The following is a 144,179-nucleotide window of genomic DNA, read 5'->3' on the forward strand; positions in this document are numbered from 1 at the left end:
ACTTTGCGCCAAGGTCAATCATACTTTGCGCCAAGGTCAATCATTAAGGCTTTTCAATTTCGCATGCAGAATGATACCCATGGGCCGAGTTTTCTGTCGGAAACTCGAGAGAGCTACAGTGGGAGTGCGTAAAGCTCATAATTGTATAGTGAGTTTTGGTTGGGCCACACTTGGACAGCCGACAGCTGCAGTTGTTCACTGATGCAGTGAGGTCCACTAGTTTTGCGGCGTAACTTGGGGGTTCTTGGCCGCCTCCCCTTTGCTTCCTTCTTGGGTCGCGGGGGGAGGGGGTGACCAGGAACCTCCTGTTGGAGCTTTTCCCCATTGTTGTCGCTCTGGAATTGTGGAGTGCTTGGCTAAAGGATTAGCATGTCATTTTTATGGTGCAACAACTTTGGTGTGGTGCACGCCATTAATCATCAGAGGTCTACTTCATTGCCGGTTGTACGCCTCCTGGCACAGCTCGTGTTGCACTGCTTGGAATTTAATATATTTTTTGTAGCGCGTCACGTTCCGGGGGTGGAAAATGCCATTGCAGATATGCTGTCTCGCTTTCAGTGGAAAAGATTCAGAGAATTGGCGCCTTTGATTGGCGATGTTCGCCCCGCTTACTGTTGGCAGGTTATATGTTCAGAATGGAGGGGTTAGCTCAACAGTCGTTAGCTCCCAGGACCTTACAGTCTTCGTGGAGTCATTTCTGTCACGAAAATGTGCCAGAGGTAAGCATATTTAGCAAATATTTCTGTTCTTGCTGGGGGCTATATACTCCTGGTAAGTCCAGGGCTGTAGTATCGCGCGGAATTGCTGGTGTCTCGTTTTTCTTGCGCTTGCACAGATATCAGGATTTTACTAAGTATTTCTTAGTTCGTAGAGCAGTAAAGGGCTGGGCTCGCTTGGCTCCGGTACCTGACGATCGTCGTCGGTCTGTTACAATTTGTTGCTCGGCCAGTTCGTGAATGTTTTGTCTTCAGTGTGTGCCTCTCCATAGGAGAGTGCGTTGTTCCGGCTCGCTTTTGCGATGGCCTTTCACAGGGCTTTTTGCTTAGGCGAACTGGTTGCAGCATCCCGTAATGCTCTGTCTACATTGCTATTATCCCACGTTGTCATTTCCCGATTGGTGTTATGCAAGATTCGCATTCGAAAAACGATCAATTGGGTCGGGGTTGCTAGCATCTTATCCTGATGTGCGTATTTGCCTTGTTGCTTTGGCCAGGGAATATGCGATACTCCGACCCAACGGATCAGGCGCGTGGTTGAGGCATTGCGATAGTTCGCCGTTGATGATGTATCAATTTTGTGCTATACTCCGTAAATGTGTCCAGTCTCTCGGTTTGCCACCTGGCATGTACGGTTCTCATTCCTTCTGGATTGGAGCCGCTACCACCGCAGCTAATGCTGGCTGCTCTATACCGATGATTAAGCACTAGGGCGTTGGAAATCTGATGCATATAAGCGGTATGCGCGCGTGTAAATGCTACATTGGGTATTACTTAAATTATGTAGTTATTTTAATTGGCTATCTTATTTTGTACATTTAACTTGGGAGCTTACAGATGCTCGCCACCGTTCTCAGTGGGGGCCCTGAGGGATTTTGCCCTGAACCACGGAAACTGATTGGCTATTGTTATCCGGACAGGTTTTTTCAGGTTTTTACCTCAGCCCAAGTTAGCCCCCACCCCTCTCCTATTTCTTCATTTCTATGCTCCCTGTTATAGGTAGTGGTTGGTTAACATTGTCTCTTATTTTACTTTCAGGAGACAAATTGGATATTTACCCCATATGGGTAGTGGGTCATTCCTATGTGCATTGGGCGGCTCAATCGTCTTTTGCTCATGACCCTCAGCTGTTTGCAGGCATTCACCATATTTGTTGGCTGGGGAGGAGGGTCATGGTGTGTGGCTACTTATTAGATTGTTTGTCGCAAGCGGCAATGCGCTGCGGGCCCCAGGGGGTTTTAGTTTTGCACCTAGGGGGAATGATATTGGGTCCAGATCGTTGCTGGAATTGTGGCACGAGTTGGTGAAGGACATTGAGACGATTGGCAGCTGGTGGCCGTGGTGCACAGTGGTATGGTCAGACATCATTCCTCGTCTTTTCTGGCGTGGGTCTCTCCCTGGTGTAGTCATGGATAAGGCGAGGCGTAGGGTGAATGCATTTGTGTCTAAACATGTTTTGGCAGGAGGGGGCTGTGTAATGAGGCATCCTTTGATCAAGTTTAAGGATTCTCACCTATTTCGCCCAGATGGTGTTCATCTTATGGAGGAGGGGGTGTGCCTGCTTTTAGAGAGCATTTTTAAGGTTTTAGACAGTCTAATTTAGAGCTGGTGGTGGGCCCGTCTTTTGGGAGGTGGCGTCAGGTCTGGCGGGAAAGAACGGCAGGACAATGGGCATTTTGTGGCAACTAATTATGGGTGCAATCTTCCTCAATACACTGCTTATTTTACCCTACTGGGGTAAGCTGCACTGGCTTACTGGCCGGGCCTCTTTTGGCGTGTATTGGTGGAAGATTTGGAGACCCTAGTTTACTTGCTTAAAGGGCAGTTGGCCCTGCAAGTATGGTGGAGATAGTGGATTTATTTTAGTCGATCTGGCCATTGATCTGCTGCCGTATCTTTCTTACTGCCACCAGCAGTAGTTAAGATTTTTCTCTAGCATTTTTACAAATAAAGGCTAATCTAATTTTTAAATTGCAATAAAGTTGTCTGTGTCATTAATTTAGATAAGTTATTATTAATAAAGTATCATAAGAGGTTTACATTGGGTTTGTGTCAGGTCAGGCATATGCTGATAGGGCATTTATATCGCATGTACACACACACACTAGCCTATGCACTGAATGATATATATATATATTAGGGGTGAGCGGGTTCGGATTTCTGAAATCCGAACCCCCCCGAGCCCCCCCGATCCGAGTCCGATCCGAGTCAGGCTCGACTTTTCCCGCCTGACTCGGATCTGACATCGAGGCAAAACGTCATCATCCCGCCTTCCGAGTCTCGCGGGTTTTGGATCCTATATAAGGTACCCGCGTCGGCGGCATTTTCTCACTCGGCTGTGGACAGTGAAGAGGGAGGGTGGGAGTTAGTGCTGTGTAGTGTAGTGTAGTGTAGTGCTGCTGTTGTCCACTACTTCAAAGTCCATAGGGGCTGGCTGTGTTGTGCTGTGCTGCTGTTGTTAATAGGGGCTGTGTCCACTACTTCAAAGTCCATAGGGGCTGGCTGGACTGTGTTGTGCAGTCAGTTCCAAAGTCCTGTGCAGTGTCCCAGTCCTAAAGGGGTGCTGTAGTGTTGTCCAGGGGGTGCTCTGTCCATCAGGGGTGCTCCCCCCAAGTGCTAAAAAAATAATATATTTTCTGTGTTTGTGAATTGTGTGCGCAGTAGCCGCACGTGCATCAACAAAGTAGTGCCAAGCGTGCGCCTGTGTCATAAGTAAAGGGCCGGCTGGCTTGACCGTTAAGGGTGCTGTAACCCCCGAAAGTACACTCCAGTCCAAACCAAAAAAAAAATTATTTTCTGTGTTTGTGAATTGTGTGCGCAGTAGCCGCACGTGCATCAACAAAGTAGTGCCAAGCGTGCGCCTGTGTCATAAGTAAAGGGCCGGCTGGCTTGACCGTTAAGGGTGCTGTAACCCCCGAAAGTACACTCCAGTCCAAACCTAAAAAAAAATTATTTTCTGTGTTTGTGAATTGTGTGCGCAGTAGCCGCACGTGCATCAACAAAGTAGTGCCAAGCGTGCGCCTGTGTCATAAGTAAAGGGCCGGCTGGCTTGACCGTTAAAGGGTGCTGTAACCCCCGAAAGTACACTCCAGTCCAAACCAAAAAAAAATTATTTTCTGTGTTTGTGAATTGTGTGCGCAGTAGCCGCACGTGCATCAACAAAGTAGTGCCAAGCGTGCGCCTGTGTCATAAGTAAAGGGCCGGCTGGCTTGACCGTTAAGGGTGCTGTAACCCCCGAAAGTACACTCCAGTCCAAACCTAAAAAAAAATTATTTTCTGTGTTTGTGAATTGTGTGCGCAGTAGCCGCACGTGCATCAACAAAGTAGTGCCAAGAGTGCCCCTGTGTCATAAGTAAAGGGCCGGCTGGCTTGACCGTTAAAGGGTGCTGTAACCCCCGAAAGTACACTCCAGTCCAAACCAAAAAAAAATTATTTTCTGTGTTTGTGAATTGTGTGCGCAGTAGCCGCACGTGCATCAACAAAGTAGTGCCAAGCGTGCGCCTGTGTCATAAGTAAAGGGCCGGCTGGCTTGACCGTTAAAGGGTGCTGTAACCCCTGAAAGTACACTCCAGTCCAAACCAAAAAAAAATTATTTTCTGTGTTTGTGAATTGTGTGCGCAGTAGCCGCACGTGCATCAACAAAGTAGTGTCAAGCGTTCGCCTGTGTCATAAGTAAAGGGCCGGCTGGCTTGACCGTTAAGGGTGCTGTAACCCCCGAAAGTACACTCCAGTCCAAACCAAAAAAAAAATTATTTTCTGTGTTTGTGAATTGTGTGCGCAGTAGCCGCACGTGCATCAACAAAGTAGTGCCAAGCGTGCGCCTGTGTCATAAGTAAAGGGCCGGCTGGCTTGACCGTTAAGGGTGCTGTAACCCCCGAAAGTACACTCCAGTCCAAACCAAAAAAAAAATTATTTTCTGTGTTTGTGAATTGTGTGCGCAGTAGCCGCACGTGCATCAACAAAGTAGTGCCAAGCGTGCGCCTGTGTCATAAGTAAAGGGCCGGCTGGCTTGACCGTTAAGGGTGCTGTAACCCCCGAAAGTACACTCCAGTCCAAACCTAAAAAAAAATTATTTTCTGTGTTTGTGAATTGTGTGCGCAGTAGCCGCACGTGCATCAACAAAGTAGTGCCAAGCGTGCGCTTGTGTCATAAGTAAAGGGCCGGCTGGCTTGACCGTTAAAGGGTGCTGTAACCCCCGAAAGTACACTCCAGTCCAAACCAAAAAAAAATTATTTTCTGTGGTTGTGAATTGTGTGCGCAGTAGCCGCACGTGCATCAACAAAGTAGTGCCAAGCGTGCGCCTGTGTCATAAGTAAAGGGCCGGCTGGCTTGACCGTTAAGGGTGCTGTAACCCCCGAAAGTACACTCCAGTCCAAACCTAAAAAAAAATTATTTTCTGTGTTTGTGAATTGTGTGCGCAGTAGCCGCACGTGCATCAACAAAGTAGTGCCAAGAGTGCCCCTGTGTCATAAGTAAAGGGCCGGCTGGCTTGACCGTTAAAGGGTGCTGTAACCCCCGAAAGTACACTCCAGTCCAAACCCAAAAAAAATTATTTTCTGTGTTTGTGAATTGTGTGCGCAGTAGCCGCACGTGCATCAACAAAGTAGTGCCAAGCGTGCGCCTGTGTCATAAGTAAAGGGCCGGCTGGCTTGACCGTTAAAGGGTGCTGTAACCCCTGAAAGTACACTCCAGTCCAAACCAAAAAAAAATTATTTTCTGTGTTTGTGAATTGTGTGCGCAGTAGCCGCACGTGCATCAACAAAGTAGTGCCAAGCGTGCGCCTGTGTCATAAGTAAAGGGCCGGCTGGCTTGACCGTTAAGGGTGCTGTAACTCCCGAAAGTACACTCCAGTCCAAACCAAAAAAAAAATTATTTTCTGTGTTTGTGAATTGTGTGCGCAGTAGCCGCACGTGCATCAACAAAGTAGTGCCAAGCGTGCGCCTGTGTCATAAGTAAAGGGCCGGCTGGCTTGACCGTTAAGGGTGCTGTAACCCCCGAAAGTACACTCCAGTCCAAACCAAAAAAAAAATTATTTTCTGTGTTTGTGAATTGTGTGCGCAGTAGCCGCACGTGCATCAACAAAGTAGTGCCAAGCGTGCGCCTGTGTCATAAGTAAAGGGCCGGCTGGCTTGACCGTTAAGGGTGCTGTAACCCCCGAAAGTACACTCCAGTCCAAACCTAAAAATAAATTATTTTCTGTGTTTGTGAATTGTGTGCGCAGTAGCCGCACGTGCATCAACAAAGTAGTGCCAAGCGTGCGCCTGTGTCATAAGTAAAGGGCCGGCTGGCTTGACCGTTAAAGGGTGCTGTAACCCCCGAAAGTACACTCCAGTCCAAACCAAAAAAAAATTATTTTCTGTGTTTGTGAATTGTGTGCGCAGTAGCCGCACGTGCATCAACAAAGTAGTGCCAAGCGTGCGCCTGTGTCATAAGTAAAGGGCCGGCTGGCTTGACCGTTAAAGGGTGCTGTAACCCCCAAAGTACACTCCAGTCCAAACCAAAAAAAAATTATTTTCTGTGATTGTGAATTGTGTGCGCAGTAGCCGCACGTGCATCAACAAAGTAGTGCCAAGAGTGCGCCTGTGTCATAAGTAAAGGGCCGGCTGGCTTGACCATTAAAGGGTGCTGTAACCCACAAAGTACACTCCAGTCCGAACCAAAAAAAAATTTATTTTCTGTGTTTAGCCGCACGTATATATCAAATCGATATAACATAAATGGAGGACCAAACTTTCTCCGATAAAAATAAAATAGAGAAAGATCAAGAACCACTTCCTCCTAGTGCTGAAGCTGCTGCCACTAGTCATGACATAGACGATAACATGCCATCAACGTCGTCTGCCAAGGCCGATGCCCAATGTCATAGTAGAGGGCACATACAATCCCAAATGGCAAAGTTCAGGAAAATGACCTTGAAAAAGACATTTAAATCAGCTGAAGAGAAACGTAAACTTGCCAATATGCCATTTACGACACGGAGTGGCAAGGAACGGCTAAGGTCGATCCCTAGTATGTTCATGACTAGTGGTTCAGCTTCACATGACGATGGAAGCACTCCTCCCACTAAAAAAATCAAAAGAGTTAAGCTGGCAAAAGCACAGCGAAGAACTGTGCTTTCTAAGAAGATATCACAAATCCCCAAAGAGAGTCCAAGTGTGGTGGTGGTTGCGATGCCTGACCTTCCCAGCACTGGACGGGAAGAGGTGGCTCTTTCCACCATTTGCACGCCCCCTGCAAGTGCTGAAAGGAGCACCCACAGTCCACTTGCTGATATGCAAATTGAAGATGTCACTGTTGAAGTACAACAGGATGAGGATACTGGTGTAGCTGGCGCTGAGGAGGAAGTTGGCGAGGAGGATTCTGATGGTGATGTGGTTTGTTTAAATCAGGCTCCGGGGGAGACAGTTGTTGTCCGTGGGATGAAAAAGCCCATCACGGTCATGCCTGGGCAGAAGACCAAACATTCCACCTCTTTGGTCTGGCAATATTTCTATCCAAATCCGGACAACAACTGTCTTGCCATATGTACCATATGTAAAGGTGAAATAAGTAGGGGTAGGGACGTCAACCACCTAGGAACATCCTCCCTTATACGGCACCTGCAGCGCGTTCATAAAAAGTTACTGTCAAGTTCAGAAACTTTGGCTCAGACCGTAAGCAGTCCAGGGACACCTAAATCCCGTTGTCCTGTTGTATCCAAGCGCCTGCAAACCACACCGTCAACTCCCTCCTCGTCAATTTCCTCCTTAGTCAGGATCGGAAGTAGTCCTGCAGGCCATATCACTGGCATGACTGACTCTCCTATCCGGGATTCCTCCGGAGGATCCTGCATTGCTACGCCTACTGCTGCCGCTGCTGCTGTTGCTGCTGCTGCTGGGAGTCGTTCATCATCCCAGAGAGGAAGTAGGAACACCACTACTTTTACTAAACAATTGACCCTCCAACAGTCCTTAGCGAGGAGGATGAAGTACGACAGCAGTCATCCTGAAGCAAAATGTATAACTGAGGCCTTGACTGCTATGTTGGTGTTAGACGTGCGTCCGGTATCCGCCATTAGTGCAGTGGGATTTAGACAATTGATGGAGGTAGTGTGTCCCCGGTTCCAAATCCCGTCTAGATTCCACTTCACTAGGCAGGCGATACCGAGACTGTACAGAAACGTCAGAAAAAGTGTCCTCAGTGTCCTGAAAAATGCCGTTGTACACAATGTCCACTTAACCACGGACATGTGGACAAGTGGAACAGGGCAGACTAAGGACTATATGACTGTGACAGCCCACTGGGTAGATGTATCACCTTACGCAGCAACAGCAGCAGCGTCACCAGTAGCAGCATCTCAGAAACGCCAGCTCGTTACAAGGCAGGCTACGCTGTGTATCACCGGTTTCAGTAAGAGGCACACCGCCGACAACCTCTTAGAGAAACTGAGGGAAATCATCGCCCAGTGGCTTACCCCACTTAGACTCTCCTGGGGATTTGTGATATCTGACAACGCCACCAATATTGTGCGGGCATTACATCTGGGCAAATTCCAGCACGTCCCATGTTTTGCTCACACAATAAACTTGGTGGTGCAGAATTTTCTGAAAAGCGACAGGGGCGTGCAGGAGACGCTTTGGGTGGCCCGAAAAATTTCTGGCCACTTTCGCCATTCAGCGACTGCGTGCCGAAGACTGGAGCGCCAGCAAACACTCTTGAACCTGCCCCGCCATCACCTGAAGCAAGAGGTTGTGACGCGGTGGAACTCAACCCTCTATATGCTTCAGAGGATGGAGGAGCAGCAAAAGGCCATACAAGCCTATACATCCACCTATGACATAGGCAAAGGAGGGGGTATGCACCTGACTCAAGCGCAGTGGAGAATGATTTCCGTGTTGTGCAAGGTTCTTCAGCCCTTCGAACTTGCCACACGTGAAGTCAGTTCAGACACTGCCAGCTTGAGTCAGGTCATTCCCCTCATCAGGCTTTTGCAGAAGCAGCTGGAGAAAGTGAAGGAGGAGCTAAGACGGAGCGATTCCGCTCGGCATGTGGGACTTGTGGATGAAGCCCTTCATTCGCTTTGCCAGGATTCCAGGGTGGTCAATCTGTTGAAATCAGACCACTACATTTTGGCCACCGTGCTCGATCCTAGGTTTAAAGCCTATGTGGTGTCTCTCTTTCCGGCCGACACAAGCCTGCAGAGGTGCAAAGACCTGCTGGTGAACACACTGTCAGCTGAAGCGGAACGTGACACGTCAACGGCTCCTTCTTCATTTTCTCCCGCAACTGGGGCTGCCAGGAAAAAACTTAGGTATCCTAAGCAACCCGCTGGCGGTGATGCAGGGCAGGCAGGACCAAGTTTGGACATCTGGTCCGGACTGAAGGACCTGGCAACAATTTCTGACATGTCTACTGTCACTGCATATGATACTGTCACCATTGACAGAATGGTGGAGGATTACATCGGTGACAGCATCCAAGTAGGCATGTCAGACAGTCCATACCTGTACTGGCAGGAAAAAGAGGCAATTTGGAGGCCCCTGTACAAACTGGCTCTATTTTACCTGAGTTGCCCCCCCTCCAGTGTGTACTCCGAAAGAGTGTTTAGTGCAGCCGGGAACCTTGTCAGCGAAAGGCGTAGGAGGTTGCTTCCACAGAATGTGGAGAAGATGATGTTCATCAAAATGAATTATCAGCTCTTCCAGGGAGACCAGCCTCCAGAAGGTACAGAGGGACCTGTGGTGGTGGATTCAAGTGGGGACGAGTTAATACTTTGTGAGGATGAGGATGTACACACTGAAGAGGGTGAGGAATCGGTGGATGAGGAGGATGAGGATGACATCTTGCCTCCGTAGAGCCAGTTTGTGCAGGGACACATTAATTGCCAGCTTGTTTTGTGGGGGCCCAAACGAACCAATCATTTCAGCCACAGTTGTGTGGCAGACCCTGGCGCTGAAATTATTGATTTGTTAAAGTGTGCATGTCCTGTTTATACAACATAAGGGTGGGTGGGAGGGCCCAAGGACAATTCCATCTTGCACCTCTTTTTTTCTTTGCATTATGTACAGTTTGGGGCCTAGTTTTTCTAACTGCCATCCTGCCTGCCACTGCAGTGTCACTCCTAGATGGGTCACGTGTTTGTGCCGCCCACTCGTGTCGCTTAGCATAGTCATCCAGCTACCTCGGTGCAACCTTTTGGACATAAAAACACTATTGTGAGGTGTGAGGTGTTCAGAATAGACTGGAAATGAGTGGAAATTAAGGTTATTGAGGTTAATAATAGCATAGGAGCAGAAAAACCTACAAATTCTGTGATTTTAGCTGTTTTTATGCTTTTTTTCAAAAAAATACAGATCCAAAACACAAAACCCAGAACCCAAAACACGGAAGGGTGGTTTTGGCAAAACCAATCCAGATCCAAAACACGAAGAAAGATCCAGATCCAAAACCAAAACACAAAACACGAAAAGTGGCCGATGCACACCCCTAATATATATATCATCATCTGTACGTATTATATATGGGTCTATTCGCTAAGCCTTGGAGAGAGATAAAATGGAGAAAGAGAGGTCCCAGCCAATCATCTCCTGTCATTTTTCAAACACAGCTTGTAAAGTGACAGTGAGGTGCTGATTGGCTGGGACTAATCTCTCTCCATTTTATCTCTCTCTAAGGCCCGTATTCAATTTGAGGTGAAAACGTCATTCTCGCCTGTTTCAATTATCGCCGTATTCAATTTCAAAGACTTTTCGCCGGTGCGAAAAGTCTTTGTAAAAAAACAGGGATATGTTTTCTCCACAGAATAGGTGGTGAAAAAAAAAAATGCAGAATTGGGGTTTAGGGGTGCAGGCTTTAAAAAAATAGCCTGCACTCCTGGGAATGTCTCCTAAAAGTAATGTGTGTCAAAAAAAGTAAAAAAAAAAATCGGGACACCCCAAAAAGTTTAATTTTGGGGGTGTAAAAAAAAAAAAGGGGGACAAACTTCTAAAGTAGCGTAATTGATTCCAGAGGAGTTCCCAAGTATGCGGCAGGTGTTTTCTTCATTGCGGGTGGTAACGGCAGGTGCATTTTTGAAGAATTTGTAAAAATCACTTTAAGGACTTTAAAATATGCTTGCACCCATTTTCATGTACCCCAAAATTGATGGGCATAGTTATTTTTGGCAAAAAAATAAGTTAAGTGCTATTCTTCACCACCTTCTTCAAAGCCGCATTTATGCACCTGCCGCGGCTATTTAAAAACCTGACTTCCCTTCAGCAGGCAAATTGGGGGTACCCATAGTGATCCCCGATGTCTGGACATCTTTAGGGGGGCGCAAGGATGATTTTCCGAAAATTTACAGGACTTTTCACATGTTCCAGTTTCGCCGGGTCCCATTTTCGTGTCCTTAGAAATTGAATACGGGGATAAGCGGGGATGCGCGTGGTACTATTTCGCCTGCAAAACAAGCGAAGGAGGATGTGGCCGGAGGCCGGCCCCTCGTGTATAATGGCAGACATGGCACTAAAGGGGTTAACCCCCGTGCTGCGGCACCATTTTTAAAAGGACAAAAGGCGCCAGGCGTCCATTGTAAATGTGTACTCTGCGCTAGGCGTCAAGTGTTTAAAAAATAAAAACTTATTTAAAATGTACAGCACTGAGCCAGGACAGCAGGTTCTAGGCTACAGTGCTGCAGGGTGCAAAGCCTGATGCTGTGCACAGGCATGAAATGTGAATGTATTTAAAATGTATGTTTTGTAAAGAAAATGCACTTATTGAATATGCCTGTACAGATCTGCCCAGCTATTTTGTTGCTCATGGCGTGGCGTGAGTTGCGCCATGGACTTGTGGCGTGGCATGCAGGCCTCTGAGTCGCGCCATGGACTTGTGGAATACCGTGGTATTCTTCAACGAAGGATATGCTACGGCATGTAATTCAGTGCTTAACCTCTGGGTGGCGAGTGCTCCACTTTTGTAATTGCATGTAATACAGTGCTTAACCGCTGGGTTATTTGTACTGAATGCCTTGTACTGAATGCCATACTGTTAAACTTACAGTAAATTGGATGGATATCACATTCACAGCATTTGCATGTACGCACAACCCATACTGTATTTTTAATGTCACATAATATAGTACTGTACCGTACAGTGAGATCTTATAACAGGATGCAAATCACTGCACATACTGTATTGTACATACGGTACGGTGCAGCAACTGATTAGTAGAGAAGTTGCCCGAGTTGTCACGGTATAACCGATACTGTAGATTAATGAGATGCACGCACAGCTTTCACTGAGATGGGATGAATTACAGTATGACAATTTTTTTTTTTTTAATTAAAAACAGCAGCGGGAGGAGTGCACAAGGATGAGGCCGCTCTGTGCGGTTCACTGTAGCTGTCGTGTGGGCTAGTGGTTAGGTGATCACTTTGGTATAATTATGGTCCCAGGTTCGATCCCTGGAAAAGAATATACCGTACCGTATATTTTTTTTTATTGTCACTGTCTGCTCTGGACACTATAGTGAAACTACTTTAGTAGTCTTGTACTGTATGTGTTGTTGTTTAAAAGGCTGCTTAAAAGTAAGACATTACAAACTGATTGTGTGTTTAAATAGTGCAAAACTTTCGTCAATGTCTGCGCTGTGGTGGCTGTCTGCTTCGAGGGGTTGCAATGGGATTTCATGCGCATGCCCAGTGGAGGGTTTACAATGGGATCTGTAGTGCCAAGAGAGGGCTCTGTATCACAAACTGTGCGCCCAAAACGCAAAAATGCGACAACGTAGATGCGGTCTCAGCCTTACGCACTATGGCTACGTCCCTTGGACTGTGTCTGAGAGTGGTTTCCGACTGTGAGAGAGCGCTCTGTGTTCAAAGCTGACTGTGCGTTTGAAGCGCAAAATAGCGTTGCATCGCAAACTTATGACATTGGTGATGCTGCTCCGACCATGCACACTAAGTACGGTAGTAGTGGGATCTGTATGAGAGAGAGCTCTCTGTATTACACGTTTGGCGCTATGGTGGCTGTCAGCCATCTGCGATGGATTAGAAATGGAGGGGGGTACAATGGGATCTGTGGCGCCAAGCCATACGCCATGCAGCGCTATGCCATCACTGAGCATGCGCAGTTGGCTGTATTACTGCAGTCGGTACAGTACTGTATGTTGTTGAATTTCCATCTCTGGCGGGCGCATGCCCAGTAGGAGGGTTGCGATGGGATTTCTGGCGCATGCCCAGTGGGGCCGAGAGTCGTACACAGTGCGCATCAGGTCCCTTCCCCCAAAGCAAGCAAGAGCCTCACCTTACCATAATAAAGGAAGCTTTGTTAATCCATTTACTGTAAGCAGTCAGCTCTGCCCTAGTGTCCTGAAAAATGCTACGAATTGTGACCATTGCTAAGGACACCATCCCCCGTCTGCTAGGACAACTAGTGTGCCACAGAATAGTGATTTCATAACTGCAGAAACTGCTAGTGAATCTACTGTCTAGAATGAGAGACAGGGCTGACGGTGCTGTGTATAGCATTACACCACAAACTTGTGACAATGTAGTGATAGTGATTTCATGACTTTAGAAACTTTTCAATCCCGTGATGCCCACACTACTTTGCCACTACGGTTATGACTACATTACAGTGCACCACAGACGCCTGCCGTAACGAGTGAATTAGTGTCGACGTGCGTGGTGCGATGTATGACGTGCGTCACTGGCTAGTCAAAATGGCTTCTATGAGGGCAAGACGCTACTCGTCCGGCGAGCTCTTTGTGTTGGTTAAGTGGCGGGACCAAGCGTTCGCCACTAACCAAGACAAAGAGCTCGCCTACAGAGCCGCGAGCACCGAAATATATTGCCTATATGGCGTTCGGCGCAGAGTTCGCTCACTGCAGCGCAGGTGGAGTGACCTGCTTCGGAGGGACAGGCCTCGCCTAGAGCAAATTCGGAGGTGAATAATTCGAAGTAAGTACAGCATTGCTGTATAATCACATGAATTACAGTATACTGTACAATAATGAATGCAGTACAATGCACGACTCTGACATACTCTACATTACTATACACTGCACTGTAGGGTGTTGAATACTACAGTATCTGACGATGACTGACAGTTGTTACCACATACTGACGTGACTGGCAGACATTTGATTGACAGGCTGATTAAATCTACAGTACTGTACATGGACTAAAGGGTTACACACTATTGGTCGACATGGCTTGTTTGATTAATAAACCTACAGTAACAAAAGGCAAGTTGATTGATCCACCATTCTAATGTCTGTCAACCAAATCTATGTTAACCTACAGTACTGTACACACTATTTTTCTGTGCTGGGCCAGCCCCCTTTAAGTCTGACATTATTACTGTACGTCATGGACAGATTCAGGGGTCTCCAATCAGCTCCCAACTGTCATCTCACAGGCTGTGTTTGAAAAATGAAATTTGGGAGCTGATTGGCTGGTATCTTATCACTTCTCACTCTGTGCCCCATTTACAAACGAAGGGAAATACCAGGGGGAATTTTCGTTTGGTATCACTGTGATACAAACGAAAATTCCACTGGTACTGTATTTATTAATACCGTACTTACCCCTCCGGCGAGGTCTCGCAAAGTCCTCAGAGGGGTCCTCCGCTGGGTTGGGGCTCCAGTGTCATGCGCATGTGCCATCTTGTACAGCTCGTGGGGTGGCGACAGTGCCACCCACATAGCCTATGTGTGACGTTGCACCACTTGGTCATACAGTACTTTACTGGACTGTATATTTTTTTATATACAGTACAGTACAGTACCATACTGTTTTATGTTGGGCCCAATGCCAGCTTCACAGACTACAGTAGTTTTTGTACTACAGTATACTGTATTGGTTTGTATTTTAATCAATAGCTAATTCCCTAAGGCCATCTACAGTACTGTACCGTAATCCCTCTCCAATTTGGAATAGAGGTCTGAACTCTTGTTTTCAAATTCTCCTTAATGACGACATGTATTTTTCCCCACAGGGCGAGAAGCCCCCTCTGCCCCGGCAGCGCCACCACCGCCGCCACCACCACCACCTCCACCACCACCACCACCGGCAGCAGCCGGGCCCAGTGGGCTGAATTTTCGGAGTAAGTACAGTACACACTACTCTACACTGGCCCTCATTCAGAGCCGTACGCTCTGAGCAGAGCGCACGCTCTGAATGAGGGCCGGGCTCCATTTTCATGGAGCGTCCTCCTGGACGCTCGTATAGCTGTGGGTCACCACCCACAGGCTATACGAGCGTGCTTTGTGATGGCCGCGATGGTCGAGACCATCGCGACCATCGAAATTGCGAGCCGGAGCCTGCGGTTGAGGTTTTCAACCGCAAGCTCCGGAGTGATTTTGGCTCTATCAGAGCCAAAATCACTCCCACTGACATCACTAGTGATGTCAGTGGGCCGGCTTCTGACGGGAGGCGTTCCCGTGGGAACGCCCCCGTCAGGGAGGAACGCCCCCGGCACGCCCACCAAAGGGGGCGTGCTGTCAATCAACATTGACAGCACGCCCCCTTTGATCGGACACAACGAGCGAAGGACTTTCCTTCGCTCGTCGCGTCTGGCGCATGCGCACGACGGAGCTCCCACCGTCGTGCGCATGCTCAGTGCATAACATCGACCCACTTGCGAGCGGACAGCCGCTCGCGAGTGGGTCTGAATCAGGCCCACTGTTCTCTTTCTCTTTCTCTCTCTCTCTCTCTCTCTCTCTCTCTCTCTCTCTCTCATTTGTGTGTTTGTTTTTGGTGTTATGGAGACTCTGGTCAAAATTTGTACAGTTTATTTGTTTAAAAATGGTTTTGAGGGAAACTGACAGTACAGTGTTCTTTTTCCACAGTCCTACCTCCAAGACCACCAGCACCACCACCTTCTGCAGCCTCCTCAAATGACAGTGGTAATGATTACAACAGTTACAGTATGGACACAATAGTGTCATGCTACTGCCTTTTTGATTTTTTGTATAATATTTTTTTTCTTATACTGTACACACAGACAGACTCGTCATTGATGAGGATGCTGCAGGAAGCCCCCTGCCCTGTAAGTACAGTACACCACATTGTTTTCTACAGCACTGTATATCTCTCCTTTTCTTCCCTTGTCAGTCTCTCTCTACCTACGGTATCTCTTTCTCTCTCTCTCTTTATCCCTCTCTCTCTTTCTCAGTGTCTCTCTTTTCTGTACTAGTGTAATAGTAACATTATTTTTTTTCAACAGTATCAGCAACGGAAGCCTACATTCCCGGGCCCAGTGGCCTCATCTGGCCGCGTAAGTACACTACACCACATTTTTTTCTCAGTATTGTATCTCTGTTTTTCTCTCTCTCTCTTTCACTCTTTCTCTCTCTCCCTATTTCTTTCTCTTTATCTTTCTCTCTCTTTAATTTTCCTCTCTCTCTCTCTTTTTCGCTCTCTTTCCTTGTTTTTCTCTTTCTTTTTCTCTCTCTCTCTTTCTCTCCCTGTCTCTCTCTGTTTCTCTCTCTCTCTCTTAAATATCTCCAACGCCTTCTCCTTACACAATAATTGTTTCTGTCCTTGTGTATTTTAGTTGAAGACATTGAAGTGCCTCAGCCCTCCCCAGGGCAAGAGGAGGACCCAGACTCCCCTCCCCAGCCAAGTAAGTACTGTATACAGTTTTATACTGTAGGACATTTTGTATTAATACTGTAATACCATGTAAGTACAGTACTGTATCTCTCTGCTTTATTTCCCTAGTCTCTCTCTCTTTCTCTCTCCCTCTCTCTCTGTCTTTCTTTCTCTCTCTCCCTCTATCTTTCTCTCCCTCCCTCTTTCTCTCTCTCTTTTTTTCTCTCTCTCTCTCTTTCTCTCTCTTTACATGTTTTTTTCCCACAGTTACAGAGACCGTACCCCCAGCCGGCCCCAGCGAGAGTCTGCGTAAGTACTGTACTGTACACTACAGTACATTGTTCTCTCTCTCTCTCTTTTTCTCTCTCTCGCTTTTTATTTCTCTGTCTCTTGCTCTCTCTTTCTCTCTCCCTCTTTCTTTATCTCCTTCCCTCTCCCCCCTCTCTCTCTCTTTCTCTCTCCCTCTGTCTTTCTCTCTCGCCCACTCCCCCTCTCTCTCTCTCCCTCTTTCTTTCTCTCCTTCACTCTCCCCCTCTCTCTCTCTCTTTATCTCTGTCTTTCTTTCTCTTTTTCTCTCTCTCTTTTTCTTTCTCTGTCTCTTTCTCTCTTTTTTTCTCTCTCTTTTTCTCTCTCTCCCATTCTTTCTCTTTCTCTCTTTCTCTATCCCTCTCTGCCCCTCTATCTTTCTCTCTCTCTCTCCCTCTCCTTTGTTTCTCTCTCTCTCTCTCTTTCTCTCTCTCTGTCTCTCCCTTTCTCTCTTTCTTTATCCCTCTCTCCCCCTCTATCTTTCTCTTTCTCTCTCTCCCTCTCCTTTGTTTCTCTCTCTCTCTCTTTCTCTTTTTTTCTCTCTTTCTCTCCCCCTCTCTTTTTTTTCTCTCCTTCCCTCTCTTTCTTTCTCTCCCTCCCTCTCCCTCTCCCTCTGTCTCTCCCTCCCTTTCTCTCTTTTTTTTCTCTGTTGTGTGTTTTCATTAATTTTTTGACTTGTCAACATTTGTTTTTCTTTGACACACAGATGACTGCTTTATTGTGGAGGCAGGCAGCAGCCCTACCCCAATCTGTAAGTACAGTAGTGTACTGTACATTACATTGTTCTACCACTGTATACTTTCTGTCTCTCTCTCTCTCCTTGCATCTCCAACCTCTTCTCAATACACGCTAATTCTTTCTCTCCTTGTGTTTTTCTTATTTTCCAGTACTGTACAGTATGTTTCGGTGACCTGTCTTTAGGTGCATACACACTAGACGATTTGGATGAACGCTAACAATATTGTTCAATGATACAGTACAGTACATTATACAGTGTTAAATGAAATATATTGCTGGCGATGGCGCTCACCGCTGCTAAAGTATTAAATAAATTATTGAACCAGAGTGCAGCTGCCAAACAAAGGGGTAGTGCAGTATCTCCAATAAACAATATAAAACAGATTGGCTGTGCAGTCTAGTCAATTAATAAAAACATTTAATAACATATCTCAAAAATATCAACAAACATAATACATGTTCAATAAATCATGTTCAGCAGTCTAACGCAGCAGCATCGGCTGTCCTGCTGCACAATAATAAAATAAAATCTGAAAAGCAAAAAACACACAAGAAAAATATATTAGGGATGATGATAAAAGGTGTTCAAATTAGCTACGATGCTAAATAGTGTTAGTCCTGGAACAGTATCACTGGTGTTCTCTTGTGGAAGACAAAGTATATAAATGATGGATATTCAATGATGTCTTCTTGAATAGGTGCCGTGATAATTTGAAATAGGATGTCACTGATACGTGACTGTAAATAGAGCAATGTAAATAAATCTCATTGAGGGGCTACAAGAAGGTGACTGGAATAGATATCTCACCTTTCTTCAATTTGTAGGCACTATATTGTACACAACAGCAGCTGGAGTATATAAAAGACTAAAGGATAGGTTCCTCGAACATCGGAGGAACATCCTGCGGAGATCAACAGACCACTCTCTATCTAGACACTGTATAGAAAGCCATTTAGGCAATCCTAAATGCATTAAAATTCTGGGTATTGAAACTATCAAACCCACTATCAGGGGGGGAGATAGGTATACCAGACTTTGTCTGCGAGAGACATATTGGATACATCTACTAAGTACTCTGCAACCTGATGGTTTGAATGAGATTACTGATACTGATTTTGACATATAGGCTTTTTAGCACTAGAGTTCCCTCAGGCTTTTAGGTACCAATATATTGATTCTGATACAGTACAGTTCTAGCTTATCCTTACGCTGAATTTTATCTGACATTTAGGGGTATCATCTGTATGTTGTAATTGCATTTTTGAATATATATATATATATATAATCCTTTAGATTATAAGGAAATATGAGGTTGAATTTGATATTGTATATCTATATTGCTGTATCTATCTCCTCTTTGGGAGGATTTCATGATGCAAATTATTATTTGGTTCCAGTTTATGTGGAGTTTGTTCTCTTAAATTTGTGTTCATTATTTTTTGCTGAAGTATAGTATATTAGCACAAGCAATACTCATATTTTGGTATTGGTCAAAATATTACAAAATTATACAATTATATATAGTTCTTTTTATATTCAGGATGTGAGAAAGCATTAACATTAGATTCCTTTAGTGTGTTAATAATACCAATTTTATAATCTTTGTTGATATGCAATTAGTATATAAATATTGCATTTGTGTGAGGTAATTTTCTACCTGTATAGATATTATATGAAATTACACAAACTTAAACTTGTTCTTGTGGGTGAATGGCATCATTTATATACTTTGTCTAGAGAACACCAGTGATACTGTTCTAGGACTAACACTATTTAGCATCGTAGCTAATTTGAACACCTTTTATCATCATCCCTAATATATTTTTCTTGTGTGTTTTTTGCTTTTCATATTTTATTTTATTATTGTGCAGCAGGACAGCCGATGCTGCTGCGTTAGACTGCTGACCATGATTTATTGAACATGTATTATGTTTGTTGATATTTTTGAGATATGTTATTAAATGTTTTTATTAATTGACTAGACTGCGCAGCCAATCTGTTTTACATTATACAGTGTTGTTCATATCATCTAGTGTGTACTGTATGCAGTAAATCACCAAGGATGCGTGTGTGACATTTTTCCATATTGTTTTCATGCAAAATTACAATTTTTTTTACCCACAGTGCAAGGCACAGAAGGGCACCAGCCTCCCAGGGACGACTGGAAAAGGAGGCAATCCATTTTGTGTAAGTACTGTACCGTCCACTACTGTACATTGTCTTCTACTGTATCGCACTCCTTTTTTTTACGTTCACAGTGTCTCTCTCTCCCTCCCGTACTACAAAGACCCATCTCACTTGCTCCTGTGCTCGCGTGCGCACTGCCGGACAATCGACCTGGCTGCGCGCGGATCTGAATCAGGCCCTACTGTAATTCTTTCTCTACTGTACTTGTATAACAGGAACATTCTGTTTTTTTCCCACCACAGTTCTGCAACAAGGAAAGCCTCGGCGCCAGTCCCCCACTGACCCAAATTTGGGTTTTTACCCGCGTAAGTACTGTACCTTACACTACTACAGTATACAGTACTATAAATTGTCTTCTACTGTATCACTCTCGTTTTTTGTGTGTTTGTATTGTTGTTATGTACAGTATGAAGGTGTTATTTTTTCTACCGTATAATCGTTTTTTCTTAAACACACAGTAAAAAAATTCTAACAGGAGCAGCCGGAGCCACAGCTCCCTGGCCTCTGTATGCGTAAGTAGAGTACTGTATCTTTTTCTGTCTCTCTCCCTCTCTCTGTCTTTCTCTCTCCCTCTTCCCCTCCCTTCCTCCCTCCCCCCTCCCTTTCCCTCTCTTTTTCCCTGTCTCTTTCTCTCTCCCTCTCTGTCTCTCCCTCCCTCTCTCTTTTTCTCTCTCTCTCTTTTTCTCTCTGTCTTTCTCTCTCCATCTCCCCCCCTCCCTCTTTCTTTTTCTCCCTCTGTCTGTGTTTGTTTTTGTTGTTATGGTGGCTCTGTCCAAGATTTATGGTGTGTACACACTGGGCGATAAAGTGGACGACTCAGGGAGCATATCGTGTAGTGTGTACGCACCATTACACAGTTTATTTGTTTCCAAATGGTTTTGATGGAAACTGTTCTTTGTCCACAGTCCTACCACCACCAACACCAGCACCGGCGGCAACCCCACCAGCACCCACTGGCGTCTCCCCGGCGGCAACCCCACCAGCACCCACTGGCGTCTCCGAGCCGCGTAAGTAAAGTACACAACATTGTTTTCTACAGCACTGTATCGCTCTCCTTTTTTACCCTTGTCAGTCTCTCTCTCTCTCTCTCCCTCTCCCCCCTCCCTCTGTCTGTGTTTGTTTTTGTTGTTATGGAGGATCTGTTCAAGATTTATGGTGCGTACACACAGGGCGATAAAGTGGATGACTCAGGGAGCATATCGTGTAGTGTGTACGCACCATTACACAGTTTATTTGTTTCCAAATGGTTTTGATGGAAACTGTTCTTTGTCTACAGTCCTACCACCACCAACACCAGCACCGGCGGCAACCCCATCAGCACCCACTGGCGTCTCCCCGGCGGCAACCCCACCACCACCCACTGACATCTCCGAGCCGTGTAAGTAAAGTACACCACATTGTTTTCAACAGCACTGTATCGCTCTCCTTTTTTACCCTTGTCAGTCTCTCTCTCTCTCTCTCTCCCTCTCCCCCCCTCCCTCTGTCTGTGTTTGTTTTTGTTGTTATGGAGGCTCTGTTCAAGATTTATGGTGTGTACACACTGGGCGATAAAGTGGATGACTCAGGGAGCATATCGTGTAGTGTGTACGCACCATTACACAGTTTATTTGTTTCCAAATGGTTTTGATGGAAACTGTTCTTTGTCCACAGTCCTACCACCACCAACACCAGCATCGGCGGCAACCCCACCAGCACCCACTGGCGTCTCCCCGGCGGCAACCCCACCAGCACCCACTGGCGTCTCCGAGCCGCGTAAGTAAAGTACACCACATTGTTTTCTACAGCACTGTATCGCTCTCCTTTTTTACCCTTGTCAGTCTCTCTCTCTCTCCCTCTCCCCCCCTCCCTCTGTCTTTGTTTGTTTTTGTTGTTATGGAGGCTCTGTTCAAGATTTATGGTGCGTACACACTGGGCGATAAAGTGGACGACTCAGGGAGCATATCGTGTAGTGTGTACGCACCATTACACAGTTTATTTGTTTCCAAATGGTTTTGATGGAAACTGTTCTTTGTCCACAGTCCTACCACCACCAACACCACCAACGACGGCACCACCACTTTCCTCATTCAGAGCGCGGCTTGCCGCCCTGAGTAAGTACCGTGCACTACTATACTGTATATTGTGCTCTCCTTTTTACAGTGCCTCTCTCTTCTTCCTGTACTCCAAAGACCCATCATCAACCTCTTCTCCTTACACACTCATTGTTTCTGTACTTGTGTAACAGGAATATTTATTTTTTTTCCCCACAGTGCGGGAACGTGGAAGGCCACAGCCCCCCACCGGTCAGTTGCCTGAACATGGGCCGAGCAGGCCTCACAGGCCGTGTAAGTACTGTACCCTACACAACTGTACAGTACATTGGCTTCTTCTGTACTGTCTCTCTCTCCTTTTTTTGTTTTCACAGCGTCTTTCTCTCTCTTCTGTACTACAAAGACGCATCTCCAACCTCTTCTTCTTACAGACTTTGTGTTTTTTTTTTTTTTTTTTTATAAAAGACATCACTCTAAAGGTGCCCATCCACTTAAAGATACCGGTATGACAACCACTGCATGATTACGACATTGTAATCGTGCAGTCATTTGTCAGTACAGTATGTGATGAGCCTACTCTGAACAAGCAGTTGTTCAGTGCAGGGTCATCAATCATTTGCAAACATGCTTTGCAGATACTGTACAGTAATAATCATTAAATTGTGGGAGGTTACTGTACTGTATCTACACCGCACCTAAAGTATCCCTCTGTCTGCCAGCCTGAAGCTTCAGTCAGTATAATGACCTTTGGTGTAGCAATGTTTACACTGTACAGTACTTTTTCTGCATTGTACCTTACTGTAGCCATTGTATTGTTCTGTTTGTTTATGTACTGTACAGTACTTTGTTAGGAGCTACAGTAGCCAAACCATGTACAGTAGCACCATAGCATATAAAGGTAAATACAGCTCTGTTAATGTGAATATATTTTTTTCCAATACAGTCTTCAATCAGGAACCCCCAGGGAGGCAGGGACCCCTAGGGAGGCAGGGACCACGCCTGACTCGAGGTACAGTACAGTATTTACGGTAGTGTCAAGATTGTACAATATTGTATATTAGTGTTGTAATACTGTACCCTTTTTTTTGTCTCCACAGAACAAATTATGTTTTTTTTAGGACTATATCGGCAGATGGCCAACCACCTAGTGGATCTTTTTTTAAATTTTTTGTTAACCTTATTTTTATTTATTTTTGATTTTTATTAAAATTTGTTTTATTCAGTACAACGTTTTCTGTCTTTACTTGTTTCTGTGGATAAAGTCTAGGATACTGTATTTACATTTATTGATACTGTAGCAACTAACAGGTAAGAAAATACTGTATAGTAAGTCACCCATTCAGTACTTTTATTAATTGCACAGCACTCTTAAGGGGTGATTTAATAAAGCTTGGAGAGAGATAAAATTGGAGAAACTGTAAATACAGTAGCACCAACCAATTAGCTACTACAGTAACACATTTTTCATGTACAGTGACAGTTACAGTAGGATCTGATTGGTTGGTGCTATTTATCTACAATTTTATCTCTGTCTAAGCTTTAACTAAATAAATACACGACAACAGTAAACTTTTTTTAGCCAATCATGTGTTTTTGCTCCAATGGGTGAAAAAGTGCCAACCAATGTGCTCCCAACTGTCATCTCACAGGCTGTGTTTGAAAAATGACAGTTGGGAGCTGATTGACTGACACCTTATCACTTTTTTTTTATCACTTTTCACTCTGTCTCCTAACACTGCTTAGTACAGTAAATAGACCCCTTGGAGTGAAAAGACGAGACCGGCTAAAAAAAGTAAATGGACCACCCCAAAATTGAAAACGTCCCTCAGTGTATACACGTGATTGGCTAAAAAAAGTTTCGCAGATTACGTCATTTCACCAGCCGTAAAATTATCGCTGTATTCAATTTGAAAGCTTTTACGCCTACCGTAGGCGGGAAGTCAATGCAATGTACAGTAAGACAGTATGTGAAAAAGTTTCGCCTACTGTATGAATAGCAGGCGGAAAAAATTGGTGAATTGGGGTGCAATGTTGCGGGAAGCCTTCAACGTGCAGCCTTAAGACAGTCCCCTAAAGGTACTGTAAACTGCGTAACTTTTGCAAAAAAAAAGTCAGAACACACTAAAAATTCACTTTCATTTTGGGGGCGGAAGAAAAAAAAATTGGGGGTAAAAAGTGAAACTTGTAGGGGTAAATTTACTAAGATGGGAGTTCTATTCAAGAAGTTACTATATTGTATGTTGCCCATAGCAACCAAACAGATTCTACTTCTCATTTATCTACAGTAGCACCTTCTAGAAGATACAGTAATACTTCTTAATAGCACTCCCATCTTAGTACATTTACCCCCTAATATATAAAATGTACTGAGTTTAGTAAGGGTTGGATAACAATACTGAACAAAAGTAGTGAAGACTTAAAATAAAAAAAAATAAAAAAAAGCGCTACATGGGTATACCGTAGATCTGGGCATGCGCCTGAGATACGATGACGTACAGTATTGTAGGAAACACTCAAGCCAGGTGCAAACTTGGTATTGCAGGCGGCTGTAGTGTAATGGTAAATAATCAAACCAATACATTACGCTGCCTGTACAACCCTTTTGCGGGTTCGAAACTTGAAAGGTTACACTTTTTATTTTTTATTATTATTACACAGTCAAGGTTACACTTTTTTGTCATAAAGTACTGTGGCATAGAAATACCAGAATTTCTGGATAATGTATTAGTGAAGATTTAAAACAAAATAAAATCACCGTATACAGTATATACTTTAAAGGTCTCGAACCAGCGGGACAAGAAAATGGTAGATGCAGTAGGGCTAGGCATTAGCCCCCTAGACTACTGCATCTACTGTACTGTAGTTCCTAGAGTCAGGGAATCACTACAATGTCTACCGTATTGTACTTACAACTACAGTTGTAAGTACCGTATAATACAGACAAGTGGGCATGTGCAGTACGATATATATTGATTTTTGTAAGGGTTGGATAACAAGACTGAACTACAGTACTATAGTGAACATTAAAAAAATAAATTAAATTATCAAGGTCTCGAACATAAGGAGAGAAGTGTAAGCAAGACGGATCACCTAAGCCCTTGCTCACAAGTCTCTCCTAGTCCTCTACAGTACTTTATGTGACATCTACAGTACCATACGATGAAGTACTCAGGCGTCTGTAGCGTAGAGGTAAGAAATCGAACTTCTACATGGCAGACGTCTGTACAACCCGGGTTCGAAACCTGGAAGCTTAAACTTTTTTTTCATTATTATTAGACAGTCAAGGTTACACTTTTTATTTTTAATATTATTATTACACAGTATTACACAATATTAATAATAATATTAACACACTTTCACTGTGTGTGAATCATGACCCGCTACTGTACAGTATGATCTTCCATACTGTACGCCATACATAGCCATAACGCTACAAGGGTATGGCTATGGCGCAGCACCACTGGCAATGCATTGCAACCCCGCCACTGGGCACGCGCCAGAGATCCTATTTGTACCGTAACCCATCAGAACTGGCTATAAGTTACCACAACGCAAACTGTGCTGACATTGAGGCAATTTTGCGGTTTAACGCGGAGTCAGTTTGTACTATAGGGACCCCTCTCTTATACAGAGTCAACTATCAGTTACTAAACATATTAAATTACTAAAGTTTCCAAGTCTAGGACAGCATTGTCATTGACGCAAGTTTGCGCTCTGCATCACAGTCAGTATGTAATAAGCAGCCTTCCCTACAAACTGCTGTTAGTCCACTACTGTAGCACCTTATGAAGTCATGAATTTACTATTGTGTATACTGTGCGGTAAGTCTCGGACAGTGCAGAATGGCACAAGTGTGAAAATTCAACAGTACTGTTAGCAATACAGACAACTGGGTATGCGCCATGGCATAGCGCTACTTAATGTATGGCTTGGCTCCACTGGACATGCGGCACACATTCCATTGTGATTGAAACCCGACCACTGGGCACGCGCAGACATTGACTCAATTTTGCGGTTTAAACGCGCAGTCAGTTTGATATACAGAAACCAGTCTCTTTAACAGGGCCCATTGCCACTTAATGGTCATAATAAATCACTATAATGTCCACGTTTATGTCAGCGCCGGCATTGATGCAAGTTTGCATTCTAAGGTACAGTACTGTATGTAAAATAATAAAAATCCTATTTTCGCTGTTTGACTCCCGAAGCACTGGGCAGGCATGCGCTCCACATGTACTGCATTGAATACTGAATATTTTAAGTGAAGATTTTAAAAATAAATTAAAAAAACATACTGTATTTTCAAGGTCTCGAACCCACGGAACAAGAAGAGGGGAGAAGCACTGAGACTAGGCATTAGACCGCTAGGCCACACGCTTCACCCATTACCAGAGTTCTGTAGTTTGTAAAGTCTAATGTCTAAGTCTGGGACAGTGCCGACAGTATTTACATTTGCGCAAACACAGTATGATTTCAACCGCACAGTCAGTGAGTAATACAGAGCTTAATGATTTCAAACTGGATTAGACATTCTTCTACCGCTTTATTATACCGTACATTCCTGATTCCATGTGGAAAACGCTGTAATACTGTATAGTGTACAGAATCACCGCTTCTGTCAAACAATCATTGGGCGGTGATACAGAACATACCGTACGGTACATTGGAAATCACACGCATGCGCTATGTAGTTTAGGAAAAGTGACAACTGGTGGGCAAAATGTTGTATTACACGTAATGAAATCACACGCATGCGCTATGTAGTTTAGGAAAAGTGACACCTGGTGGGCAAAATGTTGTATTACACGTAATGAAATCAGACGCATGCGCTATGTAGTTTAGGAAAAGTGACATCTGGTGGGCAAAATGTTGTATTACACGTAATGACTTTTTTCACTACTAAACTTTCTTTGTAGCGCGACTCATGGCGTGGTGTGTGGCGCGCCATGCGTGGCGTGAGAGATAACGCTGTGATGCCACGTTATAGCTGGGCACATCAGTATAAGACATGACAAGCTTGTGACTGCAGGAAATTAGATGCCGATTGTCATTTCCTAGCAGGAGGTCTGATGAATGGAAAGACCTGTTGTGGTCAGTGAACTCCAGGTGAGACCTGGATGGAAGTTTTCTGTGTGAAGGTGTGAAGAGAGTCAATTGGCCAAATCTTCCTTTGAAATGGCCTGAGACTGTCTCTTACAGTATGGGTCTGCACTTCTGGGGAATTTTTTTTTGTTTTTCATGATTTCCTGAATATTGCAGGAAGACGAAAGCGAATACTATTGCTGGCTATTCTACATGAATATTTTGTCACTGTGATCAGGAGTCGGCAACTTGTGCTCACGAGTCGGCAATAGGCCATCCAGTCACAGAGGCGAAAAGTCCAGCAGGTTTTCGCCTCAAATTAAATACGGGCCTAAGGCTTAGTGAATAGACCCCATAGTGCAGTGTGTACCCAGCATTAGACTCTCACAGGTGATCTGACAATCAATGCTAATCGATGATAGACGTTAGAAACCTGGGGTTTATATTCCTATCATCAATAACTATCCATTGTTTTTGTCCCTATATATCTATATAAAAACAAATGTCGTGACTGACTAGTTTAAGCCAGAGGCATAAAATAAACTGAGCAAATGAGTTAAAGCCCAAACTCCCAGACCTAGAAACATGTAATATGTGGAGTATATGCCTTCCATGATGTAGACACCCGCTAAGCAGGGATTGTTCTAAATTTTTCTATATTCCACTCCTAAAAGGGTAAAAAGGGCTAAAATGTTTCCTCCCCCTGTGCAATGTCCTGACTGACTGACTCATCAATGCCCTGCCCAAACTCCTTGACCCGGAGACATGAAATTTGGGGAGTATATTCCTTCCATAACGTAAGCACCCACTAAGCAGGGATTTTTCAAAATTGAAACCCTTAAGAGGGTGAAAAGTGCTCAAATGTTTCCTCTCAGCCAAGGTGATTGGGTGACAAAGTGACGTGTCCCAAGTGCTGTGGGACTGTAATCTCTTTGTCTGGGTCGAGTGGTGACTTTAGAGGTGGGGCTGCAGCACAGTCCAATATTCAAATAGGGGAGCCACACCAACTGCCAGTGATATATATATATATATATACATATATACACACACACACACACTTGTGTGTGTATGCAAGGGTTTGAGGATTCAACATCTATCACTGTTGCATGTATCAGTGGTTAAGGAGATAAACAATTTGTATTCCTAAAAATATCAACTTTCATCTCCATCTTCCCAAGGAGATATTTTCCCTAATGATGCTATTTAGTTGGCTAAATTTAGACCTGCCTTTAATTTGGTGTTTATAATTGTGCATTTTACACATGTATGTTTGTTTCAGTAAGACTGTCCCTGTTGTCTTGTGAAGAAGACTTGAATAAATTAATTCCAATGGGATCTGGAAAATACATTGGAGAATAAATAATGCTTGTTAGATAATAAAAAGTGAAGAATAAGGACAGTGTGATAACATGATACTGCTGCTGAGCTAGACATCACCTTTCCCATCCATAGAAAGTGTAAATATAAAGCCCTCAATACCTCTGAAATATACCTTTTTTGCATTATATAATTTTTTTAAATCAAAACACAGTTGTGAGCATCTACTGTAGTTGTGCCTTACTTACTTAATTTTGAAGGACTGTGGACCTCATTCAGAGTCGGTCGTTGCGGCCGCACGGTCGTAAGGTAAAAGGTGCCGGATATGCAAATGAAGCGTTCGCAAGTTGCGTCGCTAAGATGGGATCGTTAGCTGGACGAGCGAGGGGAGGATGTGGCCGTAAGACTAAAAAAACGCCCCCTTCTCGTTCCCATTACACGTCATCTCCGGGCATATAAGGATTAATCAAGACCATCGGGAACCATCGGAACTGGTCGTAGACCTTAAGGTTGACCATACCCTCTCTTAAGCACTACGATCAAGTCAGTGTAAAAACCTTCCATGTCACATGTGCCATGACACTATTTAGTTAATTATGCACTCCCATAAAACGCTGTTTGCATAGTCCTGCGTTCGGATCTCCACTCCCCCGTTCACAAGCACCTTCCCCTGTTACCACCCACAAACGCCTCATCCTGTCACTCAAACTAACGACCTGGCCAAGTTGAAGGAGAGAGCAATTTCTGATCATAATAGCTAGTTTGCGCACGCGCATTGCGAATTTTACGCATGCGCAGTTTAGCGAACATCGGTGGTGTACGACCGTGTGGCCGCAATGACCGACTCTGAATGAGGTCCTGAATCTCATATAGGATCTTATTGATAATGTTACTTGGGCCGTAGCAGGGCAATCATCCAGGCCAGGACCAGGAGCAAGCTGAGTGCTCCAGGTCGCTCTCAAGTCACCAGCAAGCCAAATGCAGGTGTCCCTGGGTCGCTTACCCATCCCTAGTTACGGCCCTGCTGGAAAATGCAGTCAAACCTTTGAAGACTGTTGCTGCATGTTAGATATGGGGTATTTACCAATTTACTGCATTTAGATATATCTGAAAAATAAAACTGTGGCAACTCTCCATTTTCAGAGGATTACAAGAACAATTATGCATTGACCTTTCTTTTTATTTGCACCAGCATCCATTCATAAGGGAATCTCTACCAAAGACATGTTATTTACTTATAAGTATTACTCATACTGTTTTCCTGCAGTCTATGGGCCTCATTCAGAGGCGGTCGGAGGATGCAAGCGGTCGCTCAGAAACTGGGCAGCCGCTTGCATCCTGACCGCCCGCCTCTTTTGCGGTCGTTAGGCTGTGGGTTAACACCCACAGCTCTAACGACCGCTCCGGTGATGGTCGCGATGGTCAGAGACCATCGCGACCATCGGGGCTTACGACGAGACCCTAGGGTAGGGTCTCCTTTGTCGTAAGCCCCGGAGAGCTTCTGGCTCTGTCTGAGCCGGAAGCTCTCCACTGACATCACTAGTGATGTCAGTGGGGCCTCCCCCAAACGGTAGGCGTTCCCATGGGAAAGCCTCCGTTTGGGCTGCCACCCCCCCCGGCCCGCCTTCCAAACGGGGCGAGCTGTCAATCAACATCGACAGCTCGCCCCCTTTGGATTGAGACCCGCTACGACCGGCGCTGTCATTCGTAGCGGGTCTCACGCATGCGCACGACGGCGCCGGCGCCGTCGTGTGCATGCTCTGTGGGGGGCCATCGACCCGGTCCGAGCGCATCGGCGCTAACGACCGGGTCTGAATGACCCCCTATAACTTCTGCTGTAGACGCCAAAGTTCTTTGCATGTGAACAGAGCTGCAACTAGACTTTTTGATGCCCTGTGCCAGAAAGAGCATTGGCGCCCCCCACCCCTCCACATTTTTTAAATAGGGATATAAGATAGTGCACCTGAAAAAGGGCCATGGCCTCATGGGAAAGGGACAGGGAAGAGATATCAGAGGCCAGGAGAAGTTGGGGATAAAAGAAGAGGAAGCTACAAGTGAGAATGATAATAAACAGGAAAATTGACAAGCCCAAACAGCGCCCCCTGCTCTACGGTGCCCTGTGCCATGGCACTGGTCGCACTACCCTAGTTACGGCCCTGCATGTGAACATACCTGGTTGCTTGGCATTATCACCAAATAACCAGATCTGTGTCATACAGTACATGCTAAAGCCACACAGGTAACTCAACAACCAGGCTATATGAGCCTATTACAAGTAGTCTAGAGAGAGAGGTCAGAGGATGACCCACACATATGCTGATTACAGACTTTCATTAGACATCCAAGTGAAGATGTCGGATAGGCACAGACTAGCTGGCCCATTTATTAATGATCGCATTTGCAATGTGATATTGGCATGACATTACTGCCCATGATTGCATTGCAAGATGCGATCATAGCACCGGAATGTATTATCCTTAACCCACAGGGACAGGGGCTCCGAAAGGAGCCTGTCCCTGCAATGCACCCGACTGCGCATGCGCAGTCCCACTGACTGCATATGCGCGGCCACCTTTGCCGAGAAGGGTTCGGGGGAACCCTCTCCCGGCTAATTCTGCGAAGTGTAGTTACAACAGGCTAACACCATCTTCAGATGGCGTTAGTTGCAGGGCCAATCTCCGGAATGCATCGCATTACGGAAGTTGGTAAATCTGCCTGCATTGTATCCCCCATAGAAACCTATGGGGGATGCGGCTGCCAGCGGGAATGGAAGGATCACAGCAGGTATCGGAGATATCTGCTGCTGTCCCTTTGTCATACATATGGGGTAAACTTAACATTTGCTGTTAACCCCCGAAAACTGATGTTTTTGGGGGATTAAACCGTAATGTACAATGATAAATGGGCCTCCAAAAAGAGATGGGGAGGGGGCCCCTCCTCTTTAGTGAACAGTGCAGGTGAGTAGGTGCTGTGCCGGATTCTACTGCCTATGTGCAGCTCTCCGGAAAATGGCACTCACACCATGTACCCGGTGATTCTTTACTGAACATGCGCAAATCGCCAGGAAAATGGCCACCGCCTCTGGAGAGGTATTACAAATGGGTACATGTTGTGCAGTGTGGCCCCCCCAGACATGTGTGTACTGCCCACCCTGCACCCATTATAGATACGCCACTGGCTTGGGGAAAATACACAACACTCGCTCATCACAAGCAGAAGCACATTATTAGAAAGCAAATTTAGGTATAGTGCAATCTCAACCCTCAATTTTTCCCAACAGGTGATGTTTTGAGGATTTATATCTGTGGAAGAGGTGGGGTAATTACTGACCCTGCAAAAAGATTAACTCATCTGTGCATGATTAAAGGAATCCACAAAACATGACCTGCTGGTGGTATTAGAGAACTCGAATTGAGAACCCCTGGTAGAACATGGGCTGATTTATGAACAGGTGGAGATCACGTTTGCTAGAGAAAATGGGTGTTTTAGCCATCAAAGGATCCGATTCAGAGGTGGATGCTATTGCAGCCGCGACTTTGCGCAGCAAGACTGCAATTTATGCTAATTCCGCAGCTGACTGAGACGCCCATTGGCTGTGCCTCTAAAGTGCCGTTGAGCGTAAAAAGTTGCACCATTGAATGCACATTGGTTGCACCATCGGACATTAGAGCAGCCATTTGGAACACAGCTCCGATGCCATACAACTGTGTCTTTGGCCACAACACGTCTGCATCTGACTCATGTTATCTCCCAGGAACTCCCACCAAAATTGGTTCTCTCTGCATCCAAATTCCCGCTGGTGGTAAGCATCGGGACACATGAGCAGTGCTACTCTTTGACGCATGAGCTGCACAAAAATCATTGGACAACTGCACAAACATCGACACTGTGTCCACTTCTGAATCAGGCCATAAGAGATTTGCTATTGCATCACCCTATATCCTAAAGGGGTTACAGTCAGCGATATCCTCTGCTGGGGGTACCTATTTAGCAAGCACCAAGGTGGTACTCTCTTGTTCTGGTAACCTGGGCACGTGCAGCTGGTATGTGGGAGGATGGGGAAGATTGGATCAGCCCAAAACTAATCTGCAGCACTTAATAGTTGGACTCTGGGGAGCAGCCACCAGGAGGTGTACCAGATTGGCACAGTAAATATGAAAAGGTGGCTGTTATGTGGATATGTGTGAGAAAGTGTAACATAACAAATGGATATATAGAGCGCTGAATGAGATAAAGCATTGCTTCTCATATCCAGTCATTGGAACACACTAGGGGCCTGATTCATCAGCGTACGCAATTGTAATGATATATGCAGATCAATTGCTTGTTAAACACTGTGCATGCACCGCACTGCGCGTGTGATTGCGATTGCCCTGTGATTAAGAATGCACTGAAGAATCCAGCGCTGAGTGAGTGACAGGCTATGAGAGTTTGGGGGGTGGTGATGGGGGAGTGGCTGGAAAAACGCAGGCGTGTCTGTCCGTTTGAACGCCGTTTCCTGTGCCTGCATAAATAAGCCACTGTGATTACATACACAGCATGAGAGCTTATTGCGTGCGACGAGACTTGCCGTTTCTGCGGCTGGTCAGACCTGGTGTAAATGTTGATGTTGCGTGATTGGCTGATGTTACCGATGTATAAGCAGGACTGCGAGGTAGTACGGATGTGAGTAAGCAGCAGTGGACGTCTCTATGCCGGATGAGCTATGGCAGACATTAACATACATTCAGCTGCCTTCCTTCCGTACGAATTTGCGGCTAGGTACGCAATAGCGAACCTTACTGCATCATGCCCTAAGAGTGCATGTTTTCCAGGTCTCCTCACAGAATCACACGTTAAATAATTAAAACCACCTGTGTATTTTTTTCAATCATATTTGTCATGATAACTACTGTATATTTCAAGGTACTTGCTCTCTCAAACCTGGAGGAGTCTTCCTGATCCCGTCCCGGCTCTTGGCAGGTAGTGAACTTAGCGTTGAGCAGTCGCAGTGCTGCAAAGTGTAAAGACAAGGGGGCTTACGTACCAAAGTAAATTTGCGGGATATCCCCCAAAAACACCAGGGGATAGCTGCAAATTTAAAGTATCAAATATAAATGGACAGCATTCATTTTACACTGCAGTTTAGCTTTCAGTTTGGACACACGCCCCTCTCAATTATATGTGTCTCGTATGTCGGTATCCTGTCGACATTTTCCAGATGTCAAGATTACTTTTGTTGACATTTTAACCATGTCGACACCATTTTGTCTCTGATGTAGACAATATGATTGTCGACATTGTCACTGACAACTTGGTGACTGCAACCCGGCTCAACTTTTCTATTTATGTACATTCTTTTCAGTTATTTTATTTTTGTTATTAATAATAAATACAATAAAAAAGAATATTTGTCACTTTTACAGAATAATATTCAAAGTTAATAAATAAGAATAATAATAGCAGTTGATACACCCAATGTAGTGCTAACAAGAACATTTTGCAATTGTGCACTTTTCTTTTTAAACCTACAGGGTACAGTGTAGTTAGTATACATAAAGGGCATAAATGTTCTTCTCAGAGCAGATAAACATTTTATTAGCTGATGATTCACCAACTGAGTGGTATAGTTGTTGTTCAGCGCCATCCGCCAGTAGTGCCTGAGTATTACATTTATAATATGGGAGGGAAACGTGTAATAAACATGACCTGAAAAGAGGCTAATATATAATGTGTTTAACAATTGTCTTTATAGAATCCAGGTGGACCTGACAATGTCACCTGGCCTGTGTGCTGAACAGCTGAGATAACTCTATACTATTCTTCCATTTACTGATCAACTAAATCATTTAAAGGGTCTCACTAGTGTCTTATCTATAGGAGTATACAGTATAACTCAAGGTCACCATGAGTCTACTATTTTAAAGGGCAAGTAGTATCATCCTTTGTAATGTATTACAAAGATTGCTCTAAATGAGCAGTGCTGAGTATTGCAGCTGTATTACAACATATGCCGCTCCTGTTGTTTATTTTTGTAACCAGTTCAGAGGGTCAGAGCTGACAAATTGGTCCCAGTGGGGCCTGTAATGGCATCCTGATGGGATTGATGTTGTTACTACGTTACCCTCTTAAGAAAGGACAAACATACACTTATATTAGCAATCTCTTTTAATGCAAAATAAACTAGCTGCAATGTCAACAACCTGGATAAGACAGGCACAGAGTAACCAAAGTGTACAGGTGTCCTGTAGCCTCACAATTTTATTTTCTTATTCTTTATATCTTCATAAATGGTCTGAGTCATGGGCACATATTTCTTTTCTCTCTCATCCAGGAAATAGAGGGGGTCAGTGATGGTAGAAGGATCAAACCCTTGTTTTACAAGTTCCACTTTACGCTGCTTAAAGGTTCCTGTGGTCTCCAACACTTCCTACTCAGACACAAAAAAAATATTTGATCAGCAGCTTTGATGGGAAAGAGTGCATGTGTATAATAAATATATATATATATATATATATATATATAAAATGTCACTAGTTGAATGCTCTATTGCTATGAAAAATTTGCTGAATTAACAAATAGACCCTCTTATGTATCTTAACTATTTACAATAGAGCATATATATGTGTAACTATAGCAGACGGTGTAATGCTTAGCATTACTGCCTCACAGCACTGAGGTCATGGGTTCAATTCCCACTGTGGCCCTAACTGTTTGGAGTTTGTATATTCTCCCTGTGCTTGCGTGGCTCTCCTCCCACACTCCAAAAATATACTGGTAGGTTAATTGGCTCCCAACAAAAAATTAACCCTAGTATGTAGGTATGTGCATGTACATGTGGTAGGGAATATAAATTGTAAGCTCCACTCGGGTAGGGACTTATATAAATCTACAAATATTCTCTGTAAAGCGTTGTGGAATATGTATGCGCTATATAAATAACTGGTAATAATAATAAATAGTTGTATTTATTCTTCTATGTAGGTTTGGGTTGGGTACGGGATCCTGACAGTCAGTACATATACAGTGGCATCCCGATGGTCAAAATCCCAACGAATTTCGGTAGGTATTTTAACCCCAATCCTAAAGCACCCCTTCTGCGGCCTAACCCTAACCGTCCCCTCCCGCAGCCTAACCCTAACCATCCCTTCCCGCAGCCTAACCCTAACCATCTCCTCCCGCAGCCCAACCCTAACCTTCCCCTCCCGCTGCCTAACCCTCGAGATTGTGACCGCCGGGGTGCCGCTGTCGGTATTGTGATGGTCGGCATTCTGACAGTTGGCATCCTGACTACATATTGTATGTTTATAACTATAGATTACAATGTTAAATAAAATGGATATAATTAAGTTTAAGAAAAGGAAAATATACCATACCTGAATCCTAATAAAGCGCGGCCTTGCATAGTTTGGTAGGAAGTCTCGGACATGTGCATATAACTTTCTCCCATCAAAGGTCTCATACTCCCTAAGTTTGAGTGTGGCCATTCCGATTCTGCCTTCTTGACCTATGAAAGAAAGCCAAGTAGCAATTCAGATTACAGCTATATTGATTATATTTCAGCACAGATGCTTTAAGAACTCACAGCAACAATTTGCACACTGGGCCAAGTGGCCAAACTCTTACCTGTGAGCCCCTCAGCCAGGTGCAAACCCAAGGGGAAGGCGCAATCACCCACCCCAGTACAGTTAGAGGAGACAGCTGCTGCTCAGAAGCTGTAGCCTACCTAACCCCACTGCAGCCCAGCTCAGCATCTAAATTCCCATTAATATTTAATAATACATTCAGATAACATATAATTTGACATAGATACTAAAATAACATATATCAAACTATTTAAAAATGTATATAAAAATCTGAAATAAGAAGTGCGCAGAGAGGGGGAGAGTGGTACTAATTGCCCGTGCTTGTTGGAGGGGCCCGGATCCACTGTAGCCCCCACTCCTCCCTCTTTTGAGTCTTACCTGACTTGTACCACTCTCCCCCTCTCTGCGCACTTCTTATTTCAGATTTTTATATACATTTTTAAATAGTTTGATATATGTTATTTTAGTATCAATGTCAAATTATATGTTATCTGAATGTATTATTAAATCTTAATGGGAATTTAGAAGCCTCGTTGTTTTCATGACAATAATCAGATAGTCCAAATCATTTACTTCTGCACCTTAGCGTAGTGATTACCTTATTTTTGCTTTTGTGTAATATAAGTTATGTCTCTTCTTTAATTGTACAGCACAGTATTAAGTCTTTATACCTAAAGCTGTATACTGGTGACAGCACTGGATGCACACCCCTCCTTATGGCCCTGGTAGTACAATAATCCTACAGTAGCTTGTTTTTGATGTTTAAACTCAGAAAGGGGATTCTATAATCTATATTGGTGGTCTGGGTGATGCTGAGGAGCTGACCGTGACATAAACAGTTTCATATGAGGATCAAAAGCATAATGGGACAAAAAAATAAATAAAGATATAAAGATCAGTAGTAAGAAGATGCAATCTATATAATATAGGACTGTCAATGTAACATGTAATCTTGTGCATGTCAGCAGGAAATAAACTAAACCATAAGTAGTTTGGTGCAAGGGGCATGTTCAGTGCAGGGAAGGGATGCCAGGAATTGCATCATTGAGCCCCCAGACCATGCACTCAGCAGGGGAAGTGAGAAGATCTGGGAGGCTGGCCTATTCTCTCAGGAGTCCAGGAAAGCACCCTGAAATTCAGGGGTCTCTCTGAAATTCTAGGAGATAGGCAAGTACTAACTACACACAGCTGAAAAATACAAGCAATGTCATGTACTTAACAGAAGACTAGAAGCGAAGAAACTTCCTTACTTGGGACAGGTACTCCGTATACATTCACTTCTTCAATAAAAGTCAGAAGACACAAAATATCGGCAACCTCTGTAGTAGCTACATTTTCTCCTTTCCACCTGAAAATAGAACATGGTTCTTAAAGCAGAAACCGTCAGAATATGATCAAGATCTAAAAGGAAAATCATAATCTCAAAGTATGAAAGTCATGGAATGAATCACCCTATAGGTGTTGTAATAGATCTGACACAACATTGTCTCTGGATTAAGTAGATGAGCTGGATGCTTTCTCTTCATATTTGTTTGGGTTTTGGGTTCCCTGCTGCTCTTTCGGGCTTCATACAATGACCATTTTGGTGATTTAGGTGATGACCGACAGGAAGTGCAACTTCTTGACCTTTCTCCTGCCAGCACTCTAGATAGTGAACAACTCACTTACTTTGTAAGATCATTTTATGAAGCTTGATAGAGGATATTGTAAGTAAACAAGCTACAAAAAGAGATAAGGCAGCTGTGTGCTAAATTATCATTAAAATATACAACATTGTACTACTTAAAATGTAAATGTTATTGATCTTATATTATTTAATTAGCATAGATGTCATATAGATATTTGATATGTTATATTGTTATCCAGAACAACAGATATTACCATTTTATATTAAATGTCACTATTGCTGTCAGTACACGGGTTTAAATGATAAAAATATAAGCTAACACGAGCAGGGCCCTCATCCCTCACGTGCTTCTCTTTCCCCTTCTTATACTATCATGTACTCCTAACTCCCCAATTGGCACCTAACACTTGGCTGCTGACGCCCTGCTGCATCCTGCATTGTTTTGTACTGCTAATATCGGTTTTTCTTGTGTGCTTATTTATGTACTGTGTAAAGTGCTGCAGAACCTTTGTGGCGCCATATAAATAAAGGATAATAATAATAATAATAAGCAACAATGACTTTTGCAGGGTCTGAGAAAGTTCTTCATCCATCAAATAAAATGTCAAAACATGTTTCTATATTTGCAAGTGTAGACAAATCACCATTATTTTACCTGAAAGTGTCACCAACTCGGTCATGAAAATAAATGAAGTTTTGCTGGTCAACCATTAAAATATCACCAGTATTAAAGTACATGTCCCCTTTCCGGAACACGTCTCTGAGTATCTTCTTCTCTGTGTGGGACTTCTCTCCTGCATAGCCTCCAAAAGGAGAGAGTTTTGTGATCTTGCTCACAAGAAGCCCAGGATGACCTGGAAAAAGAAAACCCAATTATTCAGCAGAGATATCCACAGTCATAATTACCATTCAGTGGCTGCCAACTAGTGTGCTGTGACATATTGGTAAGTCGCCATAATGGGCTGTTCAGGATTCATTTCTTATCATTCTCTGCATGCATTTATCTTTATTACAATTGGCCAAGCTCATTTTGGCAACAGTTCATGGTGTTCAGTGAAATCCCAAGAAAATATCAATAAATTTAATTTAACAGATAATATTTGTTTTATGTAGTCCAAAGGTTTGATTTACTGGGCACTGCACAGCGAGTATTTCTTTTCAGGAGCTCAACAGGCTCCGAAAAAAAATGCTGGACAACTGCAGTATCTTTTTTCGGGCAAGCGCCGGAGTTAACACAAAGGATCTGTGAACTTATCACAGATCCTATGTGTATTCGCCAGAGCTGTAACTAGACTTTTTGGTGCCCTGTGCCAGAAAGAGCATTGGCGCCCCCTCATTTTGCAAAGGGATATAATGCACCCAAAAAAGGGCCATGGCTTCAAGGGGAAGGGCAAGGGAAGAGGTAGGAGAGGCCAGGAAATGCTGGGGATGAAATAAGAGGAAGCTACAAGCAAGAATGATGATAAACAGACATTTGACAGGCCCAAACAGCGCCCCCTGACCTGTGGTGCCCTGTGCGATGGCACCGGCCGCACTACCCTGGCTACAGCCCTGGTATTCGCCTGAAAACAGATCTTTTTTCGGACGAATAAGCCGGGATTTAATTGAATTGCCCGAATGCAATTCAAGCATTAAAATCCCGTTTTATTCGCCCCAAAAAATATCTGGTCTAATTGAATTCCCCCCATAAAATCACATGTTTTACTTGTCTTTACTCTTATTTTTTTAAATAATTTGTGTTGTTGGGATTTTTGGAAAAACTGTAAAACAAAGGATGTACTGTAGTATCAGGATGGTACATTCTGTTATGGTCTTATGGCATTAGCAGAACAGTGTATGCCATCCCAATGCTTGGGGTCATTTTCTCCAACAGAAGGACCTTTGATGAATTAGCGCAAAAATTTCTAAATTTAAAATAACATTTTGGGGATGGGCTGCAGCTTATGTGCAAGTGCCGTGTTCTTGCCTCTTACTCTAAAGTTTGTCAGGCTGGCTCCGAGCATTAGAGACCTTTGTGACCTGTATAGAAAATGTAAGAGTCTATTCCCATTCAGAGCCTGTTCATATATCTGTATTTACCCCAAGATAAAAGGATTGCAGCCCGAGTGACAGTACCAGCACGTGATGACTGCTTCCAATGGGACTGATTTTCATTTGCCTGTAATGGTATAGCAATTCCGGATGCTTTATTCGATCGTCTCATGTGAATAACCGCTGGTATTCCAAGTCAGATGAATGAATGTGACCACACTGCCTCAGCCCTCCGCTTCCAAGAACAGCCATTATCAGTATCACCTACGTCTGAACCAGCCCTAATCTTGGTGCTGGAGATCTGAATCTGTGTACACAGTCACTGCAAATTTATTAAATGCCTCGTTACCACACGGTAACGCCCATCCAGCCGCAAGTGAGAAGCAACCGAGATGCGTCAGATTCTGAATTGCTTATAAGTAAGTTAGGATGCATATACAGCCCACAATGTATGCAGAGTTTGCAAAAAAGTGTTTAATCGATGTGTCCACATTTGGTATTGCGTGCAACTCAGAAGCAGGCCCAATGTCTGCATGATGGTGGTAGTTATACATGTACTTTATAAGGTGCTCCGGACTGGCAGCATTTTATCAAACCTTCAGTGATCCCTGTGCTTTCAGGAATTCTCCATTCCAAGGGGAATAAACTTTCCACAGACCGTAGAGGATGGTTTGGCCCAAATGTAAACTTTCTACAATTACATCTCTGTCCAACTGAGTGACAAGTTGGACAGAACACAAAAGATTTTTAACGGAATTGCAAAGCGCAATAGAACATGCTGACGCTATATAAGTGAATGTTAATAAATAAGTATAGAGTCATTGTGACAGTGCTACCCACAAACTCAAAGTGCATAGAGGAAATGTGTCATATATAAAGAGGTTGTAGCTCCAGGTATTATGCACAGTGACAGCAATGTTATCCAGTATTCTTAACAATGAAGCATATTAATTAACTAGTAACACCACAAGCACCAGGCAGCCATTTTGTGTAGTGACCCATTATTCACAAGTATATGAATCTCCTACAAGAAGGCGATGCCCAATATCACACATCCCCCTCTTGTAAAAATCGAAGGTTTCTGAAAGTGGGCATTTCCTTCAAAGCTATTATTTGCAATGGCTTAGGGTGGCAACAATATTATCTCTCACAGTACATGTAGGAGAAACCAAGAAATACATACCCTTCCGTGTCTTGATGCACAGGCCTTTGGCATCTCTTACAGGCTCATCCTTTTCAATATCATATTTAATAAATTCAAATGGGAATACTTTCTGTGAAAAGTAGAACAGGCTGAATTAGCACTCAGATATACACGTCACGTGAAGGTGATTATATATATATATATATATATATATATATATATACATATATACATACATACATCAAATCATTTGTAGAAACCAGTGGTATTTTAAGATTCCGGCGTAGGGTTAAGAAAGATGTCGGTATTTCAACGCCTATCTTAAGTCCCTTGTCGGGCTTCTCCCATTGGCGGTATCTCTTAACTACATCCCTCCACAACAAATGGAGAGTCACATGCTCCCTTCCTCTGTATAGTACAGTGGTGCATGAAGAAAAATGATCTGTCTTCTTCTTCATACTGCATTGTCTCTGCAAAAGTAAATGTTTGCTTGTATTTCTGATGGCATATAATTAAAGAGTGCAAGATATAATACGTTTTAGAATTACTTTGGAGGGAGGATCTAAAATCTCTTTAAGAACTGAAACAATCAATGTTTATGATATAAATTACAATAAAAACATGGCTTCCTACTGGCAGCTCTATAATGATTTTAGATCCTCCAAAGTAATTCTAATGGTGCGTACACACTGGGCGATTAAAGTGGACGACTGAACGATAACGATATCGTTATCGTTCAGTCGTCCACTTTATCGTCCATTTTTAACACAAAAAAGATGAACGATGACGACGACGCGCGTTCCCGCGGGTCGTTCGTCATCCTCGTTCATCGGGCTGACATGCAGGCCAACCTGACGACCTCGTCAGGTTGCTGCATGTCAGGGAATGGGTGAGAGAGCCCGGCGCTGAACGATATCGCTAATGATATTGTTCAGCGGCTGTGCTCAATGTCATGAACGACATTGAGCACAGCCTGCCGGGGACACACTAGACGATATCGCTCAGGGAGCATATCGTCTAGTGTGTATGCACCTTAAAACTTCTTGTATCATATAATTAATCATATTTCAAAGTATATACTACGCCTGGTTCTGCCTTTTAAACGATTGCCACTTTAAATCATTGAGTAGACCCGCTGGAATCTTGCTAATACCTGCAAGTTGCAGGCTATTACATTTCCCCCAATATATTAGTCTTAAATCAGCGGTGGCCCTGTAGGCTGGCGTTTCATGCCTTAGAACAATACGGAGGATACTGATATTTTATTAACGTACCTTGTACATAAAATTTACTCTTCCTACTGCACCAACGGTGTTGGTGTGATTCACAAAGACAACATTTCCTTCTGTGGCTGCATAAAACTCATACATCTGAATGTCTCCAAACCTCCTCAGAAACTCACTCCAGACGTCAGTCCGCAGACCGTTCCCAATGGCCATCCTGACGTTATGCGAGGCATCGTCATCACTCTGATGAAAACCAGGAATGAGGAAACAGAAAGTCACAATCTGTAGTTTACCAAAAACAATAGAAAGGCCACTGTATAAACCTTGCTGGTTATATTGATTTTATTGCTGACAAATCTCTCCATAAAATGTATCTGTAATATTCTTCCCTATGCACAATTCTCTGTTGGATTTCGATGAGCAAATAAACTATAAGTTGTGCTATAGTTACATATTATATCTATTTATTCCTTGGGTAGTACAAATATTATTTGGATTTCTAGACCAAGATATAATACAGTTGTATGTTGTATGAATAAGTGGTATTATACAGCTTTTTGTACATACACAAAATGACAATAGCAGTTATAAAAAAAAAAAAAAAAATCTATGGCCATTACGAATGATGGGTAAGTACAACATAATATATCTTGAAGCATAATTTTTGCATTTGGGATTTAATCACACCTGTTTTTTCTCCTCAGACCTGCATTTAGTAGCCAAGATGGTCAGTAGATGGCCCAGAGCTCTCTATGGCCCTAACTAAGAAGCACAATTTTTCTTATGGCTACTACAGTCCAACATAACAAAAACAACATTCTGGTTTTGCAATTGAAATGAGTAAAAATGAAGTTGACTAGATCTATTTAGTATTAAGTAAGCAGTTATAAAGAATATTGGCTATCACCAATAGTCGGCATCCTGATGGTCAGGATGTCGGCAGTCAAAATCCTGGCTTCAGAATCCCAACCATTGACATCCCAATGGTGAGTATTAGGGTTAGGGGAAGGGTTAGGGGAAGGGTTATAATACTTGACTGTTGGGATGCCGCTGTTGGTATTCTGACCATCAGCATCCTTACCAATGGGATCCTTACCAACCAGGTCGACTGAGGGAGATACTCTGTTCCTTAGCTATATTGTCATGCAGCGGTAAGGCTGAACTTATCACTTTGCAGGTCCTTTTAGATGCATATGTTAATGTATGAACTAGTTTTGATGAACTAGCATCAACAGGGAACCATGGATGGTTTATAGGAAAGACAGGTAATTAAGGGAAGGGGTGTCGCTTAGTGGGCTGCCACACCAATCAGGAAAGGGGAGGAGCTTAGTGGGCTAATTGGCGTTGGAGTCAAGATTCGAGCTCCCGGCACTGACAAACAAAAGCATTGGCACCCTGTCTGCCATCAACAGCGGAGAACAAATGGATCGCAATTTGTTCTCTGCCACTGGTGAAAACACCCGTTATCTTCCTTTAATAAGAGTTAGAATTAAGAGCAAATCCAACTAGGTGGTGTTATTTTACATCTTGGTAAAACCATGTTGCTGCAGGAGGAGCAAATGTAAAATGTGTGGACAAATTAAGTTATGTGAGGTGTGCAAGTCCTAGCTCAACTGTAGACCAAAGAGCGAAAATAAAGCTGCCCAGTATTTGTGTGCTATGTGTAAAAGCTGACAGTATTATTGCTATACCTGTCAACAATCCTGCTTTTTGTGGGAGAGTCTTGCTTTTTGGGCACTGTCCTGCTATCCCACCCTTGGGCCGAAGTGTCCTGTGACATCTACTCCTTGGAGATAGGGACTGGGTGCATGCCCAGCAGCTCCTGGAGCACTGGGCATATCCTCGGCATGTTCAAAAGTACGTCATTGCCCACGAAGCCTCATCCCCCTTTGAGTGCACTCGCAAGGGTCCCGATCTCAATTTCGAGAATGTTCGGAGGTATGTTATTACTGAATGCAGAACAGTCCTTTTGCCCTAAGAAAACTGCAACATGGTTTGTAGAGGTCCACCGTGATCACTTGCTTTGCTCCTAAATGCAAAGGAGGCATAACATGTGGAGGAGAGAAACTGCTATGTCATACTGTTGTCATTTGTTCCTGAGGTCAGTCCCAGGTTTTACAGTTTTTTCCATTACAATGTATGTTCTCTAAAGAAAAACTGACCCCGTAAATTGTAACTGAAAATTGTAACTACGAACATTTAATAGCCTGAAATGTACAGTATATATATATATATATATATATATATATATATACACAATAACTCTGTACAGTATGGTCTGTCCCATCTCCATCATGTGCAGTGGGAGTCAGAACAAGTACCTTTGGTATGCCTATCCCATCCCACCTGCAAACCCCCTTCCCCCCTGCTTAGTTGTACCACCCCCATCCTGGCGCCAAGAGATTCTGGGGTACCCTCATTTGGAAAAGATAAGTCACTCTTTAGCAACAAAGGGTACACAGCTCCTTACAAAGAACAGAAACAGAAATAGTATCACTATGAGCAAGACAAGAAAAAAGTGATTTACAGTACAGAACAATGCAGGACATGGACAAGGCTTATAAACATTGCTGCATCAACAGTCATAATACCCAAATCAGCAGCAGTGCAGCAGAAGCCAAAGGTTTGGTACCACTGTAGGCAGTGAGTGAAGAAAAAACACGAGTGAAGAAGGCCCTGCTTGTGAGAGCTTACAATCTTAGACAGGGGTGAGACAACGAGCGATGAGCATGGAGTAGTGGGTTAGGATGAGAGCTGGAATTTTTTGATAAAGTAGTGAGTCTTGAGTGGCTGTTTGAAGCTTTGTAAAGAGGTGGAGGGTCTGATAGGGGAAGAAAAACAGTTTGTGTAGGGATCAGCACGGGCAAAATCTTGGAGACGGAAATGGGAGAAGTAATTAGTTAGGAGGAGCAATGACAATCATTTGTGGAGCGAAGACGGTGAGTGGGAGTGTGAAGTGAGAGATGAGGAAATGTAAATAGGAGAAGATAGAGTGAGTTCTTTGTAAGTTTGTGTGAGCAATTTGAATTGGGTTCTGAAGGGGAAGGGAAGCCAGTGTAGAGCATGTAGGAGATGAGAGTCAGACTAGTACATTTGTAAAGGAAGATGAGCCAGCAGTAGCATTGAGGACAGATTGGGGTGTAGAGGGGTGGGAAACAGGGAGGCCAGATAAGAGGAGGTTACAGTAGTCCAGTCTAGAGATGACCAGTGAGTTAATGAGGGTCTTAGTTGCTACCAGGGAGAAAAAGGGTCTGATTCTGGAGATATTTTTGAGATGGAAACAGCAGGACTGCAAATGGTACTGAATGTGTGGTTTGAAGGAAAAGTCATGGTTAACTCCAAGACAGCGCACTTGCGGGCTTAAAAATATGGTTGTGCTGTCATTAGTTAATGAAATTGAGGGAGGTGAGGTTATTAGGAAGGGTTGGAAGATTATCAGCTCAGTCTTAGAAATGCTAAATTTAAGAAAGTGTTGGGTCACCCAGTAGGAAATAGTAGAGTCACAGCTGGAGATACGAGTAAGGAGGTGAGGGGGTAGGGTCAGGGGAGGAGAGGTAGATACGAGTGTCATCAGTGTAGAGATTATATTGGAGGCCAAAGGAGCTGATTAGCTCATCTAAAGAGGATTTGTCAAGAGGGAATAGAAAAGGTCCAAGAACAGAGCCTTGAGGGACACCTACTAGTAGTTGAAGCGTGGAGATATGGAGTCATGAGAGGAGAGAGAGAAAAAACGATCAGAGAGATAGGAGGACAGCCATAAGAGAGGTTAGAATCACTGGGGTAGACAAGGGCATGCCTAATTGAAAAGGAGACAGTGCCTGATGAGAGGGAAAGAGTGAAGCTTGGAGCTGAAGCTTCCCGCAGCCTGGCCGATGCCTGAACATGCAAGAGGCCAGAAATCTGCATCTGCTGACGCAGACCCTGGCCTCGTCCCCCCTCGAAAACGGAGGTGTCATGACTCTGTTTCTGGGAACAGTGACTAGGCACGCCCCCGCTCTGCCCCCCACACGCTGCAGCATGTCAATCATGCGGTGGCTTAGGAAGTCTGCGAGCGACATCGTAGGACATGTTCTGCACAAGCACAGAATGGGTCCTGCCCCTAACCATCAGAGATGTGCGTTCATCCTTGGATGAACATACATCAATGAGTCAGGCCATGTCAATAGCTTCAAGGTTATGCTGTAGCTTTGGGAGGCAGAGGTGGAGAGGGAGTGAGGGATAAATTGAAAGATGGTCAGAAAGAGGAAATCAGAGATATAAACAATGGTAAGCGAAGAAGAGATCAAGTGAGTGTCACTCACATGGGAGGATGAGGAGGTCCATTGAGAGAGACCAAAAAATGATGTGAGGTAAGGAGTTTAGAAGCGGAGTGGTCAGTGGGGACATTGATAGGGATAATGAAGTTACATAAGATGAGGGTGGGAAAGTCTGAAGAGAAGAAGTGGGTGAGCCAGGAACCAAAGTTATCAAAGAAATTGGTGATACGGCCAGGGGGGTGATACATGACAGCTACACAAAGGTGAACAGGTTGGAAGAGGCGATTAGCATAAGCCTCAAATGAAAGGAAATGAAAGGGACATTTCTGTGGGTATGTGTTAGTAGGAGCAGCAGGAGGATAGGAGGACGGTGGAAGGGGGTGGGGGGCTGGGAGTATGATAGAATGCAAGGCCACCAGACCAGAGGGCATCTGAAGTGGAAATCCAAGTTTCAGAGACTTGGAGATGAAAAGATCATGTGTGGGGACCAGTTTATTACAGACATATCTGGCATCTATAGTGCACAGGAGATCGGGACAGAGCTAAGGGGAGAGATGTAAATGAGAATATCAGGGTTGATATAGCATGGGGATTGAGATGGTACGGGTACAGAAACAAAATGCTAAAATAAACAAGCAATCTTAAAATTTCACAGATGTGAAGCTATGGTAAAAAGCAATGGCAATGCAGGTAGGAATTTCAAAGGTACTGTATAAAGGAAAAAATTACATTCACACAGGAATGAAGAAGTCAGAGCATGCACAGTGGTAACTCCTTGCAATATCCAAGCATTAAGTTCAGAACAATGTGCCCCTTAGTAGTAATTGTCTGGTAATCAGTGATCTCCAGACAATTCCCACCTACACTGCAGAAATGAATATTAAGTCCAGGGCGGGGGACGATATCAGGATAAAGGGTAATCTAATTTTAGTCCTCTTTCAGATGACCTTTTAGTGGTTATTTTTGGGTGATCACTAGATAATAACACCTTACAGTTCAGAAATACCCATAGAACCAGGGTATGGATGAGGGCACTAAATGTGCTTTGTCTCCCCTATCTTGACATCTATACATTCGAGTTTCCTGTAATTTGAAAGAGGGGGTCATTATACTACAGAAAGCATTAAGTCTAAAAATGTAACAGTTCTAGTGCCCAGATCTCACCCATTTTGGCATCAATAAACTCAGGATTGACCTCTTTGACGCATTAGGTTGACTACTTTTCAAAATTTTATGCCTTGTTGGGCTATCTGGTTATTCCAGGCATTTTATGCATTTCAATCAAACTAGTAAAAAATGCATTATTATTTAGAAGTACAAAATTAATTATGTATTGAATCCTGTTTTGGGGTTTAGGAAAAGCAGATTATTGCCAATGCAAGAACAACAAAATATTTCTTGGTGGTATTAAAAAAAAAAAAAAAAAAAACATTTGCTTTTAGTTCACTTTCTTACATTTTTAATAAAACACTTTTTTGGACATTTTGGGTAGATTTTATTTGCGGTGTCAGGATGAATAAGCAAACAAACGGTATTTTTTCTAAAACTCAAAAACTTCTGGGGAAAAAACTAATTTGTGTGGGTAATGCATAAAAAAAAGAGAAAATACTGATATTGATGTTGGAATGTAACCAGTCCAAAGATTGCCAAATTTGGGTCAGAACAGCTTCTGTGGTGAAGGAGTAAATAAATCCAGAAAATACAGTTTGTAAATATTGGGGTTAATGGTATTAGTTTTTATTTGGTGATCATCTTAAATGAGGAGTCCCATAGGGACATACCTAATGGTGCATACAGACGGTCAGATTTTTTTTCAGATATGAACGATAACAATTGTAAAAATCGTTCATATCTTTGACATGTGGGGCATGCATTGATGAATGATGCGCGTTTCCGCATGTCAGATAACGATCTCTGAAATCTGATGTGTTTGCAGCCAGACTTTAATGATTTCATTCATTTTAATACTGTCAGAAATCATTCATCGTTGATTAAATCGTTCAAATCGTTCATCTGACAAATCTAAGGCACCATTAGACTTCAATTTATATATGTAAAACAGTTAAGAAACTATTTTTTTTAATAGGAAATTAATAACACTATTTATCAAACTGGTATTTGATAAAGTTACAGTTTCTGCCAAATTTTATGTATCCCGTCTATGCAAGAACAGCCTAACGCAGGAGATTTCACAGAAATCTCCTGCAAAAAACTAACTATTGGTGCAGACCACAATCCCCAGTAATGTCAATAGGCACTGTAGTCTTACCCCTATTTACCATACTCCAGGGATGTAACTCGCAGCGACATCGATTAGCACTACCGTTGTCCCTGCGAGTTACATTTAGTGCATAATGGGGATAATCATGAAAGAAATCACAGCACTTCCGCCATTTTAAGTACATATGGCCCTAAAGCATAGCTCAAAGATGGGCATGGTAAATAATTAGGACTGTTTCTTATATTTATAATGATAAAGTGTTGTTGACTGTAGTTAGATACTTGATTTCATTGACTTGTATTTATTTTTTATGTAGCAAAACATTAACAATTTTTTTGATTAAACTTGAATCAATAGCAAAGTAATGTTAAAAAAATATCAAAATTGCTAAACAGAATCTAAATGATATTGTGAATGCATAACAGATATTGTGATTATGCACATGTAAAATGATGGTTGTAGTAGTTAAAATGCAGTATATAAAAGTTTATAAGATATCTATTTTCGAACAACACTTTATATGGATGCTGTACTGACTGGCTTCCTTCAGCTGAACAAAAAGTATTTCACATATATAATCCTATTATTAAAGGCATACATTGCACCAGACGGTAAAAGGTACCTTAGGGACATTGCAGAGGTATCGCAGCACCTCCCCAATGTATTGCACAACTGTCACATTATATTTTCTGCAATCATCCCAAAATTGGCTGGCTGAAAACTTCTTACGCAAGACTATAGTGGCACCTGAGAGCAATGAGAACACACAATGAATGATAAACTCTAAACAAGACAGATTGCATCAAAATCAAACTTATAAACTAGTCTGATTTCAGGATACTGATAGTCCCAATATCACTGCGCGATATGCTATATTATTCGATCACATATTATTATGCGCACATACAGCATATACAAAACACAAATTTATACATTCATATATACATATACACACAGGGAATAAAAGCAGCCATTTTGTATACGGAGTGTCATGAAACCATTTGAACCAAAATAACCTTTACATATTAGTCATGACTAACCAAATTCCTACTTTTTGTTACCTTTAGTATTTAGAAGATGCATTTCCATTAATTTTTCCATCAGACAATAGAATGGCTGCTACCAATATGTACAGACAAGAAGTGCTTTTATTTGTTTTGGGTGCCAAATTTAGTAAACAAAAAAAGCAAAAAGAAATAAAAACTTTTCCAAAACTCTTATGCAAATTGATAAAAAAATGCAAACTAAATAAAAGTAAATGGGCATATACACAATGGCTTGTAATCACTTACATAAGAGAAGACTGTTACAAATTAAAACCATCTTCTTTTGCTGTTTTTATAACTAAAAACTGGAGTTTCAACGCTTAATATTACGGTAATCTGAGTTTTATATATTTAAAATGCTTCAGGCAATTTATTTTGCCCTTACTTTGTTTGATTAATCAGATTCCTGCTAATTTGGCTAAACCCAGAGCAAATCTCCAAATCTGCAAAATTCGGAATAGGCTTAGATGATCGGAGAGGTAGAAATTACAGGTCCTAAATAATGGCCCCAATAGTGTGTGTTGCCACTATAGTTTTTATGTTTTTCATTCATAATTTTTACACTTGTAAGTAGCTGCTGCTCCATCACTTAACTGATCTATTACTAAGCTTTAAACAATGCACATAAAGTGGGTATACCTGTTTGTTGAGGACCTCTAGGCCACCGTTCTGTAGTGGTCTTGTCGACATTCATAATATTGACAAAACCTAGGTTGACCCCAATACACTGGCATCGTGATGCTGACAAGTGTAAAATGCTCCTTAAAGTATTTGACATTTGTCGGCACTAAAATTGTAAACATAATAATGATGCTTACAGTTGTACAGGTTGAGTATCCCTTATGCAAAAGGCTAAGACTAGAAGTGTTTTTGTAGTTTTGCAGATTTTGGAATATTTTCATACACATACTAAGCTCTGGAAAGTGATAAATTGGATAGTGATAAACTACCAGACAATAAGCTCCTGTCATCTTACAGGGTGGGTTTGAAAAATGACAGTTAGGAGCTGATTGGTTGGTAGTTTATCACTCTCCACTTTATCAATTTCTAGAGCTTAGTACATCTGCCCCATAATGAGATATTTTGGAATTGAACCGAAGTCTAAAAACACAAAATTAATTTATGTTTCATATACACCATATACACGGGTTGCGTATGAAATACCGGCAGTCGGGATGCCTGCTACCAAAATGCAGACAGCGGCATCTCGATGCTCGATACCCCAACAGGGGTCGGGTAAGTATACTAACCCTCCGCCTTTCTCTCCCTTACCCTCCCTTCTTGCACCCTAACTCTAACTCTCCCCATCACGCACCCTAACCCTCCCCGTTAGTGCCTAAACCTAACCCTCGTTCCTTGGTGCCTAAACCTATCCATCCCCGCTTAGTGCCTAACCCGAAATCCCCCCCAGTGGTGCCTAACCCTAACCCCCCCAGTGTTGCTAACCCTAAGCTCCCCCCTCCAAAGCCTAACCCTCCCCACCCCCCTTGGTGTCTATACCTAAACCTCACCCCTCCGCACGGCTAACAGCTAAGATGCGCCAGTGTACTTACGATTGGGATAGCGACAGTCGGGATTCCGGCATCGGGATCTAAACTGGCGTCGGGATTTCAACGCCTATGTTTAGTCCCGTGTCGACACCGGGATTTCAACAGCCGGCATCCTGTCCGTCAGCAAACTAGCTACATCTCCTTATACATGTAGCCTGAAGATTGTTTCATGCAATTATTACAAATATTGTATAAAATAAAGTTTCTGTACATTGAAGCATCAGAAAGCAAAGGTGTCACTATCACATACTACATTAATCAGTACAGTCTCCTGAAACTGTTTGTTGCGTCTGATTGTGACTAAGATTTTAGAAAAAAACAGGAAAAAGACGCTTGGAACAAGCCAAGTCACAGGACCCGGCGGCTCACTCGCACAAGGCGCCTTGCACTGCATGGCATATTGGCTAAAGGCCTCTACACATTGTACTATATAGTGAATGTTCCGACGGATTAGAATGATAGAACAGCTATATCGTTCGGTGTGTACGCTCGATATCGTGCATTGTGCGCTCCCGTGGGGTCGTTCATCGTTTCTCCTGATGTTTCTGCATGTAGAACAGATCAGGAGAAGCGACTGACGATCCCATGCGGTTCTATGCAGAAGGGGGGGGGGGAGGCGGCATTTTGGGCACCGGATGGCCCACATCTGTATTCTTCTTTCTGGTGTGAATGTTCCAACCAATACATACAGAGAATTTCCACAAGTCTGCAAAACTGTCACTCTTATACTCGCCCTACCAACTTAGGCTGCCATCTTACTGTTGCAGAGAATTGATAAAGAGAATAGAGTACATATTTAGGAAAATATAAACCAATCACTTGTTTCCTGTATGTTTTTTCAATTAATAATACATAGGCTTTGCTATACTTTCATGAGAAGTAGGTGCTTTAAGGCATTTTCCACCGTCGGACAATCTTCAGCGTAAATATGCCCTGGGGACTCTTTTTTTCCATAAAAGTAATCACATCATATCACAAAACACTGCACTTTCACACTAAATCAGCCTTACCGTTTCATGAGCAAACTGACTGCCAGTCATTAATAGAAAGTGGCAACATTTTGCCAACCAGTAAGAAACAGACCAGTTACAGAAAATTTAAAAACCCCCACCTCTAACAATGCTTATATTTCACACCATAAACATTTGCCAAACCATTGGTTTTGTGCCTGAATAGGCTTAAAGTCCACTATTTTCTGTATGGACAATCGTTTCCTATAGATACTACTATTTTTTAAGTCATTTTTAGAGATACAAAAACAATCCATAAAATGTTAGCCAGTCATTTATTTTATTTTTACACAATTATCAGTAAATATCTTCCATGTTCAAATAGATTTCCTAGGTTGTCTCACTTACAACTATTGCAGTAAAAAATATTACCTTTAAAGATACATCCGTGAACTCCAATCAACAGAGCTGAGCTGTGGTACAATGGAAGGGTAATGTACACAATATCCCGGGCCCTGACGTGGCACAGTTCAAACATGCCACTAGCCAATGTTAGGCGTTTGTGATTTATAACAGCTGCTTTTGGAAGTCCTGTTGAGACATAACAACAGAGGTTATTATTACTACCACTGAAGTTTTATGTGAGGTCACCTGAGTTTTATGAAAACTGAAAAGTGATCATGCATAACCTTTAAAATGGTTGTTATTGGGAACTTCTCCAATTGTTCTCTTTAGAATATTTGATACACCTCCCCCATGGCCTTAAAGAAGTGCATGCAGTGTCATTCCACCATTTGTTAAGTAATTTACTTCTCACAATCCAGCACATTGGCACAATGGTGTGGAGTGGCAGAGACAAAGCTGTGGTGGAATGGAGGGTGGGACGGAGCAGAGCGAGGGTGGTGGTGGAGAGACTGAGATGACCCGAGTACGTTATACTAGTAGTATATATTTTGCAATGTCTGTGTATGGTTCAATTTATGGGAATGCCCATTAGTATCCACACCCCCCATCAGTAATGGCAGTTCCACTTTCTAACCTTTAGTTTAATCTGGTAACCCACAAAACTAGGCTCTGTATGCTATATTGGTGATGTTTCCAAAGTCCCTTAAGTGGGCGTCACCTAAAGAAGCCTTGCGGCATAACCACCTACTTTTCTGTTACTGCCCTCCTTCAACAGGAGAGACTGATGGGAAGGAAGATCCAAGTTGAATGTAGTGGGGACATGGCGTCGCAACTTGTGTCATTATGGACCCACTCCCTCGCAGTGCTACAATGCAATTTATGTCATCAAGCACCGTTGGGTGGGGATACAACAACGAGATTTAAGATGGGAAGTCCCCCCAGGAGTGCAGGTGATTTCACAATGGACACCTTATATTTTTGTGAACATAGTACTGGGTAATGGTTAAAGAAATTTCTTTAACACTCTTCGGTGGTATGTGTTAGTAAAGAATACAATATTTCAATGCTTGAATGTTCCCTAAGGCCGGGTACACATCAGAACGACATGTAAACAATGAGATTCCACTTCATCCCAGAACACACGATATAGAGCGTACACACTATGCAATCCTTCAAACGATGGCATGATATATCATGCAGAGTATTGTATCCAATTAATATTTTCTCCTGTACACGCTATAATGCAATCATCGTGTAGCTCACTGGCAGCTCAGGTGATGTCTTCAGAGGAAAGATTGAACCAACATATCTTGTGGTCTTCCGGTTCAGCGTACACACTACACGATGTGCACCACATCATTCACGTCATCGTCCCATCTGACGTGCAGTACATCAGAACTGAAAACACGATGAATGACGCACGTGATTATGCGTGCACATTAGATGATATGTCGGTCCAATTCGCCTCAAAACGACAAAATCGCCCAATATATTGTCTAATGTGTGCACCACTTATTGGTATAAGATGGTATTTAGTATTACAATTTGATAATAATAAACTATGAGTATTGATGAATGAGAAGCATTTTTGAATCACTGTGGTGAATTGGTTATGAAATCATCTACAGTACTGCTCCAAAAAAGGAAATTAAGGATTTAGATGATTTCAGACAATTATTTGAGCAACACCTTAAGAAAAGTATAAAAAGAGCAATAGATGATGTCATGAACAAAGAGCAGAGAAATATTCTAAAAACTAAAAATATTCTAAAGCTACAATTGATTAGAAAAATAAACGGTAAAACAATTGCAATTATACCTACAGATGTGCAAATGTAAAAACTGATAACAGATCATATAACCAATTTATCGGGAGACAACAGTTTTCTTAACCATATTATTATTATTATATTTACTACCACATAATAATGATTTATTTTACAAGTGTTCTTCTTACATTTGGTTCACCTCTTCTGATAAAAAGTAAATAAAAAATATATATATATTTCTGTAAAATAACAGAAGGATTATTTTATCTATACCACTCAGCACTAAACTTCTACATTGTGGACAGCTGACCTATTTATTTTTAAAAGTATGTTTCTCTAGGATTTGCAATATCTGAAATCTAAGAAGAGCAGATTATAGAAAAAGGTTACTAAAATAGCTCTTAAAGAGAGAATACAAATATTACAGGGCTGGCCAACCCGTCAGACCTCTTCACAGGCCTGTTGCATGTACTGTTAGGAACCTGAGAGTGCATTGTGAGGCGTAACCACGCTCCACCATGACCATGCTCCCCCTCTGCATGCCCATAGTAACATAGTCCATGACAGGGTGTAGCCATGCCCCTACTGCTGGTCTGCCCAGTGTCTTGGTGGCTCTGCCCATCAGCACTCCTCATATACCCCTTAGACTCCAATCATGTTTCTTACATGCCCATATAACCTCATCACATGCACCCTTACATGCCCATCAGACCTCCCCTCATAAGCCTCAGACTTTCTTCACATGCCTCTCACATCTCCCATGTTCTTCATCACACCTTTGCCACATATCTTTAGTCCTGGGGGTAGATTTACTAAAGTGTGGATTTTAGAAGAAGTGATGTTGCCCTTAGCAACCACTCAGATTCTACTTAACATTTATCTGGCACCTTTGTGAAGAAAATAGCCAGAATCTCCTTGGTTACTATCGGCAACATCTCCACTTCTAAAAACTCGCACTTTAGTAAATATACCTCCTAGAGTCCAAGGATTCTGCCACACACACACCTTCCTCTTCCTCTGGTATGTTGTGTATGCTGAGATCATGTGATGTAGACGTTGGCTGCTCCTGGTGAGTCTTCTTTTGTGCTTCCAGGAGCATCTGCAGCTGGGAGTCACACTTACAAGTTTGAAGAACTACATGCGGCTCAACAGCAAGGGGTGGTCCACAACTCACCTAATATATGCATGAGCAATAGAGCACAAAAGCACTTATCAGATTCAGCTGTAAATCTGCAATCAGCAGTGACTAGCTAAAGCTTACAAGTGTCATCATTATCAACAGTATCTGCAACAGTCCGCAGTAATTCAGAGTTGATGTGGCTTTGACAGGCCTATGTGCGTCACTCTGCACGTCTGCATCTGTTCACAATTACGTTAGCTTGTGCTTACTCTACTGGGCCTGTCTTTAGACTGCCCATTCAGACCCTCATTCCATCCTGCCAGCCATAAGGGGGCGAAAGGGACAGATCTGAGCAAATCTGCATACATGAATAAGCCTGAGGGATGTTTCTGGGACCGTTCAACTGGTATAAATCTAACACTGCACAGCCCATTCTTACTGGGCAAAAAGATAATTTCATGTGTACATATGTAACATATACAAGAGCCTGTCATGACTGAAGATATTGGCGACCACTCTATTGTTAGAGGAAATTCTTTTCTCTTTTCTGCAGAAGAGTAATCCTGTTTTAAATGGTTAGAGATTTGGGGGCTTATTTACTAAACAGCGGCTTTTACTACCTTATGATTCTCAGCGGCTTTGACCACTAAATATAAAATGGCATTAGTAATTAATGCTCAGTCAGGCTTGCTTTGCATTTATTGCTATTTTAAATCCTGCGATCAAAGCTTTGAAAACCTGTTTAGTAAATAAACCCCTTAATCACTGTCAGCTCAGACCTTTAATTACCTGTGGTTCCAGATGTGTAGATGTACATCGCAAGGGAGTCTGCACTGACAAATGACCTTAAGGATTTCGGAACGGAGTCACATGATGCAGCTTTAACTTTGTCAAGGAAGGTTTCAGCCCCCTCACCAATGGGAGTTTCCGTTAAATAAAATACATTCACATTGTCTTTATGGAGTTCTGGCATGACTTCCTCTATGGCGTCCTTCAACTCTTAAAGAAAACATAATAATAACACAATAAAAACAAATTCTACTAGTAGATCAGCATTACAATGTAAAAATTACATGCAGTTTCAAAATTCTATAAATGGCTGATGTTCTTCAATGAAAATTTAATAGTTTTACAATTAGAATAATGCACAATACATAACAAAAAGACATTAGGTGATAACTAAATTATAGTTTTGTACTGAAAATTGTATAAACTGCTCATTTGTCAAATGGCTGTGTACTTTAAAAATATGGGACAGGAATGTCACTACTGCTATATACAAATCTTCTTTGTTACCACCAATGGCTTACTTTAAAATAAGTTTACAATATTAATCAATAAAAGTATGTGTAGACTATTCCCACAAATATAATTATAGAAACATCCTGCAAGAGAGCAAACAGATCTGCAGCTTTATAAAATGGTATACAATCGGGAAACCAGCTGCCTTAATACCGGCAGTCGGCTTCCCAACTGTCATATACCGGCGAGGGTGAAATCCTGATCGAAGGGATGATGGGTGTCGCAAGCGGACAGCCGTGGGGGGGGGGAGGGATAGGTTTAGGGCACCCGGGGGGGGGGACTTAGGGTTAGGCACCCCCGCGGGAGGGTTAGGGTTAAGCTAGGGGGAGGGAGGGTTAGGACCCCCGGGGGAGGTTCGGATTAGACACCCCCCAGGGGACTTAGGTTTAGGCAGCGGAGAAGGGGGGTGTTAGGGTTAGGCACTTAGAGGGGGGATTAGGGTTAGGCACATGGGGGGGAGGTTAGGGTTAGGCACCCCTAAGGAGGGTTAGGGTTAGGGTGTTAGGTTAGTATTGTCGAAGCTGGTTTAGTAGCTGAGACAGAATCAGTGTAAAATTAGCTTGGAGCGACGCCATCTTGCGAATGGAAACCAGACTCCATCTTAAAAATAAGAATCTGCACAACGCCATTGTGCGAATGGCCGTCCAGCGCCATTTTAAGTTACAACTCACGAGCTAAGTACAGATGGCAATGTTTTTGGTAATCCTTTTAGAAGCCATGACAAGCCCATTCTGGGGACAACCTTGCATAGAAAAATACCAAAACAACTAGAAAAAACAGCTTCCTGAGAAAAGTAATTAGAAAAGACAATACACCAGGAACTGTGGGTGTTTTTGCATGTAAATGGAGAGACCCCACATGTGGACAGGTGTAGCTGTGGCAATTGTAATATGGCCCAGACACTTGAATTTGACTGAATGAACAATGGTAAGAAATCTGCTTGAAAAGAACTGACACAGGTATCCTAATTAGGCAGAAGAAAGCTTTTAAAATCACTGTCAGACAGGATGGCACCAGCAATCGGCGGGGGGTCTCCAACATGTTTGAGAGTGAAGTTCACTGCCCATAACACATTGCATTGCAGTTTAAAAATGTTAGTAAGGAATGATATATATATGTGTATATATATATATATATTAAATCCATCATAGACTCACATGCATAAACACCGCACATTACGCACAGTTGTGCTGTTAACATAACACACAGTAGCGAATGCATAATACCCCGCATGTAAACGCTGTTTATTAGCTTCGTGCGTACGCATCTGCCCCAAGTTAACTAGCGTCTTTTCCCAAACCCCTAATACTTACACACTGCACATTCACGTAAAAGGTTCCATAGCTTCAAAGTATAAGATTCAAGTTTTATCCATTTATTACTAACGCTGTGAAATAAAGGCTATTTGGTATCTAAGGTTTAATACAAGATAAGTAAACCGTGTTTGGTGTTGTACTGATCTGCACTTTCTCAACAGCTTCCCGGTATCATCGATGTGAAGATCGCAACATGCATTCTCAACTTATGGACCGTAGAGAGTTAAAACACCAAAATGTACTTTGTAAAATTAACAGCTTAGGTTTGCATGACGCGGGAAAACAGAGACAAAAGGCTGTTGGAGGCTGGTCTGTGTCCATTTGAATCGACCTGTTAAATGCCCTGTAACAGAAGCACCGTGATGGAGAACCAATGGGATCGCAACAAACCTCTCTATTGTATAGTCTATTTCTGTAAGGGTATATATATGTGTGTTCTGACCCCATTCTTCAGTCTTCATGCTGATGCTGTTGATGGAGGTTTCTTGTTGATGCCGGAATCTGGTCCCAGAGCGCGTGCGTATGTATAACTGTACCATGGGTCTGTATAATTTCTTTGCGCTAAATTGTATTTAGATCACAGCGTGTAACTATCTGTACTTTGCTTGAATAATAACCTTTGTGTGTTGGAACACATTTTCTCAAAGTCTGAAGGCATTTATTTACTGTATGACTGCGTACGCAAATAGCGTCAATTTTAGAATGTATAGGCAGGTTTTTAGAAGGTATAGGCAGGAGCGTATAGAGGTTTAAATTTATTATCCTTAGTTGGGGGCTTGCAGAGTGACGTCATTTACCTATTCACACGATGAACATACGGTTATGAATTTCTCACCAAAGGGTGAAGTGTGGTCACACACAGTTTACTGCAACCACTTGATGCTGAGAAATCGCTACCCGTTATCGTGTGAGTCAAGGTACGCTGACTAGAATCCAGGGACAAGAAAGGAAAAAGTTTGTTTTCCTTTGTTGATAGAATTTCACGCTAAAAAGGGTGCCAATAGTATTGCGCACTCGGCTGAGTCGCATTTTTGCGCGCACTGCAGAGACGCACTTTTGCGTACGCAGCTAAAGGTAAGTCATACGGTTATGTAGTAGTCGCATTATTGTGTATGCGACTAGTCGCACAATAGCGTATACTTATTTCCGGTTGTGCAGCCACATGTTTAAACAAAGCCGTTGAGTTTACATTATCAACTGTTGCCAATAACTGGTTTAACGTGTATTTTTCTGCGCAGGAAAAAAGTGTGGAACTGTGAGTATTTGTTTAGGGTGTAACACGGGACATAAATGTCAAGGGTATCGTAGGACCCTTAAGTGCTAGGTGCAGGAATTGGTCTAGTAACTCGGTAGCAGCTTACCGTTTACTTTACACAAGGCAGGTGTATGGGTTGTTATTTTTGTTAGGGTTCGGCTCCCAGTGTGATTATAGTATTCAGTAATCAGTGTGTGTGATCTGTTAGGCTTATTTGAGCACTATAATGGAACCTCATAGTTTTGGGATAAACTATGATTGTGAACTGGTGAGAGAGTGGACGAAATCAACTGCCCCCTTGCAGTTGGAAAGTACTCAAAAAGGGATTTCTGCGTGTGAGCAGCTTCCTCCCATAGGTGAGTGGAGGCGTCTAGAGTCCCTCCATAGGGCTCGTGGATACACCCTCTTTCAGAGGCGTCCGCAGGTAAGTGAAAGTATCTTGACTGTCTTTCACCAGTTTAAATCTTTATTGAAAAACATAGGAGTTGTTCCAAGATGAGAGCCACGCAAACAATAGAGATGTTAGACAATGATGTGCTGCAGATGGAAGCGCCACTTGGATTAGCCCGTCGTATTATGCATACTAAGTACGGTGCTTATGCAATAAGGTATTGTGACGTATGGTTTAAGATAACGATGAAGCGTGTTAGGCAGTTTCCCAGAATTGGTAGTTTTGATAAAGATGTATTGAGTGAAAAAGGTAAAACATAACGAATGTTTAAAATTGTGGCAGCATGAAGGGGATGCGTGGCTTAAAAATGTGCAAGCGACGCAAACTAGCGTTGCAAACGCATTGCCAGAAAGTACACCCGCAGCGCTAAATTGCAGTGTGTGCGAGCCGCGAAATAGCGCGCACATGCAGCAAAGTAGCGTTGTGGAAGGTATTGCCGGTAGTTCACGCACACCACCACCACCTTATGTGGATGGGGGTGCAGGTACAGTTATTGAAAAAACACATACAAATGTAACAAGCAATTTGTACCCTCTCTTAAGTAACCATAAGGAAAATGTTTATGATATGGAGCCTATTGTCATGTCTGCCATTTCCCATCCTGTACACATGTTAGATGCTGCACCACGATAAGCACAAGTGGTGCCACCATCGCCACCAGTAACAGCACAGGAAGTGTCATCATCCTCTGCACCCGTAGAGGAAGTTGTTAATACTATACCTTGCAGCAACAGACTAAACCCCCAGCCAGGTAATAAGGTCAAAGGTAGCAGTGCGATAGGTCTGCATCCCATCCGGACAATAACTGTTCCGAATGGGAATGAGGATGCGAATTGAGTAGTGCCCACAAGCGAAGTAGTAATGCATTGTCCTTGGACAAGAGCGGAGCTAAATTCCATAATGAATGATTTCCCCAATCCCAAAAAGGAATCAGCCAAATGTCAAAGATTTTTGAGAAATCTGGGTAGTTTCCACGAACTAACTAACAAAGATTGGCGAGTAGTGTTAAGGGCTTGTCTTCCACGCAATATCGACATGACAAAATTTATCACGGATTGTGTATTGGATGGAGACGTTCCCTTAACAGACCGAATTAATCAAGATAACATTTCCCGCATTGTAACTCAATTGGGTATATATTTTCCAGTAGTAGTTAACTGGAACAAAATATTCACCATAAAACAGAAAGAGAGTGAATCTGCAGAAGATTATTGTGACCGGGCTCTGCAGGCTATCACCCAGTACACTGGGTTAGAAGATATTAAAGATAGCACTCACCACAGGGGAATGATTGTCACTGTACTCATGGATGGTCTTAAAGAAAACCTAAAGACCCGGGTTCAGACCTCACAGCCTGGCTGGAGGGGAGTCACAATAGATACCCTCATAGAATCCGCCATAGAACATGACAAAAACATCTCTAAAATGAGAGACCCAGAGCAAGAAACTAATGGCTGTCAGTTATCAAGCTCTAGAAGGAATGACGGTAACATCACAGCCAGCAGACACACCTGCACCCACATCTACACCTGCACCCACACCTGAACAGTTACACGTCCTCACTAATCCCACAACACTACACAGTCCTACCCCACCTATCATACACAACCACAGGTCCCATACTACCCACAAACGCCATACCTCCCACAATATCCTATTCCTCAATATCCTTACCCATACCCACCACCTTTCTCTCCTGCTCAACCTACACAACCATCTTTTTCTTCATCTAACCCACGAAAGTGTTAGAACTGCAACCAGCTAGGACATGTAAGTAAAAACTGTACGGCAAAAAGGGTAGGACCCCCAAACCAGGGAGTACCTGGATATCCCCATAAAGGATATACACAGGCACCAGCTCCAATTGTGGCCATTAATGCTTTATTGGAGAGTGGGAGCCAACGCTATTAGTCGGGTCATACCTGTGGTCTACAGATAGACAGGTTGACGGGAAGTACTAGGAAAACAACGGTAATGGTAATTGATGTAACTGATACCCAATCTCTGTTCTGCTTTCTTCCCTGTGTCCTAACACCCTGACTGTCAGTATCTTTTGCTTTTACATAGGGGGAGGTGTGCACTAGACATGGACATGGGTGTCCGATGGGTTCATAGACAACTCCAGTATTTTCTCCCAGGCCTTGCTCTGATACAATATGAGGACAATTTATTATTATGCCCTGTTTCATTTATACCATGTTTAAATGATACTAAACTGTTGTGCTTCATCTTTCACACACAGGACACAAGGTTGCTAAGGACAAATTGCAGCCATAGCAGGCTAAGGTCAAGTACTTGGGAAACTGTCCAAACCCAGGGGCTGAGACACTACCTAGAGCAGTAGCTATTAATAACAGGGTTTAATTGTACAGAAGGTTGTATGATATGGTATCCCTAGAGTATAAGGATACTAATTTCACAGGTGGGGTCATCCAGAAGCATGTGTAAGTTGATGAGTAATAGTAGCACCAGGACCACCCCCAGGCCTCCTCTAAATCTGTCCCCCTTTGAAATACTGTTTGGTAGACAACCTCATTTGATTATAAGTCCGCAGAAAGATTAGAAAGGTAACAACGAGGTAACTGTAAAGTATCTTATATCAATGAGTAAGCAGTTAAAACAGCAGCAGCAGAAACTGAAATTGTTGTCAACTGATATGCCAGAAGCAAACTGTCATGATGTCAAATCTGGAGAATTTGTTATGATCCAAAATTTCTTATGCTCAGGTTGTCTGGTAGATCGGTGAGAAGGTCCGTATCGGGTGTTGCTGAAGGTGGCCGAGAAAGATACCTGGGTCCATTCCACTCACTGTAGACAGGTCAACCAACTGGTGGAGATACAGGGCGGAGTCGAGGCAGATAACGTGAACCTGTCGATTGCGAGCCTGTTCCGGGAGGGTTAAAAGATGCGGTGAGATACCTGAGCTAAAGAAATGTGTAGATCAGTGCTTCCAGCAATGGAGTGGTCTGCTGTGGTCATCCTAGTTCTTTCTTCCAGAGTTTCTGTCATGATGATCTGTTTGGGGATATCCAGTTTCTGTGATGGAGGACAGAGGACGGAGAGGGGAGCTGAGAGTGATATCAATGAAGTGGAGTCGAGAGGAGGAGTACTATGCCAAATTAGGGGAGTGTCTGACCAATCTTAGTACCGTAATTGTTATGTTATTTGGGAAGAATACTTTCAGAAATTATGACCCTTACACATGGTGAAATGCTTGGTATTCATAAAAACACACCATCACCATATATTTACACACAGTATGAACACAGAGACCAAAGAAATATGATAGCTGGTGATGTGCATAAAGCCACTCAGTTAATTAGTGAGACAACTGGCTTTCAAGTTTTAGTCGCATTGGATCCCACCAGGATCGCTCGGGGTACACTAAATTTTAGATATATCCAAGATCTTGCTAAATTGATAGATAATATCACCGAGATGTATGATGACACCTTCAGGTATACAGGTAGGGAATTGCAAGCGTACAAGAAAGAACTGGTGCAACACAGACTAGTGTTAAATTATTTAACCGCTGTCACTGGAGGGTATTGTGTAACGTTGGCCACCCAGTTTGAAGTGACGTGTTGCACATATATAACTAATAACACCAGTGACACCCAAGGAGGTGATAGACTGGAAGATGGATGAAATTCTGCAGCTAAAATGGGAATTTTGAAAGAACTATAATGCTTCAGTGGCTGAAGTAGAGAAGGTAGAGGAATGGGTTTCATGGTTGTACCCAGCAAAGTGGTTCTCAGGCCTAGGGGAGTGGGTCCAGGAAAGGATCGCAAGCATAGGTAAACTCCCAATCCTCATACTGGTTGTCATCATAGTAATTGGCATATGTGTCCGGTGTGTTCCTACTGTGTTGAAGTGTGGAAAATGTAAAGATAAGGTAAAACGAAAGAACTAAATTATGATGGTGGTCAGTAATGACAATATGAATACTGAGATAAATATAGAACTGCATAACAACCCTGAACTAGGTAATACCATCATATAATGCATTATATTTAGATGTGCACAAAATGTACTATTCAAAATATTTAAAAAAAACAAACAAAACACCCCAAATAATGCAAGTCTCTATTCCCTCTCAAAACTACATTTATAGGATTGATGCATCCCCACATCACTCCCATGATCTTCCAAGATCCGCGGTGTGCGTATAATGGTAGTTTTATGCTCCCTCCTAGAGACCCATTATAGATGGATTGAAACCACCTTGTGCCATCCCATAAAAATAACGTTAAAATAATACCCCATATGCAAGCCTAAAATTAATTTTAAAATCAGAGTATGATAGCATGTTGTTTGCTATCAAAGGGTGGACTGTCGAAGCTGGTTTAGTAGCTGAGACAGAATCTGTGTAAAATTAGCTTGGAGCGACACCATCTTGCGAATGGAAACCAGACTCCATCTTAAAAATAAGAATCTGCATGACGCCATTTTGCGAATGGCCGTCCAGCGCCATATTAAGTTACAACTCACGAGCTAAGTACAGATGGCAATGTTTTTGGTAATCCTTTTAGAAGCCATGACAAGCCAATTCTGGGGACAACCTTGCATAGAAAAATACCAAAACAACTAGAAAAAACAGCTTCCTGAGAAAAGTAATTAGAAAAGACAATACACCAGGAACTGTGGGTGTTTTTGCATGTAAATGGAGAGAACCCACATGTGGACAGGTGTAGCTGTGGCAATTGTAATATGGCCCAGACACTTGAATTTGACTGAATGAACAATGGCAAGAAATCTGCTTGAAAAGAACTGACACAGGTATCCTGATTAGGCAGAAGAAAGCTTCTAAACTCACTGTCAGACAGGATGGCACCAGCAATCGGCGGGGGGTATCCACCCTGTTTGAGAGTGAAGCTCACTGCCCATAACACATTGCATTGCAGTTTAAAAATGTTAGTATGGAAATATATATATATATATATATATATATATATATATATAATAAATCCATCAGACTCACATGCATAAACACTGCACCTTACGCACAGTTGCACTGTTACCATAACGCACATTAGCGAATGCATAATACCCCGCATGCGAACGCTGTTTATTAGCTTCGTGCGTAAGCATCTGCCCCAAGTTAACTAGCGTCTTTTCCCAAACCCCTAATACTGACACACTGCACATTCACGTAAAAGGTTCCATAGCTTCAAAGTATAAGATTCAAGTTTTATCCATTTATTACTAACGCTGTGAAATAAAGGTTATTTGGTATCTAAGGTTTAATACATGATAAGTAAACTGTGTTTGGTGTTGTACTGATCTGCACTTTCTCAACAGCTTCCCGGTATCATCGGTGTGAAGATCGCAACATGCATTCTCAACTTATGGACCGTAGAGAGTTAAAACACCAAAATGTACTTTGTAAAATTAACAGCTTAGGTTTGCATGAGGCGGGAAAACAGAGACAAAAGGCTGTTGGAGGCTGGTCTGTGTCCATTTGAATCGACCTGTTAAATGCCCTGTTACAGAAGCACAGTGATGGAGAACCAATGGGATTGCAACAAACCTCTCTATTGTATAGTCTATTTCTGTAAGGGTATATATATATGTGTGTTCTGACCCCAGTCTTCATGCTAATGCTGTTGATGGAGGTTTCTTGTTGATGCCGGAATCTTGTCCCATAGCGCGTGCGTATGTATAACTGTACCTTGTGTCTGTATAATTTCTTTGCGCTAAATTGTATTTAGATCACAGCGTGTAACTATCTGTACTTTGCTTGAATAATAACCTTTGTGCGTTGGAACACATTTTCTCAAAGTCTGAAGGCATTTATTTACTGTATGACTGCGTATGCAAATAGCGTCAATTTTAGAAGGTATAGGCAGGTTTTTAGAAGGTATAGGCAGGAGCGTATAGAGGTTTAAATTCAGTATCCTTAGTATATACTTACCTTAGCGACGATTGGGATTTCCAGCGCTGTCGGGCTTCCGCTGCCGGGCTCTGCTCATCTGTCAGCCAGGCGCTGCCGGGAATCGAACTGCCGGCCATGCGGCCGGCGGTATTTCATACCGATTCCTTATAAATTGCTAGTTTTATCACAGATTAGTTTCTGCCCCCAATATAGGGGAACTTGGACGGAGTTGGTAAGCTATAAGTAAGTGAACAGAACAGTGCGCCTTTCAACCAATCAGTATAAATGCTTGCTGAAACTGTCAGCTTCACAAGCAGGATCTGCTACCTGCTAAAAAGGCAAAATCTGGATTGGTTTAGCTATAAATAAGGTAAACAAGTGTATACTTTGAAAATAAAGGGACAGATTCAATTAAGGGCGAGGCTCCAATGCTATGTTTTGACTTTCCTCCGCATTCAATTTGCAAGACTTTTTGCCTAGGCGGAAAGTCAATGCAATGTAATAGGCGGAAAAGTTTTGCCTATGAATAGCAGGCGGAAAAAAGTGCAGAATTGGGATTTTGGGGTAAACCGTTGCGGGAACCCCTGTGCAGCCTTCAGACAGCCCCCCAAAGGTAAACTGTGTCAAACATTTTTTCAAAAAAGACTAAGAACACCCCAAAAAAATCACTTTGAATTTGGGGGTGAAAAAAAAATGTTGGGGGACAAAGTTAAAAACTAGTGAACTTTACTCTGGGGGGGTCCCCAAGTATGCCCCAAGTGTTTTTTTCATTGCAGGGGCTTGTGGCAGGTGGATTTTCCACGATTTTTTAAACTTAACTTTAGCAACTTTAAAAAATGTTTATATGTAGAGAGCAACCCTGCACTGATAAATAAGTGTTATATCAACAATCTTCAGATATATCCTTATGTAGATATCTTCTTATGGTACCATGCCAACTTTAATTATTATCATAAAGGATATGGTGCTACCTTCCCCATTAAAGCATATATATTGTCAAAAGAAGAAAAAAGAATGAGGATCTCAAGGTGCACTCCTGAAGTATACTTATATTGTAAATCTCAAAATGTAATATATACAATATCTTCTTGTATTCATCCTTAGTATTGGAGATTATATTAACCAGTGCTTAAGTCACATAATTATGTTAATTTTTTTTGTTAATTATTGTATTTAAAGCCAATAGTTAGTATCCCATACTTCTTGTATTAAAGTGGAGGATTTCCCTCTATTTTATTCCAGAAAGAATCCTCTCCATGTTACTTTTGTTGCAACATGACAGACAATGTTTCTTTGTAGATTATACTGATACTGTGTATCTTGCTAGTTATGAAAACCCCAAAGGGGTGTTAATAAAGCTATCACTGATATAAATCTGACTGATAATGCGTATGTAGTTGGAATAGATTTTCACGGTATCACAGGCATGTGAAAAGCAGTATGAAATAGCTGGTTTCTTCAGTTTGTCTGTAGTAGTCGAGCGAACTCTCATCAATCCAGGGATCTTAATTAATCACAGTAATAGAGGTACACTGCCCAAGTAGTCACATAAACTTGTCAAGTGTTGTTCTATGTGACATAAATCATTGTTCAAATGGATGGGTCTGAAGCAATGTTTTTGGAGCATGACCCGGTTAGCTAATGCTATCTATACTAACACACTGTAGCAGCCTATGGGCTAAATATTCACAATTTTTTCCAGAGATGGATCTATCCTTCTCCAATAACCACAGCTTGCTCATGTGCGTTCCGATGGCCGTAAATGCTCACAAGCTCAACCAAATCTGAACCCGCAACAGGCAATCACTCCACTTTTTAGCCACTGATGGGAGGGGTCTATTTGGAGTCCATGTACCAGAGTGTCTGCTATGGTAAAAGCCCCTGAAATTACAAGCAAATTGCTGTGAGAAGGAGTGCCAATTTTCAGGAATTCTCTACAAAAAATTATAAACAGATCCCTAATTGTCTTTTTATGCATTGCGGAGAATTAATGCGTCATGGAGTCCTACTTATGTAGTTTACCATAAATTTACTGGTATTTTTCAGTATATATTGCATCAGTTTAATGCAATATATAGCTTTATTAAGAAGCAATTCATGTATACTTACCTTTCCGGTGATGCGATCCGGTATGCAGGGATCTGGCGGTCCTGTCTTCAGCTGCGGCCCTCTCTGGGAAGCGTGGAGGTGAAGGATGGTACTTCCTGCACATGCGCTGGCGGCTCACAGCAGCAGGTGACATCAGACCTGCTGCAAGGCCGCTTGTTTAAAGAAGGCGGAGCCAGCACCGGGTGCCGTGCAGAGACAGGGAAGTATTCAACTTCCCTGCTCTTTCATTTCGCATGTACAGATTACGCTATCCTGAGATGGTGAATCTGTACACAGCAGAGGAACGGAAAGATGAGCTTTAGAATGTAATCTCTCATGAGCAGGGCCCTCTTCTCTCACGTGCTTCTCCTTCCCTTACTTATACTTTCATTTACAACAGCACCTAACACTTGGTTGCTGACACCATGCTGCATATTTAAGTGTTATGCAGTAATGTTTATAATTCATGTATTTGTCCCGCAATGTTTGTACGGTTTATAACTATATTTCTTGTTTGCTCATTTGTTTATGTACTTTGTAAGGCGCTGCGGAATCCTTGTGGCGCCATATAAATAAAGGATAATAATAATAATAATAATAATAATTCTATGAGTCGCACTCACCATACAAAAGTATGTGATGTGATTCACACACAAAGCTGGGATGCCGCTGGAGAAGGTATAACCTTCTCCATGGTAACCACCTGTATGAATTGGCAAAAGCAGTGAAAAGCCCTGTTTTCAGCTAAAGAAGGCTTTTCACTGCTCTATGAATAAACCCCCATATATCTAACTACAACTACTACATTCATATCATCTAGTAAATTAGGATGTAGCTTTGTTTCATGCAATCAAATTATTCTGTCTCTCATTCTCAAAGTGACCGTCAGTAGAAAGAAAGGATTCCACCTTCAGTATGGCAATTTGGCTGAGCAAACTTGATACAATATTGCAGCAATATTGGGCAATTTCCATATGGAGTTCCAAAACAACCCTCTTGCTATGACTGAAATAAACAGAATCATTATTGGACATGTTGGAAAAAAATGAAAAGATGATAACTACTGTCGAAGCCGGATAATTGGCTGAGACAGGATCGGTTTAAAATTAAATCTGCACGAGACCATTTTGCGAATGGCAATGAGACACCATTTTGCGACTGGCCGCCCAGCGCCATTTTTGTGAATATCACCCATTATAAGTACATACGGCGATGCTAGTATTTAGCGTCGTGCGATTCCCACGCAATAGAAAGAAGTTAAAAGTCCTCACCATATAAATACATAGAGTCAATAAAACATATAAAATGATTAACCCTGCAAAACACGTACCATGGTGTACTCCACAAATACGTAGTCGCACAACGCTAACTAGCGTCTTTTCCCAAAATCCCAATACTTACACACTGCACACTTACATAAAAGGTTCCATAGCATTAAAGTGTAATATTCAAGGTTTATTCAGTATTATTAACGTTGTGAAATAAATGTAATTTGATATCTAAGGTTTAGTACATGGTAAGCAGACTGTGTTTGGTGTTGTACTGATCCACTGTGTCTTTGCAGATGTCCGCTACCATCGGTGAGAAGATCACAACATGTGTCTGCAAACTATGGACTATAGAGAGTTAAACATTAAAATGTACTCTGTAATGTAGCCAGCTTAGATTTATTATGCAGCGGGAAACAGGACACAAAGAGCTGTTGGAGGCTAGTTTGTGTCCATTCGAATTGACCTATGAACTATACTGTAACAGAAGAACCAGGAAGAAGAACCAATGGAATCATGCCAAACTGTTCTATTGTATTGCCTATCTCTGTAAGAGTATATATGTGGGCTCTCTAAACCTGGATGCCAGTCTGCTTGCTTTGCTGTTGATGGAGGTTTCTACTTTGATGCCGGTATCTGAGTCCGCATGCGTATGTAACAACTGTACCTTGGGTCTGTATAATTTATTTGCACTAATTGTATTTAGATCACAGCATGTAACCATCTGTTTTTATATTGATTAATAACTTTTTGTGCTTTGGAACCACACTCAAAGTCTGAAAGCATTTATTTCTTGTACGACTCATAACGCTAAATAGCGACAATTTTAGAAGGTATAGACAGGCAGGAATCGATACTACAGATCACCTCTAATGCAATGCTGAACACAGATTCCCGATTATCGGATATCTGCACATGTGCAGAACAGATCCCGCGCAAGACTGAGAGGCAGAAGCATTTACAAGGCGGTGCGGGAATGGCTGGCCTTCTCATAAACAGGAGCATGTCACCCCCATTTTCCGGGTGTGGCAAGGCCAGGATCTGCTTCCACAAACGTAGTTTCCTGGCCCCGCAAGCTGGCCAGCCTGCTTAAGCCGAGGCTTACTCAGCTGGCCAGCGACATTCACCATCGCGACTGATGGCTGTGGTTATCCAAGTATGGAATTGCAAAGCTGCACATGAACATCATCCTCTGCTGAATCAGCCCGTGTGTAGTCTTCTTCTGGCTGCAGTAATGAAGAGGTATGGATGCTTGGACCAAGCACCAGGCAGTCTATCTCTGCAAATATGCCCATTTTCAAAGGACTGTAACAGGTAAGGTCAACATTATCCACCTATATAGTCTCTGACCTCTTTGGGCCGGCACTTGAAAAAACCAGACTGCAGAAGCACTATCTGTAGATTTCAATGTTTACCATAGGTTATGTTTCAGTTCATGTTTTACTATGATCACTGTATCTATTTACATTTCTTTTGGTAACCTTTTGTCTTTCCTAGTTATTCCGATTTTTTGTTGTTTTTTTTTTTTAATCTTATCTTTCCAGTGACCTTTGTTTATTATTAATTTCTTACTTTGACATTCCCCATGTATGCCAGATGTAATATGTAGTTAAAAACAAATAGTATTCTGACAGGCAAAATTGGCAAGCCAGAAACAATGCATAGTTGGCAAATAGAAAATTAAGCAGTTTAAAAATGGTTATGGATTGAAAGATCTACAGTAAAAAGATAGACACCAGATGTTAGACAGGCAATAGGTCGACAGGGACAAAAGGTCACCATGTAAGAAGGTCGATAGGTACAAATGGTCGACAGGGTCAAAAGGTCAACATGCATATGGTCAACATGAAAATGGTTGACATGTTTTTTTTTTTTCTAACCCTAATCTTCACCCTAACCCTCCCCTTGGTGTCTAACCATAACCCTCCCTCCTGGTGCCTAACCCTTACCATTGGGGTAGGTGCCTGACCCTAACCGTCCATTCTAGTACCTAACCCTCCGGTAAGTGCCTAACCCTAACCCTCCCTCCTGGTGCCTAACTCTAACTATTGGGCTAAGTGGCTAACCCTAACACTAAAAATTTATAAAAAATCATGTCGACCATTTTCATGTCGACCATTTGACCTGTCGACCTTCTTACATGTTGACCTTCAGTGTGTCGACTTTTTGTCCATGTGGACCTTTTGTCCCTGTCGACCTATTGCCTTTCTATTGAGACATTGTCTACCTTTTTACTGTAGATATTTAGACCGGATACCTTGGAAATATATTCAGCTATGTATTATTTTGTACAGGGGCATAAATACATGAGACAATGGAAGACGGTCACCTCTGGGCGCCAACCCTGAATGGGACACACTGACGAGCTTCATTGCTCCAGGTTCTTTTTTATGTGCCCCAGAGCAGGGATAAGCATGGAGCCCAGGGGACATGTGCCATGGCCCTCCATCTCTCAAGGTCCCCAACCTGGAGTCTCTAGGGACGAATGTCCAGCAAGGAAACTGCACCAATGTGCATGAAAGAGGCAGGGCAGAGCCTAGAGTGCATGGCCCCTCTCCTCTTTGTTGGATCTTCCTCCTCACACAGGTGAGACTTGCTTCCTCTGCTGTTATTGTGGGTGCAGGAAATAGTAAGAACAGAAGACCCTGATCAGCAACAGGTAGTGTTTGTGTGCTAGGGTATTGGTAGTTAATTAGGGAGGCGTGTGTGTCTGGGTGCTGCTCCTGGGTGATGACACAGCAGTGAATGCAGGGATGGAGAGTGTGTGGGTTATGCTGGGGTGTTGGCAGTGAAAGCAGGGGAGAGTGTGTCCGGATGCTTTTAGGGTGTTAATAGTGAATGCAGGGGAGGTGGGGGGGGTGCTGCATGGGTGTTGGAAGTGAATGTGGAGGTGGTAGTGTGTCTTGGTAATTCTGGGGTGTTGGCAGTGAAAGCAGGGGAGAACATGAGTGCCTGGATGCTGCTTAGGTAGTAGTAGTGAATGCAGGAGGGAGGGTGTGTGTCTGGGTGCTGCTGGGGTGTTGGCAGTAATTGCAGGGGGAGGAAAGATGGTGTCTGGGTACTGCTGAGGTGTTAGATATGAATGGATGGGGAGGAGAGTGTGTGACTGGGAGCTGCTGGGGTGTTGGAAGTGAATGCAAGGGGAGGAAAGTGCATGACTGGGTGCTGCTGGGATGTTGGTAGTGAATGCAAGCAAATTGGCACCTATAACTATCTTGCGTCCGGGCTCAAGGTATGAACATATGCCCCTGTCCCTATAAGTAAGTGTTTTTAGCTGTCTAATAATGACAAGTTGCTGAACACACATAAGTAATCATCACTAGTAAACCACATTTACCAATAACAGTAATCCTACCATACAATTAACTAAGGAGTGTTCTGATTAATGTATGCTTTTATTGGATGCTCTTTGAGTAAAAGATGGAAAAACAAGCAGAAAAAAATAATGTTACATCCTACCCAATCATTAAAAACGTTATGTCTAAGGGATAGTACTTACAGTATGTTCTACAAGTATTGCATTGGATTAAAAATAAACTTGATCATACAGCCTACCCATTACCTAGGAATTTTGTTGCAAGAGGTTATGATTTACATTCTATAATAAAAACAAAGACGAATGGGAAACTAATGGAAAGATACTCGTTGTTTGTTCCTAAAAAGAGACTCTCAAAGTCCTTGCTGTATCCCAATTCTCTTCTCCTTCACATGATATTAACATTATCAATTTAACAAGTGACCAAGGAATTTGGAATCATAAGACCACATTTATAGCTGTGGGTCATCATGGTTCTTACAATAAACAAGGGTTTATCCAGTTACCTGACATAAATTCTAATCTTTGCTGCACAATTGGGATACCATTTACACAGTTATCTAAATTGTTTTTATCAATAACTAGTGAGTTACACAATGTCTCATATTCCAATGAGAATATGTATACTATGTATATTGGGCCTGATTCAGAGCCGCTCGTAAGCGGCCACTCGTTCGTTCCGAGCGATGTTTGCACAACTGCGCATGCGTACGGATCGTAATACGCATGCGCGAACCAGTGAGTGCGGCCAAAAATCGTTTGTTCGCTAAGTAGCGAATGCCTGCTATTTTGAGTGACAGGAGGAGGCGTATGTGGGTGGTAACAGGGGAAGGTGCTTGAAAACGGGGAGTGGAGAGCCGAACGCAGACGTGCTTAAAGGTCAAAACGGGCGTTTTATGGGTGTGCATAATTAATACAGCAGCGTCATTGACCACGTCACTGGGTTATTTTCTAGTCAGAACTGCTCGCAAGATTGCGGTAGGAAAAACCAACCACAAGAATAGCGAGCAGTTCATACGCTGGTCGATGTACTCGATTAATCTAATAAATAGCGGACATGACGTAGGATGCTAGCGGCCAGGGGGTGTAGTTTTCAAAAAAACTACCACATGTTTGGTTCGCTCGTTCAGACCTAGAGGCGTGAACAGACCGCAAAGAGCGAACGGTTCATTTGAATAGCCACCCCTTTTTTCTGAACGAGCGAGCGCAAATAGCGTCCGGCTCTGAATGAGGTCCATTGTTCCCACACTGTACCACATTGTTTATAAAGGGGCCTATCCATTACACGACTTTGTGAACAAAGTCGTGCAATGGATAGCCGGCAAGGACCAGCGATCCGCGTGCACGCTGGGTCCTTGCCGACCCCAACTACCTACGGAACATCCCCTCCAACCTGATGACGCTCGTCAGGTTCAGCATGTTCAGAGATAGGAGTCGGACTCCTGCACTGAATGACGTTCAGTGAACGCCGTTCAGTGCGGGCATCGCACCTCGGCGACCTGAAGGTCTGAACGCTAGACGTTCAGTCTTTCAGGTCGGCTAGTGGATAGGCCCATTAAAACTGTTGCAATCTCGGTTTTCATCAATAGTGTTAATTAGAATTTGGTTCAGAGAGACAGGCTTTATATAACATATGTTTTTATTAAAAAAAAAAATTGTATCAAATGCTGTAAATAATAGCTAATTAAACCTGATTCAGTATAATTATAAATATGCAGACTTGTCAGAACGATAAATAAAACGATACTGAATCACATTTAAATACCTATTGCTTAAGCAATTTGATTAAAAAAAATTTTGGGGACTTTTTTTTAGGAAAAGGAGAGTTATGGTAAAACTTACCCTTGTTAACCATAGGGCCCATAGGTAGACATTGGGGTGTAGGTGGTAATTACCGGACACCAACAGCAAAGCTTTTTCTGTCCCAGGATGCTCCGGTCCTATACCCCGCCCACAGCCTGAAGGCAACGCAGTTTTGTCAACAAGCCCAATGCAGAAGCAGGACAGGAGAGAAGGAAGACTGGTACACTTAAGAATCATACTCTCACACAGCGAAGGAAACCAGTGACCAAGAGAAGAAAACCCATAGAAGCCAGGAGCGTCAGGACGGGTGCCTGTGAACCCTATAGACTTCGAAGAAAAAGAGTTAACAAGGGTAAGTTTTACCATAACTCTCCTTTCTTGTTCAGGGTCCATAGGGCTCCACAGGGAGACATTGGGGATGTCCCAAAGTAGCTGTTCAAGGGCGGGTACGCTCCTGAGCTGAGAGGAGAATCTGGCATTCGAAGGAAGCATCCCGAGAGGCAAATGTATCAAAGTCATAGAAGCTAAGAAAGGTGTGGATGGAAGACCACGTGGCCGCCTTGCATAGTTGTTCACCAGACGCGCCACGTCGGGCAGCACACAAGGGACCCACAGAGCGAGTAGAATGAGCAGACACAGTATCCGGCACAGGAAGGCCAGCCTGCGTGTAAGCCTGTGAGATAGTCATGCGAAGCCATATGGCCAGGGTTTGTTTATCAACTGGCCAGCCATTCTTATGGAATCTATATAAGACAAAGAAGTATTCAGTTTTCCTGATGGAACTAGTATGGTCCACGTAGATCCTCACAGATCATATCTAAGGAGGCCTCACCTGCCGAAAGGCAGCTACTACAATTTTCTCATTAAGGTTGAAACGAGAAACCACCTTGGGAAGGAAACCAGAACGAGTTCAAAGGACAGCCATGTCCTGATGAAATATCAGAAATGGGGAGCGACAGGCAAGTGCCCCCAAATCTGGTAACCTACGGGCAGATGCACCAGCCAAAAGGATAGTCTTTGCAGTGAGCCATTTGATGTCTAGTGATTCCAGGGGTTCAAACGGAGACCCCTGAAATGCGAGTAGAACCACTGACAAATCCCACGGAGCCACTGGAGGGACAAAGGGAGGTTGAATACGGAGGACACTCTGAAGGAAGGTGTGAACATCCGGCAGTGGAGCAATTCTGCGCTGGAACCAGACGGACAGAGCAGAGACATGAGGTCAGGTGGAGTCCAAGATCTAATCCAGCCTGAAGGAAGGCCAGGATTTAAGAAACTTGAAAAACCTGAGGGTCATAACTTCTGGTAGCACACCACTGGAAGTATGTATGCCATACCCGGTGATAGATCCGAGCGGAGGCCGTCTAACACGTGCCGAGCATGGTCTGAACCACAGAGCTAGAAAACCCTTTACACTTCAGGAGGGATGTCTCAAGAGCCACGCCATCAAAGACAGATAAGCCAGGTCCGGATGCAGACAGGGACAGGAGCGCCGAGAGGGGGGGAGCGGGTACTATTTACCCGGGCCTGGGATTGCTAGAGGGGCCCAGCACCACTCTCCCCTCCCTCACTCCTCCCACCCACACAGCAGCCCAGCACACAGCGTGTGCTGGGCTGCAGTGGGAGACTGCTCGCAGCAGTCTCCAATGCCTGTGGGGGGGAGCAATCACACTGATCGCGCCCCCTCTGGCTTTGCACTGGGCTGAGTGGCTCACAGTGCCCCCCTCCCCAGCACGCAGCAAGTGTTTGGATATGCCCCCTTCATCTGGGCCTGCCCAGGCTCTCTATGCCCCTGGACAGGGACTCTGAGACAACAGGTCCGGGCATAGAGGAAGTGGGAATGGAGCGTCTATGGAGAGACTCCGAAGGTCGGAGTATCAATGATGTCTGGGCCAAGCCGGAGCTACCAGCAGAACCGTTCTACCATCCTGCTTGAGTTTTTGAAGGACCCGAGGAAGGAGGGAGACTGGAGGGAAGAGGTAAGCCATGTAGAAGGTCAACTTCACTGACAAGGCATCTACGAAGGCTACTTCGGGGTCTCTTGTCCTGGACCCATACGGCGGAGTTTTGTGATTGTGTCATGAGGCCATGAGGTCCACATCCAGCAGGCCCCATTTCTCCACCAGAAGTTGAAAGACTTCTGGGTGTAGAAAGCACTCTCTGGCATTCACGTCGTGACAGCTGAGGAAATCTGCTTCCCAATTGAGTTGGGAGGTGATTTTTGGCCCATGTGGGGATGAGTGTCACTTCTGTCATTGCCGACCGGCTGCGAGTGCCTCCCTGGTGATGGAGGTAGGCCACCGCCGTGGCGTTGTCGGACTTTATTTGTACTGGCCTGCCCCGGAGAATGTCCTGAACTAAAGTGAGGGCTCTGTAGATGGCCCAGAGTTCCAGGACGTTGATTGGGAGGGCCCTCTGTGTGGGAGTCAATGTTCCTGGAAGGAGTGCTGGCCTGTCACTGCGCCCCACCCGCGGAGACTTGTGTCCATGGTGAGGAGCATCCAATCCGGGATCCAAAAGGAGCGAACCCTGTTCAAGTGGGATGTCTGTAACCACCAGGAGAGGGATAGGTGAACCTCCAGAGATAGGACCATCATCTGGAATCTGATCAGATGAGGCAGCAAAATTCCACCTGGATAGGATCAGGTGTTTTAGGGGCCTGGAGTGGTACTGAGCAAAATCCATCATATCGAAGGTGGCTACCATGGATCTCAAGGTCAGCATTGCTGAGTGAATTGACATTGAATTGAGTGTTCTGCAGTGCGGAAATTTTGTCTGCTGTCAGGAAGATTCTCTGAGCCTGAGAATCCAGGAAGGTGCCCAGATGTACCATCCTTTGAGAAGGGGTCAGGGAAGACTTTTTCCGGTTGATCAGCCAGCCGTTTGTAGAAAGGCAATAATTACCTGAAGATGGCGGTGAAGGACCTCTGGAGAGGTTGCTAATAGCAAGAGATCGTCCAAGTAAGGGAGCAATCTGATCCAGACGATGAAGGTGGGCTGCCACAACTGCCATGATCTTGGTAAAGTGCTTGAAATTGGAAATGTTGCTGTAGGACAGAAAACCAGAGATACCACTGATGAGAGGGCACTATAGGTACATATAGGTAAGCGTCCTGAATATACAGAGACACTATAAAGTCCCCAGGCTCCATGGCCAGGACAATAGAGCATAGGGTTTCCATACGAAACCTGGGCACCTTGATAAACTTGTTCAGAGACCTGAGGTTGAGGATAGGCCGATGAGACCCATTGGGCTTCAGAACCAATAAAAGGGTAGAATAATAACCTTTCCCTCGCTGTGAAAACAGGACCAGATTATTACCCCCGAGTGCAGCAAGGACTAAATGGCTTTCTGGAGGAGCAGAGCATTGCTTGGGTTCGATGGAGGGCCTGAGAATCCAGGAAGGTGCCCAGATGTACCATCCTTTGAGAAGGGGTCAGGGAAGACTTTTTCCGGTTGATCAGCCAGCCGTTTGTAGAAAGGCAATAATTACCTGAAGATGGCGGTGAAGGACCTCTGGAGAGGTTGCTAATAGCAAGAGATCGTCCAAGTAAGGGAGCAATCTGATCCAGACGATGAAGGTGGGCTGCCACAACTGCCATGATCTTGGTAAAGTGCTTGAAATTGGAAATGTTGCTGTAGGACAGAAAACCAGAGATACCACTGATGAGAGGGCACTATAGGTACATATAGGTAAGCGTCCTGAATATACAGAGACACTATAAAGTCCCCAGGCTCCATGGCCAGGACAATAGAGCATAGGGTTTCCATACGAAACCTGGGCACCTTGATAAACTTGTTCAGAGACCTGAGGTTGAGGATAGGCCGATGAGACCCATTGGGCTTCAGAACCAATAAAAGGGTAGAATAATAACCTTTCCCTCGCTGTGAAAACAGGACCAGATTATTACCCCCGAGTGCAGCAAGGACTAAATGGCTTTCTGGAGGAGCAGAGCATTGCTTGGGTTCGATGGAGGGCCTATGCAAAAGAACTGCTGGGGGGGCAGCCTCAGGAAGGAGAGGGCATACCGGTGAGAGATCACTTCTTGTACCCAGGTGTCTGTGGTGGTCTGACGCCAAAACTGGGTGAACTGAAGTGGGCCTCCCCCCCTTGGAGCCCCCAGGGGGAGGCCCGTCCCTTCAGGCTGAAGGCTTGTCCTCAGAATTGGTATCTGGATGTCTAGTAGCCCAGACCTGTTTGGCCCTAGGATTGAAGGCTTTGTGGATGCTGACTGCCGTGGAAAGGACCACTAGCCTTTCCCTGGGGACGAAAGGACCGAAAGGATGACATCCGAGGCCTTGAAGTAGATGCAGAGTGCAAGAAAGCTGTCTTAGAAGTTGAAAAGGTAGTCACAATCTTGTCCAATTCTGGGCCAAACATTATCTCCCCAGAGTAAGGTAGAGACTCCAAAGCCTTTTTAGAGTCTGGTCTGACTTCCATGACTGAAGCCAAATGACACAGTAGGCTACCAGCGAAGTAGCAGATGCCTTGGAAGCTATGAGACCAGTATCCAAAGCAGCTTCTGGTAAATAAGAGGCTGCAACCCTAATGTGCGAGATGTAGTACAGCTGTTACCGAGAGTCATCAGAGGGAAATGTGTCTTCTAGGGCCTCAGTCCAGCTCGTAATGGCTTTTGCCACCCAGACCGTAGCCATGGCAGGATGAGAAATAGCTCCTGTAAGAGAGTATATAGACTTCAGGCAAGCTTCAATCCTTCTATCCATGGTCTCCTTCAAGGAGGTTGCTGAATGGATAGGTAAGGTAGAGTTCTTAACCAGGCGTGTCACGTGGAATCTACAGCTGGGGGTACTTCCCATTTAGCGCAATCAGTAGCTAGAATAGGATAAAAAGAAATCAAGTGTTTGGGCAGCTGAATCTTTTTATTTGGCATATTCCATGCTTCACTCATTAGATCAGAAAGCTGATCAGAGTGAGGAAACTCCGGGAAAAATACCTTCTGTCGTTAAAAGTGTGGCTCTTTTGCCTTAGAAGTGTGTTCTGTATATTCTATTTGAATAATTGATTTTACAGCTCTCACTACTGCAGGTATATTCAATTTAGACGGAGGCTCGTCCTCCCCCCGAGGGGGAGTCAGAGAAAGAGAGGTCTGCATCTTCTGCCTCCCCAGACGATAACTCAGAATCTGATAGCTAGGTGGACTGGGAAGATAACACAGCATGCTTAGTAGTTTTACTAGGTAAGGGCCTCTCCCTTTGCAACATTTGTTGAAAAGCTGTAGAGGTAGTCGCCAGACTCTGACTGAGGTAGAAAGTACGGCTACCCATGGAGGAGGCAATGGAGGTACTGGATTTGCAGGGAGTACCTGTTGTGGTCATCCCATAAAGGGAGCTACCACAGGGACTGCTAGGTGGTCCGCAATTTTTGCCAACACCTGTGAAAAGGAAGCCCAGGGGGTATTCCTGAGGAGAGGCTGCAGGGCCTGACTGGCCAGGTGCAGCATAACAAAATGCACATAGACTATCTTGAATGGGATCCTCTGAAGTTAAACCTGCTAAACAGGACTTAGAAGAAACCAGAGTAGGAGCAGTAGCCTGCTTGTTACTCTTGCCTTTGCTAGACATAGCTGCAAGGATAGTACAGCACACAATATGGCACAGTGCAGTGCGCAACACAGATATACAGTATGTGACAGCCCTCACAAATACAAGTAGATGTGAAGTACAGTAAACCTCCTATACCTCAGTATTTCAGGATTATAATGAAAGAAAGGGACAGGTATAAGCTGACACTTGAGAGAAAAATAAACAAACAGTAGCGCTAGCACAGTCACATACAATGCAGAGTATATAATATAACTGCAGTGGGCACTAAATTCAACTACACAGACCGCAGCAGCTGGTAGGAAATAGCGCTGTATAACCTGGCTCCTAGGAGAGGTATACAGGGAGACTGGATCCAACTTTCCCGGAGACTTGTGGCTGTTTGCAGAAAATAGCCACCCTGAGTCTCTGAGGGGGTGGAGAGTGAGTAGCTCAGGGGTGGCAAGGCCGCAGTGGAATGGCGCCCTGAGCTGGGGGAGGGGCCGCAAGGAGAGGGTCGTCTCCCCTATGCTGACATCAACCACTGTGTCCCTGGCCTCAGCTATTCCCTGCGCCAGTATAAAGTTATGCCCTGGTGGTCTAGTGGAGTCCAGGATGAACCGGTGTCTACATCAGCGCCTCCGGTCTGTCTCCTGAGACCGGAGGTTAGACTGCGCATAGATGCCTTACCTGTCCCCTTGAGTCTCGGCTGCAGTCTGGGGTCCGAGGAGCCACGCTAGCTAGGTCCTCCCAGAGCCCCTCTTGTGTGGTGCAGGGGGTTATATTCTGTTATAAAGCAGAGCCACCATCAAGGAAGGTTAAGGGGACACATATGTAAGTTGCTGCCAATGCTGATTTAGGTTGCAAAATTTTTCTCAAAACAGTTTGTGGGCGGGATAATCGGTGCTGGAGGAAACATATTAAGGGGCGGCACAGGGGGCATATTTACCAAGCCTCCGTCACTCAGGGGGCCCTCTGGACCAAGTGCATGCACTGTTATAGTCTGTGTGGTGTGTGTGGAGGTGGGGGCAGGATTACTGAAGGCAGTCCTGACCCCTTCTGTAGCCCAGCCAGCAGTAGGGGGCTGATGAGAGGTTTGCAACAGAGGGGCCGACTGGGTCGGTTGACCCTGGTACCTGCCGGAAGATTAGCTTCTTGCAAAAGTTGACAGGCTTCTTTGACATGGTTGCATCAGAGAACGCCCAGCTTGGCGTGGTCGCATCTGATGACTTGGATTTGTGTACAAGTCTGAATCAGGCCCAAAATCAAGATTACATTGCTATAATGATAAAAAATAATCAATAAATATTTTGGGGAAATTTATTAATTCTTGTGACTTTTTTTTATTATACAGTAGTTAGAGCCCTTAACATATTGGACTTACATAGATATTTACTTTGGTTAGCAATGCAAGCTTGGATAGACTCTGCTGCGCTCCGGAGAAGATACATTGATGAGGCAGACTTGCCAGACTACAAGCTGCATGCTAGGTGAACCCCAAAAGACACACACTGACAGGCGCTAGCCAGCATAAAATTTAATAGACAGAAAAATAAAAATAAAATTCAAAACATATTAAAATGGCATGGATATAAGCAAACAAATTATATATATATATATATATATATATATATATATATATAGACCATGAATATTTAAACAAAGGACAGCTCTCCCGATAATTGCTGTCCTTTGCTGTGTGGGGGTTTTGACCCGGGAGTCCCTCTGTGTATGTGCGGCTGTCGGCTGTTTTTAGAAAACCAGTACAAAAGTGTACACCAGGCTAAAAGTCTCCAATTACACAATAATAAAACTAGGTGAAGGGGAACCAGATAATGTAGGCATGACCTCGACCGACAGTATGAACAACCAGGACTTTTTTTTACTACTCTAAGCCATAAATAGAAAGGCTCCAATTATTTAAAGTGATTACAGATTCAAATCAAATATGTCAGGAGCGTCAAACTTGTTTGTCATAAATTCCTGCTTTTTAGGCTAGTTCAATTTTAGGTCATGGTTCTAAAGCTGGGTACACACTATACAATGTGGAATGCAACGATATACCAGTCACATATACATATAGTGTGTACGGTTGATACATCGTTCATCGCATCATCCCATCTGCTGTTCTGCATGGCAGATGGGGATGCTGCAATGAATGACGCCATTCAGTTACTTGCAGCATTTAACCGTATATCGTACACCGGATCGCGCAGTGTGTATGGTGCACGCAATGTATTGTTACATTGCATCGTTCCCACGCTGTGTCGCACTATCATATGGTGTATACCCAGTTTAAGGTTAAAACAAGATAAGATAAATGATAAAATGTTGCATGTTCAAGCTTAAATGGCTACATTTTACAGTATAATTGGAACATGAACATTAAAGTATTCCAGTTGGGATGGAGCCACCAATCTCAATGTTGACAGACAAAAAGTCAACACCAGTTATTGTGTCGACATTGTTTATATGACACTGTTAAAAACAGTGCCTTTTGCCTCCCCTTCCCCAGTCATCCCCTATTCTCTCCCCCCACAAGTCCTGCTCTAAAGATGGCTTTTTACTCCTACGGTTATATTTACTAAAGGTCGAATTTTTGGTCGATTTTTCAAATCAGAGATAAACTACAGAACAAGTTAGAACATCGGCCCAACCATTGATACTTTTACACAGACGACTATAGAAACCAGAGATTTACTAATGGTCGGATTGGAAATTGATCGCAAATCGACCAAAAATCAAAATTGACCACAAAATACACTTTTAACTGACAGGTGTGTGACTTCTAAACCAGCTTCTATTTGGTCATACTTCATTATGATGCCTATAAAAAGGGACACAAACATGTGGTGCATTGTGGCTGTAGGAAAAATGGAATTAGAAGGCTATGAATTGCTCTCCACTTTCCTGCGGTATGCACATCACCCCACCTGACCTGGGAGCCTGAATCAGAGGAACAAAAGCAGCTTATTGAGGTACTGCACAGTTTATGCAGGCCAAGGTTCTTCCGTGCGTGGTTAAATCTCAATGCATTGTCTGATGGTGAGGTCATAGAGATGTTCAGCCTCAATCTTTCCAACATAATGATACTGTATGACCTCATCAGGGCTCAACTTGAGCCAGACTCTACACGGTCACATGCCGTAATCAGGCCTGCACAAGCTGCTGCGTGCTCTACATTTTTTTGCTACTATCGTAGGCTACTCTTAGCAGGCACCTCACACAGGTTATGGAAGCCCTCATCCCCCCCTCTGTAAGACCTACATCAGCTTTCCCAGCCAGAAGTCACAGTTTCATGAACTAAAGATAGCCTTCTCTAGTCTCACAGGCATTCCTAATGTCCTGGGAGCTATAGACTGCACATACATAGAGTTAAGACCACCTAGGATTATTGTGTTTATTTACACCAATAGGTACCATATCTATTCTATGAATGTGCAGGTGGCGTGTGATGCAAAGCAAAAAATTCTGAGTGTGCCATCTGGCTATTCTAGTTCTTGTTATGCTGCCTACATCCTCAGTACATCGTCCCACTATGAAGCAGATCAAATGCCCAAGGTATGGCTGCTGGGTAAGTGAATATCATCTTGTATATATTTAGAAATTATATATGTTAATATTATGTTTGTATGTGTTTTAGGTCTATTCAGGCTATGGCTGTTCTTCCTGGATTCTGACTCCATTGTGGCATCCGCAGACTTCTGCTGAGTATAAGTATAACGAGGCACATAAATCCACCTGATCAGTGATAGAACATAATTTGAGCTATTAAAAACTAGGTTCCGTTTTGAGAAGTCTGGAGACATTTTTCTTTATTTAACATCTAAAGGTGTCCGATATTGTGCTCTGCTGCTGTCTATTGCATTATATTAACCACCACCACCACCAGATTATGCAATAGACAGTGAGCAGGCAGGGGTCTTGTTACCATCAAGTGACTCTGTGACCACGCTGTTAGGGTTAGGCACTAGAAGGGATGGTTAGGGTCAGTGACCTACCCCAACGGTTAGGGTTAGGCACCAGGAGGGAGGGCAAGGTTAAGGCACCAAGGGGAGGGTTAGGGTGAAGATTACGGAAAAAAAAAAAAAATCATGCGTCAACCATTTTTTGTAGACCTTTTGACCCTGTCGACTTTCGTACATGTCGACCTTTAGTGTGTCGACCTTTTGTCCCTGTCAACCTATTGACTGTCTAACATCTGGTGTCTATCTAGACACTATCGACCTTTTTACTGTTTACCTGTTAATCCACACCTTACTTTCACAATAGTCAAATTCAATGTACCAGCTAAGATTGCTCACCCTTCCCTCCCTTTCATCTCCTGGATACTTTACTTTCATTTAAAGATCTGACATTGGAGCTGTTATCCCTTAATTTAGATGTGCTCCCACTTAACTCTTTTGCCTCTTTACCCCATTTTAATTTAGTTTAACATAAAAATCATCTCTTGTAACATATACTCCCAGACCTATTGGATAATAAACTGTTATATTTTTATGTGTTGCCATATGATAGACATCCTGCCTAATAACCTGCATTGGCTGCTCTAGTTTGATAACCATATTTGTTTCAGTATAATTTTTGTATGCTCTTCAGTGTTTTCCCTTCTTACCACATTTTGTGTGGGTATATCTGACAGCATGTATGACCTGTATTGTTCTTCTGCTGATCTAAAGAGAAAGGTACCAGATATATGTAATAAAATACATAATATAGTAAATATCTAAAAACATTGTTTTATTAATGAGCAACAAGTTCTGGGTTGTAAAAATAACAAAAATAGGCTTTGGCCTATAGGAATGCAAAATCCAGTTTGTGGTTGATTTTATATAAATTTCATGACAATTTGAGGTCAATTTATTGTCTGTTTTAGGTCAAAATTTACTAACTTTAGTATACCAAAATCGACCAACATCAACATTGATTTAAAAAAATCGACAGATAGTAAATGAGCGATTTGGACACACAAACACAACCTCGGTGTTGGTCGGTTTTAGATCAATTTAAAATCAATCTTTAGTAAATGTAGCTCCTAAACTCTTTCCTGAAAGCAGAGGCCTTCTCTATGTATGAGGACCTGTTGGTGCTTCTTGGATTTACCAGGAGCAGTTTCACAAGTACCCTGCAGATTAGACACTTTTACCACTCAATGGAATCATGTCTTTGCTCCAAACCAGAGGTTGAGGATCTATCTGGTCCCTCTTCCAAAGATCTTATCTCTATATGTTGTTCCCCCCATCACCGATGCAGAGAGAGATCCATTCCAAACTAAATAGGAATATGATCTGAGAGAACAGTCAGAGGAATAGGCTGACATTTTTAAGGATCAGTATACAACAGAGACATCACAAGAAAATGGCGCTTCAATGGTATGTATATATACACAAATAAAAATAAATGAACAATCATACATCCCTTATTCAATGTGGAATGTTCTTAAGTTGTCCTTCCCTTGTCGATGTGTAGATCCACTCCATTCTGGTAGGGTCATACAAAAGAAAACATAATACAGGAACAACCAATGTGTAGTAATATTGAAAAAGAATTCCTCATATAGACAAGTGCCGTTATATAATAAAGATTTTTTTATTGAGTGTACTCATTTTTACATCTCTGTTTGGGATTCTTTTATGTATTAATAAACCCACTGTCACGGTTGGTGCTTGAGAGTTACCTGACTCAGGTGTTGAACTGGATTCAGCGGAGACCAGCTTGACTGGTACCATGGATGATGTAAATAGCTCTATATGCATATGAATTGTATGGCAATGAGAACTGCCTTTGATGATGTATGACAAGAACAGGAAACTTGTAACGTTGGTGTGGAATCAGTAGAAAATTTGGAGGAACCAGACTGGGACTGGCAGGAAGGCTTGCTGAGCTGGACGGGGTACCAGTAGGTAGTCTTGCAGAATTGGACTGAGAAACCAGTAGATAGACTTGCTGAACTGGACTGTGAACCAGCAGGATTTCTGGATATGCCAGGTATTACTATTAGCAATGTTACTGAATTAACTGGTCTGGGAGGCAGCAGGATTTCTGGATACGACTATATATAGCTGTTAGCAGGATTACTAGATGAACTGGTCTGGGAACCAGCAGGATTTCTAGATATGCCAGGTATTGCTGCCAGCAAGATTACTGGATAAACTGGTCTGGGAACCAACAGGATTTCCGAATGCACCAGGGGTTGCTGCAAGCAGGAGCCTGGGTTGCACATGTACACAGAGAGACAGATATAGCACAATCTGTACACCACGGGAAGTAACGAAATGTTCAGGCCCAGAATGCTATCAGAGGGGGATGTTTATACCCTGGGTCTTGCAGGAATTGGTGGATACAGTCAGGTGGTCTAGCAGTAGCAGTCTGAGTGGTGGAGGGCACAACATGCAAAGGGAGCAAACATATCTGCAGTACTGAGAGTCAGAACTACACTTGCGATTCCAATCAAGACCAGCAGTGTTGACAGACAGGAAAGGACCCAGGTGAATAATCAATGTGGAAAAGAGAGCACAGTCCAAATACATACACAGCAGTGTTGCAGCCAGCATGATCAGGACAGATCTCCCAGGCAAATTACACATACAGATCCATGGGACAGTTGACAAGGGTAAGTCTCAAGGCAAAAGGTGAAAAACTAGCCAAGGTCACGGCACTCACTTTTTGATCTTAATATACAACTGGAGCATACTTTTATTTTTTGGTTTCCATGGATTGAAATTGATGGTGTATTAAGTAGCTATGGTCCAGTAGTGGGTGGAACAACACATGCTGGGAAAGATACCTTTATATGAAAGAATAGACCTAGCAATATCATAAGTGTGGTACACAAATTAATACCTACTGGGATTCTTTTGTATGAAAAGAAACCTTGATATACTTGTGCATGCTCCTGATCATGTGAGTGGGGTACGCTGTCTTTCCTATAATTCACGGAGTGACTGTATGATTGGATCACGATTAAGAAAGCTAAAAGAAACCTTTACGTGCACAATAAGTGGTGTCACACTGAGTGTGGTACGCCCATCTTTATTACATAACAGCATTTGCCTATATGAGGAATTATTTTTCAATATTACAACATATCAGTTGTTCCTGTATTATGTTTTCCTTTGTATGACCCTACCTGAGTGGAGTGGATCTACACATCAACAAGGGAGGGACAACTTAAGGACATTCCACATTGAATAAGGAATGTATGATTGGTCATTTTTTAATTTGTATATAGAAATACCATTGAAATGTCATTTTCTTGTGATGTCTCTGTTGTATACTGATTCTTGTTATTCTGATTAGGGATGGTGCAAGCACCCACGGTTTCCTACGGTCACATCTCTATGCAGCCAGGTATGGTACATATTAAATAGAATATATCAGGAACATCCTGAGGAACTCATTTGCTATCTTCAATAAAGTGTGGTCAATCTGGGCCTCATGGTACAACCAATCCATACTTGACATCTGATTTATTGGAATTTAATGGTCCTGCTCAGATACCCCTCCACCCACTCACCTTAAATCTGATACCAGCTAACATTTTTCAGCGTGCAACTTTCTCTCCTCCCTATTTCTTCCTCAAATGCAAAACTGCACCACAGATACCATCATCTGTGTATATTGTTTATTTGCAGTTTCATATTACTGTTCCTTATCTGATTGGACACTTTGCTGTTTTTGTACTAATGTAACTTCGCAGTTGTGTTTCCTTTGCTGCTTTAAATTAACAAAAAATAAATAAATGAAAACAAAAAGTGCTGCTTTTTGTGAGGGGTATTAAGAGGTACGCATTATCGGCGAGTTTTTTGTGTAATCTTCCATTCTTATAGCTAGTTACAGAAACAGGAAGAAATCACTTATTGATTTGAAAAGTGAATAAAATAAGTATCTGAACACTTATCCAGTGTATGGAAGCTGCTATAAATCTTGTATCAACTGGTAACTTTAGGTGAGTAGCAGCACCTCTTTCTGACGGTTTGGGTACGGGATACGGGTGCTCGGGATCCCGGCGGTCAAAATCCCGACAGGGTTAGGATACCGACACCCGTCGGTAGGTACTACCCGTCCAGCAACGCGATTAGTAGGGATAAGCAATGTAAAACAGGGCATGAATTACATTTTGCTAGTGTTGGGGAGATGTTCATAATTGTCTGGATTTAAGTGACTGGGGGGCTGATTCACTACGGATCACTATTGCGATTGCAGCTGTGATTACACACGCAGTTCTGCTGCGAAAATATGCTAATATCTGCAACTGCTCACCCTGCATAGAGACACCCACTACCACTTTCTCACATCCGTAAGACCTTGCAGCCCTGCGTATACATCTGTAAAATTTAGTAACATCGGACACTGAAGCAGAATTACAGCAGGTCTGACCTGTCTCAGAAATTGCAAGTCTCGTCGCATGCAGTGAGTACTCAAGCAGCAATTATGACGTTTGACTAGATCTGAGACCCGGGCTTGGCTGGGGGAACTGAGGTATGCCCAAGTTCAGGGGTGTTCGGTTTCCAGCAAAACCGAACCATTCATCTCTAATATACAGTTATAACGGGGCCCAGAGGTAAGGGGATGCCTGATGTCACCAGTCCATCTTCTGCTCTGTTTTGCTCTTCAGTTAAAGAACTAAAAGTCCAAATGGTGCTGCCATGCGAATATGCCAACCTCAGCTTTTACAAACAGAGCAAGAAAACTCTGGGAGAAGGACCGAACATCGCAAGACCCCCTACACCAAGTTTTGCTATAAAATGTTATCCCTCTAGGCAAAGCGTTTTGCCATGGTCTGACTTAGCAATGCCTGTTCCAGAGACATAAGTTGACTCTTTGGGGTAAATTTACTAAGAATCGATTTGCATTGCCGAAATTCGGGTGATTTGATGCCTCTGAAACTCACAAATTTACTAAGCTGTGATAGAGTTGGACAATGGTGAAGCAGATTGAAATTTCTCCCCCGAGTAGCAGTTTTTTCTCTGCTCAACTCTCCCGAACAACCAGCCTACACATATCAGTGAGATATGTGTAGGCTACTTGTGGGTTTTACCTGTAAAAAAAGGGTTAACATTAAAAAAAATAACATAGCCCCCCCCCACCCAAAAGCATAACTAGCCCCGGACTGCTCAGCCAGTCCTGGTTCCTAAAAATACGGGGGGAAAACGAGTAGGGTTACCCCGTATTTTAGGAACCAGCACTGGGCTGCTGAGCCTGTCCTGGTTTTAAAAATAGGGGGGAAAAATGTGTAGGGGTCCCCCTATTTTTAAAACCGGCACCGGACTCAAATCCGGCTAACTGTAGAGCGGCCGCTGATTGGCTCCGGGCCCTGACAGTTCCCACATGGGCTGGTCAGTCAGTCAGTAGCCAGGTAGCGATGTATGTGGTCACACACATACATCGCTAATGTCTGTTTATGGTCCAGGTGTCGTTTTTATTTTTTTGCAAAGACCCAGGGACGCTACGGAGACCAGCGCAAGGACTTAGGTGAGTATAGGGTTTTTTTAAACAGGTACTCCCATTGGATTTTTACTGGTCAAGTGGATAGAACATCTGGCAGCAGGTAAGTATATGTGAGTGCGATAGGTGTATATAATAAACTTGTACTCACTACGGTGTGTGTGTGTGTTGTAGCTTTTTAACTTTTTTTTTTACAGCGGGGGTACGGGTTCCACAAGTGCCAAAGGCAGGCACGCTGGCACCTGTAGATCCTTGTTAAAAAAACAATAGTTTCTATTTTTTTACACCACTATTACCCCCGCACCAATTGCTCCAGGGATGCGGGGAAGAGCCCTGGGGCTTCAGACTAAGCCTGGGGTACTCGGGAGAGGGGGTACCCCTCCCCTGAGATCCCCGGCTTTGGCTGACTGGCTTGAGGTGATAATGCTTTGGTCAGGGAGACACGATGACAGGGTCCCCTGGCTGTGGCATTACACCCAAGCCGGATTTGAGTCCGGTGCAGGTTTTAAAAATAGGGGGACCCCTACAAAATTTTGACCCCCCTATTTTTAAAACCAGGACTGGTCAGCAGCCCAGTGCTGGTTCCTAAAATACGGGGGGGAACCCTACTCGTTTTCCCCCCGTATTTTTAGGAACCAGTACAGGCTCAGAAGTCCAGGGCTGGGTATGCTTTTTTTGGGGGGGGGAACCCTACGTCATTTTCTTTTTTAATATCAACCCTTTAGATAAGGTTTACATGCAGAAACATACACAATCACACTGATCTGTGTAGGTTTCTGCCAAACTCACAGCTCAGGAGGTGGTCTATTTGAAACTTCTAATTAGCTGCAAGTTTGCTACAATTACACCCGAGCAGTGTCGGACTGGGGAGTGAAAGGCCCACCAAATTGAGGCTGCGCAAAGCTGAAGATGTGTGACCAGCCGATTGAGTTGCAATGCCCGCTATATTATACAAAGAGCAGTAATCAACATATAATACAGGGAGCAGCACAGTGACCAAGGAACAAGCAGTATAAAAATCCCCATATGGTCCATCAATATCTCACCAGACAGGGGTATTGCGGTGGGCTAGCTTGTATTTAAGCAAGGAGGTCCCAGGCCTTCCAGCTCGGCACCACTACTGATGGATCATGATGCCGGGACCTTGAAGGACGTTTTCCAGCTGATTTCTTCAACTGGCCTTACTAAAACCATCAGCGGTGGTGCCAAGCTGGAAGGCCCGGGACCTCCTTGCTTAAATACAAGCTAGCCCACCGCAACACCCTTCTCTGGTGAGAGATTGATGGACCATATGGGGATTTTTATGCTGCTTGTTCCTTGCTGCTAAATATATATTTGCACAGATTAAGCTGCTCTATATTTTATGCTGCTACATTGAGTTATATTTATGTTTTTATGTGTTAGCTTATGCTGTTTTAATGAATTCACCTTTTAAACAAGTTGAATAAAAACTTTTTGGCTTTTCCCTAACTTCATGTCGATTTGGATATGTTGAGAGGTGTATGACTATTCATCTTGGTAAAACTGAGCGCCATTTACTATACCTGGAGTAGGTGTTACTCCTTATTTGTATATGTGAGGCAGCTGGTTTTACCTTCACTGTGCAAAATAGGGTATTATCAATACATATTGTTTGTTATACCTGACATACATACCTGACAGTACACATACATACCTGACAGTCACAGCTGAGCCTTCTGCTGCCTGCAGCGTGCTGTGCAGACATGCCGGGCAGCTTTCCAGGTCCTGCTTCCTGCAGTCGCACCGCAGTCACTCCTCTTTTCTAGGCTGGAGTTTCTGGACTCCTGTTGTGCAACTGCTTAAAATGTCCCCATGATGAGGGGAACAGCGTAGAGGAATACAAGTTCCTTCTATCCACAACAGCACTTCCCGAGGAATAGTGTGTATTGCCGGCAGTTATCAGAGAATGTGTGGGCAGTCCTGGCCGGTGACCAGTCCCTCAGAATAGGGTAATCTGCACAGCGCTCCGCTTCCCAGTGGGGCAGTTCGAGCCTGCACCCGAGATTGCAATCTCTTTTATTAGTAAATTCCCGAGTTGTATCTTTTGGCCGATGGTGAGTTTATTCGAGTTTGCAATCTCACCCAAGTTTTCCAGTGAAAAGAGAGACATCTCACCCGAGTATGTCTTTAGTAAATTTACGAGTTGAAAAAAATGCCTAAACTCACCGGAGATTGCAATCTAGGACCAACACGAATCTTTTTAAATTTATCCCTTTCAATCGATCCCCATTATGAATGGAATGCACCAGTGTAACCAACTCAATTTGAATCAGTTTAACACAACAACTATTTACTCCTTTATTAAAATGATAACATTTACCTAAAACCTTGCAGCAAGCACTCTCTGTAACTTAATCTACACCATGTTCTCCTTGTCTTGCCATGTGGCTCCCTTCTGTCTTCCAGACCTACAGTGGAATGTTATGAATGAGAACGGTTAAGGAAATACTAGTTAACCTGAAAAACAACCTAATACATAATGTTATGCTAAGCAAGCACATTGGTGTTTTACAACAGTGCACTGGCAGTTGAGCTATAAATAGGAATGTATTGTTAAGATAAACTTGACAAAAAACAAAAAAAATGCAGGTTCAGGCAAAGACCACAGGCCCAGGCAAGCTTAAATAGGACTCATTTCTGGAGTGGAGGATCAAGTTGATTAAGTGATGTTGTGACTTAAATGTTCCCTTTGCATGGGTAGGGCAGGGCAATGTGTAAGATGACACTATGGGCGGTATTCAGTTGCTGGTGCCAGCAGCTGTCCCCTTTCGTGCCCGATGGAGCTATTCAATTGTTGCTCCTGTTGGGCACGAACAGCTGCCGTGCCGGCATTTCAGCTTGCACCCCCTCCCCCCAGGGGTGGCAAGCTAAAATGCGTGAAAAGTGACCTGTTTGGGCGCCCAAACGGTACTTTTCGCGATCGTGCCCAACACTTTGGTAGGGTTTAGCCGCTTTAAGCGGCTAAACCCGACCTCTTTCGGCGCGATAATCGGAATCAATTTAATATAGCGCCGTGGTCTCCCGTCACTTTAGACGGGAGATCGAGCGAGATAAAACAATTGAATACCGTCCTATATGTGACATCATACCCCTGCCTGTTCAGTATTCAGTAAGGTGGGTGCAGGTTGTCAAAATTTGTGCGTATTCCAAGCCCATCTTGCTGGCAGAAACTGATCTTGTGGGAGAATTGCATACTCCACCAGGAGTTAGGGGACAGCTCTCCCCTAATTCGGATAACTTCTGGACATTTCATGATAGCAGCTAGATGTCTAAAAATAAGGGGTTAGTTGGGAGTAGAGGGCATGAAGGTAATATGGGCATATGAAAATGCTGATACAATTAAAACATGAATTCACTTTTTCTTCATAAAGCAACAGTGGAAATGTCTCAATCATTTGTCACAAGTTGGGACACTTCCCGCTGGGCCGACCCCCTGTTCCCTCACTGGAAACTCCCCCCTCCCCCCACAGGCCGATTTACAGCTGCTGCGATCGAAGCTTAGCTCAGCTCCGATCCTGCAGTGTTCAAAGCTTCTACGCCTGCTCAAATGCTCATTGCAGGGACAAATTACCGGCGCAGCTGCCTAAACTGAAGCAAATGATCCAGGGCTGGCAGCCAGGGCACCACACATAACGTGACCATCTGACATACTTGACAGTGGCTAGCCCCTCCACAGGGACCAGCCAAGCAACCACTGGGCTCAGACTAGGATGGGTAGGGCTGGGTGTATCAGCCCTCCTCTACCTGTTGCTCACCTGAACTGAGTTGCTGAGGGGTCTATTTACTAAGCCTTGGATGGAGATAAAGTGAATGGAGATAAAGTCCCAGCCAATCATCTCCTAACTGCCATGTCACAGGCTGTGTTTAAAAATGAGTTTGGAGCTGATTGGCTGGGACTTTATCTCTAACCAAGGCTTAGTAAATAGACCCGTAAGTCACTGGGGTAGATGTATGAAACAGTGATAAGAGTAGAGAAGTGTGCCAGTGGAGAAGTTGCCCATGGCAACCAATCAGCTTTAAGGTTGCATTTATCAGGTACATTCTATAATAATAGGTAAAAGCTAATTGGTTGCCCTGGGTAACTTCTCCTCTGGCACACTTCTCCACTCTTTTCCCTGCTTCATACATCTACCCCAATGTTCTCTGGACTGCCAGTGCCACCTCCCGTCACCAAACTGTCCCGGCACCCTGCTGATTTTTACAGGAAGAAGCAAGAAAGCCAGGTTCCTTGGGGACACTGTGTGTACTGGGAGGGGGGTTGTGTACACTGGAATGTAATATGCGGGGACTGTGTGTACTGGCGGGTAAAAGTGGACAGGGAGGCTGTGTATACTGGAATGTAATATGGGGGGACTGTGTGTACTGGCGGGTAATATTGGACAGGGAGACTGTGTACACTGGAATGTAATATGGGGGGACTGTGTGTACTGGCGGGTAATATTGGACAGGGAGGCTGTATATACTGGAATGTAATATGGGACTGCTGTGTGTACTGGGGTAATATAGGGGAGGGGGGCTGTGTATACTGCAGTGTAATATAAGGCTGCAGTGTGTACCAGGGGTAGTATAGGGGAGGGGGGCTGTGTATACTGAAATGTAATATGAGGGCACTGTGGGGTAATATGGGGCAGAACCCTATTTGCGCATGTGCAGAACGGAGCCTGCGTGATCACTCGCAATCCCCTCTTAGCCGCAGCATGATTGACATGCTGCGCCGTTTTAGAGGTACGACCAGGAACGTTCTATAAAATTGGGTGTCACCCTTATTCTGTAGGCGTATCGAGCCCAAGGTCTGCACCGGCAGACGCACACTTCCTGGACCCGGCAGAGGGGTTCTGATGGCTAAGCTGAGTAAGCTTCACCTTACGCAGTCTGGCCGAGGGCTTTGGACATCCCCCCTTAAGACTAATTAGGCAAAAATATTTTTTTAAATAGCTTAATTCCCCCTAATAATTTTTGGTGTTGAACATTTTAAAAATGTTGGAAAATGGGTTTAAAGTACTGGGTCAAATATTTTGGGGGGCGGTATGGATGGCACAGGTGTTTTTAGGATTGCAGGTGGATGCAGCAGGTGTATTTTTTGATGTAATCTGTTTTTATTGAGATCGAAAATAGCACAGTACATATATGGCCTACAGCGGCCTACATAAACACCAAATAAGTACAAATAACAATACAAAGTCAATGGACAAATATAGGGCCTGATTCAGACCCACTCGCGAGCGGCTGTCCGCTCGCAAGTGGGTCGATGTTCTGGACTGAGCATGCGCACGACGGAGGGAGCTCCGTCGTGCGCATGCGCCAGACGCGACGGGCGAAGGAAAGTCCTTAGCTCGTTGTGTCCGATCAAAGGGGGCGTGCTGTCAATGTTGATTGGTAGGCGTGCCTCCCTGACGGGGGCGTTCCCACGGGAACGCCTCCCGTCAGAAGCTGGCCCACTGACATCACTAGTGATGTCAGTGGGAGTGATTTTGGCTCTGATAGAGCCAAAATCACTCCGGAGCTTGCGGTTGAAAACCTCAACCGCAGGCTCCGGCTTGCAAATTCGATGGTCGCGATGGTCTCGACCATCGCGGCCATCAAACTGCACGCTCGTATAGCCTGTGGGTGGTGACCCACAGCTATACGAGCGTCCAGAAGGACGCTCCATTTTCATGGAGGCCGGCCCTCATTCAGAGCGTGCGCTCTGCTCAGAGCGTACGGCTCTGAATGAGGGCCATAGTCACAAAATATGGAGTAAAAAAGCGAAAAAGAAAAAGTCCCAGGTGGCCTCGTGCTTTCGAACATTGCTAATTAAAATAAAAGAAAAGAAAAGAAAATAAAAGAGCAAAAACAAACATAACTAATAAAATAAGAAATACAAAAATTAAGAAAGAAAAGAATATATAAAGAAAGAAAAATAATGGGGAAAAGTAAGAAAGGATGTCGCTATATCCTAAGAGGCATTAGAGTATTTATTTTGTATTCAGCAGTCTCTTTAAAATTCAGCCAGCAATGCCAAGTGCCTGTAAAATCTGAGGAAGGTGTATTTTTTTTTTTAAATTTAAAACTGCACTTTATAGACACAAAAATATTGCTTTTTAGAATTGTTCCACACTTATGCAAATATGCATATACTGTAACAGCCATTTGACTCAATTTAAGAACCCAAAATACTTTTATTAGGGCCATTAATACACTTCTATAATGATTTTCAGTGCAAGTTAGGCTTTTTATGGGGTACAGACCGATTTCCCCAAAATGTGCTGTACTTTTCATTGGTTTTGCCATACGCAGTTTTCGCACGTATACGTTTTCGCGTCTTTTGTAATAGGATAAGGTGAAAAGCGGGAGCGTGCATTGCTAAAATCCGATAAAATATCGCACCAAAACTGGCGAATAATGCGAGAACTTTTCCGGCATTAAGTTTTTGTTTTATCGTGGCTAATTTAGTCTGGTCCATAGTTCAGATAGTGATATTAATAAATAAAAGTCACATTTACCATACAAAAAAAACAACTAAAACCAGACGCAAATACAAAATGAAAGTATAGGGTCTGATAGATACCAACATCCTGTGCATAGACCTTTAAACGATAAACTGGAAATTTGCTTTCTTACTGTGGACCGATTGCAAATATCACTGTAATAATGCGGATAGATTACAACAGCCACATTACAAAAGTATCAGTGTTAAGGCTTCAGGAGCACACAGCGTCTTCTTTTTTAGTGTGTAAACTTTTTATTTGTTGACTGAGCTTTACCTGATTTTCTTTCAAAGCTGTAAATTCTATCCTTCATTGCTACAGCAGTGGTTCCCAAACTTTCTTGAATCACGGCGCCCTACAGTATAGTATCAGCATCTTTTTCACAGAACTCCTAGGCCAAAAGTTCGTAGCACAAATTATTAAATGAAGTAAATTGAGCTTACCTGTCATCCTTAATGTGCATACACACTGGGCAATTAAAGTGGACGACTGAACGATAACGATATCTTTATCGTTCACTTTATTTTCCATTTTTTTACCTAAATGATGAACGATAAACAGCGATTGATGCGCGTTCCCGCAGGTCGTTCGTCTTTATCGATCATCGGGCAAACATGCAGGCCAACCTGACGATATTGTCAGGTTGCTGCATGTTGGGGAATGGGGGAGAGAGCCCGGCGCTGAACAATATCATTAATGATATCGTTCAGCGGGTGTGCTCATGTCATGAACGACATTGAGCACACCCTGCCAGGGACACACTAGACTATATCGCTAAGGAGCATATCGTCTAGTGTGTATGCTCCTTTAGGTTCAGTTATAGGATGGCGGATAGGTTGTGCTTCTGTTTGTTCACATATTTTATAATAGTCAGCCACTTGCCCTGGTTTTTCCTATCACATTGACCATAGATGATGTGGTTCTGGACCCAGTGGCGTAACTAGGGTCTTTGGAGGCTAGGGCAAGATTAAAAGATGGAGCAGCGCCAAAAATGTGGGCATGTTCAGATGCCACAAGGGGCGTGGTCAGGTGCCACAAGAGGCGTGGACACTGAAAAATGGGGGGGTCAAAATGACACACCACCGTTTCTCGTCACTCTGGGAACATTCCTTTCCATTTCACATGCAGCTTAATGCCCCCAGTAGTCGTACCCTTATGCAGTGCCCCCAGTAGCAGTGCCCATTATGCAATGCCCCCAGTAGCAGTGCCCATTATGCAATGCCCCCAGTAGAAGTGCCCCTTATGCAATACCCCCAGTAGCAGTGTCCTCAGTAGTAGTGCCCCTTATGCAGTGCCTGCAATAGTGCCTCTTAAGCAGTGCCCCTTATACAGTGCCCCCAGTAGTGCCCCTTATACAGTGCCCCCATTAGTGCCCATTATACAGTGCCCCCATTATACAGTGCCTCCATTAGTGCCCCTTATACAGTGCCTCCAGTAGTGCCCCTTATACAGTGGCCCCAGTAGTGCCCATTACACACTGCCTCCATTATTGCCTCCAATAGTACCCATTACACAGTGCCTCCATTAGTGCCTCCATTAGTGGCCATTATACAGTGCCCACTGTAGTGTCCCTTATACAGTGGCCCCAGTAGTACCCATTACACAGTGCCTCCATTAGTGCCTCCATTAGTGGCCATTATACAGTGCCCACTGTAGTGTCCCTTATACAGTGCCCCCAGTAGCAGTGCCCCGTACACATAACACACACACACATAATTTATGTACCGAATCCCCGCTCCTCCGCCTGCCGCCTTCCACTCCTCCATTCCCGCTCGGCACTATGGGGGAGACATCATGATGTCTCTCTCTTCATCCACTGTGGGAGCCGGAAGGTGGAGCTCATGAGTGAGCTCCAGCCCTGCTCCGGCCCTGGGTATAGCAGCCAATAAGAGTCTGTCTGACTTCCCCCGCATACACGCCAGGTCCAACAGCGCCCAGGGCACGAGCCCCGCTTGACTGCCCACGTTTTGCCACTGCCTGGACTACCAACCCGTGGAACCTCTGCAAGTGCCCTGAGGCACCCAGTTAAGGAACCACTGAGCTAAGTGAAATATATAGAATAATACACAGCGCAAAAAATATAAAAATCAATATCTGTACAAATGATTCTGATTAGAAATGTATATATATTTATTAAAACTCTAATAATAAAAGCACATGTAGAACATATGAACAGCAATATAGTTAAATCACATAAATGAAGCTGAAGCCGCAAAAACAAGGACACAATAAATTGCAATAAGGTAACCAACACGGATGAAGGGATCAGTCCTGAGTAAAGCTGGAGATTGTTTGTATTGCCCTCCGTAAAGAAGGTCTCCTATTAAGCTTTGAATAATATAGGACAAGTCCCGATTTAGTGAGCTGGTAAATGATGAAGCTAAGTGATGGATTTACCACTGGGGATATCTCCAGTTACAGAAATCTGTACACATTTCCAAAACTTTACAGGTAAATAAAATCTAAGCTAGGGTAAGTCTCAATATTTGTTTACATGTGGGAGGATTATAGAGATTTAGGTCCCAGAGGAACAGTTCCACTTTAAACTCATAATTGGACATGATAAATAACATGCAGCTCTTGCGGGACATGGTTTAAAAGTCGATGATTAATTTCCTCTAACTGATATTTTCAGAAAGTATTACACAGATCTAGGGAGGTTTCGTTAATGGGAACAAGCTATCTTATAATTATAAATATCTATTTTTATGTAAAAACAAACAAGCATGTGTAATATTGTATGGAAACGCAAATATTCAGATTGCTAATTTTGTAAAAATAATGAAATTTAAGGGGAGATTCAGTTAGCCGTGGTAATTTGCCGTGGGCTAATTGATCGCCAGGGGCTATTCAATTAGCCCCACTTAATGGGGATTTCTTTTCGGGCCTCATGAGAGTGATTACTGACACTTAAACCCAAATCCGGTAACTTTTCAAGGATTCTTGGTGTTAACGAACGATAACCCAGTTAATGCCTATTAACAAGTTAACACAGGTGTCGGGGAAAAAAGGGATTCTAATTGAATAGCCTAATGCGATAAAACCTGAGGCTACCTCCCTTTTTCACCCTCGATAATTTATCGGGGCTAATTGAATCGCCCCCTTACTCTATAAGGACTGTTTTTGTGTAGCCATGATGCTGTCTTCATAAGCATTGATAGAATATGGCTGTAACTAAGCTTTGTACTTTTCTACATGCATTGAATGATTAATATAGTCTTATTGTGCATAGACAGATGAGGTTATTTTCCATGTTTGTACCCGTGCGACTCTGTAGTGGCTAGAACAAGCCTGGATTAAGGGCCAAATGAACATGGCGCTGAGAGACAGAGCTGTGAACAGTGCTGTGTGGGTGTGGTCAGTACCATGTGAGCGTGTACACCCCCTACATTATCAGTTCCAATGTTTCCCTAAATAAGTAATATTTACAAATTTACAGGATTTTGTGAAGAAAATAAAAATACACTTTTAATACTTATGACTTATGTCCAGCTGTGATAATGATGGACCTATTTTGGAGACCTGGAGCTGTAGTCCCAACCGCCCTATTATTAATCTGGCCCTGGTCCAGAGATATAGAAAAGTGCAAAGGTCAGCTTCCTACCAATTGGGATCCACCGTGAGAGGCGCAAAATGGAAGGCTCAGAGCGGCAGGTGACTGGGCTGAAGAGCCTGCACCAATAAGTAGAAGTGCAGAGGACAAGCAGACAGAAAACGCAGTGTGATTGGAGAATGCGTGGGAGAAGAAGGACTGAGGTGTCGTTCTGAGAACAGAGCAACCGCATAGAAAAGGGAGTGAAAGATAATCAGAAGGAGAGAATAAAATATCTGAGCAGCAGAGAGGGACAGGGCAGGAGAGAGATTATTTTTCGGAGTAACGGTGTAAATATTGAAAAAATACAAGTGGCACAGATTATATATTGTAAATATACTAGAGGGGACATTATATTTATTATACATTTACACTGAAGGAGACACATATTTAAAAACTAAAAGGGCCACATACGATTACTATTATAATAAAGGGACCGTCGCCACATATTAATATTATTATGCTACTAAGGGGGGCACCTATTATTTGTAGACTAAAAGGGGCACATATAATTATTATACATTTATATTTTAAATGTATTAAATAATACATTTATTTATGGAATTACAAGTTTAACTTATAATTTAAAGGGTGCAAACATTATGATTAGACTAAAGGAGGCACATTAGCCTAAGGTGAGCAGAGATTGTTACTATTAGAATAAAGGAGGCAGAGATTATTAGTATTAGACTAAAGGGGCACAGATTATATTTATTACACTAAGGGGCAGATTCAATTATGGCTGAAAATTGGTTAACGCTAGTTAAGCAGCCTGAAGTTTCCTCTATCAATTTAAATCTTTATTAAGTTAACATGGGTCTCACAGGAAGTTAACGCGCATTTTAGCTCATACCTCCGGGCAAAAATGTTGGGACATACTACAGTACTTCTGGGACATTCCTCCCAATGAATAAAATGTATTTAGAGATTTTTAAAATCTGGCCAAGAAAGACATGCCATTTCTAAAAAGCAAAAAAATGGGTCAAAAGATGTGGGACATGTACGCTGAAGTGTTGTGTTAACGAGAAAGGGGTCTCTGAACGTGCAGATGGGAGTTGCAAGTGGTTTGTTTACAATTATTTTACAAACATACAGTATATACACACTTAAGCTGGCCACACACTAGACCAACTTACATCCAACCAGCCAGCTTGTTGATTGGTTTAATTGAAAATGTGGTAACGTATGGGAGTAAATGATAGTCACACCCCAATCCAACACACCACCCCCTCCAAACACTAATTTCCCCTTTTTAAGTGAAAGGTGTTGCTAGGATAATATGCGTCCCTGACGCCATAGGGATGGATATGTAAGATTTCTTTGCACGCATGCATAGCAGAAAAAAATGCAACTATCATAAGCTAGCTTAAGTACCCGGCTGGGTTTAAATCTTCAAGTTATTAAGTTTTATTATGAGATATCATCCAAATCGATCCAGTGGAAGGCCCAGAACAGGCTCCCCGGGGAAAAGTTATGCGCAGCTTACACCAATGAGAAGTCCAACCAGGACCCTACACCCCTAAAACCTGGCCAGGATCCAAGTGGACCGGATTGTCTAATAATGAGTGATAATTATCTATTAGATTCCACTGAACATGTACACACTGGGGCTCACATGCAGCAGCACACATATATATATATATATATATATCATACTTGCCTACTTTTGAAAATGAGTTTCAGGGAGATGATAGTCATCAGTAGTAGTATGGGTCGCACGAGGGGGCGTGCCATGCTCCGCCCAAAGGGCGTGTCTCGCTTCCACAATGAACGTATCTATTGCCATTCAGATTTTTTTTAAGCATATATATACATACACATACACACACACATACATATACTCGGACATACATATACATACACACACACAGTCCTCCACCACTTGTGTGGTGTACAAAAGTATTAACAGAAAAAACATATGTATAGGTGGGAACATACCATATATGCTAATAAGCTACAAAATGCTTTTAAATCAATCATATTATAGCAAACTTAGGAGAAACATCAGGAAACCTGATTTAAATCGATTATACAGCATGCTTTATATGACACCAATAAATCATGTCACAAGTCATGTACACAGTATGTTCCAAGAACAGCCAACATTTGATAAAATACAGACTGTCATAGACCTAACAGTATGCTGAGCATCAGCCTCCCACAGCAGGTACAAGCATTAGTGCTATGGGCATCCCCTCCTGCTATGTAGCAGACTATAGGGGAGTTTCATTGAGCAAGCAGGGCTCCATATGAGCAAGCCTGAGAGATGGTTCAGGACCATCACCACCCCATGACTGCACGATGTGCAACAGTAGGAAGTCACTCACCTCTCATCTAGGAATGTTGCAGAGCTTAGTCTTTTCCAGGTACTAAAAGGCATGAAAAGGCAGTGCGCTGGAGGTGGGCACTGGCACTCAGCGCGCTGGTCGGCAGAGCTGCTCACTCCACGAGCAGCGCTCACATGGGATGCAGCAGCAGCACCCAGGGGACGGGTCATTGTGCAACACTGCTGCTGCTGGGAGACGTGCTGAGAAGAGCACAGAGCAGTAATGAATGTAGCCTTGTGATAGGCTGGAAGCTGCCTTGCTCTAATTGGTCTGTTAAACCGGGGGATTTTTGTCATTTTCCGGGGCAGCGGGAGACTCTACAGGGAACCAGGAGTCTCCCGCAGGAATCGGGAGGGTAGGTAACTATGATATATATATATATATATATATATATATTATAAAAAAAAGAAGTTTGTCAACGGATATCATCCACAGCTCTCAAAGTAAAGCTGACAAATCTTACTTAGCTATTTAATATAAAAAAAGTAAGCCATTAGACCACATAGCAATAACGCGACAAATCTTAAGATAAAATGAATTGGTCTGTTTGGTTATCTGTCCACTTATGCATTGGGACACCCCTGCACCGATTGGGATGAAACCAATGCGAGGTGCCATTGTCAGACCATTATATAATTATGGATTTTTATAAGTAACTGATAACCCCCCAGCATAAACATCAAGGTTTGTGGTACTTTGGGAACATTGTCAGTGCTAAAAATCCCAAATAATAAATATACAAAACCTGGGAGTGCCCCCAGAAATTAGGACAGTTGGCAACTACAGGATGGTCCCTCCAAAAGAGCAATAGTTGTGGGTAGCAATATAAATGCCCCTTCCCACTGTCATTCTTTCTTTCCAAATGGGACCAAAACTGACTCTGATGTATTTGTTTTGAATAACAAAAGAAACTAACCATCGGCTCTGCAGAATCCCAACTTAGAGCCGTATTCAATTTGAGCCGAGCCGCGATACTTTCTTGCGGCCCGGACTTTCCGCCTACTTCGCCTGTTTTGTAGGCGGAAAAGTATCGTGCGCGTGCACACTTTACCCCATATTCAATTTGAAAGTACGCGAAAATTGGACCCGGCACAACTTGAACAGGCGGAAAGTACTGTCAGTTTTGGGGAAATCAGCCTGACACCCCCCAAAAGATGTTCTGACATGGGGGTTCCCTATTGTACTCCCCGATTTGGCTTGCTGAAGGTATTTTGTGTATTTAACTAGCTGAATAGCTGCTAAATAGCGTTTTTCTATACGTGATGCAGAATAGTATTCAGGAGTATTTTTTTCAGAAAATAAATTATCCCAGCAAATTTGGGGTACTTGAAATGGGGGCCAGCATATTTAAAAGTTGCTAAAGTGAAGTTGAAAAAATCGTGAAAAATCCACCTGCCGCAAACACCTGCAATCAAAAAAACACTTGGGGCATACTTGGGGACCCCCCCAGAGTCAAGTTTGCTAGTTTTTAACTTTGCCCCCCAACATTTTTTTTTTTTTGCCCCAAAATGAAAGTGATTTTTTTGGGGTGTTCTTAGGTGTTTTTTTTGTTTTTTTTTGACACAGTTCACCTTTGGCGGACTGTCTGAAGGCTGCACGGGGGTTCCCGCAACGTTGCACCCCAAAACCCCAATTCTGTACTTTTTTCTGCCTGCTATTCATAGGCAAATCTTTTTTGCCTATTACATTGCATTGACTTTCCACCTAGGCGGAAAATCTTTCAACTTTAATATGGGGTAAAAGCAAAACAGGCGAAAATGACGTCATTGGCGAAAAAGTATTGCGGATCCGGACTTTTCGCCTCAAATTGAATACGGGCCTTAGTCCTTACATCTAATGTACACCATGCAATAACACCAACACTGTGTATTTTTGTAAGAGTTGGTGGCTTATTGTATTATTGCAATATGCAGTTTCATGTTGATTTGGCTGTGCCATTTTCATTTGGTATTATGGAAAGATGGTTCATGCTAACCTGGGCCATTTTTCCAAAACAGTATCACACGGAAGATGGTTCCACCAGCAGACTGAATAAGGGGGGACCCACTACAGGCACACCATGGGTTCTGTTCTGGGTGCAGGGCACCACCAAAGGGCCATGTGTAGAACACTCTGCACTAGTTATAGATTTGTCTCTGTACTGGTGCAACTTTCCCTAGAAAAATGCTTGCATATTTGGATAGCCATAAGGACATTAATAAGTCATAAGCATTACATAGAAGAAAGGAAGGGATACTAAAATAGTGTATTTCCTATAAAGCAAAGCTGGAAAGAATTTAAAAAAGTTGAACATGTACAATCCAGAGAAAAGAGGAAACAGTAAATTATATGATATAAAGGTTTTTTTAAAGTCTCAAGAGACTTTATGAAGGGGGTTTCTAGAAAACAGCATATGGATCGAGATTGGAGAAGAGAAAATAAAGTTATATATTACGGAAAGAGTGATTGATTATTGGAAAAACATCCCTGAGCATAGGTTCCTCTTACTAAAGGCTGCGCTAGGCATGTTACCTCATGCTTCTAGCAGCAGTAAGTGGCAGTTATGTAGTAAAGAAAAGAAAAAAAAGCTGACCCATGTTAAATTGTAGGCTCTTTCTGACCTGAGATGTGTGTGCTGTCCAGTTGCTGCAGCTGGGAACATGTATATATGAAATTAATAAATTACCACCTCTGGCCCCACCTTGTGGTAATGCTAAAAAAAAAATCTATCTGGCAAATTGTCACGAGGGCTATTTGAGTTTTTTTTGTTGAGAGTATGGTAAACTTCTATGTAAGATAATATATAGCCATGTCTGCCATGGTGTGTATGCGACAAAACTCCTATCTACTTATAAAACAACTCTTTAAGGTTCTCCCATTGGAGATGTGTAATGATGATAGGTGTGGATCAGCCAGGCACCTAGAAAGGTGTATTTAACAGTATGCTCAGCTGCGGCCTGTTAAATTCCAGGGGGAGCCCATTGACAGTTAAACCAGGGAGGTCTACGGCCTGAAATGGTATCCGGTCTAAAGATCTACAGCAAAAAGGTATACAATGTCTTGATAGACACCAGATGTTAGACAGGCAATATGTCGACAGGGAAAAGGTCGACAGGGACAAAATGTTGTCACACTAAAGGGCGACATATAAAAAGGTTGACAGGTACAAAAGGTCGACATGGTCAAACGGTCGACATGAAAATGGTCGACATGCTCCAACGGTTGACATGGAAATGAAAATGTGTCGGAAATGGTCGACACATGATTTTTTTAAGGTTAGAGTTAGGCACTTACCGGAGGGTTATGGTTAGGCACTTACCCCAACGGTTAGGGTTGGGCACCAGGAGGAAGGGTTAGGCACTTACCAGAAGGTTAGGGTTAGTCACTAGAAGGTACCGTTAGGGTCAGGCACCTAACCCGATGGTACCGTTAGGATTAGGCACCAAGGGGAGTGTTAAGGTTAGGGTGAAGATAAGCGTTAGAAAAAAAAATGCGTTGACAATTTCCATGTCGACTGTTAGACCCTGTCAACCATTTGTACCTGTCGACCTTATATGTCGATCTTTAGTGTGTCAACCTTTTGTCCCTGTCGACCTATTGCCTGCCTAACATCTGGTGTCTATCTAGACATTGTCTACCTTTTTACTGTAGATCTTTCAATCCATAACTGCCTGAAATGACCCTGCCAGACACACATTAATTAGTTGTGTTACCCAACTTTCAAGCCATCTAACCAGTACATGCCCAAGAATGTTCCTGTATAAAGTAGATCTAGTAACACTTGGGCAATGGTTGAAAAAAGTTGTCTGACTGACACACATTCTTATTAACATTCACAGATTTACAGTTAGCACAAACAGACCACAGCACTACTACGATGGCAGCGAATGGGATATACATTGAATATGTCCCAGGTTCCCAAATCTCAGAAGACTTTAGGCTGGATGTATATATAATTAACGGTTACTATTATTATATTTTGCTAATGCACAGTAAAAATAACCCCTTCACTGCCCAGCTATGGTAATGAGTTAATTTAATTTACTTTTTCACTAAACTTTCCATTTATGCCTTTAAAGCTGCAAACATGAGTCATGTGGTCATTATCGTTATAGCTTTTATGTACAATGATATCTTATTATTTGCATGCAATTTTTTACCTTACCTTGATTTAAATAGTGACCTATGTATGAATTCCTCCAAGCCTTTGAATCCTGCTAATATGGACAATTTTGCCTTATCAGAGCAATACTGTACTAAGGATAGTTGCTATTTATGAATATTTTAATGCAGTAGATATAGAAGATCTCTCCTATAGACCGTGCTAAACCCATTGCAGAAGTCATCCCCATATGGGGACAGGTTATAGTGACATTTAATAAATTCCAAACAACTTAGCTCTGTGGAGATTGCCTCTGCTAGCTAACAACATCTGAAGACTTAAGGTGCGTACAAATGGTACCATTAAAATGGACGATATGAACGATGACGATCATATCGTTATAGTTCATATCGTGCATTTTTTCGGTGCCCAACGACCTGTGATGCCCGGGCACGTACTGTCGATATCGACCATCGCCCGTGCATGTAGGATAACCTGGTCACTATCAACCAGGTTACTATAGGGACCGCTATAGTCGTTGGCGAGTTGTTGGTGTGCTGGATGATCGATATTGATCGTCCAGCACACACGGGAGATCGAACAACGATATCGTTATCTATCGTCCTGTCTGTACGCACCATAAGATGCAGTGTTGGAATTATAGAGGTTGCAGTGATGTAAAACATAGCATCTACTGATGAAATGATTATGGGTGAGTCTGGGCTTGGTAGGTAAACATGCCAGCATGCAAAAAAAGACATTTAATTTTGCATGTTGAGATTATTTATGGATTTAAGGCAGTTACCACACAGCAATTTTACTTCATATGGGAAATCACATTTCTAAATTTTCTAGGCTCATTTTGACCAATGTGATGTAACACCAAAAAGTGACACATATAAAGAGCCAAGCTACGAGAGGCTTAATGCTTGGAGGCTGGGTGCCTGTGCCCACCGTGGACACATCATGGTTAACCAAAGGCTACGGCAAGCAGTATTTTATGAGGAAAAATGGAAACGCTGAAACTATTGAAGGTATTGATCCTAAAGTATGTAGGAATTTCAAGACAGTTTCACTGTTTGCAACAAGTGTATTTTCAGACGGAGCTACAATCATGTTATTGCAGGTGCAGATTTATTTTCTGGGGTGTTGGATGTGGGCGGGCAACTACGAATGTGCAAGGTGGCAAAATTGTATATATATATATATATATATATATATATATATATATATACTGTATTCATTTTTGGTGCACAAGGTCTGGGACCTTGAAGCCCCAGCTTTCCTGGAGCAATTAGTCATGGTTACGCTAACTGATTAGTTCTGTGCACCCATATACTGTATTTTACACTTTTGTGAAAATGACATCTCTCATATTGCACCGTGTGCCTGAGCCTCCTGACTGCTTCCAGTGGTACACCTCTATCATACAACAGGTTGCGTGGCAGGTAGTGATACCTATTACTTTATTAGCTAGCAAGAAAGCACCGATACGGTTACAAATGATTTACTGATTGGTTACAATAAACATGAAGAACTGACAACTAAATATGAGACATTGCAAATAAATAATGCAAAAGAAAATCGCAGTTACTGCTGCGGGCAACTCACCCGGCTCTGTGAGGATGGTCTTTGCCCCACTACACCTGAAGCAATGCAGGAAAGACTTAGATCGGATGTTGTTATTCAGGCAGGCTAGGGAGCAGCCTAACTTAGCCACCCCGAGCCACAGCCAGATGTAGGCGGGCGCGTTGCTCATGAATATGGCCACACAGTCCCCCGACTTTACCCCGCCGTGCTTGCGCAGGGCTCTGGCCGCCTGGTTGCTTAGCCGGTCTATCTCCGAGTATGTGTACACCTCCTCCTGGTAGATGATGAAGGGTTTGTCCGGACACTTCTCCACCTGCTCCAGGAAGACATCCAGCATGGTGTGAGCCGGGGTCTTACTGATATACCGCCTGCTCCGGATGCCGAAGCGCAGCGTGGTGATGAAATAGGCGATGTCCTGGAAGATGTAGGGGAAGATGAAGCTGATGAGGAGGGGGAGCAGCAGCAGCCCGGGGAGGGCGGTGAAAAAGATGGTGATCATATTCACTATAGGCTGGCTGGGGGCGCACAGGAGAAGTCACCTGTCCCGCTTTGTGTGTAGTACAGTATAACCATAGGTGACTGTCTGTTGATAGCAGCTATTACTTGGGGGGTGGGCGGGTACTGTGTGTACCTGTACTCTGACACTACCCGCCCACTGCACACACTGCAACAGGTAACGGAGTGCAGGCACAGCCAGGTGTAGCATCGTTGGGGGGGGGGTGGGTCTGAATATATAGTCTGGCCCCCCTGGGCTGATGCAGAGGCTGTATAATTTGGTGCCAAAAGCACCAACACAGAGGTCTATTTACTAAAGATGGGTACACATGGTACGATTGTATACCTGCCGATGCGGCCCGTGATCCCAGGCCATATCGGGGTTCCTTACACACGGGCGATCCGGTTCCCGACCACCTGATATACCGCCCCCGCCGCATATCACTGCATAGGATCGTCAGCCGCATTGACTGATCTACCAGGCGATGCAGTTGACGACCCCCAGGAGCGCACAATATAGTGCATACACATGGAACGATATTGACGATTGGTCGTTCCGATGCCTCGGATCACAAGCAATATCGTTCCGTGTGTAGGGGCTTTAAATGGAGATAAAGTAGAGAGAGATACAGTACCAGGCAATCAGCTCCTAACTGCTATGTCACAGGCTGTGTTTGAAAAATGACAGGAGCTGGTTGGCTGGCAGAGGCACAGATGGTGATAGAGGGTAGACGGACAGGTATGAAGGGCAGAATCACAAGTGGTGAGGGAGCAGAGGCACAGGTGGTTAATGGCGCAGATGCACATGTGGGGAGGGAGACAGGCACAGGTGGTGAGGGGGCAGAGGGACACGTGTGAGGGGAGCAGAGACACAAGTGGAGATGTAGGCAATGGCACATGTAGGGAGAGGGCGAAGGCACAAGTCTTTAAATAGGCAGTGGCACAGGTGGGGAGGGTGCAAAGGCACAGGTGATAAAAGGGGCAGTGGTACAGGTGGGGAGGGTGCAAAGGCACGGGATAAAAGTGGCAGTGGCACAGGGGGGGAGGGCGCAAAAGCACAGGTGATAAAAGAGGCAGTGACACAGGTGGGGAGGGTGCAAAGGCACGGGTGATAAAAGGGGCAGTGGAACAGATTTTAAGGTACAGTTGCATGAATGATGCGGCTGCACACAGGCAGCTACATCTGATCCAAATCCAATGCTACCTATTTGTCCCAGGCCATTCAGGGGGGAGATCCAGCCCAGTGGGACATCCTGCGCACCACCCAGTCCAGTGCTCACCTGAGTGGTGCCCAGGAAGAGAACACTAGGCAGAGAGGAGCAGAGGACAGGGGGAGGAGCAGAAGTGAGGTCAGGCAGTGCTGTGCCCGCTGTATTAATTGAACCGTATACTGCCTTTATGGGAAGAGGCAGTATGCAGGGTTGTGACCCAATGTTTCCCTAGTCCCTAAGTAATAGACCATTGGCCACCAGTGCCTACCTGCTCTGGGCTAGGAGCTTACAAAAATGAATCGGGGGCCACCTAAGAGGTGCACAGGTGCCTATGGTTAATCTGCACCTATGAATGTCCTTCCAAAAAAAATGTCAAAAGCGACCATGTAATTGTATTGGAGAAGTTCTGATTACTGTTGTCTATGAGGTGTTGTAAAAACTGCCCATTTTTGTTAGGCTGATCCTCAGGGTTTTGGAAAGTGCCCACCTCCATCACAAAGGGCCGCTCTTACCGAAACTGGTCCTTTGCGGTGTTCGTCATGCATACCGGCGTTACCAATGACGGCATGCATGCGAAGAGCGTCATGCATCCCGACAAATGCGTCTCTCCTGACACGCTGAGAAAACTAATTTCATAGAAATATCATGGACATGTTGTTCATTCTACAAAGTTTAATAGTGGTTATGGGGGGGGGGTGTTGCACCGACATCTTTCTTGGCTCCGGGCAACTGGGATGGAGTTACGCAATTGGTGCCAGCACAACAGAACATGTTGGCGGTGCTGCGCTATTGAGCCAGGCCGAGGCAGCCTCCTTTCCCCACCAGATGCAGGTGTTCACTTTATTCTGTGAAGTGTTCAGCCCAGAAGAGGAGCTGGCAGGCTGACAAGAAGAAGGTAAATTGTGGGGGGGGGGTTTGACTCTGAAGTGAACAGAGTGCATGAGGCTGAAGTGACATGGGGTCATAAGCAGGGGAGCTGGTACTAATTACCCGGGTGCCCCTCCCTCAGCACTGAGAGACTGCTCGCGACTGCTAAGCAGTTTCCTATGCCTGTAGGAGGAGTGATCACACTGATCGTTCCCCCCAACTGGCTATGTGCCGGGCTCAGGGAGCTCACAGTGCCCCTCTCCCCAGCGTGCATAAATATTATTTTTATTATTTGTTTCCCTTAGGGGGTGTGGCCACACCTCCCGCAATTAGGCCACACCCCCTTTACCCGGGCCCGAGGCAGAAAGTGGCATGGGGCATTAGGCTGGATTGGCACAGGGAGCATGAGGCTGGAGAGACACTGTGGACATGAGGCTGGGGAGATTTAGAAGGAAGGGATTGGAGATTATGCACAATTAGGCTTAGAACAAAAGGCTAGGGCACAGTAATATTCTGTGTCATATGGCAGATACTAATGGTACCAATTTAGCAGATACATCTTAATAATACAAAACGGTTTGATCAGTCCTGCTCAAAACTTGTATTACTATGTATTGTCTGGTTGATCCTCTGTATGATGATGAAATTGATTATATTCCTATGCAAACAAGAATCTTCCAGACCATGAGATCTTCAACATAAATAGTGAATATGACTGAAGAAATGATCATCCCAGGGCAGGGCTGGATTAACAATGGGGCAGGTGAAGCTGCAGCTCCAGGCCTCCAATGGAAATAGACCCACATGATCCAGTGTTGTCTAGACTGCATTGCTATTGCCAGGATTTTTATTTCTGACACCCCAAGCAAAATTGCAAAGCCCCGTTCATTCACCCTCGGCTTTCCTTTGCCCTGTCCAATGCCCATATCACCTCCAATGTCACCCCAGCTGTACCGAAGCTCCGCACATTTACCAGAGTTAACCGAAGCCCCGCCCACCCATGGATGCCCATAACTCCGCCCCGTAGGCATCCGAGGTTCCTCCCATTCACCATCCACCTCTCCCATGGCAACTAATGAGTTGGAATTTGCCAGCTGAGCATTGAAATTATGAAGAAAGTGGAGCTGCACAGGCTGATGTACTGATGGAAACACATGAACACAGGGCAGTTGTCACATGCACCTACAGGCTGGTGTAAGGTGCTGCTGTGTGTGCTGTTCATGGGCAGAGACGGCGAGTTTTGCATCTACAGATGTAAATTTACGATTTTACGTATCTCTGTCCTATTTTGAATCAGACAAAACTTGGCTGGATCTGCCTTTCCATGAAGTAGGCCATTTTGGAGTGGGAACTGAGCGGTGACAGTGCGATAGCACGTAATCACCCCATCTTGTGGGCGTGTCGCGGGTGTTCATCTAAAACTCCCTGCAATTCTGTGTTGTACGTACAGGTATGAGATGTCTGTTTCTGACGGATTTCTTGCACCTGGCATGGGTCTGGTGCAAGTGGCAATACTAATGATGACAGTTGCGGAGTGTCGAAGTCGGATGATTGGCTGAGACCAAATCTTACAAATTAATATCTAGCGACGCTATTGTGCGACTCCTGATAGCGGGAGCCCGACATGCTACTGCACAACGCGAATACAAAACATACGCACAACGCACATTATCGGTGTAAACATACACACCAGCACAACCCATATTTGCATTTACACATACTCATACGACATGTACACATACTCATACGCACAACACATATTAGCTAATACATATGAAATACTACAAAATTATCTCACTCACAGTCTCTATTGTTTTACCTGTGACCTGTAAGGTACATAACTTGTGTACTTGAGCCAGTACTCAGTCATGCCCTTTTGACCACAGATATCAGGTTTGATATCTGATTACTGGATCCAGTTAGCACACGTAAGTACCGGCTGTACCTTTGTATTTAATTGTCTTTTGAGCTAATTGTGTTAGGTCAAAGCGTGTAACTTTCTTTTTATTGCAATAAGAACTTTTGTGCTTTGGAACCACAATATAAGTCTGGAAAGCAATTATTTCTGTTTAGCGATTATTGGGTATTCATAGGAGGTTGGCATAAAATCAATGGGTTCCGCTTGCAAATGCAATAACCCCTGCATTCGTGCTATGGATTGTTTAATTGTAAAGTGGATGTCACATCCAATTTAATATTAGTTGGAACATATCTATCCTGCCTGTATGCTGGTCTCAGACTGTCTTTTTCCTTGTAAGATGACAGAAAAGTGTGTTTGGAGATATATTGTAACTGGTTTCAGGTTACGTCCTTATTACAAGAAGATCAGCTGGAGACTCACCTTATTTAGTATTATATATACAGTATACAGTATATATCTAACTCGGGAGGGTACAGAAGCTTGAGGGGCACTTAAGGGGACTGAATCTTGTCACAGAGGGGACTAGAGCTTGGAGTGCTGTATGGATTGTTGGCGGGCGATATGGAAGGCGTCACAAGCTCTCCTGGTGCTGTATATAGTACCTTAGCACCTACTCTGCGCTGTATGATGTCACGCCCCATCGCACCCAGCGGGACAGCACACAGAGGCAGAGCAGCTCCGTAATGGTGGCCTCCTCGCAACTAACTGACTTAGGGCCTGATTCAGCTTGGATCGCAGTTGCTAATACGCACGCAATCGGCCGATTGTTGCGTTCTGCGTATGTGTATGCAACGCAATGCGGGTGCGCGATCTAGCCACTGCGATCGGGACTGTGATCGCAGAGGCTACGAAGACCCATCGTAGAATGATTGACAGGAAGTGCCATTTGAGGGTGGTGATGGGGGGGGGCGAACGCAGGCGTGCCAGTGCATTCGCACGGTATTTCAGGGGCGTGCATCAATTATCCACTGCGTAGCCATATGCAGTATGAGGTCTCAGAGCGTATGTGGATGTTAGCAATTTCTGAGTGAGCTCATGGCTTGTGCAAGTGTGCTTATGGGTCCGATGGTACTCAATTGTACCGATGGTTTCACTATTCTGCTAAGTATTACTGATGTGCGTATGGTAAAGTGGGCGTCCTTATGTAGTACTGAGTTTACATTGCAATCGCAGTGAGGTGGCTTGCTATCGCAGTTGAACTGCATGCGTACACAATATTGCGATCTGTAGTGAATCAGGCCCTTAGACCTGTCACATGAGAGAGTTGAGAATGAGGTAGATAATCTCAAATATAGTAGTCAGGTCTTTCTATAGTTATATATGTGGGATCTGTAGGGGATATTCATATATTTATATGCATGTTGTAGTTATATGCAGTGGTGGATTTTACCCCCCGCCCCCCAGTAAAATCCTCCAGTGTTCAGTGAGCCAGTGCACCGTGACTGCACTGGCCACACTGTGACTGGAGGTGACTTCCTATTGGAAGAGCCACCTGCCAGTCTTGGGACTGCCAGTCCGGGCTGCCATAAGCAGAGAGCGGCTTCAGCTGCTGCTCTGCCTTTCAGGCAGCTCTACAAGGCTTCTCGGGGCTGCTACCAATGCAGCCCCGAGGAGCTGGTCTAGTGTTATGCGCATGCGTGGCAGTACCGACACTCATGCGGATGTGCAAGTCCCGGTGCCTGACATTCATTGTGCAGGCACCGGGACCGGAAGCAGCGGCAGCCACCCTGAGGTAAAGGGGCAGGAGCAGCTGCAGTTTATATGTATGTGTTTGTATACACATAAATATCCCCTACAGACCCCACATATTAAGAAGATGAACATGTATTTGTGAAAATATATATCCCAGGATGTGGGAGATGTGGGCATAGTGTGGGGTATTATAGAGCTGTAATATGTATTTGTATTTGGCAGTCACATACTATGAGCTAAGGGGATGATTTTTCATATCCAGCATTTTAAATGCGGATGGGATATGATATATTATTGCCTAAATTATCAATGTGACTGTCACAATCCTGACCAACTTTTTCCACTGCCGTATCTCTGATCTCCTCTTCAGCCTCCCTCCCACCCCTGTTTCTACCCAAATCAACTCTCAGGCGTGACAGTGACAATTTCACACAAATTTAGGCAGACTCTCTTGCCGAGACATGGGCTCCATCGGTGTGCTTACATGCGTGGCCATCAGCCAGAGGATCCCTCTCCAAAGCCCTTGCAAGTGGCACACAATAATCTCTTCATAAATCTCGGCTCCAGGACCATATGGACCTTATTCTGCCACTGGCCCAGGGAGGAGCAATACCTTCAGAGGTTGCCCTTTGCAGAGGTATAGGTAAGGTGTCTTTTTATTTAGTACACACAGAAAACAGTAATGGAAGAGCAGAAGCCATAGATTGGCTGGTGGCTGTGGAGGGGTAATAACTCATCTGTGTGAAACAGCGATGAATCAGGATGGCAGTGCGCCCTGTACTACACTGCCGCCTCTCTCGCTCCCCCTCCCCCTGAGTGCATACCATTATTGCCAGGGGGTAGGTGGAGGGCGAGGATCTTCATCAGCGTTCCTCTGCGAGTGCCGAGCAGCAGTGCAGGAGGTCTCTTTATGCAAACCCCCGGAGATGGGCAGTTTGCGGCTGGTGACCTTGAAGGATTCCACCCTGTCCGGAGGCACCGGCCGCACCGCCCTCCTTACGGCCCTGGTGTGAAAGGCCATCCGTATCTGCAGTGGTCAAGGGAGACTGGAGTGAATCCTTCACACCTAAGCATTGGGGTGCCTAATTTTGAATCTTTGCTCCCCCTCCTGTCAAAAGCTGGCTATGCCACTGCCTGATCACCAAATTTCACATCTAAATATGGATAATATACTTTTTTCACAGTGAGCAATGTTAACAATCTAGACCCCTATATACAAGCAAACATCTAAATGCAACTGTACATGGAATAAGGGTCATGTCTGACAAAATGGTTAAAAACTGTTTTTTTTCTGGTAAATTCTCAGCCAACCACTGTCACTTACCAGCCCCTGTCACTTTCAAAATTGTCCTTTGACAGTGGATTTGTTAAATGATACTAAATTATGTAAACAAAGGTGCTAAAATGAAAATAAGAGGTTTATACTTAACAAGATTAGGGGGCGTGGCAGGAGTGCTGAAGATGGCAGACGCATAACTCCAGTGCTCTGCCACTGAGAAGCTGCACAGCATGTTCCCCTGCCTGCAGTACCCTAATCTGACTGATGAGTTTGTCCTGCTGGGTTCTAGGTACTACAGGGCTAGACGCTTAGTAACAGAATTTTGCCCTGGTCCTCTCCTACTGCCCTTCCCTACCACTCCTATTCCTTTTCTCCCAGCCAGCGGCTGTCACCTTCATCTTGGGGCTCTCCCGAAATGTGCTGACAAGACATACCATCTACAGTGCTCTCCACCCTCCTCTTGGTTCCCCCCTGAACTGCCTGCTACCGGCCTTCCACTGGCAATGCACCGACTGAGTTCATGCAAATAATGGTGTCCCTTGCAGAGGTGCCCCAATGCCACAGCTGAGGAGCAGACTTCCGTTCTTAGTGATCAGCTGCTGGGTGACTGATTCTGTGGACACTCCTGGGAGACCTTTGCCTTGGCCACCCACTCTGAGTCTCCCCTGGGACTCGCACATAATATATATCTGCCCCATATATATATATATATATATATATATATATATCAATAAAATATATAAATATATATATATGTATATATATATATAAAATTGATCCGAAAAACAATGATGAAATGGTCCGGCGCTCACATCGAGTTAGTATGTTAATTAACACAATGAAGACTTTTACCTGTGAAGAGTACTTACAGGAGTTTTTTTTTCCATACATAGCTCTCCTGCATGCTATAAATGTCCTTCTGCTAGTTACAGAGTGATTCAAGCGCCATCTAGTGGGGATTCTGAAAACACAGCTTTACTCATTTTCTTACCTGCCCATATGTGCAGCACAATCTTTGGGCTACCTAGGCTCACCTTCGCATTTACCACTATTAATGGTTTGCCTACACCACCATCTCCACGCCATAACCCCATCACCTGACCGTCCTCAAACTTATTCCATGATGTGATGATCGTTTCCTCCTCTTTTCAGTCTGCCTGTTTAAAAGCTTATTGTACACAACTTGAATGGGGAGAAACAGAAAGAATATTCCTAAAAAAGCTGTGACGGCTTTGTGTAACGACTCCACGCAACCAAATCTCTTCAGGTTCTTGACTAGTGACGTTGATACCTCCAGTAGCGCACGCAGAGGGGGTTTCTGAATCAGGCTTGCCTACCCTCCCGATTTGGTCGGGAGCCTCCCGAATATCGGGTGCCGCTCCCGACCCCCCGGAAAGGCAGGCAAGCCTCCCGGCTGCCGCCTACCCCCCCAGACTACTAGTAAAAAACCCCGCTGCCGGGGGGCCCGATGACGCGATTCGCGCTGAATCGCGTCATCGTGGCTCCGCCCCCTGCTTCACAATGCCTTTTTTCCTGCATTGTGAAGAGGGGGCGGGGCCACAATGACGCGATCGTGCGGCCCGCCCCCAAAACAGCATCATAGCCCGGCCACGCCCCCCACACAATGCAGGCATTCAGCTCCCTCCCGGAAGGAGGGAGCTGAATGTCGGCAAGTATGTTCTGAATACCTAGAAACCCCCCTGCCTGGCCAATCCATCCCCGCAGCGCACAAGTATTATTTGTTTTTTAAAGTGAGACAGAGGGCCTGATTCAGAGCTGGACGCTCTGAATCAATGCCCTCCTACCTGAAAATGGAGCGGCCTCCTGGCCACTCGCATAGCTGTGGGTGACCACCCACAGCATATGCGAGCGGCCAAAAAGATGGTCGTGATGGTCAAGACCATCGCAACCCTTGGGCTTGCAACGAGACCCTGCGGTAGGGTCTCTGTGACCGCAAGCCCTGGAGTGATTTTGGCTCTATCAGAGCCAAAATCACTCCCACTGACATCACTAGTGATGTCAGTGGGGCCGGACCCAGACGGTAGGCGTTCCCATAGGAACGCCTCCGTCTGGCAACCATGCCCCCGGCACGCCCACCAAAGGGGGCGTGCTGTCAGCCACCATCGACAGCACGGCCCCCATTGGTGCGAGACCCGGAGCGACAGCTTGGCTGTCGCTGTCCGGGTCTCGCGCATGCGCATGATGGAGCTCCCTCCGTCGTGCGCATGCGCATTGCGGTAACATCGACCCGCTTGCGAGCGTCCTGCGCTCGCGAGCGGGTCTGAATGACCCCCTAAGAGCTTTGGCAGGCCATCAGGCCGGTCTGTGAGCTCCGAATGGGCACCTTCCGCGTAGCTATGGAGATGGCTGAGCAGTACAGGGGAGCTGCTGCGGCTGCAGCTCCTCCCTGACAGCTCCCATGTCCCTTTGAGTGTCAGTGATGTCACTCACTGTACTCCTCATCTGCTCAAGGCCGGACAGCATGTAATTTAGCACTGCCACAAACATCATCACAGGTACCTGCCAGCTCTTTTTATACCATGGGTGTGGGGGGAGATGGTCTGTAGTCCGAGTGTGTGTAAATTCCAGTGCTAGGTGTCAGTGTGTAATCTGCTCTGAGTGTCTGTGTGTAATGTGCAGTGTAAATCCTTTGTGTGTAATCTGTAGTGTAAGTGTATATGTGTAATCTGTAGTGTAAGTGTATAATCTGCTCTGAGTGTGTAATGTGCAGTGCAAGTGTCTGTGTGTAATCTGCTCTGGGTGTCTGTGTGTAATCTGCAGTGTAATGGTGGGTACACAATATACAGTATGCAATCAGGAAGCCGGTGCACCTAATCCCGACAGCCGGCTTCCCAACTGTCATAACCCGGCAAGGGTCTAAAGACAGGCGTCGATATGCCGACGCCTGTCACTAGACATACACTGGGAGCCAGACGCGCAACATCCCGATCAAAGGGACGCCGGGCGCCGAGAGCGGATAGCCGCGCGGGGGGGGGTTAGGTTTAGGGTTCCCGGGGGGGACTTAGGGTTAGGCACCACCCGGGAGGTTAGGTTTAGGCTAGGGGAAGAGGGGGGATAGCGTTAGGCACCCCCAGGGGGGACTTAGGGTTAGGCGGCGGGGAAGGGGGGGTTAAGTTTAGGCACTTAGAGGGGGGATTAGGGTTATGCACTGGGGGGGAAGGTTAGGGTTAGGCACCCCTAAGGGAGGGTTAGGGGGTAGAAATAGGTTAGTCAATACTTACCTTAGGACGATCAGGATTTCCTCCTCTGCCGGGATGCCGCTGTCGGCATGGGTCCGGCGGTATATCATACCGATTCCCACTATACAGACATATCTGCAGCTGATGGTTATTCGTACACACTGAACAACCATCATCTGTGTCTGCCCGCAGGTCCTGGCAACCAGGGGGCGTGTCCCGGTGGGCGGGGGCATATCCCGCCCCCCTCCTCGCGGCTGCCGCTGTGTGTATATGGGCGGTCTGCCGACTGCCCGTACACACCTGCCGATGGACAGATATGTCTGCAGACATATCTTTCCATCGGCTGTGCAGCACAGCCAATGCGATATGTTGGTGAACGCCGGGATTCACCGACATATCGTGGGTACACACTGCCTGACAGGCAGCAGATACATTGGCTGATCAATTTGATCAATCTGTCAGTGTGTACCCAGCTTAAGTGTCTGTGTGTAATGTGCACTGTAAAGGTGGGTACACACCTGACAAATATATCTGCAGATGATGGTCGTTCATACACACTGAACGACCATCATCTGCATGCTGCAGCGGGTCGGGCCGGATTGGGGACGGGTAGGGGGCGTGGCCTAATCATGGGAGGCCCCTTCGAAAAAAAATAACATTTGCAATGCGGCGCTGGGGAGGGGGGCGCTGTGTGCCCCTCAGCCCGGGGCACAGCCAATGGCATAGGAGACTGCTCGGGCTACTGCTTTAGCAGCTTCGGACAGTCTCTCAGTGCAGCTCAGCACACAGCAACGTGTGCTGGGCTGCTGTGGATGGGAAACTGTGCCGGACCCGGGTAAGTAGTACCCGCTCGCGGCTCTCCCCCCCCTCTCGGCCCCCCTGTGTACGGGCGATCAGCTGATCGCCCGTACACACTTGCTGATGGACAGATATGTCTGCAGACATATCTGTTCATTGGCTGTGCAGCACAGCCAATGCGATATGTCTGTGAACAACGTGGTTCACAGACATATCGTCTGTACACCCTGGCCGACGGGGGCACGATATATTGGCCGATCAATTGATCGGCCAATATATATCGGCCTGTGTGTACCCAGCATTAGTGTATGTGTGTAATCTGTCTGTGTGTGTAATCTGCGCTGTGTCTCTGTGTGTAATCTGCAGTGCAAGTGTCTGTGTGTAATCTGCTCTGAGTGTCTGTGTGTGTAATGTGCAGTATAAGTGTCTGTGTGTAATGTGCAGTGTAAGTGTCTATGTGTAATGTGCAGTATAAGTGTCTGTGTGTAATCTGCAGTGTAAGTGTCTGTAATCTGCTCTGAGTGTCTGTGTGTAATCTGCAGTGTAAATACCTGTATGTAATCTGCAGTGTAAGTGTCTGTAATCTGCTCTGAGTGTCTGTGTGTAGGAGAGGAGGAGGGGGGCAGTCCAAATTGGGAATACAACTATACTTACACAATACATTGTAAAAATGTAACTATCCATGTGTGAGATGTGTGAGAGGCATGTGGGTGGTAATTTTATATATATATATATATATATATATATATACATATATATATTTACAGTATATATATATATAAATTGTGATAGAAGCACTGGAGAAGTCTGGGATGGCATATATGTGTGTCCCAGATTCCTATCATATGTGTTTTAAAAACCCAAGGATAAGTCTGTTATGCCAAACAGACCAGATGTGTCGGCTTTTGGTAAAAAACGGATAATGGGCCCTAGGGGTTTGGATGTGAGCAGTGAAGGGAGGGCACCATCCACAGGCCATTCCAGGTGTTGGGCCTTTCAGTCTGAGAGCAGGCTGGTTAGTAGTTGCACCTGGAAGTGGCTCAGATCAGCTGTATTAGGTTCTTGGTTGAGTGTCTCACATACCCTGGGGTGGAACAGACACTGAGGTTTGTTCAGAGACACTGTGATATTTGAAAATGCTGTGTTTGTGTTTGTGCTAAGACAGTAGACCCTGTCTATTTAGTGCCCAGACGGGCTAGGATTTATTTTTATGTTTTTTATTTTGTTGTGTATATTGCACAATAAAACTGGTTCCGACCAGCTTGCATGAAAACCCAGGACTGTTGTGCTGTTTCGTGGCTGCTGTGTGTAAGGAGGTATCCATCTACCCTAGGAGAGGGACCCCTTACCCCGACTATATCACAAGTGGTGGAGAATGCGGGCAGACACACGGAGAACCGCAGAAAGAGAGAATTGGCCTAAAGAGCAGTGGGCAAGTCTTGTGGCACCCTTCCTGTCTGGAGAACCACAGAAAGCATACTATGACTTGTGCCTGGCTGATGCGAAAGACTATGTTAAATTGAAACAGGAAATTTTAACTCAATTGGGAGTCACAGTATTTGTTCGCGCCCAATGAGTCCATCGCTGGGAGTTCCAAACAGAAAAGCCTCCATGTACACAATTGCATGATCTCGTCCATCTTACCACAAAATGGCTGCAGCCAGAGACTCTAACGGGACCACAGATCATGGAAAGGGTCGTTATGGATCGATATCTGCGGTCTCTACCTGCAACTCTGCTCAAGTGGGTGAGCCATACAGACCCTAACATAGCAGACCAATTGGTTGAACTGGTGGAGAGGTATGTGGCGGATGAGGTACTGTTGAGTGGGCCCCACCAAGCCCCGATTCCGCAACGGCGACCTCCCGTGATCACTGGTAAGACTGTTCCAGGGGAGAAGGGTGCTGGGTGGTGGAATGTACTTAAGGCTGAGGGTTTGGAACCTGGAGATAGGCCAGCCAGGCCAGAAAGGTTCCTACCTCGTAATAGACTTGATAATAGTAAGATTCAATGTTTCCGATGTCCACTTACCTCTGAACCTATGCAATGTGATACTGCTTACGTCAATCACAGAATGTCTTTCTTTGCACAGCCAGCCTGTACTGCTGACCGACAGGCTGAGCGAGATAAGCAAATGTGTGTAGTTACTGTAGAAGGCAACCGAGTAGAGGCTTTGTTAGATTCTGGTAGCCTGGTTACACTGGTGAAAGCTGAACTGGTGAACCCCTTGAAGCGTAATGGAAAAACAGTTGGTGTGACCAGCATACATGGGGATACTCGCCTTTATGTTACTGCAGAGGTGAACATAGAAACACAATGTGGTTCCGCGATAGTCTCTGTGGGTTTGGTGCATGGCTTGATGTATGATGCAATATTGGGTAGAGACTTTGATAACCTCTGGAAGTTGTGGGAAAGCCAATTTGTTATAGAAGTAAATAACCCCGACCCATTTGAGGAGGTTACTGATGCAGTAGCAGAGGAAGTTTCTTCAGAGTCTGAGGTGTTCCCCTTTTCTAGCATGTTTGGTGAACCAGAGAATACTGAGAATGATGGTGGCTCACCAAGTGATGTGCCTCCTCCTGAGATGGGAAACATTATTGAGCCAGTTAGTCGCCTGCGTGATCTTGAAGTCAGAAAAGAGGGCTTTGCCGTGGAGCAGTTAGAATGACCCTACTCTGGTTAAAGGCAGGGAAAATGTAAAAGTGGGGGAGGTTAATTATAAAGTTTGCCAGCCTGGGAAAAGAAAGCCAGAGCAGATATACCATGTAAACCTTATAAAACCTTGGAAGGATAGAACAGCTCTATCAGCTATCCCAGCCCCTCCAGTAAACCCAGGGCCCTTGGCTCCCAAATGACAGTAGCTAAAACCCTGTTGGCAGTTCAACAGCAGGAAGTTAAGGAATTTCTTAAAAGAAATAGAGTTTTGTTTTCAGATTCATCGGGGAAAACCACAGTCATTAAACATGAAATAATCACTGACCCAGGGGTTAAGATTAACCTAAAGCCCTATAGGTTACCAGAAGCCCAAAGAGAATCTGTATCTATAGAAATTAGAAAAAATTTTGGAATTGGGTGTAATTGAAGAATCGCATAGTGAGTGGTCAAGTCCCATTGTGCTTATTCAAAAGCCTGATGGGAGTGTGCGTTTCTGCAATGATTTCCGAAAATTGAACAGTGTGTCAAAGTTCGATGCCTCCCCTATGCCTAGGGTGGATGAATTAATTGAAAGACTACGAACAGCCAGGTATTTAACCACTCTAGACTTAACCAAAGGGTGTTGGCAAGTGCCGTTAACTGAGAATGCCAAAGAAAAGACAGCCTTTTCTGTACCAGAAGGGTTGTTCCAATACAAGATGTTGCCATTTGGGTTACACGAGGCACCGGCTACCTTTCAAAGGGTGATGGATGGAATTCTAAGGCCCCATAGACAGTATGCTGCTGTTTATCTAGGTGATGTGGTCATTTATAGTCCTGATTGGCAGTCTCACTTGCCCAGAGTGCAAGCAGTATTGGACTCCATCTCCAGGGCAGGATTGACAGCCAACCCAAAAAAATGTTGCTTAGGGATGGAAAAAGTAAAGTATCTTAGATACACCATTGGCAGAGGTTTGATAAAGCCACAGTTTAATAAAATTGAGGCAATACAAAACTGGCCACGACCCCTGAATAAGAAGCAGGTGAGAGCCTTCTTAAGGATTACTGGGTATTATAGGAGATTTATACACAATTTTGCCACCATTGGAGTCCCACTAACTGACCTTACCAAAGGCAAACAGGAAGTCATGGTTAAATGGAGTCCTGAAGCAGAGAAGGCTTTTCAGAGGTTAAAAATTGCATTGCGTACCCAACCAGTTCTGATGACCCCTGATTTTAACAGGGAATTTGTTATGCAAACTGATGCAGCAGATGTAGGCATAGGAGCGATCCTGTCCCAGAGTAAAGAAGATGAAGAACACCCTATTTGTTACTGAAGCAGGAAGTTGAAACTAGAGAGAAACTATGCTACAGTCGAGAAAGAAGCATTGGCCATAAAGTGGGCATTAGAAACTCTCAGGTACAACTTGAAGGGAAGGAAGTTCAGGCTGATCACTGACCATGCCCCTTTGAAATGGATGTCAGAGAACAAAGAGAGCAATGGGAGAATAACAAGGTGGTTCTTGGCATTGCAAAATGTCACGTTTTCAGTCGAACACAGGCCAGGAAGCCAGCTGGCCAATGCAGACGCTTTGTTGCGTGTTTATTGTTTGGGGGTTGCAGTTGTTCCGCCCCACAGGTTGAAACAAAGGGGCGATGATATGTGATAGAAGCACTGGAGAAATCTGGGGTGGCATATATATGTGTCCCAGATTCCTATCATATGTGTTTTAAAAACCTAAGGAAAGTCTGTTATGCCAAACAGACCAGAAGTGTCGGCTTTTGGTAAAAAATTAATAATGGGTCCTAGGGGTTTGGATGTGAGAAGTGAAGGGAGGGCTCCATCCACAGGCCATTCCAAGTGTTGGGCCTTTCAGTCTGACAGCAGGCTGATTACTAGTTACACCTGGAAGTGGCTAAGATAAGCTGTGTTAGGTTTTGGTTGAGTGTCTCACATACCCTGGGGAGGAACAGACACTGAAGTTTGTTCAGAGACACTGTGATATTTGAAAGTGCTGTGTTTGTGTTTGTGCTAAGGCAGTAGGCCCTGCCACTTGTAGAGAGGGAATACCCCATCTAGTTAGTGCCCAGACGGGCTTGGATTTATTTTTATGTTTTGTTTATTTTGTTGTGTATATTGCACAATAAAACTGGTTCCAACCAGCTTGCACGAAAACCCTGGACTGTTGTGCTGTTTCCTGGCTGATGTGTGTAAGGAGGTGTCCATCTACCCCAGGAGAGGGACCCCCTACCCTGCCTATATCACATATATATATATATATATATATATATATATGAATTGTATACACAAACCCCCCCCTTACAAATCCTGCGTTTGCCCCTGACCTCCCAGACGACACCGCCATCTCCAACTGATTTGTTTCAACTGTTCGATAGTACAGCCCAAATGGGCTCATCTGCCCGCTCAGATACTGCTGGGGGTCAGGAAACCCTGACTGGATGACATCATGGCCCACATCCATTATATGCTGACAAAACAAGACCTTCCAACCAAACATAATTTCCTTGAGCTAGAGAAAAGGCTCAGGGAAAGGTTAAGGAGATTGCCACACTTCAAGCTGACATTTTTCATATATCCCACTGCCTAACAGATTTGGAGGACCATGCTGAAGTGGCATTCGACCACCAAGCTAAAATTCAAGACACTGTCTCTGCACATGTTAGGGAGCTTTGGGCTGTGCTACTTCTATCAATCTATGCAGGCTAATGTTAGATGCTTCCTTTGAAGTTAAATATGAATGTTTTGATATGTTCTTTAATGTATTAATACATATGTATCCTCAGAAGATCTAGTCAGCGTTGACCGCCTATCTACCCCTGTTGGGTTTTTCTGCATTATCACTCTCAGCCAGTGGGTGATCTTTGATTCCCACTTGGTCTGACAGCAGATTTTTCACGTCCTGCTGATGTCTTATTGTTTTTTTTTCTCATATGATTTCATAATGTCCAGAACCCCTTCCTTTCCCCCTCTCCCCACTACCTTCCATTTGCCTATGTGTTTCTGCCTTCCATGCTCCCTTTTCGTGATGTCATATTATCTCCCACAGTGCTTAAAGGGACTGTGGGCCTGATTGAGCTTGGATCGCTATTGCGATCGCAGCTGCGACTATGCATTCAGTTGAACTGCGATAGTATGCTAATTCATTGCGATCGCTATGCCGCCGCATCACTACATAAGGACGCCCAGTTTATCTTACACACATCCGTAATGTTTAGCAAGACTGCAAAAACATCGATACAATCGAGTACCATCACAACCTCATGCACACTTACCTTACTCAGGAATTGATAACTTCAGCGCACGCTAGGAGTCCTCAGGTTGCGTACCGCATCGCAGTGGCTAATTTATGCACGCCCCTGCAACAGCGTGTGAACGTATTGGCATGCCTGCGTTTCTCCGACTACCCCCCCATCACCACCCACAAACGGTGCTTCCTGCCAATCACTCTGCGATGGGTCTGTGTAGCAGTTCACATCGCAGCGGCCGTGTCGTGCACTGTGATGCTTACTCATGTGCAGTGCAAAATAATCATCTGATTCCGTGCATATTTGCGGTTGCGTACGGTAGTGAATCAGGCCCAGTGTATGCTTTCCACAACTCATAACCTAATGGCTTTACCTACCCCTGTTTACCCATGAAATTTGGCTCCCTTGTTAAAGGGCTCAATATTCCCGAGAAATGCTCAACATTGTTAAGAGAATTTTGAGCCGATAAGGTAGACATTGCCTTTCTCCAGGAAACCCATTTTAAATTAGACCACTCCCCAAAACTCAGTAACTGTTATCATCCCCATGTTTTCTGTAATAGTAATTCAGCCCAAAGGTCACTAGGTGTTTCTTTTTTTGTCTCCCATTGGTTGTCCTTTACTGAAATCTCCCACCTCATCATAGAACAGGGTAGAGTTAAGGTCCTTAAATGCAAGATCTTTAACCAGTCATAACCATTCACTAAACTTTATGCTCCGAATCAGCATTAACCAAAATTTCTGGAAAACATTTTGCACCTCCTTGAACCACTGAAAGAGGTCCCTAGTGGTTAGCCGTGATTTTAATTGGCCTTTGGACCCTATTCTAGATTGCTCCTCCACTACTTCCAGTTTCCCTCTCCATCACCACTGTAGAGTGCGTGACTACCAGTTGGTTGATGTCTGGAGGTTGCACTATCTGCAAGACTGAGATTATACATTCTACTTCCCACCGCATTCCACATACTTTAGAATTTCCTCATAGAACACAGGCATTTACATGTATATACAGGTAGCTCCTATGTTCATTTCACATGGTCCTGGAGGTTTAACAAGACTACCTTGAAATACTCCAACCATAAGGCTGAGCTGGGCACAATGATAGATTACTATATATCTTTAAATTATACTCCGGAGACCTCTGGGATCGCGGTCTGGAGGGCACATAATTGTGTCATCTGGAGAAAATGTATTCAAATGGGCTCCCTACTTATGAAAGAGACCCTGAAAGCTCAACTTTTAGACAAGCTTAGGCTACTAGAGACAGCGCATAAAACTTCTTTTGCAAGCACCTATGAGGAATTATCCAGAGCTCAGATGGTTCTCAAGACACTCCTCCATGATAAGACAATGTTGGATATACATAGGTGTAAACACAAATACTATCTATGGGGTAATAAAACAGGCAAGATGCTCGTTAGAGCTCTAGGAGCCCAAAAATCCCACACTTATGTCCATTCAATCTGAGCAGACAGTGAAAAAGTGTCACCTTCGGCAAGTTAGTAGAGACTTTAAAGCTTACTACATGAATCTTTATAATCAGCGGAAAGACCCCTCCCCAACTGATGTGGGCTCCTGTCAAGACAAGGTCAGACTTTACTTTTTATCTGTGCAATACCCTGTGCTCACAGATGAAGCTTCTCAATATGGCTTTTTACTATCGAAAAGCTAGAGATGGCTCTCTCTTCTACACTTGAGGCTTACATTAATTTCCGAGAGAGGGCAAAGACCCGGCTCACTGCTCAAGCTATTGACTAATCTTGCTTTTAAACTTGGACTTGAAACTTTATGCCAAGCTGCTCGTTAATTGTTTAAGCGTCTATCTATCTATAACAAAAACATTACTCAAGCATACATTTGTAATAGATAATAATCCAGAATGAGTTATCCACATTTCTTACATCAAGGGGTCAATTTAACTAGGGGCAAGTGGGGCATAGTATCTCACCTCTGACTCAGAGTTTGTAAATAGTACAGAGTTGGCTGGGAGAGGCTGAGAGGAGGACGGGTTCTGTTGTGTGCAGTCTCTGGACTTGTTTGAGGCTCAGAGAGGAGCAGTAGACTCTGGAAGGAGCTGCACAACAGCAGCCCAGTCCTGTAATTGAGTTTTTACACACTGACTGACTCTGATAATACATTTATTAATACAGCATTATATAAACTGCCAAAAGAGGTTAGTATTAGATTTACAATATAGAATCCAAGTCAAATGCAGGATATATGGGCGGGGTGGGGCTGTTTCCGTATATATAGTGTTGCAAAGAGGGTACTTTGCCACGTTCTGTTCTGATGTTCAGAACAGAACTCATTCCCTAGAAACCCGCTCTGTTTGCTGCCCGGAGAGTCATGACATTGTGCGCAAAGGGGTGGGGCACCCGGAACGCCAGCAGCAGACTCTCCGGGCAGCAAAAAGGGCAGGGTGTCTGCCTGTAGCATACAACGGATGCTATGGGTGGCACTGCTGTATTGATTCTGGCTGTAGGGTGCCATGCCAGGCACCCTGCCATCTGGAAGCAAGGGCTGTAGGGTGGCGATGGTGCTGCCCACAAAGCCTCTACACTCTGTGCTGTGGCATCGGTCACCAAAATCTAGTTACAACCCTGGTGTAATTATAAAGGATTGTGGGATCAGGTAGGCGGGGCTTACGACGCTGACTAGCAGCCGGGTGACAGAGAAGGGCTGGTGGGGCATTGCTAGTGTCAGGAAAACATCTCATATGTACAAATATGCTGTGATAACAGTCATTTTAAGAGCTGGCGATAACCATTGACCATTATTACGCTTTGGGAAATATGGACCAGCCAACGTGTAGGCTGTCAGGCTGGTCATCAGGCCAAAACCAGCACAAGATGTTCGCGCAAAGCACAAGATAACCCCAGGAGGGTGATTTGAGTGTGGCAAACTGAGGCACTTTCAGAGGTATTGTCCAAATCACCAGGAACTGATGGTGAATAAGCCAGTGAATTAACACTACCAGTGAATGAACATTGTCAGGTTTAATACAGTAATCTTAAATTTTAGTGTATATAACCTTAGATTAAATGTAACTACACCATGCCCTTAAATATGAGAATTCCCTTAACCATTTATTCACTGAATGATTCACCCTATATATTATATAAATCCAGTGTTTGCACATATGATATGTGAGTGGGGGAAAACTTTTTAGGGTATGTCATCAGTATGGTGGCCACCTTGAAGTCGGCCTTAAATGGCGTTCTTCATTTTAAAGTATCTTTATTAATTCTTGAGTTTTAACATAAAGTTTATAGGATATGTTCAAATTGCTGTCCACCATGTAGCATTGTTAAGGCTATTCTCTTTTACCATTCCTGATGAACCTTGACCAACATGTCTGGCTGAATCTGAGCAATTTGTTGTTGCAGATGATAACAATCTTGTATCTTCACAGCATAAACACGTTCCTTCAGGTAACCCCACAGAAAGTAATCCAACGGAGTTAAATCTGGGTATCTTGGTGGCCACTGGACTGTACCTCTACAGCCATTCCACCTTTGGCAAAACTGCACATCAAGATATTCCCTTGCAATGAGTCTATAATGAAGTGGGGCACCATCTTCCTGGAAGAAATTACGATATGACCCATTATGATATTGTAATGTGCTAATGTTAATGCTTTATCAATGGAAGAATGGTCCCAAAATACAGGTACCCAACAAACCACACCATATCAACTGTTTTTCCAAGGCTACAACCCTACAGGTATCCATCCAGTGAGGGTTTGTCTCTGACCAGTACCTGTGGTTTTGTTGGTTTACCTCCCCATTGACAAAGAAATTTTGCCTCATCACTAATGCCCCAAAGTGCGCTCCAACCAAAATAAAATAATCTTCTTTTTTTCTGTGTTTGTGTGTGAAATGAATGCGCAGTAGCCGCACCTGCATCCTCAAAGCAGCATCGACAAGCGTGCATCTGTCTGGTAAAGGGTGGTGTAACCCCCAAAGTGCGCTCCAACAAAAATAAAATAATCTTTTTTTCTGTTTGTTTGTGAAATGTATGCGCAGTAGCCGCACCTGCATCCTCAAAGCAGCAGCGACAAGCGTGCGTCTCTCTGTTAAAGGGTGGTGTAACCCCCAAAGTGCACTCCAACAAAAATAAAACATTTTCTCCTGTGTTTGTGAATTGTGTGTACTGTACGTGCATCAACAAAGGAGCAGCGCCAAGCGTGCTCCTATGTCCCATAAGTCTGTTATAGGGTGGTGTAACCCCCAAAGTGCACTCCACAATAAGCAATTCTTTTTTTCTGTGTTTGTGTGCGAAATGTATGCGCAGTAGCTGCACATGCATCAACACAGCAGCAGCGCTAAGCATGTGCTTATGTCATAAGTCAAGGGCCGGTTTGGACATCTTGTCCGGACTGAAGGATGTGCCCACAATTTCTGACATGTCTACTGTCATTGACAGAATGGTGGAGGATTACATCAGTGACAGCATCCAAGTAGGCATGTCAGACAGTCCGTACCTGTACTGGCAGGAAAAAGAGGCAATTTGGAGGCCCCTGTACAAACTGGCTCTATTTTACCTGAGTTGCCCCCCCTCCAGTGTGTACTCCGAAAGAGTGTTTAGTGCAGCCGGGAACCTTGTCAGCGAAAGGCGTAGGAGGTTGCTTCCACAAAATGTGGAGAAGATGATGTTCATAAAAATGAATTATCAACTCTTCCAGGGAGACCAGCCTCCAGAACGAACAGAGGGACCTGTGGTGGTGGATTCCAGCGGGGACTAATTAATACTCTGAGGATGAGGATGTACACAACACTGAAGAGGGTGAGGAATCGGTGGATGAGGAGGATGAGGATGACATCTTGCCTCCGTAGAGCCAGTTTGTGCAGGGACAGATTAATTGGCAGCTTGTTTTGTGGGGGCCCAAACAAACTAATCATTTCAGCCACAGTCGTGTGGCAGACCCTGGCGCTGAAATGATTGGTTTGTTAAAGTGTGCATGTCCTGTTTATACAACATAAGGGTGGGTGGGAGGGCACACGGACAAATCCATCTTGCACCTCTTTTATTTCTTTGCATTATGTACTGTTTGGGACCTAGTTTTTCAAACTGCCATCCTGTCTGCCACTGCAGTGTCACTCCTAGATGGGCCACGTGTTTGTGCTGCCCACTCGTGTCACTTAGCATAGTCATCCAGCTACCTCGGTGCAACCTTTTGGACATAAAAACACTATTGTGAGGTGTTCAGAATAGACTGGAAATTAAGGTTATTGAGGTTAATAATAGCATAGGAGCAGAAAAACCCACAAATTCTGTGATTTTTGCTGTTTTTATGCTTTTTTAAAAAAAAAATACAGATCCAAAACACAAAACCTAGAACCCAAAACACGGAAGGGTGGTTTTGGCAAAACCAATCCAAATCCAAAACACAAAGAAAGATCCAAAACCAAAACACGAAAAAAGTGGCCAGTGCACACCCCTAATATATATATATCTATATATATATATATATATATATATATTTAAGGATACTGGATTTCAACCTCTATATACCCCTGCCTATACCTTCTAATATCCTGCCTATAAACCTCTAAGGATGACGCTAATTTGCGTATGCAGTCATACAGTAAATAAAGATTCCAGACCTAGAACCTGTGGTTCCAAAGCACAAAGTATTATTCAAGTAAAAGTACAGCAGTTACACGATATGATCATCATATAATCTTAGCGCAAAGAGATTATACTGACCCATGTACAATTATACATACGCAGCGCTCTCTGGTCCAGATGTTAGGCATCAGCAAGAAACCCCTCGTCAATCAGCATTCAGCACGAAGACTAGGAACCCAGGGTCAGAGCACACATATTTATACCCCCCAGAAATAAACAACACAATAGAGAAGTTTGTTGCTAATACCATTGGTCCCAAAGGAGAGGGCATATGTTACAAGGCATTTAACAGGTTGGATCAAATAGACACAATCCAGCCTCTAACAACTGTGGTCTCTGGTTTCCCGCCTCAACAGTTGTTCATATAATGTACTTTTTGTTGCTTGAAGTCTCTGCGGTCCATAAGTTGAGAATGCATGTTGCGATCTCTCCATCGATATTACCGGAATACTGTTGAGAGAGTACGCATCAGTACAATACCAAACATGGCTTACTTATCACGTATAAAACCTTAGTTACGAAATAACCTTTATTTCCTAGCAATGATAATAAATGTGCATACTCGAATCTTATACCTTAAAGCTTATGGAACCTTGTATGTGAATATGTAATGTGTGAGTATGTGGAGTTTGATGTAAAGACGCTAGTTAACTTGGGGCAGATGCTTGTGCATGGAGCTAATATTCAGCGTTTTCATACAGGGTCTTATGCATTCGCTAATATGTGACTAGTTAACAGCGCAATTGTGCGTATTAATATATGTGTGTATGAGAAATGGTGCACTTAAATCTCACTTAAACTCACAGTGATTACGCAATTATAGCATGAGCCTCTACAGGCACGTGAATTCATTAGAGCACAGAGATAACGCTGATCTGAAGGAATGCTGAGCATTATAGTTCCATGACTTGCTCATGCCCCAGCAGCCCCCACCCTTTTCAGGCTCCAAAATACTGGTCTTTGTTCTCCCAGGGCCTGTATAGATGCAAATTAGCACAGCTACAAGACCCAAACCTCAGATAACACTCTTAGCTTTGAAGGTATTTTATTGTAGGAAGCCTGCTAATGTAAGGTGCTACAAACTACCCTCTTGCTGTATTCGAGCAGGGCCACCTGGAGTGAGAGCAGACGTTATGTCCATGAAGCTTGTCTTCACAGGCTAGTTGTCACGTGGCCATTTGCTCTGTTTAGCTAATGCAATCCAATTTTGACATACTGTACAGCCATTTCTGAAATATATCCTTTAGGGGAATTATAATAATACACACACTTTTTCCAGAGCAACCAAACTACGAAAAGTCATGAAATGGGCTTTTGATGAATCGCCGTCACTTATGGCGATGGTCACAGATGCAATCGCATGATGCTAATAGTAATATCGCCACATGTACTAAAGTGTGAGTTTATCTAAGATGGCGCTTAGGCGGCCATTCGCAAAATGGCGTCTTGCGATCTCATTTCCAAGATGGCGTCTTGCGGCCAGTCGCAAGATGGCGTCGCTGCGATCCAATTTTAAACTGATCTTGTCTCAGCCAATTATCCAGCTTTGACAAATATAAATATATATATATATATATATATATATATATATATACACACACACACAGTCAGGTGCATAAATATTGAGACTTTGACAGAATTTTCATATTTTGGCCTCTATTCACCACCACAATGGCTTTGAAATGAGACAAACAAGATGTGCTTTAACTGCAGACTTTCAGATTTAATTTGAGGGTAATTTTCATCCAAATCAGGTGAACGGTGTAGGAATTACAACAGTTTCTATATGTGCCTCCCACTTTTTAAGGGGCCAAAAGTAATGGGATTATCAACTCAAAAACTATTTCATGGACAGGTGTGGGCTATTCCCTCATCATTTCATTATCAATTATGCAGGTAAAAGGTCTGGAGTTGATTCTAGGTGTGACATTTGTATTTGGAATCAGCTGCTGTCGACTCTCAATATGAGATCCAAAGAGCTGTCACTATCAGTGAAGCAAGCCATCATTAGGCTGAAAAGTCAAAACAAACCCATCAGAGAGATAGCAAAAACATTAGGTGTGGCCAAATCAACTGTTTGGAACATTCTTAAAAAAGAAAGAACGCACCGGAGAGCGCACCGGAGCAACACCAAAATACCCGAAAGACCGCGGAAAACAACTGTGGTGGATGACAGAAGAATTATTTCCCTGGTGAAGAAAAACCCCTTCACAACAGTTGGCCAAATCAAGAACACACCTCCAGGAGGTAGGTGTATATGTGTCAAAGTCAACAATCAAGAGAAGACTTCACAAGAGTGAATATAGAGGGTTCACCACAAGATGTAAACCATTGGTGAGCCACAAAAACAGGAAGACCAGATTAGAGTTTGCCAAACAACATCTAAAAAAGCCATTACAGTTCTGGAACAACATCCTATGGACAGATGAGACAAGAGTGTACCAGAGTGATGGGAAGAGAAGAGTATGGAGAAGGAAAGGAACTGCTCATGATCCAAAACATACCACCTCATCAGTGAAGCATGGTGGTGGTAGTGTCATGGCGTGGGCATGTATGGCTGCCAATGGAACTGGTTTCCTTGTATTTATTGATGATGTGACTGCTGACAAAAGCAGCAGAATGAATTCTGAAGTGTTTTGGGCAATATTATATGCTCATATTCAGTCAAATGCTTCAGAACTCATTGGACGGCGCTTCACAGTGCAGATGGACAATGACCCGAAGCATACTGCAAAAGCAACCAAAGAGTTTTTTAAGGCTAAAAAGTGGAATGTTATGCAATGGCCAAGTCAATCCCCTGACCTGAATCCGATTGAGCATGCATTTCACTTGATGAAGACAAAACTGAAGGGAAAATGCCCCAAGAACAAGCAGGAACTGAAGACATTTGCAGTAGAGGTCTGGCAGAGCATCACCAGGGATGAAACCCAGCGTCTGGTGATGTCTATGCGTTCCAGATTTCAGGCTGTAATTGCCTGCAAAGGATTTGCAACAAAGTATTAAAAAGTGAAAGTTAGATTTAGGATTGTTTAGTTTGTCCCATTACTTTTGGCCCCTTAAAATGTGGGAGGCACATATAGAAACCGTTGTAATTCCTACACCGTTCACCAATTTTAAATGTAATTACTCTCAAATTTAATCTGAAAGTCTGCAGTTATAGCACATCTTGTTTTGTTTCATTTCAAAGCCATTGTGGTGGTGAATAGAGGCCAATATATGAAAATTATGTCAATGTCCCAATATTTATGCACCTGACTGTATGTATGTATATATATATATATATATATATATTAGGGGTGTGCACCGGCCACTTTTCGTGTTTTGTGTTTTGGTTTTGGATCTGGATCTTTCTTCGTGTTTTGGATCTGGATTGGTTTTGCCAAAACCACCCTTCCGTGTTTTGGGTTCTGGGTTTTGTGTTTTGGATCTGTATTTTTTTTTAAAAAAGCATAAAAACAGCTAAAATCACAGAATTTGTAGGTTTTTCTGCTCCTATGCTATTATTAACCTCAATAACCTTAATTTCCACTCATTTCCAGTCTATTCTGAACACCTCACACCTCACAATAGTGTTTTTATGTCCAAAACGTTGCACCGAGGTAGCTGGATGACTATGCTAAGCGACACGAGTGGGCGGCACAAACACGTGACCCATCTAGGTGTGAAACTGCAGTGGCAGACAGGATGGCAGTTTGAAAACTAGGCCCCAAACTGTACATAATGCAAAGAAAAAAAAGAGGTGCAAGATGGAATTGTCCTTGGGCCCTCCCACCCACCCTTATGTTGTATAAACAGGACATGCACACTTTAACAAACCAATCATTTCAGCGCCAGGGTCTGCCACACAACTGTGGCTGAAATGATTGGTTCGTTTGGGCCCCCACAAAACAAGCTGGCAATTAATGTGTCCCTGCACAAACTGGCTCTACGGAGGCAAGATGTCATCCTCATCCTCCTCATCCACCGATTCCTCACCCTCTTCAGTGTGTACATCCTCATCCTCACAAAGTATTAACTCATCCCCACTTGAATCCACCACCACAGGTCCCTCTGTACCTTCTGGAGGCTGGTCTCCCTGGAAGAGCTGATAATTCATTTTGATGAACATCATCTTCTCCACATTCTGTGGAAGCAACCTCCTACGCCTTTCGCTGACAAGGTTCCCGGCTGCACTAAACACTCTTTCGGAGTACACACTGGAGGGGGGGCAACTCAGGTAAAATAGAGCCAGTTTGTACAGGGGCCTCCAAATTGCCTCTTTTTCCTGCCAGTACAGGTATGGACTGTCTGCCATGCCTACTTGGATGCTGTCACCGATGTAATCCTCCACCATTCTGTCAATGGTGACAGTATCATATGCAGTGACAGCAGACATGTCAGAAATTGTTGCCAGGTCCTTCAGTCCGGACCAGATGTCCAAACTTGGTCCTGCCTGCCCTGCATCACCGCCAGCGGGTTGCTTAGGATACCTAAGTTTTTTCCTGGCAGCCCCAGTTGCAGGAGAAAATGAAGAAGGAGCCGTTGACGTGTCACGTTCCGCTTCAGCTGATAGTGTGTTCACCAGCAGGTCTTTGCACCTCTGCAGGCTTGTGTCGGCCGGAAAGAGAGACACCACATAGGCTTTAAACCTAGGATCGAGCACGGTGGCCAAAACGTAGTGGTCTGATTTCAACAGATTGACCACCCTGGAATCCTGGCAAAGCGAATGAAGGGCTTCATCCACAAGTCCCACATGCCGAGCGGAATCGCTCCGTCTTAGCTCCTCCTTCACTTTCTCCAGCTGCTTCTGCAAAAGCCTAATGAGGGGAATGACCTGACTCAAGCTGGCAGTGTCTGAACTGACTTCACGTGTGGCAAGTTCGAAGGGCTGGAGAACCTTGCACAACACGGAAATCATTCTCCACTGCGCTTGAGTCAGGTGCATACCCCCTCCTTTGCCTATGTCATAGGTGGATGTATAGGCTTGTATGGCCTTTTGCTGCTCCTCCATCCTCTGAAGCATATAGAGGGTTGAGTTCCACCGCGTCACAACCTCTTGCTTCAGGTGATGGCGGGGCAGGTTCAAGAGTGTTTGCTGGCGCTCCAGTCTTCGGCACGCAGTCGCTGAATGGCGAAAGTGGCCAGAAATTTTTCGGGCCACCCAAAGCGTCTCCTGCACGCCCCTGTCGCTTTTCAGAAAATTCTGCACCACCAAGTTTATTGTGTGAGCAAAACATGGGACGTGCTGGAATTTGCCCAGATGTAATGCCCGCACAATATTGGTGGCGTTGTCAGATATCACAAATCCCCAGGAGAGTCTAAGTGGGGTAAGCCACTGGGCGATGATTTCCCTCAGTTTCTCTAAGAGGTTGTCGGCGGTGTGCCTCTTACTGAAACCGGTGATACACAGCGTAGCCTGCCTTGTAACGAGCTGGCGTTTCTGAGATGCTGCTACTGGTGACGCTGCTGCTGTTGCTGCGTAAGGTGATACATCTACCCAGTGGGCTGTCACAGTCATATAGTCCTTAGTCTGCCCTGTTCCACTTGTCCACATGTCCGTGGTTAAGTGGACATTGTGTACAACGGCATTTTTCAGGACACTGAGGACACTTTTTCTGACGTTTCTGTACAGTCTCGGTATTGCCTGCCTAGTGAAGTGGAATCTAGACGGGATTTGGAACCGGGGACACACTACCTCCATCAATTGTCTAAATCCCACTGCACTAATGGCGGATACCGGACGCACGTCTAACACCAACATAGCAGTCAAGGCCTCAGTTATACGTTTTGCTTCAGGATGACTGCTGTCGTACTTCATCCTCCTCGCTAAGGACTGTTGGAGGGTCAATTGTTTAGTAAAAGTAGTGGTGTTCCTACTTCCTCTCTGGGATGATGAACGACTCCCAGCAGCAGCAACAGCAGCAGCGGCAGCAGTAGGCGTAGCAATGCAGGATCCTCCAGAGGAATCCCGGATAGGAGAGTCAGTCATGCCAGTGACATGGCCTGCAGGACTACTTCCGATCCTGACTAAGGAGGAAATTGACGAGGAGGGAGTTGACGGTGTGGTTTGCAGGCGCTTGGATACAACAGGACAACGGGATTTAGGTGTCCCTGGACTGCTTACGGTCTTAGCCAAAGTTTCTGAACTTGACAGTAACTTTTTATGAACGCGCTGCAGGTGCCGTATAAGGGAGGATGTTCCTAGGTGGTTGACGTCCCTACCCCTACTTATTTCACCTTTACATATGGTACATATGGCAAGACAGTTGTTGTCCGGATTTAGATAGAAATATTGCAAGACCAAAGAGGTGGAATGTTTGGTCTTCTGCCCAGGCATGACCGTGATGGGCTTTTTCATCCCACGGACAACAACTGTCTCCCCCGGAGCCTGATTTAAACAAACCACATCACCATCAGAATCCTCCTCGCCAACTTCCTCCTCAGCGCCAGCTACACCAGTATCCTCATCCTGTTGTACTTCAACAGTGACATCTTCAATTTGCATATCAGCAAGTGGACTGTGGGTGCTCCTTTCAGCACTTGCAGGGGGCATGCAAATGGTGGAAAGAGCCACCTCTTCCCGTCCAGTGCTGGGAAGGTCAGGCATCGCAACCACCACCACACTTGGACTCTCCTTGGGGATTTGTGATATCTTCTTAGAAAGCACAGTTCTTCGCTGTGCTTTTGCCAGCTTAACTCTTTTGATTTTTTTAGTGGGAGGAGGGCTTCCATCGTCATGTGAAGCTGAACCACTAGTCATGAACATACTAGGGATCGACCTTAGCCGTTCCTTGCCACTCCGTGTCGTAAATGGCATATTGGCAAGTTTACGTTTCTCTTCAGCTGATTTAAATGTCTTTTTCAAGGTCATTTTCCTGAACTTTGCCATTTGGGATTGTATGTGCCCTCTACTATGACATTGGGCATCGGCCTTGGCAGACGACGTTGATGGCATGTTATCGTCTATGTCATGACTAGTGGCAGCAGCTTCAGCACTAGGAGGAAGTGGTTCTTGATCTTTCTCTATTTTATTTTTATCGGAGAAAGTTTGGTCCTCCATTTATGTTATATCGATTTGATATATACGTGCGGCTAAACACAGAAAATAATTTTTTTTTTGGTTTGGACTGGAGTGTACTTTGTGGGTTACAGCACCCTTTAACGGTCAAGCCAGCCGGCCCTTTACTTATGACACAGGCGCACGCTTGACACTACTTTGTTGATGCACGTGCGGCTACTGCGCACACAATTCACAAACACAGAAAATAATTTTTTTTTGGTTTGGACTGGAGTGTACTTTCGGGGGTTACAGCACCCTTAACGGTCAAGCCAGCCGGCCCTTTACTTATGACACAGGCGCACGCTTGGCACTACTTTGTTGATGCACGTGCGGCTACTGCGCACACAATTCACAAACACAGAAAATAATTTTTTTTTGGTTTGGACTGGAGTGTACTTTCGGGGGTTACAGCACCCTTTAACGGTCAAGCCAGCCGGCCCTTTACTTATGACACAGGCGCACGCTTGGCACTACTTTGTTGATGCACGTGCGGCTACTGCGCACACAATTCACAAACACAGAAAATAATTTTTTTTTGGTTTGGACTGGAGTGTACTTTCGGGGGTTACAGCACCCTTTAACGGTCAAGCCAGCCGGCCCTTTACTTATGACACAGGCGCACGCTTGGCACTACTTTGTTGATGCACGTGCGGCTACTGCGCACACAATTCACAAACACAGAAAATAATTTTTTTTTGGTTTGGACTGGAGTGTACTTTCGGGGGTTACAGCACCCTTTAACGGTCAAGCCAGCCGGCCCTTTACTTATGACACAGGCGCACGCTTGGCACTACTTTGTTGATGCACGTGCGGCTACTGCGCACACAATTCACAAACACAGAAAATAATTTTTTTTTTGGTTTGGACTGGAGTGTACTTTGGGGGTTACAGCACCCTTTAACGGTCAAGCCAGCCGGCCCTTTACTTATGACACAGGCGCACGCTTGGCACTACTTTGTTGATGCACGTGCGGCTACTGCGCACACAATTCACAAACACAGAAAATAATTTTTTTTTGGTTTGGACTGGAGTGTACTTTCGGGGGTTACAGCACCCTTTAACGGCCAAGCCAGCCGGCCCTTTACTTATGACACAGGCGCACGCTTGGCACTACTTTGTTGATGCACGTGCGGCTACTGCGCACACAATTCACAAACACAGAAAATATTTTTTTTTTGGTTTGGACTGGAGTGTACTTTCGGGGGTTACAGCACCCTTTAACGGTCAAGCCAGCCGGCCCTTTACTTATGACACAGGCGCACGCTTGGCACTACTTTGTTGATGCACGTGCGGCTACTGCGCACACAATTCACAAACACAGAAAATAATTTTTTTTTTGGTTTGGACTGGAGTGTACTTTGGGGGTTACAGCACCCTTTAACGGTCAAGCCAGCCGGCCCTTTACTTATGACACAGGCGCACGCTTGGCACTACTTTGTTAATGCACGTGCGGCTACTGCGCACACAATTCACAAACACAGAAAATAATTTTTTTTTGGTTTGGACTGGAGTGTACTTTCGGGGCTTACAGCACCCTTTAACGGTCAAGCCAGCCGGCCCTTTACTTATGACACAGGCGCACGCTTGGCACTACTTTGTTGATGCACGTGCGGCTACTGCGCACACAATTCACAAACACAGAAAATAATTTTTTTTTGGTTTGGACTGGAGTGTACTTTCGGGGGTTACAGCACCCTTTAACGGTCAAGCCAGCCGGCCCTTTACTTATGACACAGGCGCACTCTTGGCACTACTTTGTTGATGCACGTGCGGCTACTGCGCACACAATTCACAAACACAGAAAATAATTTTTTTTTGGTTTGGACTGGAGTGTACTTCGGGGGTTACAGCACCCTTAACGGTCAAGCCAGCCGGCCCTTTACTTATGACACAGGCGCACGCTTGGCACTACTTTGTTGATGCACGTGCGGCTACTGCGCACACAATTCACAAACACAGAAAATAATTTTTTTTTGGTTTGGACTGGAGTGTACTTTCGGGGGTTACAGCACCCTTTAACGGTCAAGCCAGCCGGCCCTTTACTTATGACACAGGCGCACGCTTGGCACTACTTTGTTGATGCACGTGCGGCTACTGCGCACACAATTCACAAACACAGAAAATAATTTTTTTTTGGTTTGGACTGGAGTGTACTTTCGGGGGTTACAGCACCCTTTAACGGTCAAGCCAGCCGGCCCTTTACTTATGACACAGGCGCACGCTTGGCACTACTTTGTTGATGCACGTGCGGCTACTGCGCACACAATTCACAAACACAGAAAATAATTTTTTTTTTGGTTTGGACTGGAGTGTACTTTGGGGGTTACAGCACCCTTTAACGGTCAAGCCAGCCGGCCCTTTACTTATGACACAGGCGCACGCTTGGCACTACTTTGTTGATGCACGTGCGGCTACTGCGCACACAATTCACAAACACAGAAAATTATTTTTTTTTGGTTTGGACTGGAGTGTACTTTCGGGGGTTACAGCACCCTTTAACGGTCAAGCCAGCCGGCCCTTTACTTATGACACAGGCGCACGCTTGGCACTACTTTGTTGATGCACGTGCGGCTACTGCGCACACAATTCACAAACACAGAAAATAATTTTTTTTTGGTTTGGACTGGAGTGTACTTTCGGGGGTTACAGCACCCTTTAACGGTCAAGCCAGCCGGCCCTTTACTTATGACACAGGCGCACGCTTGGCACTACTTTGTTGATGCACGTGCGGCTACTGCGCACACAATTCACAAACACAGAAAATAATTTTTTTTGGGTTTGGACTGGAGTGTACTTTCGGGGGTTACAGCACCCTTTAACGGTCAAGCCAGCCGGCCCTTTACTTATGACACAGGCGCACGCTTGGCACTACTTTGTTGATGCACGTGCGGCTACTGCGCACACAATTCACAAACACAGAAAATAATTTTTTTTTTGGTTTGGACTGGAGTGTACTTTGGGGGTTACAGCACCCTTTAACGGTCAAGCCAGCCGGCCCTTTACTTATGACACAGGCGCACGCTTGGCACTACTTTGTTGATGCACGTGCGGCTACTGCGCACACAATTCACAAACACAGAAAATAATTTTTTTTTGGTTTGGACTGGAGTGTACTTTCGGGGGTTACAGCACCCTTTAACGGTCAAGCCAGCCGGCCCTTTACTTATGACACAGGCGCACGCTTGGCACTACTTTGTTGATGCACGTGCGGCTACTGCGCACACAATTCACAAACACAGAAAATAATTTTTTTTTGGTTTGGACTGGAGTGTACTTTCGGGGGTTACAGCACCCTTTAACGGTCAAGCCAGCCGGCCCTTTACTTATGACACAGGCGCACGCTTGGCACTACTTTGTTGATGCACGTGCGGCTACTGCGCACACAATTCACAAACACAGAAAATAATTTTTTTTTTGGTTTGGACTGGAGTGTACTTTGGGGGTTACAGCACCCTTTAACGGTCAAGCCAGCCGGCCCTTTACTTATGACACAGGCGCACGCTTGGCACTACTTTGTTGATGCACGTGCGGCTACTGCGCACACAATTCACAAACACAGAAAATAATTTTTTTTTTGGTTTGGACTGGAGTGTACTTTCGGGGGTTACAGCACCCTTAACGGTCAAGCCAGCCGGCCCTTTACTTATGACACAGGTGCACGCTTGGCACTACTTTGTTGATGCACGTGCGGCTACTGCGCACACAATTCACAAACACAGAAAATAATTTTTTTTTTGGTTTGGACTGGAGTGTACTTTCGGGGGTTACAGCACCCTTAACGGTCAAGCCAGCCGGCCCTTTACTTATGACACAGGCGCACGCTTGGCACTACTTTGTTGATGCACGTGCGGCTACTGCGCACACAATTCACAAACACAGAAAATAATTTTTTTTTTGGTTTGGACTGGAGTGTACTTTCGGGGGTTACAGCACCCTTAACGGTCAAGCCAGCCGGCCCTTTACTTATGACACAGGCGCACGCTTGGCACTACTTTGTTGATGCACGTGCGGCTACTGCGCACACAATTCACAAACACAGAAAATAATTTTTTTTTGGTTTGGACTGGAGTGTACTTTCGGGGGTTACAGCACCCTTTAACGGTCAAGCCAGCCGGCCCTTTACTTATGACACAGGCGCACGCTTGGCACTACTTTGTTGATGCACGTGCGGCTACTGCGCACACAATTCACAAACACAGAAAATATATTATTTTTTTAGCACTTGGGGGGAGCACCCCTGATGGACAGAGCACCCCCTGGACAACACTACAGCACTCCTTTAGGACTGGGACACTGCACAGGACTTTGGAGTGGACACAGCTCCTATGGAGAACTGACTGCACAACACAGTCCAGCCAGCCCCTATGGACTTTGAAGTAGTGGACACAGCCCCTATTAACAACAGCAGCACAGCACAACACAGCCAGCCCCTATGGACTTTGAAGTAGTGGACAACAGCAGCACTACACTACACTACACAGCCCTAACTCCCACCCTCCCTCTTCACTGTCCACAGCCGAGTGAGAAAATGGCGCCGACGCGGGTACCTTATATAGGATCCAAAACCCGCGAGACTCGGAAGGCGGGATGATGACGTTTTGCCTCGATTTCAGATCCGAGTCAGGCGGGAAAAGTCGAGCCTGACTCGGATCGGACTCGGATCGGGGGGGCTCGGGGGGGTTCGGATTTCAGAAATCCGAACCCGCTCACCCCTAATATATATATATATATATATATACACAAGGTATGTCTATAAAATAACGAGACTGATTCCACCTAATAAACAAAGCAGTCAGAACTGGTTCTAACTACATACGTAGTAACCTTGAACTTGTCTGAACCTGCATGACAAGCAGCAACACTCTATGACAATTCAGTTGATTGTGAATCTTCATTTAATTTGGTTGTGTTTTCTGCCAAAAAAATGCTAAGTATAAACGTTGAACGTGTCAATTTGAAATTTTTTGGTAATTTTTTTTCGATAAAAAAGGGTGTAATTTTGCAAGAATAGGTTCCAGAAGACACTACAGTTAACCAGCATTATTATAAGGAAGTTTTGAAAAAGCTGAGAGAAAGAGTCAGAAAGAAACAGTCGCAACTGTGGAAAAATGGTTTAAGTCATCACCGGGACAATGCGCCTACTCACAAAGCACTTTCTGTGAAGCAGTTTTTGGCCGACAGTCACATTACTACACTTGAACATCCTCCATATTCGCCCGATTTAGCACCCTGCGACTTTTATCTTTTCCCAAAAGTTAAATCAGTGCTTAAAGGGACACATTTTCAATCAGTTGATGCTGTAAAGAAGAAAACGGCAGATATGTTGAAACAACTAACAGAAATTGATTTGCTCCCTGCCTTCCACCAGTGGAAAACAAGACTACAGCGATGTATTAGTGCAAATGGGGAGTATATTGAAGGGGACAAACATTAAATTTGTAATACCAATAAATAAAGATGAGTTATTTAATCAGTCTCGTTATTTAATAGACATACCTCGCATACCTATTGTACACTTACACAAACATACATACGTATGACATACACATACCCAGGGCTGAGAGGAGACTAGCAGCCACTATGTAAAGATTGGACAGAGGGAGATGTAACAGAAAACTTTGCTAGTCAGAGCTCTCTGTAGAGGCAGCTCCGATTGCATTTGCAGTTTGTGCAGAGACAGAGACACAGGTATCACCGTTCGGCCCATCAGGTGTCCTTACTTTCTGGGTACTTAGAACCCCCTCCTCCTTCGGGCACCACTGAGAATATATGACCATTTATAAATTCTACTAAACCTTTGCACATTAGATGAAGTGACTGCATGGTGATGTAAAAAAACAGTCTGGTGAGATGACATCATGACAATGTGGATAACACACTGTCCCGATTTTGGAGGGATAGTCCCTGCTTTTTAGGCACTGTCCCAATCGTCCCACCTGTGTGGTCCACAGTGTCCCTCCATAGGAGAGGGAGGGGCAAGGTTGGGGGGTCTCTCTCTCACCTGCTGCTCTGCATACACTATGGAGAGATACTGGAGGCAGCCCAGCAGCTTGGAAAGTGCTTGCCCTGCCCCCCCCCCCCAAAAAAAAAAAAAAACGGGAGTGTGCCACAAGGACAGGAGATCTAGGAAATGATGTTACTGCTGATTGCATCACAACTCAAGGAGAATCCTTTGCTACATTGCGCTATTAGGGCCTGATTCAGAGCCGCTCGCTCTGAATCAGGGCGTGTTTTTGTTTTTTTCTCCAGCCCACTCGCAAAGCTGTGGGTGACCACCCACAGCTTGTGCGAGCGGCCTGGAGTCCGTAACTATTATCGCGACCATCGGGCTTGCGATGAGACCCTGTGGGTAGGGTCTCGGCTCCCGCAAGCCCGAGTGGACTTCCTGCTCTAATAGAGCAGGAAGTCCACTACTGACATAACTAGTGATGTCAGTAGGGCCGCCCAAAAACGCCAGGTGTTCCTAAGGAATACCTGCATTTGTGTAGCCACTCCCCTCCCTGCCTACAAAACGGGGCGAGCTGTCACTCACCATCGACAGCCTCCCCGTCTTGTAGCAAGACCCATAACGACTGAGCTGCAGTCGCTGGACGGGTCTACCAGAGGCGCATGCCGGAGGCGGTGCTTGCGCAGTGGGGTAACATCGAGCCGCTTACGAGCACTGTGCGCTTCCTAGCGGCTCTGAATCAGCCCCTTAATCTCTTGGCTCATTGAAATTGTGAAAACAGATCAAGAAATATTACCTCATTGTCATAGGTAACCATTACATTTACAAAGATGTAGCACAAATTACATCCTAATATGTCATAACGGCGGGTTGCAAATGAAGGCAACCTCTCCCAAACAATCATTTCAGAAATTAAGTTAATATGCCCAAAACATTGTGTTTATGCTAAATAAACAAATCTTTGGATAAGCGAGCTTGGGTTTATGTCTAGCTCTGGTGAGTGGGGCACTTCTCCCATCCTAGGGCATGCCCCCAAAGGCATGCAGCCACACCTCCAACATGCTTGCCACACCCAATCCAGGGGATGCCCATTAAGTTGCTGTACTGAGGCCCAATATTCCTCTTGGTGGCCTTGACCATAAAGCTGGGTACACACTATACGATGTGTGTACCCAGCGATGGAACGACGTGATGTAAGGATACCTCACGCATGCTGTACACAGTACACCATGCAGTGAATGACTGCACAATGTATTGTTACATGGTGCTGTAGCAGGGCCGAGTGTACCAGTGCAGTCACTAGCTCTGCTACTAGGCATCCTCACCTTCCACGCCTGGATGGTGGGGGTGCCTTGGGTCAGAGGTGGCATCGGGCATCAGGGTGGGGTGGGATCTGGAGGCATCCCGGCCCCGCCCAAAGGAGTGGCAGTCTGGGATTGGTCGTGATCCCAACCCCCATTCGGCGCAGCAGACATGGAGGTGGCGGTGGATTACCACCGCCGCTCCACGTGTGTGTTGGCAAGTCTGAATCCTGCTAATCAGTGTTGAATTTGGCGCCGACTTTGAGCCAATCAGGACTCACAGACCGGCAGCCAGCAGGGGATGGCCGCTGTGAAG

At 44.2% G+C, this 144,179-nt stretch overlaps 1 protein-coding gene across 1 annotated transcript; it reads right to left on the bottom strand.

Annotated features, from left to right (window-relative positions):
• Positions 1–33,351: 33,351 nt before the first annotated feature.
• SLC27A2 (solute carrier family 27 member 2) lies at positions 33,352–107,135 on the bottom strand. Its single transcript, XM_088472988.1, has 10 exons — positions 106,604–107,135; positions 55,631–55,840; positions 51,980–52,138; positions 48,624–48,748; positions 41,573–41,767; positions 40,338–40,428; positions 37,779–37,977; positions 36,747–36,844; positions 35,287–35,417; positions 33,352–34,340 (listed from the first exon to the last, which is right to left on the bottom strand). Exons 1-10 carry the CDS (start codon positions 107,079–107,081, stop codon positions 34,164–34,166), a joined length of 1,863 nt encoding a protein of 620 aa, XP_088329114.1. The 5' UTR covers positions 107,082–107,135; the 3' UTR covers positions 33,352–34,163.
• Positions 107,136–144,179: the final 37,044 nt, after the last annotated feature.

This window comes from Taudactylus pleione, unplaced genomic scaffold, assembly GCF_031769625.1.
Source record: "Taudactylus pleione unplaced genomic scaffold, aTauple2 ptg000129l, whole genome shotgun sequence".
NCBI classification, from domain to species: Eukaryota; Metazoa; Chordata; class Amphibia; order Anura; family Myobatrachidae; genus Taudactylus; species Taudactylus pleione.

What these genes read in the sequence shown, in the direction of transcription:
- SLC27A2 (XM_088472988.1), bottom strand. Translation starts at nt 107,081, where the DNA reads ATGATCACCATCTTTTTCACCGCCCTCCCCGGGCTGCTGCTGCTCCCC. An exon ending in GAGTAAATTTTATGTACAAG is followed by an intron (nt 40,429 to 41,572) that starts GTACGTTAATAA and finishes TACTTTTCACAG; the next exon opens with AAAGTATTCCCATTTGAATT. An exon ending in CGAGTTGGTGACACTTTCAG is followed by an intron (nt 36,845 to 37,778) that starts GTAAAATAATGG and finishes TTCTATTTTCAG; the next exon opens with GTGGAAAGGAGAAAATGTAG.